Raw genomic sequence first — 103,796 nt, forward strand, 5'->3', positions numbered from 1 at the left:
ATAACCAAAAATGCACGACCGTGCAATATACCATCTATTTAATATCATGTGACCAACAATCCTCCAATCGAATGACAGGGATCCACGTAGGTGTTGTATAAAAACTTTTATCAATACTAAAAGAACCCTAATGCATCAGTAGGGCCATTTACAGTGCTTGAGTCAGACTCACTCTTGACAGAGCGGGGGAGGCGACGCCGAGGGGCTGAAATGTTTCCTATAGGACTGACTAAAAGTGAAAGCTAGAGAGAAATAATAGATTTATCACGAATAGATACGAGGTAACTGTCTCGTTGTGCCTCTCATTGACTATAGTCTATAGTGATCAAAATTTGTTATGATACTCCTATAATGAATTAGGCGATTTCATGCGGATCAAATCTCAAAACTGTCTAATAAAATGTTGAGGACCTCCTGCCCTTTGGCTATATAGGAAAAGTCTCCCATATTCTATTCTATTCCATACTCCCTTCATCAAATTGTGTCAATTAATATTAATATTTCATTTTTTTATTTTCCAAGCAAGGAGAAATTTATGAGGACAACAAAGCCCCCCCCCCCCCCCCCTCCCAATCCTATTCCAACATGAACACACCCATGCAAACTTATAACAGAAATTCAGGGATCGGGGTTTATGCTGGCTGTCACGCGAAGGAGTATTGCTATTTCTATCAATTTTAATTCAAATCAAATTTTTAATGATTGAATTCCAAACAAATAGGATCATGGTCATTCTTTGTTTATAACATTAAACAATAAATTTCAAAATATGGTGTATAACCAGTTTTTTTTTTTTTTTTGTAGTATTGTTTTATTGTATTCATTCAGTTCAAAATATATAACAAACAAATATACAGCTTCATTGATTTACATATATCCAAATATAATGAAAATTGTACATTTCTCAAAAAATACATAAGATAGTTTAATACACAGTACATAATGTTTACATTTAATTACACTGAACGAATATTATAAATCAAAGAGTTACCGACAGACAGACAGACACACCACACACGCTCACATACTCAGACACACATACAAACTGACATATCCCCCTTCCCCCCTTCATTCCAAAGCTTAACAAATCCCCCCTCCCTGCCCGAGCATTCACATCTACACATTTGTTGGAAATCCTGTCTCTTCCTTTTCCTTAAGACCAAACTATATATTAAAAAAAAAAAAAAAAAATGTCTGAGTCTGAAAAAGAAGTATTTGCCTCGCCGTCCTTAACTGTGGAAGTTGTCCCATTTTCTGAAGTGAAGTGTTAAAGTGCCTCTCTCCCCCGCTAATTCCTTTTCTTCTTGCCTATTTTCTATTATTCTTTTTTAATTTCTTGAGGAATTGGGGGTCTATTTTGAGTTGAACTATATTTAAAAATCATATGTTTTGTTAAAAGAATAATGTGATTTAACAGTTGTTCTTCTCCCACATTGGATCTTTTTATCCCGATATGAATTTCTTGCCAATGTAGATTTTTTAATGCTGATAAAGAAAAAAGGTCACCGCAGTCCTTCCAAATATTTGCTACCATTTTACAGGTAAAAAACAGATGCTCATAGGTTTCTTCGTGTTTATTGCAAAAGGAGCAAAGATTGCTCACTACATGTTTGAAAGTGTATAGATGCTTATTTGTATAAATTAAATTATATAACATTTTATATTGAAATTCCCTCAGCTTTCTGTCTATAGTGGATTTTCGGGGTCTTAAGAAAATTGTTCTCGTGTCATTTTCGACCATATTGTACGTACGTTCTAAGTTGCAGGTAGCATAAGATTTTTCCGTTCTCATTTTTAACAATGTACTATAGATATATTTTGATGTTATGCCTTGCAAAGAGTGAGGGTTTCCGTTAATAATGAATTCTAAACTTAATTCAGTATCCTCACAAGGATGTTCATATATATTCAAAAGAGTTTTCCATGAGAATGGAATGCCTTCATATAACTGTTTTATTATATTTATTTCAATGTTGTTTAAAACCCATTTTCTTAAATTCTGTGATAGATTTCAATTTACCTTTCTTATCAACAATATGATGTATTTTAAAAACATTTTTCAGAAATAAGTCTTCATGGAAACATATTTGCCCCTGAATGCGGATACATCTATTATTGTAAATAATTTGATTTCTTTTTGAAATTTCGTTCTTAAGCAAAAAGGCTTTTGTCCCCAGCCAAGCCTCCAGCATGCAACGGTAAAAATCTGGTAATGACAGTGCAAGTAAATCTGGCGATACATTACTGAAAAAAATCAAGAGGCCGCCATATTTTCTAGTCAGGTATTTAAAATAACGTTTCCAAATCATATTTGAATCTCCTCTTATAAGTCTTTTCATCCACATGATTCTTTGTGTTCGAATAAATAATTGAAAATCTGTCAATTTAAGACCTCCCTTATCGTAATCTAAAAACATAGTACTCCTTTTGATTTTATCTTTTCCATTCCATAAAAAATCAAATATTAACACTTCAATTTCACGGAATGCCCACGGCGGTACAGGTGTGAGTGATGATACATACTAATTTTGATAAAACAAAAGTCTTAATTAGTTGAATTTTCCCCATCAAAGTCAAATCTCTTTGTTTCCACCACATAAGCAGCTTTTTAATTTTACTTAAGATTTCTTTGTAATTGATTTTTTCCTGGCTTTCCACGTCTAACGTAAACTGTATACCTAATATCTTTACAATGTTTACTATCTTACCAAATGGAACTATTACATCTTTATCCGCGTTAGGACCCAACAATAATACAAAGGTTTTGTCTCTATTCATCTTCAATCCAGACATATCTGCAAAACTAGTAAACAATGAGTTTAGTCTATTAAAAGATTCAATATCTTGAACAAACACCGACATGTCATCTGCATAAATAATTTGTTTAACGTGAATATCATCAAAGGGAATCCCATGAATAGCCGAGTCGCTGCGGATTGCGCGAGCAAGAATCTCAATGCAAAGTAAAAATAAATATGCAGACAAAGGATCACCTTGTCTTACACCTTTCTGAATAGAAAAATATCCAGTTGATACGTGTCCATTGAAAACACAACTTTGAGCCTTATTATAAATTATTTTCACCCATTTACAAAATATCGGTCCAAAACCAAAGGCTACTAAGACCTTTTGTAAAAACATGTGTGAAACCGAGTCAAACGCTTTTTCAAAATCTATCGCTAACAAATAAGCAGGTATTTTATTTTGAGTTGTATGAAAGATCATGTCGTCAATATTATTAACCGAATAGCTTCACCTATATTTCTTCCCTTTAGATATCCCACCTGATCAATCCAAATAACTTCTGGTAATACTTTTTTAATTCTTGTTGAAAGAGCTTTTGTTAAAATCTTGTAGTCCACATTAAGTAAGGAAATGGGTCTGTAGTTTTTAATTTGTAACGGATCTTTGCCTTCTTTATGAATTAAAGTAATTACTGCCTGTTTTTGTGAGTGGGAGAGTTCTCCCTCACAAAAGGATTCATTCAAAGCATCGACCACTACGTCTCCTATTACCGGCCAAAATAATGAATAAAATTCAACACTTAAACCATCGTTACCTGGTGTTTTGTTAAATTTCATTTCTTTCAAAACTGCCATACATTCCCTCTCTGTAACTTTCCCTTCACAAATATCCTTAGAGTCTGGATTTCGTTTGGGTAGATTTGTGAAAAAAGCATCACCAGAATTGGAATCTACCGTGGAATGCGCATATAGTTTGCTATAAAACTTGTGTATTTCTTTAATTATATCTCTCTGATCAAAACTTATTTTCTCTTCATTTATCATTAGTTTTCTGATTACTGTTTTTCTCTTATTTGATTCCATCAATTGGGTAAAGTAATTAGTATTTGTTTCTCCTCTTTCAAAGTACGATGCTCTTTTTTTAAGTCCTTCATTAATATAATCATAGCATGCTTTTAATTCTCTTCGTTTCAGTTCTAAAGATGCAATCTTCTCATTATCTACTGCTTTCAAAAGATCTTCTTCAAGGGAGAGTATTTCTATTTCTAGATTCCCAATTTTTTCCTTTCTGAGCTTTGCTTTTTCTTTCGAATATTTTCTGATAAAACTGTTTATTTTCATTTTCAAAAAATCCCATAAAACTCTTTTACTTTCTATTTCTGTTTTATAGTCCTCTTTCAGTTCAATGATTGCGGTTTTCATTAACACGATAAACTTTTCATCTTTACATAAACTATTATTAAATTTCCAATAAGATCCCTTGAATTTGATATCATTCGAAGGTAAATTAAGAAAGTTTAGTTGTACAGCTGAATGATCAGGAGCTATAGATGATATTATATTGCATTTTGATATTATTTCATCTAGTTTTTCGGATACAAACCAATAATCAAGTCGACTTTGCATAAAAGGATTGATTTGTCTATACGTAAATTGTTTTTTCATTCCATTTCGCACTCTCCAAATATCAATCAAATTGAATCTATCCACAAAATGTTCAAAGAGTCTACCAAATTTTGAGAGAACCTTTCGTTTACCAGTTCCCATGTAATCCAGGTTAAAATTGCTGATCATGTTGAAATCACCTCCTATTATTAGCTGATTATTTTTTCCATTAACCGTTGTAAGGGCTTTTTCAAACTGGAGTAAAAAATTAATTTGTTCTAATTCCTTCGAACGAACTGGGAAATATACATTGGCTATTGTAAGCCTTAACCCTTGTATAATGCACTCCATTATAATAAACCTACCATTATCATCTGCAATTACATTAATGACTTGAATATCTAGTTTAGAATCAAACAAAATAAGAACCCCTTTACCCTTTTTCTCCAACAGCCCATCCAAGTGGGCGGAGCACCAGGATTTAGGGAACAATACCGACTGTGCATGCCCAACGCTCAATATACCACTGATCTTTATAACCCCCCCCCCCCAAAAAAAAAAAAAAAAATGTTTGCTTTTACGTATAATTAACTTATATTTCCTCCATTTTTTTCCTTATCTTGTTTTTTTTTCTTATCCTTTGAATCTTTCTTCGTCCCAAGGGGATATGACCCTTATTAGAAAGGAAAAGGGGCACGTATCATTGTTAAAAGGGTAATTATCAGAGGTGAAAAGGGGGCACTTTTGAGAATGAAAAAGGGGCACTGGTGATAAAGGAAAATGTACCTTGGTTGAAAGAAAACGGGCACTGATCAGATTTTAATAGGGATATTTATCTGAGGTGAAAGGGGGCATTTATAAAATAGGGAAGTGGCCCCTTATTAAAAGAAAAAGAAAAAGAGGCATTTGTTAAAATAAATGGGGCACTTATCAGAAATGAAAAAGGGATAAAAGTACCTGAAAAGGGTCATTTACCAGAGATGAAAAGGGGCATTTATTACAAGGGGAAAGAGCTTTTTTTTAAAAGGGCACTTATAATTAAGAAAAGAGGGACGTTTTAGAAAGGAAAAGAGGCACATGTCAAGATAGAAGGTGCGCTTATCCGAGTTAAAAAGGGGGTAGTTATCAACAAGGGAAGGGGCGCTTCTTACTAAGGAAAAGGGGCACTTACTAGAGATTAAAAAGGGCACTTGTGACAATGGAAAAAGGACACGAGTGGCACTCTTCCTATGTAATGCTTTAAAAAGTAGGGTCACTGTGCCCCCTGCCCCCAGGAGGGCTGCCTCTGCTTTACCAAACATAATCTGTTCTGTTTCTTTGTTTTTGTTAACAAATGAAACTGATCAACAACATCCAAGACATCAATGGTAAAATTTGTATTTTCTCATTAAAAACACTGCAGACGTGGCAACATAAAATATTTAAATTCTCCAGCACCACGCTGATCAAATATGAGCAAACGGTTACCTAAATAGTTATTTCAAAATACACGTGGAGAACGGGGGGGGGGGGGGGGTGTACCCTTTATTGTATATCTCTTTTCTTCTTCAATATTAAATCTAGAGAGTAGTCGTTATAATATGTCACTTTCTATCCAGGGGCAGCGACCTCCGTCTTTTTTCTTTTTTTCTGTTTAAAAGCTTTAACGATCCTTTATTTTTAACTGCATGTTCAGATACATTTTAAAACCTTGAATTTGTACACATGTTTTTTTTCTTCATTGGTGGTTTTAGATTTAGTTTAGGAACCATAAGGCATATCTTGCACGAATTGTTCCCCTTTCTATGGACCTAACACAAATGGTGCAATACGTTTTTATGATAATTTATGTGCGTTGATATAAGTCAGTATTTATTTCAGGAGTGCTGAGTCCATCATTGAGATGGGCATTTCTTCTCGTAGAAGGGATGCTTCGTACCTGGGCTTCGTATCGAAAAAGGGAAACTTTTCTTGAGATTGCCCCCTTCCCCCTTCCTTTCCCGTCTGTAAGGTTCCATTGCTGATGTTGAATGGACGCCCAATTAATTTCATATGATTGCTCAAGGAAATGGTCCTACCGTTAAAAATATCTAAATAAATGTTTATACTACAATAACCAAAATCTGATTGATTTTTTCACTCTCTGGATTTGGGCATGAAATTAATAACTACTTCTGAAATAGAAGACTATTCGAGAGCGAAAAGCCGCTTTACCTAGAAAACGTTAATTTTCACTCAGCTAGGGAGTTCCCCGCATAGACAGAGTGGCATACCCAGCGCGTGACGTCATGGCCGTTAATCATATGCCTACGTCACGCGATCGTACAACTTGAGCGTATAAACACCGAAGCCATGCTATACGAAATTTGTGGTTTCCATGCGGAATTTCCCAGGAATTTTGACCGTTACCAGTAGTGAATGAATATAACTTTGTTATGACGCCCCGGACCATGGTCATGTCATAGTGGGGAAGGGGCGTTGAGAACCTTAATTTGTTTTATTTTTGAGAAAATCAAGGGATTTCCCAGCCAGACGGAGTCCACTTGCAGCTTTTCGACTCGTCATTCAAACCAGGCATCACGACCGTCTTCTCGCCGCCGCTCCGTCATCTCGTTTTGCGTGTAAAGTAATGGGCGCTGAGCTCAGCTGAGGAAGCCAGAAAACACACGAGCATGCCACGTCAAAAACAATCAAACCCGAGGGGGTTAAAACGTGAGTTTCTTTGATATTTGTAATACCCCAATCTGTGCATGTATCAACAAATAGTTTCATGAGCTTAATTTCCTTAAAAATTCCAATGAAATTAATCTAGACCTCTACTACTCTAGCGTAAAAAATTACAATGTAAAAAAACAAACAAGCTCCTGTTCACTTACTTCACTTCAGTGAAAATGAGAATATATGACTGCAGCTGCGCTGCTTTACTATAATGCATAACAGATGCCGATGCAAATAGATACTTTTGACTACAGACTAGGCCTAGACCCTATACTTAAAACAGGATATTTAACATGTGATAAATCCACTAATAAAATGTTCAATTAATGTAATTATGTAGTAGTGAGTTCAGACTGTGACACAACCATGACAACTGACTCAACTACTCGAGCTCTAGACCAAAATTTCTGTCTCTTTCGTTCATTAGCCTCTGATTTGGGAGAGGGGCAGAGGCTAATGAACGAAAGAGACAGACATTTTGGTCTACTCAAGCTCATGACTCAACTGACGTGACAAGTTGACAACAGTCAACACTGAATATTTGCAATTCACAAGAGTTTCTTGCATGAAAATTGCTGTTTAAATTAATATCAGGAAATTTCTTTTTTTCCAGTTGTGTAGATTTTAGTAAAGTTACTTGTTATGTACAACAATACTACTAGTGAACATCATTGCAATCTCAGTCTCCCCACTCCGTTTCTCCTTCTGTGATACAATTTATACCATATTACCAGGTAGATTTAAATTTGTAATACAAAGTTATGTGATAGCCTAGTGTTTCTGCTAGTACATCTATCCATCCATCAGGCATCAGTAAAATTGTGTTATTCAAGTATTTTGCAAATTTGCCCTTCCTCGGAGCCAGTTGTCAACACTAGACACAGTGAAACATGATGCTCTCTTTCACTACCGGTACTACTTTTACGATTCAGCGAACAGAATTAAATTTTTAGACTTAAACAAAAATGACCAGATGTGTCGTAAATCTTGTGGTTAAGCACTTGACTTGAAATGCAAAGGTAGGTTTGATCCCAGACATGGCACTAATATGCATTAATTTAAATTTAACACTCCATACCAAAGAGAGAAATAGGGTGATGTTAAAGCCTTTGTGTTATTAATAATAATGTATGCCCATATTGTAGTAGGTAGGAATACTCCCAAGGGAGTGGAGAATGGTGGGTATTGATGACCACTCAGCGCAGCTGTACACAGGCGGGGTAGAGTATCTATGTACATGTACATATATAGCTCAACTTCATCTAAAATTAGATGACGTCTGCAACCCACTGTATTTTTATGAGCACCTTTTTATCTGATTTTTGAATTCTGCACCCTCAGTTGTGACGTTTTATAACAGTTTGCAATGCCACGGAAGTCTGGAAGTGTACATGTATACCAATTAGTGCTGTAGTCAAACGTTTAACCGTCCGGTATCCGACCGCCCATGGCGGATTCCGTTTTCAATTGGACGGTTTCGTTCTCCCGTTTTTTTTTGTTTTGTTTTTTTTTTTAATATTTTTTTTTTTAAAGTTTCGATTTATGCCCCTCCACCTGGCACTATGCCTGGCAATGTCTCCCAGCTCAGTAATCGGTGTGATGACTTACCACTTGGAAACTAGAACAACACTCCAATTTGTCTGTCATCTTGGTTTGAAAGTAATCTTTGTAATAGATCTCAATATATATTCATCCAAGTTTAACACATGGTGTACCACAAGGTTCTATCCTAGGTCCTCTACTGTTTTTAATTTACTTTAATGATCTTACACATTATTCTAAAACGACATTGTTACTATTATTTGTGACTAGTTCACAAGCACAAATCGGCGCCTTCAGTTAAATCACCTTCCTGCTTTTTTACACGGCCAAAAAAAAAAAAAAAAAAAAAAATGATTTTTTTTTTTTTTTTTTTTTTTTTTTTTTTTTTTTTTTTTAAATAAATCGTTTAACCGAAAACCGTCCGGTTTCGACAGGCGGTTAAACGGAATTGGAGATATCCGTGATGTTACAGCACTAATACCAATTGGTCCTGTCCAGTACCACCTTAGATGAGATTTATCATGTACAGTACAGTGTATGTGAATAAATCTGATGGCCAGGGTAATAATAATAATATAAGAGACTGTATTTCAGATTAAGCGCTATGAATCCATACTTATTATTTAATAACTAACTTACGTATGGGAATAGACTGAAAAATCTGGCTGGTACCAGACATTTTGGAACTTCTCTAACACATGAGATCTGACATGAAATAGAGGAGATCTTGCACAGTCAGAGATGTAGTTGAAGTACCCAAACCAAAGTTAGTTATTTTTATTTTCAAATTTGAATATTGTAACTGGCAGTGCTTTATTCACCCTTTTGTTGTGTACAAAATATGCACTTCAATTTTCACTCATAGATACAAAACCACAGGGTCTTTTGATCTGAAAACTTTCATAAACCCATCTTGCTGCTACAGATGCAGTTTGAGATTGATAGTTTTGAGAACTTGCAAATCCATGATAGGGGCTTTAAAAAGGACTCCGTCTGTGGCCAGTTTACAAGTATACAAACTCATTAATATTTATTAATGCACTGTAGCCATTCATGAAATAATACAACTTGTAAGTTTTGGCTGTTGTCTCATCCTGTAAATAGGGAGAATGTACACTTAGAGGAAGGAAAGGAAACAATTGAGAAAAGTGTTTAATTTTGTTAATGAGGGGGGATATTAATGATGCCATATCTCTGAGTCTGAGAGATTCTGGCATAAAGCCATCTTGGACTGTCATTATGATACTACTGATGTACATGTAAGAGGAAATATCTATGAGATAAATCTATTTTGTTTGAAGCATGGGGAACATGATGACTGTAATCAATACTTGTTTATCATTTTCAACAAGTAACAAAAAAGAGTTACGAGTGGAACAGGTTGTGGTGTTCTCCCAATAAAAGTAAAGGAAGTACATGTAGAGGGTGATTTGCACAGTGACAGCAGGCGAGCAAAAGGGAAGGATTTGAGAGAGAGAGAGAGAGAGAGAGAGAGTAAGGGAGAGAGAAAGAAATTGAGAGAGAGAGATAGGAAAATAAGGGGGCAATGAGAGGCAGAGAGAGGTTGAAATACTGAAAAAGAGACCGTAGAACTACTACAAGACGAGAGAGGGAAAGACAGTACAATGTTCTACTACAGGACTTATTTTACTAGAAAAAGGGAGTGAGAGGCGGGCAACAGAGTGGGTTGAGAATGGAAATGAAATGTTGAGAACTGCACAGTGCACACTCATTACTCAATAGCCAATACACATATTTTTATGCCTCCGTTACGAAGTAGCCGGAGGCATTATGTTTTCGGGTTGTCCGTCCGTCCGTCCGTACGTCCGTACGTCCGTACGTCCGTACGTCCGTCCGTCCGTCCGTACGTCCCGTTCTCGTGATCGCGTTATCTGAAGAACCGATTGATGGATTCCTGCCAAACTTTGGTCATGTATGTATCTTGCAGAGCCGATGAACTGATTAGATTTTGGGGTCACGAGTTCAAAGGTCAAAGGTCACAGGGCTCATTATGTATGCAAAAACAGCTCGTGATCGCGTTATCTGAAGAACCGATTGATGGATTCCTGCCAAACTTTGGTCATGTATGTATCTTGCAGAGCCGATGAACTGATTAGATTTTGGGGTCACGAGTTCAAAGGTCAAAGGTCACAGGGCTCATTATGTATGCAAAAACAGCTCGTGATCGCGTTATCTGAAGAACCGATTGATGGATTCCTGCCAAAATTAGGTCATGTATGTTACTTGCAGAGCCAATGAACTGATTAGATTTTGGGGTCATAAGGTCAAGGTCAAAGGTCATGCGGCTCATTATGTATGCAAAAATAGCTCGTGAACGCATTCTCATTAGAACTGACAAATGGATTACTATTTAACTCGGGACATCTTGTAGAGCCAATGAACTGAGTAGATGTTAGGGTCATGAGGTCAAAGATCAAAGGGTCATATATGTATATGAGAAATTGCTTGTAATCACGATATTCTGAGAAACTGTTAATGGATTACAATTTAACTTGAATTTGAAAAATTTCTTCTGTTTTTGTTTGTAAAATTGCTCTATGACGGAGGCATCATTTCGACTGCGCGCAGTTGAAGTTCCATCTAGTTTCTTCTGGACATGCTTGGTACTGGTAGAGGTAGGGTTAATTTGTTTTGTAGCAGTCCTCCTCCACCCCCCCCCCCTCCATTTCCCAATAAGTGGCACAATGAATACAGAATGATGTATGATAGATAGACCGGGCAGGCAGTCACATCCAACTTTGGTCAGGTTGACTTCTAAAGACTAATTAATACACAGTATTGGTGAAGAGTGGAGACTCCCTCGATACCAGTCAGCAGTCTTCTTGTCACCATGACAACACTCGTCGCTTTGAAGTAGAAAGCATGGAATGGTTTCAGAGCTGACTGCTGGTACACTTGCTGACTCCTGAGATATCACAAATATGTGACCCAAGCAAAGTCTGTAAAGAGATGTTGGGATTTGGGGGCTGTGGTGCTGAGAGAAAGCATTTCTTGTTATTTAAAACAGTTATGATAGTGCCATTCACACAAAGAGTGATTAATGGTACTATTCAAACATTTACTTTCCATTAGAGTCTCCCTTTTTTGTGTGTTAATGAGGTACAAAATCCCTAATCAATTAGATTCAATTGCAGTTCAAATTTGCCCCAAAGTGAATGAAATAATAGCAACTTTTAACAAAAAATGGCCTTGTACATTGTACGTAACCTTATCAAATGTGTGCACATTACAAACAAATACAAAGACGTATTACGTAAGCCACACATGATTTCTATAGGATGCAAGGATGGTGAAATTGCCCCTGATTTGATTTTTAGAATGTATTTGCAATCATTTAAATTAAGGCTGTGCACAACAGTGTAATCAGGTACCCGAGTACACTCCCAGGCTTTTAAGCGAATACTCCAATATTCAGACGTCATGTTTTTTTATAATTTTTTTGAATTTTTTTTAATTAAAAAAAAAAAAAAAAAATTGTTTTTTTTTGCCACCACCATACCACTGGAGCAGTATCCCAGTTCTGTCGCCGAAAACGCATACAATTTTACTTCGAGTTGCAGTTGAAGGCGCCGATTTAATGATAATAATAACAGTAAACAATGCTGTTTTAAAAACCAAAGATGGCAGAATAATCCATTTTCCTGCAAGTCCAAACAGAAATCCAGACATTTGGTCCCAGTTTCTGAGTGGTGAGTTTGACAGTGCTTGAGTTGGGAAACATTTTACCGACGGCACCATGCCAGCGGCCGCCGCTCGGGCAAAAATCGTACCTGAGTAGTTGTCAGCCGTGCGGGTACTCGAGCATTCGACTACACGTCGCAGCCCTAATTTAAACCATGGTTTTGGCATAGCGATACCGTCAAAGTGTACAGTGGATGTGATTTTTGTAGTACTGTGAATGAAGTTTACTCTGTGGAATAACAAAATAAGGTTCTTCCAAGTGTTAACAGGCACAACAAGTGTGAATGTGAATGTGAACAGTGATTCCAATCTAACCTTTTCTGTGTAAAAGGGCCTACTTTCACTTTCGAGATGATTTTTTTTTAAAGAATACACCGCTGTTTAGCATAGCAGGATTCACAATATGCTCAAAATTTGTGACGGGTTTCTTTGACAGTAAAGTTAACTTTTGACACATGGTCTGTCCACAGTGTATTTTGATTACATTATACATAATATGATACACGGATTATGGATTTATTGTAGATTTATCTCAAAGTATCACCTATGATTATTCATTGTGCATTTACTTTATGTGCACATATTTTGAACTTGTTCAACCGTCTTTGTTCAGAGTTCTCATATATGCTCATATTTTTCAGGCCATTGGTTGAGTTGTAATTTGTATTTTGTACCTACAATGTATACATGTACTGGCTTAATATTTGCAATGTAATACAACGTATTTCATTAGCATCCTCTCTTTTCCTCTGTAGAGATCAAATTCCACTTGCATAGCCCCTCCTTTGACAAATGTCCAATTTCAAAGTGCACAATATCAAAGGTGTCATCAAATGAAAAGCGTGGATATTTGATAACGTTCAGCTATGACAACCTGTACAAAAAGATGGGATGACATTTCGATGGTTAAGGTTTTACGTGGACTTTGCTTCTATAATACAGTCAAAACAAATATAAACGAACAAGTGGTATTTACATTACAAATAGTTATGTAGTTCCAGTTGTAATCTCGGGTCTATAGGGTGAGATAGGTAGTGCTGGGGGGGGGGGGGGGTTGAATACAAATGTAGGTCATTTCTCCCCCCCCCCCCCATGTTTCCATGTTCCTCACTAACAATGAAATTGATTAGCATTTCAATTTTTTATTTTGTTTAAAATAGTTAAATCAAACTTTACATGTAGCTGCAATGCTTCTCTGTAATTATGTTACAAAGTTTTTAATAGATTTCCTATTTTTTTTATCAAGCCTACACAATAAAAATAGGGAAAGCAATTGTATGCATTTTTAAAAGTTCGGGTTTATCCCTTTTTATAGATTATATTTGTTGATAAGATTTTTTTGTTGCGAGCATTTGAGGAAAAGCTTCCATATTCTTACTGATTCAACCATGTAGAAACTACAAATGTAGTAAAAGAGAGCTCTAGAGAGAGAGAAGTGTGGGGGGGGGGGGTGAGTGGCTGTAACTTGAATGAGTACCTACAGTACACTGGCAATGCATCGGCTTCGCTTGTGAAGAGGTTCTAGCGTGACTCACTGTTGCCACACACATTTTCAGACCCATAGAAATGATTCTATACAAAAAGACCCTCCCATTGGCTCTCAGTCGCTACCTCTCTTTCTCTTTCTATTGTAATTTAAAAAAGAGAGGAATTCTCTGTATTGAGTGGAGCATTTCAATGCTAGTTTTGTTCTGTTAGTGAATGAAACACAATTTTGGCTGCATCATCCTACGTTTGTGTCTGTTTTTTCTGTAGATCTGTCTGTATTCCTATTTGACTCTGTAATCTTACCTCCACAGCTCATTGACTGCCTGTCTCTCTCTCTCTCTCTCAAAAAAAAATATATAGTATGTATGTTCCACATTATTCTGTATTATTTTGGATTTGTGTGTGTGTGTTTCATTATAATGTTAAAAATGGAAGTAATCACAAATTACTCAAATCCTCCCAAATCTCTGGGGATAAAAGGTAAATTCACCAGATTTATGTACACTGTATAGTACTTATAGGCAGTGATTTCTTAAAGGCACACTGTCCTACTTGTAGCTACTTGCTCCCTCTATATAGAAAACTGCCCAAATTGGTGCCTGTTGGTCCCCCATGATCCTCTTTTTCTTAGGTTAAATGAGAGCTGAGTTAATGAGATAGCCACCTGTCACAATGACCTCGATGGCTCACTGGGTGGTCTAATCCCTTCTTGCTGAAGTAGTAAAGCCTCCCTTTAAAATTCATTTCCACGTTTTGGACAAAAATGACACAATGTGCTATATGCCTGATTATGTTTCATATTAAGTTGTTGATAGGAGTACATGTAGATACACTACACTGATAGTGATACACTTTTGTCAAGTTGGAGCCAATGCAAATAATCTCACAACGTAGGAGTGTTAATTAGGCCTGAGTCGGTACGGTCGATCACACCGGGACCCGACCGTTGCCGTCGGGTCCCGGTTTCGTTTTTTGAGAACCGACGCTCCGAAAAAAATAATGAAATATGTAAGAAATTGCAGTTTTGCACCCCACTAAAATCAATCCACCTTAAAACTTAAGTATTTAATTGTTACCAATCATATTCTAGCTCATCCTGAATCAATCCGAACTGCTGATATAAATATGGGTTGCAAAGCAGTTCGCCCCATGGGGTTGTTGTTGCCAGCTGCTAGCTAGCTACTGTACTGGTCGGGTCTCTCGGCAGGATTAATAAATCAGTTGAAAGAAACATTAATGTTTGAATAATAAAACGGCTTTCTAAAAATACTTCTTTACAACATACCGATCGAACAATTTTTAAAAGACAAAATAGATATTTTTTCTTTGATTTTAAACACCGCATGCTTCTTTTAAAAACTGAAAATTACTTGGTAATCACAAGAAGTTTCGATACGGATAGTTGTTGCAAGGCAAGTTCAGACTAGTCTCGGAAAAATGCGCAGTGCACCTCGTTAACTGTAATGCGTTCCCAAACGAAACCAAACAATGACGTGATCGTAACGAGAAAAAAATCATTACAAACTACGAGAGCACAATTGGAAAGACAACTACCTGTACTCAAAATTATCGTAAGCAGATACATAACTTGGAGGAAGAATACAATAGTTGTCCAGGAAAAGCCACAGAAATAGTGATAATCGAGGAGAAACTGGGTACATTTTTATCGCAAGGGGCCTGCTGCAAATACTCGAATCCTTTGTTATACTGCTTTTTACCGTAGAGGGCGGTATTTGGTTTCTAGCCTCGTGTTCAATTTAAACACGTGTAGTTCGAGTATTTGCAGGAGGCCCATTCAGATAATGATTGTACCTATAGTAACTCCTTAAATATCACTATTTCTGTGGCTTTTCTTGGACAACTATTGTATTCTTCCTCCAAGTTATGTATCTGCTTACGATAATTTTGAGTAGTTGTCTTTCCAATTGTGCTCTCGTAGTTTGTAATGATTTTTTTCTCGTTACGATCACGTCATTGCTTGGTTTCGTTTGGGCACGCATTATACAGCTAACGAGGTGCAGTGCGCATTTTTCCGAGACTAGTCTGAACTTCCCTTGCAACAGTTATCCGTATCGAAACTTCTTGTGATTACCAAGTAATTTTCAGCTTTTAAAAAAAAAGCATGCGATGTTTAAAATAAGAGATAAATATTTATTTTGTCTTTAAAAAATTATTTGATCGGTATATTGTCAAGAAGAATTTTTTAGAAAGCCGTTTTATTATTCTAACATTCATATTTTTTTACCCGATTTATTCAACCTGCATGAATCAAAATGGCTGCTCGAATGTTGTCTTTCCATTTTTGCCCCAGTTTTTTTACTTTTAGAGGCACGATAATGGCACTAAAAATCGCCAATCATCGATGAAAAAAATGTCAAGTGGAAAATATACCGATCTGAGGCGAGGTATGCATGTGTTGATTTATTTGATTGATAAAAAGGTCACTTTTAAGGGACATACTGATGATATGCGCTTTTTTATAGAGGCAAGTGACAAATCCTGCGAGCTGATTTCGGGACACCGGGTCCCGATCGGTGCAAGGCCGTCGGGACCCGGTTTATGAAAATCCCGACATGACTCAGGCCTAGTGTTAATGTATCCCTGCATCAAGAGGGCAATGTACTTGCTCATTTCGACAAGTGTTATGTTAATATTTTGCAGTGCCCACCAAATCCGAGGAATATTCAATGAATCTAAAAAAAATTGTCTGCCTATCTATAATAATAATAATAATATTCTGTGTTAATATACACTGTAGCGCTCAATACATCAATACAACGATGTGCCTAAAAGCGCTTTACAGATACAGTATTACCCCAGTCATCGGATTCAGACTTACCCTATACATGTAACATAAAAATTTGATGCTAACTGCCAGTGCTTCTATTTTACAAGAAGTAGCCCTTAAAAGTATTAAGAGGGTTTTATGCCCACTGCCATTCTTGTTGAATAAAACGTTGCCAGGGCATATTTGATTCACAACAAGAATTAGCTCTAGTATAAACATATAACTGTTTAGAATATTAGTGTGAAGTCCGCCCATTCTACCCATACTCCCACCCCTATTCTGAATAAGGTCTGCTGTGCTTTTATTGTGAATGAAAGCTGAGGATTTTCCCCCTCGGTTTCCCTTGCATTTGATTGTGTTGGTGTAAGGCATGGGTATGCATTATTGTACGACACACCTGCATGCTAGCCTTCAGTTAGAGGTGTATCGTATGAGGGAACCGCTTGACTGGGTCGAGCCCAATCGTCACTCAGCCACTGAACTTTATTAACTAGTAAATATATTTTGGGCTTCAATTTTACTCTTAAAGGTATAGACCAGTTTTGGAAACGCCTCCCCCCCCCCCCCCCCTCGAAAAATGAAATAGAAGCTCTTATTACCAATCATGTGAAAGAATATGTTATGACTAATACGTGATGATACAAATTTTGCCGGGAAACTGCCTACTAATTGATATACTTGGTAAATTATTATATCTCTCCGGACTGGATAGATATCATGTACATGTAGTCCTGTATACAGTGTACATCTTTCTGTGTACAGGTGCTTGTAACTTTACCAAGACTGGGCCAAATTTCTTATCATTTTGATGATTCAAGAATCTTGCCGTACTAGATGATCAACCTTTTCTGATCGATTCCACAACTTTTCTTTCACAATGCAATCCCATGACCATAACTGGTCTATACCTTTAAAGAGGCTGAAATGTTGTTTATACAGATACCTTGTACTGTAGGTCTATTGTATGGGCTTATTTTTAATTATTTATTTATTTCTGACATTTATACAGGTAGCACATTTTCACCAATAGTGGTGGTGATCGATGAGGCTGTGTTTGTTATAAATTTGTGGTTGTATTTGCCCAACTTCTTCTGCAACTACGTGTATTTACAGAATGTGTAACAGCTGGCTATATTATAATATCTCCCACCCATCATATATTATCTCAGGTATTACACACAAACATAATGAGTCAGAAACACAGGAGTTGATTGTAATGCATCCAACTCACACAAGCCTGCATGCTACCAGCTGACTCATGCCTGATAGTCTATGCAAATAATACTTTAATTGACTTTTTTTACACCTTTGCATAACGATTTCAAACTGCATCCACAATGAACAGGATTCTATTACCATTTTATTACCAGCATTTGTTTCAAAATATGCATTATGTATAAGTATCCATCAGTATTGTAATGCATTTCATCAATACACTCTTAGATTTATAGAAAATTTCAAAGTTGTATATGAAGAAAAAAAAGTGGTCTGAGCTGTATAGACTATCAGTGTACTTTGCTCTTCCCTAGACTGTTTCCAAATTTAGAATATGTTGTAATCCATGCTGGGGATTCGCTCATGCTCCATCATGCATAATCATGAGTGTGATTGGACATGAATATTCATGAATGATGAATGCCACATGAATGTTGTAGCCAACAAGTGATAGCATTCTGATGTCCTGCGTTCCAGTTGTTTCTGAATAATTTTAAAAGACTTCTTTCAGCTTGTACTGTACTGAAGTTGTAGTGTTGTGAGAAGTTTTGGTTAATTCATTGCCAAGTAGCTAATTCTTACCATTTGCATTTTTATTTACAGTTTTCTGTTTTATCTCATTTTGGAAGAGAAAGAGTGCAATATCTAACATTCTTGAATACTGAAATAGACTACATGTACAACATTGCATGCGATAGAATACCGAAGTGCTCATGTCACATTCGCTGTAGGTACATGTAATGCTTTACAGAGTACGTCATTAGTCTATACGTCATCCTCCAATGATTGCACTCATTTCAGCCTTATTCATCTATAATCTGCAAATATTGATATAGACTTCAAAGTTAAAATTGACTAAAACTTGATACTTGAAACTGATATTCTATTGAAGATTACTGGTAGGCCTAACTATGGTAGGCCTTAACTCCCTTTTTGTTGTTGTTATCAAGTCAGTGTGGGAAACAGTTGGAAGAGTTGATGAAGTTTATTCATAATTTGATGCCATTTTGATAGAGCTTTGAATTTGAAGGTGCTGTAGATCAGTCATACTATTACAGTATAAGATGATAATTGTGTTTTTGGTTTGTTTTTTGTTGCTAATATCTGTGGAACACTTACGGTCCTGTAATAATTGGAAAAGTATCTACGTTTATAATTTAATACATACATACATGTATACATGTAAGAGTACATCTAGGGAATGTTGGGCCAAAGCTCATACCACATACTGTATTTTTCATGTTTCCATTATTTGGCTTAGCAATGTTCAAAGATGCAATATTGTAGAGCATTCATCTCCAAATAATATGGTGGGTTTACAGTTAAACAGTGCCCTTATTGGCAAGCGATGACAAGCCAATTTTTCTAGCATCGGGGGCAGGGTTTAGGGCACATTTTACATAGAATAAGACAATAAGTACATTAAATCTCCTTTGATATAACACTGATTGGAAAATTCACCCCTGACCAAAAGTGGCCGAAATATCCAAAACACTTAAAGACAGCAAATTCTTTTTCCTCGGACAAGCTATTGAAATCTTTCCTATGAAAATTTAGATTAAATCCCCGTATCTCCAAGGGTACATACATGTAACAATGCCACAGTTGATATTTTTGTACATTTTCCCCATAATGCATCACATGAAATCGACTGAACACTGGTGTCGCTCGCTAGATGGCGTTGTGAATCGTGCATCTACGTACTGATACATTCACGATACTTCACTGCAGTGATTGCACATTCACTCTCCTGGAGGTCTGAAGGCAATATCCTAGTAAAGAAGTAAAAAGGAATAAAACAAAACCACTCCGTCCCACATGAAAAAAATTTGGAAGCTTTCCAAATAATAAGTGGTGAAAAAAACAGAATGGGCGTCAGTCAGCCTCCACGAAGCATATTCATTGAATTGCTTTCAATCAAAGGGATTTACATACTGTATGTACTAGTACAACAAGGTCGACTTGATGCTGGTGGAGTTACCTCCGTTCAGACTTTAGACTACCCGTATTTATTGTATGTCTAATTGTCTACACGAAAACTGTATGGCCATACGATAAGTAATCATCTTTTTTTTTCTAGACTGTAATAAATGTATGAGAAAATGTCATTCATAAGCCAAATGTATGTCTTGAAGCCCCAATGCACTAGTTTGGCCAGGAGGGATTAGACCTCCCTGCATGGTCACTGACAGTCATGTAATGTACATGTATCTCATCAAATATTAAAAGCTCTAAATTAAAATAAGAAATGGGGGACCAATGGCCATGGATTAGGCATTGTTTGCTATATAGAGGGCGCAAGTAGATAGTGCAGTGGGGCTTGAAGTAAGCTAGTTTGAAGATCGTTTCAAATGAATCAGGGTCCCTTGATAGCCTGAACCTTGTATCATGTGAGACCTTTATAACTGGACTGGGCTTATCATGAGCGCCCTCTGGTGGTTGGCCACTTGTCGTGTCAACTGACCTCTTCAAAACTAGTTTCTTTATACTACACTCACACCTGCTTTAGTGACCACCTGTCTACAATGACAGCCTGTCTACAAGGACCACAGTTTTTGTTTCCCTTCAATATGGTCTCTCATTGAATCATGTACTATTAAAAGGAACCTGTCTAAAAGACCACCTACATGTATCTACAAAGGCCACTTTTTGTGTTCCCCTTGGGCGGTCGCTATAGACAGGTTTGACTGTACTACTACTTTCTATGAATTGTCTTGTAATGTTGTTATCCAGTGTGTAAATGTGTTGTACACCCCTTTTACTATACTGTGATTTTCTCTACAACATTTCTTGGTCAACAGAAGTTTCATACGAGTTTTCTGTAGTCTGAACTGATCCTTAGTTCAGTGAGGTTGGCACAATGTTGGCGTGGGGGAGCTCGTGCACTCTCGCCAGGGAGGGATATAATTGAGAGAATGGCGCTCGCATGGTACAAAGTTAATTTGTTGATTACTCATGTAGAGGGTGGGTGTACTAGGGGATGGTTTGTGCTACGTGTTCATCAGGGATTAGGAGATGGAGGCTCATTTGCTATTGATGAAGTCATTGCTCTTTCAGCAACAGATAGCCATGTACTGTACATGTACTTTTCACAACCCAGCATACATGGATGATGGATCCATATCAATCTATTTTGACTTCAAAATTCATTAAAGCTATTCTGTTATTTTAACAGAATATAATGCTATGATTTAAGATGAATGAATTGATTTGAAATGGAAGATTTTCTTTCTTTCCTCCTTTTGTTTACTCCATTAAGGCTTGTTACTTTTATTTTTGATATTATCATCTTCATGTGCCTGGGAGTTTCGGACTAAGATAAGTTGCTAATAAGTCTTTATTCATCAGCCATTATATGTAATTGAAAAATAATATTGACTTGTTGCACATCTGATTTTAGTTTACTAAAACCTTGAAAACATTGTTGTGTATATTTTCTACTCTGAATCAAATCAAATTGTCGAGGGGCTGAACTATCCCTTTAAATTACTTGCATGGAAACAGATTATATTGTATGATTAGAATCAATGCAAATTCTATCATAAGTCAATCATTTAAATATGACAAGAGTATTTTGAAGTGCTAAGAGGCCTGAAGAAGAGACTAATTACCCCACTGCATGTAGGCAGGGCAGACAGCCAATCATTCATGCATACTAATAAGACAGCAGTGGCTTTACCTTGGCTTGATTAACAGTCATTGTGAGGGACCATCACAACACTACACTATGAGGTAATGAGTAATCTTATCATGTAGTACCGCCTAGGAGAGTAGACATTGGTGCTTTCTGGTGACCTGGCATGATCTATAAATAGTTTCACTGCAGTAGTCTTGTGTGTGCTGACATGTTGGGCATTAGGGTTCTGTGTTGGAGCATGGATGCAATATTACACATATTCTTTTTTTGCTGATTGAATAACAAACAGACGTTAAAAAAGGGGGAAATAAGCTTTTTGAAAAATTATTGACCTCCCCCTTACTTTGGCATAAATAAAATGAGTTTGAACACGGAATGTGCACAATGTTGGAAAGTCTCAATCAGACTTGAAATTCATTGCTGAAGATAGAGAAGAGGATATTTTTGTTGTAAAATGTTAATGTCTTTGATCGATTGACATTTGAAAAGAAGGAGGTAGCCCCTATATTCAAATTGCTGTAGAGGTAGTATATAAAGATAGAATTGTCAAAAGAAAACAGAAGTAGGCTGATTTCTCTTGAAAATGCTTGTCAATTGATCTCATCTTTCCTGCTCTTAGCAGAATTCCAGTCTGTGATTTGTTTCACCGACAGGTGCATCTCTTCAAATTTTGAGTGAAAAATTTGAAAATTGTATCGTGCTCTATTAGTAAAGGGAATTATGATAGTTTCAAAGGAAAATAAGCGCATCTGAAATCAGTTGCTTTAAACTTACGTTATCTTTTTTTTTTAATACAAAAAAGGGCATTCTTGTTACTTTCTCTCAGTTATCAAGCCATTGATTTGAAGTTGCGACATGCAATTCAATATTCAATTCAATTCAATTTCGGTTTATTGATATCAAAGTATACAATGTACAATGCAGTAGTGCAAAGACCAATCATGCAATGTTACATTAAATGTGTATAAAACAGGAATGACCATAGGCCTATACATGTACAATTTAAATGATAAAATAAGTTATTATAATTGTTCATACCTTAAGCTATACATATTTTGCTAAAAAATAGTAGATAGATAAATAACTGTAAAAGTAACTTGTTGAACCAATTATTATAAGGCCATATAAAAATGAACCTAAAACTGAGCATATTGTATAAGAGTCTGAACTCTGAAGACTTTTCAAAGCATGATTTGAAACTCAATGAAACATGCCAAATAGGCTGCATCTCCTTGAGGTATTAAGTTCTCAGTGCTAGAAAAACATGATGTATAAAGCAGTCTGTGCCAAGTATGAAATACTTCTCAAATCTGATGAAATTAATGAAAGTAGGGCAAAAGATTGAGGGTCTTACTTATAAAGAACTTGAGGAAGTTCTGTCTTCAAGTGGATATTGTAAGCAGTTTAGCACAGTTATAATAATCATCTTGAACATAACCACAAACTTCTTGAAACTTTGGTAAATAATGATGTAGATTCAGGCTGGAGTCCTTCAAAACATAGACTTATAACAATGAATTGATTTTGGAGGGAAATATGGCAATGCTAGACTCATTTCAATCCCCTTTATTTGGATGAAATTTATGATAATGTAAGAGGGATTAAGGTTCTTTTCAACTTTGAATGTGATAAGGATCGATTAACAAAATTAATCCCCTTTTATCCAAGTTCTTAACTGGGTCTGCTTTTCAAAGACCAAGGAAATATGATGATTAGACTTCCAACTTGGTGTGTGTATTATTCCAGAGTGAGTCAGTAGTGTGTGGCTTGCATGACCAAAAGCGAATGGGGTATCCGCGAGTGTGTATGTGTGTATTTGCTGTGCAGCTAAAATGGCAACCCCCATTGAGCATTTCCCCAGCCAATATTGCATGAATCGCACAGACAGAGCTGAGAGTCTACATTCATTCGAACCAGTACACACACCACACACACACATTCAAAGAGAGAGATAGAAAGAGGGTGGCCTGGATACTGAAATAGCATAGTGATTGCTAAGCTCCTACAGTCAGTGGAAGAATGGAGAGAGAAGTCTATGGATTGTAATGCCGACTCTATAATATAATACCGCACCATCGTCGTAGCAAAAAACTGGCGGAAAATCCGGAGAGTGGAACTATTTATGGCCGATCGACTGATCTCAGAGCGAATGGAATATAAGTTTTGACGCTTGGCACAAGTTTGAGGTATGTGTTTCGGATTGAGGATTATTACAAGGCTGAAAGTCAGATTGTCGTGATATAATAGTTTGAAGTTTTTGAATATTGTTGAATGTGATCCTAAATCCAAATCTGCGCTAGCCCTGAGTCATGATGTATGGTTGGGTAATTATGTTTTGTTTCTAAAAATATGCGTTGGTACTTTCAGTGCTTTGCCATCTCATGTATCACCAGCGTAGTGTAATATGAGAGCACCTCTTTCCTGCGCATTATTATGCTAATTGTCAATGTGTCTATTATGATATTGTTAATCGGTCAAGCGAATCAGCTGTTCTTGATAATCACATAAAGAATGCCATTTAGAGATTGGGCGAGTCTGACATCATATCTCACCAACCTGCTGTAAACTTTTGAACTCAGAGAGGGGGGGGGGGGGGGGGTGAAAATGCAAAAAGTGGTATTTTTTGTATGGATTCATAGATATGTTGTTACTGTGTCATGAAGTGGGCGTATGTGTGAAGTATGAAGACAAATTTATGCACAGGTGCAAAGGCAAAGATTGGATAGAGAAAGGGAGAGAGAGTGAGAGAAAGAAAGAGAGAGGGAGAGACTGAGAGGGTGGGAAGGGAGAGAAGGGTGGGGTGGAAATGTTGAGGGGTGGGGATGGGGGAAAGAGGCAATTTTAGTAGAATGATCAAGAAAGAAAAAATATAAAGTAACCGTACATATAGAATGGGGAAGAATCAAAAGAGGAAATATATAGAAAACAGCATATAATTAGGAAAAATAATAAAGAAAACAAATGAGGCAATAGCAGAAAGGGTTTGTGATATATGCAGGAAAAATATCCTCTGTTTTTATTAGATCTTGATACACAGTTATGAATGATCATGACACAGCAATGAAATTGGGTAATATTATTATTAACCAAAGCAGTATTCTACAAACGCCATCATGCCTTTGCAAATAATTACTTTGTAGGCCACGTCTTTCTGCAGTGAAACTTGCTTTAATGACTGACCACCTTCCTTTAAAGACCACATTTTCTGTTTTCCTTGAATATTATATTTTCAAAAACCCATGATGCAATTGACAACCAAGCCTTGTGGGCTAATGGCACTGGACAGATTTGTTTCCAACATGTGCAGTGTAGGCCTACTTGGAAATTAGTTTTTAGCCACAAAGCGGTGTTTCAAAAGTCTCTTTTTGACTCAGAATTGTTCTTTGAGTCGTTGCTATCTTTTCATTACTCTTTTTGCAACCTAATGTTTATCTTTATCTAAACTTTACCCATTTATTACTCTCAAGTAACCTCCTTTTTTAACAGTCATTTCCTTTATAAAAACCCATTGTTTTCGTATAAACTATAGGCCTTTGATGTGAAGTTACCATATATCTTTATATAGACCTTCATCATATTCATGTAGTCGTCAATTACAAGCAACCACATTCCTGCAGTGTACAATTCCCATATTCGTGAGCAGATAATAGATACATTGATGAATATGACAGTACATTGCAGTGATTGAACATATTAATTACAGTACATTACGGTGATTCTTCATATTAATTACAGTACATTACGGGATTCTTCATATTAATTACAGTACATTGCACAGTGATTGTTCATAGTAATTCCAGATTTAAGATTGCCTATACCATTGGCCTACAGGTACATGTACATGTACATCTGTTTTGTAAGTTGATTTCAAAGTCCATTTGGCAAATGGTCATTGGTAGTTGATAAAAAGGGATTAAGGCCACAACTTGCATCAAGGTACATGTACATGTACACATGCACATTTTGCATAGATCTAACAAATTAACAAACAATCTTGAGGCTATGAAGTTATTAGATGGAGTAACAAGAAATTACTAGGGGTGAACACTACATAGACTTACATTTACAAATGTACATGCATGTAGAGGACTTGGCCACCTTTGAGAGTTTTATTGTCTACACTTTGTTTTGCTTTTCTTTTGTTAATCTTTCAAAACCTTTGCTCATTGCATTTGAAGCAAGTTGGCTTTTGGGAGGTTGTCTATATCCGAAAGACCAACATTGTCACTCTGTAGTTTTTCACACTATAGCTCTTGGTACACAATGTAGCTCTAGAAAAGCTAACCTTACCATTCCCCTTACCAAGTTCATCACAAGTTCACGTTATGGCTGGGAGGGGGAGGGGGAGAGGGGGGGGGGGGGAGGGGGGGGGGAGAGAAAAAAAATGCATGGGAGCAGGAAAGCTCAAAAAGTGCTCTGCTCTGGTAAAAAAACAATTTTTTTTTTTTTTTTTACATGGGGGGGGGGGGGGGGGGGGTGGCAATTTTGTTCTCTTTGCTTGTCAGAGAGTTTTGAGACACAAAGTGCCTGTAAAGGTTGTAGAAGAACCCCCCCCCCCCCCTTTTAGACATGTACATTTCATTTACCATTCATTTGAAAGACTTTCTGGCTCTCAACAAACCATACAGCTGTGAAATGCCATTCCTCTTTAGTTGTAGGCCTATACGTAAAGTTCAAAAGTTGACTAGAGAATAGGTTTTATTCTGTATAGTGTATAGGCCTATGTGCATTATATATGACACTCTCTTGAGTGACTCACAGGTTGACTCTACTACTTGTTGTAACTGATAATAATCTGTGATTTTACAACTGGGTGTAAGAAAAACCACTGTAGTACCTTCAGTTTGATTAGTCTTGGCATTCAGGCATGATTTTAAGAAGATGATAAAGGAAGTAAGCTTTGAAGAATTGAATAAATGTAGGTCAGATTCGTTTTGAGTAGCAAACAAAAGGAAGAAAATTAAACTATTCCTGCAAGATTCACGTGAACTGTTGTATAGTTTACATGTATGTTCATTGGTTTGTTTTAAGGAAACATTTAGGCCAAGTATACGAATGATTTTTGTTTTTATATTACTTTTTATTTTTTATGTTCATGATATATTCAGTATAAATTTCCTTGAATGAAGTAAGACCAGTGTCCTTCATCTAAAAAGTTATGTCGCTGTTCTTACTGCGTTTGCACACAAAAACAACAAATTTTACAGTCACTAGATTAAAAGATAATAAAACTGTAGTCTTGAACATACAAGACTAGCCAGCTTGCAATTCAATTACATGTCTTATCAATCATCCTTTATATTTATACCAAGTCTGTGTTTGCAGACTACCCATGAACAGTTAGATTGATGATGGTGTTACATAACTTGACCAGTCAACCACCAGTGGTCATCATCCAATTGTCAGTGGTCTAATCATCATTATCTGGGAGTTAACCAAGTTTAATGGTGTGAGTCATTACCATTGTGCACATCATCAAAGATAGAGATTAGTCTCCAGAGATCAGACCCTATACAGGAAGTTCAAGGTCAATGGTACTCGATTCTATAGACCATTCACTGCAGAAATGCATTGTACACAGCAGTTGTTGGAATGGTTCGTATAGTTTAAAGAGAAGGTTGAGTTCAGGGAAGAGGTGAACAATAATTTGTGAGCGTTATCATTGTTATTTTGTAAGTGTGGAAGAACATCAGATAAAAAATGTTCCCTGAAAAGCATAGCTCTTCAAATGCCTTAATATTCTAAATATGGCATGTAACAGCATAAAAATCGTCCTGATTTTTATGCCACATGTTCATGTACACCTGTAGTCCCATATACATGTACATATTTCTGTGCACAGTGCATGTTACTCTACCAAGACTGGGCCAAATTTATTATGATTTTGATGACTCCAGAACTTTGCAGTACACACCAATACTTACATGCTACATGATCAGTCTTTTCTGATCCATTCCACACCTTTTCTTTCACAATGCAATCAGATGACCAGAACTCACCTTTATCTTTAAATTAGGAAAGTTAAAAGTCATGCCATGAACAGTCGCATGTCAATCAGGAGGCTTTCGAAATGGCACAGCGATCACGGTTTATTCATTTATTTATTTATCTATTCATTTGTAGTTTTGTTTTTACAGCGTAACATAAAGGTCAAATACAGTAAATTGTAATGAAATCGGCATAAGTTCTAAAAGAACTAGAAGTGCGAACGTGACTTATGAGTCATCGGTGGCCGGCGGGTTGACGACCGGTCAGTGCGGAATGAAAGAAATACCTCTAATTTATCGCGCTGACCCGTGAATTCAAGATGCGCCAGTGATCATTGCGATGCATTGCGGCAATTGATGCATGAACCGGAGTGAAAGAAGGAGGTTCGCTGCTCTGAGAGAGGTTCTTCAGCGCTCTGATGGAGGGGCCCTTCGTACTTGATCAGGGTTGACAAAGGGGCCCCTTCCTCCTTGACCAAGGGGGCTAAGTTAAAAGGTGCAGAGAACCTAAAAGCTAAAGTGCATCCTGAATTTTTACATCAGTTTGTGGTAGACGTAGGTGGGCCAGAGTTGTGTACATGTACAGTTGTATGTCCATTGATTTGATATAATATTGTACAAAGACAGTGAGTCTTGTTTCAAAAACTTTCAATTCATGGTACTGTTCGGGTAGATTTTCAAGAGTCTTGCAGCATCACACCTTAAGCCTTCAACTGTGTTTTGATAAATGGTAAAGAAAATTATTGCGTTCACTTTTGCTTGAATTCATTTTTACTGTCGATCTGCAATTTTGCACCATTTCATCTGCAGGGCCGAAAAGTATTTTCATTTACTGTACCGTTAGTCTGTAAGGCAGTGTATTGTGATCCTCCAACCTGGCTGTACTACTGTATGTACATGTAACCCTGTTGTGCCTCTTTTGTAGGCCATTTACATTTGCTAACATTTGATAGCCTCTTATAACCCAATTATTTAAATTCTAGAAGCAAATATTGAAATGGCCTCAAACAGACTTCACTGAATATGGTTGTGAGTCTGGTGACCATGTACATTAATAAGATTTAAGTTAACTGCATATTGTACATTTTAACTTAAAAGCAAGGCCTCTATTGGGTGGAGTCAGATTTGATTATTAAATTCCAAGATGAATATTAATTATGTCCCATTTTACTCCCATATATTTAATTTAATATTTAATATATTTAATAGAAATTGACATAAACTATTTGAACATGGACTACTGCATTGGCAATAGTATGCCTGAACATCAAGTGAAATTATACTTTGGGCATTTTTCCATGTCGATTTCTGTTAGTCGTATGTATGGGAGAAATTATTAATACACAAATGGGGGAGGGGGGGAGTAATTGAGGAGGTAGGAAAGGGTTGGACTCTGCTGATGAGAGATGATTTCAACATGACCTCTGTATTAAAAAACAAACAAACCGAAACTGGAGGGGTAGTATCTCTCCATTCAGCGCATTTTTATACTCCAAAATTAAACAGAAAATGTTCCTCAAATTATCTAGCGCAACGCATTCATGCAACATGATGGCTGTAATATGGAAATACATTCAGAATTGAATGATATCTACAAAAGGGGAATGGGTCCATTGTGATCTTATCTGCTACTTCCATGCATTCAAGGCAAGGAAATAGGAAGATGTTTAGAGCGATGGGTGGGTGGGAATAAACAGTGTGTAAAAGTGAAAGGTCGTGAGGAAGAGAAACAGACAGAAACGAGGCACATACCTTGTCAGCGGAAGTCAGACAAAAACAATGGTGCCGCACGGAAGTGCAACAAAAGCTGAGATATATTGTATGACTGGCTGACCATGGGCTACATGCTAGGCTGGGTAGCATGATCAAACTTGCTATCTTCATGTAGTAGTAGTTTTACAAGCTCTTTCACCTACTGTACAGTGAAACCTGCATAAAAAGACCACCTTATAAGTTATACTTGATATACAGAGACATGAAAAGCAGTCTTTATAGGTATACACATGTTTCCATTAAACATACAATCAGTGAGAATCATCTTTTCAAAGTAAACTAAGAATGTATTCTTTTTAGACTAAAGGTCTTTCTATACCGGTGGTTAGGTCACTTATTGTACAAGATACTTAAAGAGTACCCAGTAAATACTTTCTAGAAAGGCTACATGTACATGTACCTTTCTGTCCAAATCGCACATGCTTTTGCTTCCCACCCCTCTCCCCCAACACCCGACACCCCCACACCCGACACCCCCCCCCCCTGACACCCCCTCCCCACACAGACACACACTTTATTAAAAGCGATTTCTTGTATCCTTGGTTCTTATACGTAATGTGAGGGACTTCAAAATTATAACTTTCCACTTTGCCAACAATCACACAAATATCTACAACTTGTATGTATTTATGCCTATTTAACCTGCAGAAATTATGTTTTTCAACCAATATTGACACAATATTTCTGTGAAGAATATTTGCATACACTATAGGGCCTACAGTTTACATTGGGAAGATGTGAAAAGTCTAGCAAAACTAGAGCCGATTCGAAACAACCAAGCATTTTACTCCGTTCAAGATTCTTAGGATAAAAAATATAGGCCTATTTTACAATTTGTACATGTACATGTAGTGAGTGTCATATCCTTCATTGAGTAGGTAATTCCTAAATAAAGATATACCCCTGGTATGATCAGCCTAGAAAGGGCTAAATTTAGATGATATATCCTTAGATTAATCTGACAGTCAATGTTCTATTGTAGGGAGGGCTTGCCCTGCAATATTCATGTCTTTATAAAAAGCACACATTCCAAGTAAATTTGATGCTTCCTAGCAGGTGCTAGATACGAGGCGTTTTTTTTCTTCTGATGCTAGAAGAGGTTTCTCATCGTAAGATCAAAAGTAAAGCTTGATCAGGTCTTGTCCAGAGAGAGAGAGAGGTAGAAAGAGAAATAAAGAGAGAGAGAGAGAGAGAGAGAGAGAGAGAGAGAGGTAGAGAGAGAGAGAGGGGGGGGTAGAGAGAAAGAAAGAGAGAGAGAGGGAGAGAGAGAGAGAGAGAGAGACGGAGAGGGAGAGAAAGTGAAGAAAAAAGTAAAAGAAAGAGAGAAATATAATGTAGTTTGAGAAGTGCTTTCAATTGAAAAATAAGTTATAGTTGATTCATTTGATTTTTTGTGAGAAATTTGTGACTTATATAACACTATTATTGAGTGCCAATGGCTTATGGATGTAACTTTTCTTGTATTTTGTATACAATACAGTACATCATTGGTCCCAGCTCATTATACAAACTTTTTTCTTCTTCTAAATTATGATTCTAGTAAATCAAATTTTCATTGAAAGAGTATGGAATCGCAATACACAGTAATTGAAGCATTAAAGATATTTTTTATGGCATGATATAAAGCAAATCAGCAATAGCTATTACAATTAGATTTTATTCAACTTGTGAATTGGAAAGATTAAAAATCAATAAAAACTTAAATTTAAAGAATCTCCATTGTTAGAGTAAGCATAAAATTTGTTGAAAATATCAAACTTATGATCATTAGACATTAGAATGAAATATGAGGTCAGTAATATGATCACAGCAAGTGTGTCTGGTATGGGTGTAACAGATTTATGGCTTGATTTTATTCTTTACTTCTCTGGACTTCACATGCATCCTGAGAGAGATGGAGTGACAGGGTGAAGGGGAAACGCCCCTACAAGTTTTATTAGTGATAAAGAAACAAAAATGGCTAGCCTAGACCTGAGTAGAATAGAAGGCCAAGTATGGTAGAAGAATTGATATTCAGGGGCAGGTGTCCAAATTCTTTTCAAGCTTTTCTTTTCCATGACCATAATACTACATGTACATGTAGTACTGTATGTATTCATGAGTACTTAAAACAGTGTGTTGTCTCCTTACCCGAGACTCCACTTCAAAATATGGGGAATCGTACTAAAAAAATTGGGCGCCTTTGTAGTGTCTTGCTTGCGTTTTTCCCTTTTTTTCTCTCTCTCTCTCTTTACCCTCTCTCTCTCTCTCTCTCTCTCTCTCTCTCTTTATCTCTCTTTCTTTCTTTCTCTCTCTCTCTCTCTCTCTCTCTCTCTCTCTCATATCCATTTATCTTTCTATCTCCTTCCCTCCCCTCCATGGAAAAAAATACATGGGAGCTCGGGCGAATCAGCCCCAGAAATGCCCCAAAGAGCCCCCGAAAGTCATAAAAAAAGCCCCCAAATTTGCATAGAGTTCAATGCAAAACAAATTAAAGAGTGTTTTTTTCATGCAAGCCAGCTTGAAAAGTAGCCCCCGAAATTGTTTAAATATTTTTTCCCTGCTCCCCTCTTCCTTTCTTTATCTTCCTTTGCTTATTACTTTTTATGGGCATACATATTGTTTTCAATCTACCCTTCCTTCTTGGAATGAAAGTTGTAGAAATTATACAATTTTCTCCATATGCCGGTACATAAACACACACAATGTACTTCCACTGCATTGATATCGCAAGTGAGCTACACGCATTGCGGTTACAACAACTATTCCATTTAAAATCCCAGTTATGCATCAAATACCCTCCTTAGTCATACAGGTTACAAAGGGCACCCAATTCCCGTGAAAAATCTCTATTGTTTTCAGGAGAAGCGGGTATGGTAAGTTTGTTTACAATGTCAACATGTGGAGGGGATGCGTAATCAAATTGTTTCCCATTCGGTGAGTGATTTAACAATCGTCAAAGAGCATGCACTTTAAAAAGCCTATTAAGAACGCCCTCTTTCTCTTTTTACTAGTGATTAAACGGTTATATCCGTTCTTTGAATTAGGCTCTTTATACCACCTAAAATGGAAATGATGATGATGTTCACATGCCCAATTAATGATTTGTTTGGAAACCACATCCACAAGGGTGTGAACTTAAACACGAACGCAGAATGAATGCCCTTTTGGCACTAAACAGATATAACCGTCTGTTTAGAGCCAGAATGGCATTAACTCATATACACTATGGTAACTCATACATAAATACCTTTTGGCACCAAACAGATGAAAGGTTCATTCATGCATTAGATGTACATTCATAGACTTCTGAATGCCCAAATTCATGGTCTTACTTTTGATAGCGGCCAACGTCATGTTCGCCTACTTCATGTTGCTTCTTGTACACATGTATGTGTACACTTTACCTGTGCAATGTTCTACTTCCAATGGATTGTAACCTGTGGTTACAGAATGAAAAAAGGAAATTATGGAGATGGTACACATGATGATAGAACTTTGATGTATATTATGAACCTAGTGTATGTAGTCCAACATTGGTCTACTACTCAGATGTGTTGGACTGTCGGTCACTCAAACTTTTTAAAACTCCTTCAACTTCATTAAAAAAAAAATACAAAGTCTGTTTTTTGTGTATTTGTACAGTATTTCTATCTGTTCTTTGAACTACTGAACATGTCAGAACAACAGAGCCTTTTGGGGTCAAAGGTCATGTGCATGTATCACCAGACAGGTATTTGGGGGAAGAATGCATAAAACTGAAACTCCCACCCAAAATTTCCAAAAGTTTGGAATTTTATTTGATGAGAGTCAATGGAGCATAGGATGATCTGTCTGTGTGTGGTGAGTGGAAGGCTCCAAGGGGTGCATTCATACCAGTCCATATTTATACTAATAATGGCTTGCAGTTTACTGTAAACGTGGTAATATTCGTGGTGCTGTAATTTTTGCGGATGTTGCAGATTTCATTGATGCGAATGCATTGTAGTCTACATGTACAGTGTAGATTTATTCAGGAACAAAAAATCAAGGGAGCTAAGTCTGAGTGCAATTCCCCTCTGAAAGTGGAAAGCTTCTTGCTCTTCATATATGTATATACAAATATTTGGGTTAAATATATTAAAGTATTATGTAATAATCATTTCACCAAAATCAAAAATATACTGGAGCAAATTAAACATTGTTCTTAACTTCTAAATGTTCTTGTGAATACAAATTACACCTACTCTGTTTGCTTGATATTCTTTGGAATTTAATGGTCCAGTTGTCTGTCCACAGAGGCATGCAAACGAAACTTTTGGCACAGATATGAATTGTGTAAACACTACCAATGTGGTTTGGGTTCTGCATACTTTGTGGTGTGAAGGAATTTGAGATTTTTAACAGGTACATTTCTGTGCAGACTTTCCCTAAGGCATTACCATTGAATTTAAGAAAAAGTACTTTCAAAACATGAAATTAAGCAAATTCTGTTGCCAGTACATGTAGTCTTTCTACACTGTATACATCTTTGGTAACATGACAGTCGTTTCGGCTTAAATATAAGAAGGATTCAATCTCACGATTTTGTACAATATACTCTTTAAATACATACTGTATGTACGTACAGGTGGATGTATGCAAGACCTGTAACTAAGACTAGTACAGAGAGAGAGAGAAATAAATAGTCTGAGTGTGTTAATGAAACTCATTAGCATTCATTAGTATAGTCAAAGTTGGACTCTCATTGGTATCCGTCTCATAAATTAGTCTGCATGTTGTTTGCTGCTTGGATGCCATATAACAAACTCTACTTGTAAGGTCTGACCAAGGGAATGAAAACTGCAGGAATAATTTACTCTCTTCATTAACAAATTAACACTTACTGTACAATCTAAGTAAACAGGCCTCCAAAGTCCGAACAGCAAAAAACTGTGTATTAACAAATAAGGCTTGTCTAGATATAACGCAGCAAATGACCACCCCAAAAACAGCCCTGTTCTTTTTTAAACGTGTTAATAAGAGTATTCACTGAGCGCTGTGTTAATTGTTATAAGGTACAAAAATGTCAAAAATCCTCAGCATAATCTACATTGCCATGTTAAAAAATAATGTGTGATTAAATGGCCGCTGTGTGCAACAAAGGTCATATGCGCATTCACTGAGCTCTGTGTTATAAAATACAAAAGGTGAAGCCTATTACACTTCCGCAGTCCTGAAAGAAAATACTGCGGTTTTAGTTTTTATCACCTCATACTAGTCATATCCGAAAGAGGCCTTATTGTGGCTTATTAGTGGGTACAATTTATTCAATAATGATCCTGGGATTGGATCCTGATATCATGAATTTATTTATTTTCTATGATTTGCTTGAAAACTTGATATAATGGATAAATCTTGTCCTGTATCTGTATGCTGTAACCAGTTTGTGAGAACAGGTCACAGGACAATGTTGGCTGAAGTCGGACAGGAACACCCTTGAAAGATCAGGAATATATGATGAATTTGGCCACACAAATATTTAAAAAATGATTTTCTATTAAATTTGAGTCATGTACATGGGCATATATCCAAGCTGGTAAGCACAGCCATAGATTTGCATGTGTGGCTCAGTGAGTCAGTGTCATGGAGCACCGCCCCCCCCCCCCCCCCCTAAAAAAAGAAAAATAAGTACCAGTATATAGAAAAGATTGGGAAATATAATGAATTTTGGTGAGGTATAATTGTGAAACATGTTCACATTGTAAACGAAAGGATCTCATAAATAAAAATTCATTTACTATTTTGAGACACTTTCAAATATAAGCATTATTTTCCCATGTATAACTTTTTCCAAAATTCTTCACTTAAAAGGTATCCTCACATTATTTCCATTGTCTGTAAAACTCTTGTGTTGTCTTCTATTCTGAATTTTGTGTGTGTGTGTGTGGGTGTGTGTGTGTGTGTGTGAGGGGGGGGGGTAACGCTGGGGTAGTCCCAGCTTGGCAAGATGAAAGTCAACAAATTATGTTTCTCCTCACCCTGCCAGCTGGCATGGCAGAAAGAGGATGCTGGCGAACGGAGAAACGGGATGTCTAAAAATGAAAGCGAGCGTTATCGGGGAGCACCAGCGAGGGCTTCGTCATTGGATGGTGTTGTGGTTTAGAGATTTTGCTCCGAGGGGGTTTCCATTATTGTCGTTTGGCTCGGGTCGGTCGGTCGACCAGGCTCTGCCCCGACCTTCTGTCTTTCGTGTTTCCTCCTGCTGTAGCTCCGAGGGCAACTTGAGTTAATAATAAGAAGAGAAGATGTGAGGATACATTGGTACATGGCATTGACATGTAGGCTACGTGTTGTGACTCTTCTCACCCTCTTCTCCTCTTTTTCTCTTCCTCTCCTCTCTCTGCTTTTTCTTCTTTCTCCACTTTCTTAATATTTTGTTATGACATTGACATGTAGGCTACGTGTTGTGACTCTTCTCTCTTCTCTTCTTTTCACCCTCTCTTTCTCTCTCTCTCTCTATATATATATATATATATATATTGCTCTCTTGCTTTTCTCCCTTCTCTACTTTCTTAATGTTGTTTACTTTCTCTTTTTCTCCCCTCCTTTCGCTGTCTCTCTCTCTCCGCCTCCCCCTCTCTCTCTCTTTCCCTCCCCCTCGCTGCTCCCCCTGTCTCTCTCTCCCTCTCTCTCTCTCTCTCCTCTCTCCCTCTCCTCTCTCTCTCTCTCTCTCCCTCTCTCCCTTTGTTCACTACATTCCAATACCTCTCTATTTGATCCTGAAGGTTTGTCCGTCAAATATTGTAAATGTGAATATTTCAGTGATCATAATGAGCTCAAGCAACTGCTAAATGATCCTCATGCATCTCTCCTCCCCCCCCCCCCCCCCCACTGTTATGATACAACAAAATTCCTGCATCAAAACATATCACTATTTACAAACATGTATTACCTTGCATCAGAGGTGATCAAACTTTCCTAATGCATAAAATGTCATCAAAACTGAGCTGATTCAGACTCAGACACTTTATTTTGAATCTATTATGGTAAACAGTACTGTCACTTTTAGTCTGACAGCTTTTCAAGTCCTAATTTGGGTTTGCGAAACTGAAAGATGAAACTCCACTCCAGCGGTATAATCTCATTCTGTCCTACATCTATGTCGTATAGTGACAAAGCAGTAATATGAATACTTTCTGCTTTTTTCCTCTTTATTTTGATGAATGGAGTTTGTGGAGCAGGCTCCATTGTCGTCTCTGAATCAAGCTATTGGCTTTATCATTAAAGTACCGAATCCTCTTGCGTGACCTTATGACCTCCATAGAGTTCAAGTCGATGTCACATGCATGTTTAGAAACCCACCTCTTTTGATTCTCGATCACAAGCTACTATAAATATTATGGTGACTAGGGGAGAAGAGACTGGGAAAATGGGAGAATCAAGCCGACCCTGGTGGTGTTCTTGTATTCAAAGTTCAAACTTGTGATCGTTAGCGGAGTCGAAAATGACTCCCTATTTTTACTAAAAAAGGAGTTCAATTTCCACAGAATATGACCCCATTTTTTAATTTTTTATTTAAATGGTACAAAATTGGCTCTAAATTTGAATCCATGTACAACCAGGGAATCACCCCCCCCCCCCCCCCCCCCCAAAAAAAAAGAAGCTACCTTGAACTCCCAACTTGTGTGGAATTCCCCAGATTTCCACCTTTTTTTTTTTTGGAGCTTTTTTTTTGGAGCCACTAGTTATTCATGTTTTTTCATCCATGAATAAAGTCATGCTGAGTTTGTTTTGTTGGAATGTCATCAATATCATGACATCAGTCAGTAGACTACATGAAGGTCATGAATGGCACTTGTAGATTTGTACATTAAATTTGATTTAATACATTACGAAAAATGGCCTATTGTGGTATTCTGAATAGTGAATACAGTAGTGGGCCAGAAAAAAGGCAAAAGAAAATGTAATCATTGTAACCTTGAGTAAAATATAAAGCCACTACCAGTACTCCACTCTCCTCTCATTTCCTTCCTGCTCATTTCCCACTAAATTTCTCATTTTTTTGGTTTTGTTTTGTCTAACCGCTTTTGTTTAGTCATTATATGATAATGATGGGAGATATGGTTCTTGTTACCTTAGTCTAGATCCAATTCACAATATAGTATTTCCCCCTTCTTGTTTAATCCTTTCCCCAACTTCTTTCCTTAACTTCTTTCCTTCTTTTTGTTCCCCCTTCTCTCTTAAATAAAAGAGTGAATTTTCACTCTATTTTCACTTTCTTGGGAGTGATGTCCGTGATCACTTGTTTAGGAGTGAAAATCAATTGATTTTAGAGTGCTCTCTAAGAAGAAAAGAGTGAATGTTCACTCTATTTTCACTACATTTTCACTCTCCAGAATAGTGACGTCCGTGATCACTCAATTTTTTTTAGAGAGTTCATTGAATTTCATTTCTTCAACTCTCGGCATTAGACAGGTATTTGGTCTGTCCGTCTATGTTTTGGAAAGTCACAAATGTAAAAGCACAACTGTAGAACAAGATTTATCAATGAATCACAGATCTAAAGCCAAGGCCTGTCAGCAAGGCCACCATTTTATAGGGAAGGATGTGGATAGATGTGATATTGAACGTTTCATTTGTGGTTTGTAATAGATTTTGACGATGATGTTATTATTGATATTTGATAACGGTTGTGTTCTGCACAGATTTGACCTTCTTCTTGGTTATTTTTGATGAATTAATTATCAATTGGGCAAATGCTGCCCATGATTATTCTGTCAATCAGATCATAGAAGTACAGAAAATAATTTAATTTCTCCTTTAGATGTTTATAGTTTTCTCAACATTTCTTTCTCAATTTTATTCTTTGTTACAGAGCAAGAGGAAGTTCCCATATTGAGACAAGATGATGCTGTACCTGTAGATGTACATCAACAAGGTGGGTGTTTATATATCTCTTCTTTTCCCCCCTCCCCCCCCCCCCCCCCCCCCCCCCCCTCCCCCCCCCCCCCCCCCCCCGGGGTTTCTCTCTCTCTCTCTCTCTCTCTCTCTCCCCCCCTCTCTCTCTCTCTCCCCCCTCTCTCTCTCTCTCTCTCCCCCCCCCCCTCTCTCTCACTCTATCTATCCCTCTCTGTTATCACTCTTTCCCTTAAAGCCCGTCTGCACTAGTTTGGCCAGGGGGATTAAACCTCCCTGCATGGTCACTGACGGGTGGTTATCTAATCAAATCAGCTCTCAATTAACATAAAAAAAAGGGGATCATGAGGGACCACCAGGTACCGATTAGGCATTGTTTGGTATATAGAGGGCGCAAGTAGCTATAAGTAGTGCAGTGGGGCTTTAAGGCTCATCCTACACGATACAGCAATATGTAGCCTCTAATACTTTATGTCATAACAAAAGTTTTAAAAGTGGTGCGGTTTTGCCTTGTCATACCTGAATGAGTCTTTACTCTAGTTTAGGCTTTCCACTCCTCCTTTCCCTCTTTCATATCCCTCCATCTCCTCTCGCCTTCCCATGTCTCCCTTTCCTTAACCCCCGCCCCTCTGGCTCTTTCCCTTTCCCCATCTCACCCTTTTCTCTCTCTCTCCCCACTATGACTCTCCTTTCCATTCCCTTCTCCTCACTCCTCCACTCCTTTTCTTTCCCTTCCTCCATCTCGTCCTACCTCTAACTCTCTCCTCTAACTCCTCCCCCTTTCCTATTAATTATTGGAATGACCAGACATGAATTGTAGGCTACTGTACATGTAGCAAGGGCTGTTCTTTCCTTGTACATGGTATCTCTTTGGTTTCAGTAGGTCCGTGCTTTGTTTCAGGGATTCCAACAACTAACCAAATTTTACAGTTTTCCAGTCACCGTCTACCCTCTTAATGAGTAAATCCCTGTTGTATCCTCCCATGTCCTGACGTGATATTGATATAATCCTTACATATTGCATGCATTTGACCCCATGTGGCAATCCCATCTTTGAAGCTTGGAACATTTGTGGCATTTTGCGTCAAGGGTCGCGATGGTGTTGGTCTTGTGAAACAGAGTTAGGCCAGCTTGGAAATTGCAACCATCCGTGAGATAAAAATCGGTCTAAATCTAGACTTGAGGAGCGATGGAGGTTACACAGGGTCACGTAAAACCACATCCCCTTGTGATAAAGGGGTACCTTGATGCCCCTGCGTGTGGGATGTCTTGTAAAGAAAGGGTGATACCCAGTTTTCACAGGATATCTAGGAACAATTCAGGGCACACTATTTCAATGTATACTAAATGCGAAGAGCTCTGATAGCAGACTGAATGGTTCATAGAACGTTGCTTCTGGAGATCATTGCAGGGTGGTCCACAAACAAAAATTAAAACATTTAAACTTCAAATGAAAATGGACTGTCTGACGTGTTTGAAGCTCCCTCTAAAGGCTCTAAGGTTCTTACATGTTCTTGCTCGCTGGTGAAATCTGAGCCATATTTAGGAGAATTTTCAAACAAATTTTGACTATTTCTGAAATTATGTGGGTTAAGAATTAATGTTGACCTCTTTCTAATTTTCAAATTTTCAACCTGTTGCTGATTTTCAAACATGTAATTTCAAAATTAAACCTGTCACTGTTTCATGTTAAAATCCCTTGTGGACCATGGCACACTGTCTTTGAAGTATGTAGTACTTAAAATGCTATTGACATTTTACACCAGAACCATGACATAGAGATGCTCACATCCATACATGACATTTTCTTGGCAGGAACTATGAAAACAAAAGTTTGATTGCTGCATTTTTCTCAATTATTTATTACTTGGGTCTCTATCAAGACTTCTGACCCTTCTGAAACACCAAATAGAACCCATAATTTCTTTAATTCCCCTATTGCCACATAGGTTGCGTTTATCTAGGAAATTTTTGGCTAGAATCAGGTTTCTCAAACGTCTTTCAGGCAAATTTAGAAGTAGATAAACGCAAAGCCTTTTTCAAACGTCTTTAGATATGGGCATATCAAAAGACGCAAAAAGGTGCGTTTTGTATGTGACATACAGCCAGAATCACGTTTCTGAGAGGTCGATAAACGCAAAGCTGTTTTGAACGTCACATACAAATAGGACCACACAGGTGTTGTGTACAAGCATGTGTGTGAATTTGACCTCCGAGAAACTGTCTGCTTCCCGGGTCAAAACAGCTGGGCAGACACAAGGCCTTTATTTTGAATCGTGAAGAGTAGATAAACGCGACATCCCGCAAATCACGATCGTATAGTGGGGTATGATAGTGGGGTTCGATAGTGGGGTACGATATGTACATTTCTAGTGGCAAGCCTAGATAAACGCGCTCTAAGTCTGTTCAGTCTAAACATGCTGGAATGCCAATGATATGAAGGAAGATTTGGAGATGATTCTCAGAGTGACATTTCGCAGTGAAAGAACTTGTGAGTGAGAAATGGTACCCCTCAGTCATGAAATCACTATCTGACTACAAACTTGATTTATGATGGGAAAAAGCAATAACCTTGCAAGTTGAAGCAGAGACGGATAGGCAGAGATGGAGAGTGAGAGGGTGAGAGACTGACAGAGAGAGAGGGAGACATAGACAGAAAAAAAAACATGTGAGAGAGGGGTGGAGTAGAGAGACAGACAGACAAAGAGAGGGAGGGGGATGGAGGGAGAGAGAAGGTGATTAGGTGAAGAAAGAGAGAGATGGAGAGAGAGAGAGCGAGAGAGAGTGTAGAGTGAGAGACGAAGACAATACTCCTGTTTCACCAACCTTATCGGGTACCCATTTTACATGTATGCACCTGGGTGAAAAGTGGCAAATAGAGGGGAGGGGTGCAAGAGAAAGTGAGACGGGAAGGAGAAGAGGTGCATTAATTGTGCAAGAGATGAGTGAGAAAGATGAAAGAGAGACAAGAGTCTGAGAGAAGCAGAGGAAGCGAAAAGACAGACAGACGGACAGATAGGAGATAGAGATGGAGACAGTAGCATTGAGCGGTCTATGCATGCATAATAGGTGGAAGGATGTGGTGCCTAGTGGCTTGAGGAGCTTCTTCGAATGGGGGAAGACAAACAAATCAAGACAAGTTTTCTTTTTGTATTTAGCTTGATGCTATATTTTGAGAGATAGTAATCACTATCAGTCTAGGCATCGAGTCTGATTACCGCTTTCTTGATTTGATTTCATGATATCTCCGGTTCAGCAACTAGCTCTTTTTACTTCTCGATTCTTTCCAGTCCACTCCCTTTGTCACCCCCGCCTCCATCCCCTCTAACTCACTTCAGGGGGCTGTGATTATCATTAGATGCAACCTAATGCTTGAATCTCAAGTGCTTCTTACCATTTCTTCTATGGTGTTTATTCTCTACAGAGTACAAGTCACCCTAATTATCTGTTTTTCATTTGACTTTGGAACTGCTTGCCAGTTGCCTTTGGCTGCGTTTATGCTTAAATTTTGAAGGCAGAATGAGCAATCTGAAACGCTCATCGTAAACGCTCATCGTGATCGCAGTTCCACGATGTACTGTTCATGCTTACTTCTCTGGCCCCCCCCCCCCCCCAGGCAATTCTCCGTGTGTGGCCTTAATTGGTCTTCCAGCTGGATTCGCAAACCTTCACTGTGCATGCTACGTAGACCCACCAGAGGTCAGTGCGTTGACCCCATTTAAACGCGTTTACAAATTGTAAACGCGTCTTTTTGTGAGTTTACGATCGGTGTTCGTGATCGCCGTTTTTCGGTGATTCTACAAAAGTGAGCATGGACGCAACCGTGTTTTAAACTAAACGCGTAACAGATGCCTGATTCTGGCCAGAAAAAGTGAAGCATAAACACGCCCTTAGAAAAATATGTGGTAACCCCAGTGTCCTATCCAATACTTATCTCTCCCTTGTTTTTTTTTTCTTCATCGAAGTAGGAAAAAAAATCCCTTCTCTTTCACCACATTTTATTCCATTATCATCCCAATTTTACTCCATCTCCTTTGTATCATTTTTTTTTCTTGATCAAGATGTACATGTAGGCCTACACTATATGGCTAATTGAAATCATTGAGATTATTTTAGATATTAGTTACAACCCTTACAGTGATAAATACTTTTCAAAAATCATCAATACTATGTTGATTTCCTGTATATCTCAATTATCGTTAAAATGTCCATTACATATCCGGGTATAGTGTGTAAAGTTGTGTTGACTTAAGTTATCTCAAGATGGCATTTTGGTAAACAAAATGTTCCATACACATTTAACTGTCTTCAGTGTTTTTTTTAAATAATTCTCCTGGGATTCTCAAATTTTCCCCACCTCCTCTTAGGTGGGTACCCCTTCCCTTCCCTTCCCTTGCCCCCAGGATCCCCCGATCAGTTCCACCCTACCCCCCCCCCCCCCCCCCCCCATCAGCTCTATCCCCTTAACAGCACGATATGAATGTGAGTTTGATGGAGGCCTCACTCGTCGGTAGAGGAAATAATCAATGGTGACGTCTATATCGTTATCTCGTATCATTTCATTGTATTTCCTGTGTGAACTGATTGATTGAAGACTATTCTGAATGTACATTTAGAAAATACGTGGGGGAGAGGAATAAACTTAATATATTTAGATGAAATGTATTTGATTGTTGATTGATAATGTTATATTTCCTGGAAAACAAGTCTTGCTGTAGTTACACTGTAGATGAAAATATATATTTCTTATTTTGAAAAATTGTTATAGGGGAAAACTAACCTGGATTGCCAAATTGTTTTGAATTAGATCAGAGTTGTGTCAATAAAGGTATATGAGTTAAAGGTAAAGACCAGTATTGGAAACGCCCCAATTTCAAAAAATGAAATGGAAGCTCTCATTACCAATCATGTGAAAGAATATGTTTTGACTAATACATGATAATAAAAAATTTGCCGGGAAACCACCTACTAATTCATATATTTGGTAAATTTGTTTCTCTCATGGTCTGTGAGAGATATAGGGTAGTCCCATATACATCATTCTGTGTATAGTGCTTGTAACTTTACGAAGAATGGGCCAAATTTCTTATCATTTTGATGATTCCAGAACCTTGCAGATGCTAGATGATCAACCTTTTCTGATCGATTCCACAACGTTTCTTTCACAATGCAATCGCATGACCATAACTGGTCTTTACCTTTAAGGCCCTTCTGGCTCCCAAAAGTTGATGATGCAACTAGCTATCTTTTTAGTCAGTTACTATTGTCATACAACGTCTGAACCTTTTGAATCCTTGTGTACATGTATTTATTTCCTCCACTTGTGGTTTATTGCTGCACAGACTGTATATGGTTGAGCATAATTCCCTTTTTTGTCTATCAGGCATATATAAGTTTCATCTGTCAGAACAAAGTGTAATTTGTGAAAAGTTAAACAAAATTTCTTTTTCATGTAATGAGCCAAAATGACACATTATAACACTTGTTGTTATTAATTTGTCAATGTTGGTGCGACAGTCCTATCATCTCTCAACTGGAGATTTTTGAAAATAGAATCTGAATCATTCATGTAGAAAATACCCAGTGCATGTGCAGTCATACAGCTAATTGAGGCTGAGCATATCTACGTGTAATAGGTCCTGATGCCATTAGATTCAATTCAATGAAGCCTGTCAATTCAACTAAAGACAACCCTGTCATTAAGAAATAGTGAATAGAAATGATATTCTGTGAACTATAAAACAAGGATACAATGTAACAATATCTCCTGTGTTTGGTCCAACACTAAACTGTCATGTGGCCCCAACACTAAACTGTCATGTGGCCCCAACACCTCCCGAGTGTTCAGCCCCCCAATCTGCCTCTTCACGTCAACGCTTCTTTATCCTTTCTATACATATATATAGGCCTAACCGAAAGTCTTTGCTCATTTCCTCTTGCTTTGCGAGACAAGGAACCCATTCCTTCACAACAGGCAGACGGTTAATGGCAGTGATTAGCCCAAATTAGCAACATAATGACACATTGTCAAGGTGCTGCTATGCTGGCAAGCTTCTGTCTTGTAGTCTAACCTACGCAGACTTTAAATGAGGTTGCGAATAGTGTTGTTTAGTTGGTGGAAGCTTCTACTAGTTCTAGAGCAGAGGCTAAAAGAAGAGACTAGTCTGCAGGCAGGTGTGAGAAGGTCTTGTGGTTGGTTGCCTCTCTGTTCTGCATATACAGTGACCCATGGTTTATATTATACAGGTGTAGTAGGTCCAGGGTTCAATTCTATGTATGTAGCATTGATTCCTGTCAGGTAATTATAAATCAAAGACTGGAGCTGAAGATGAAGTGCCTTATCCAAGGACATTTATGTGCAGGTGTCACTGATCATGGTCTAGTGGATACAAAACACTGGACTCTTGGGTTTGAGGTTCAAATCCCTACCAGGGTATTAACATGTACTGTACGTGTACATGTCTTTCCTGTTGGCAATGCATATTGGGATTTGATTTGAATAATCAAACTCTAGATTGGAAGTCAAGAATATTGATCACTATACCATGGGAGTCTACATTACCAGCTCAATTCTGTTCATCAATTTAAATTTATGCAACAAATGGATTGTGGTTGGTGGTGGTTGCGAACATTGTACCCTGTCGTTTACTATGTATCCTGAATACCAAATACAACATGAATTCTAACGATTTGGCATGGTACTGTACATGATATTATCTGACTGTTGAGAACCAGAAGGGCGTTAAATCTCTGTTAAAGGTTGAGTTAATGCCCTTCTGTCTTCATCTCTGCTCTGTTCTGCTGGCCCGAAGACCAGGAATTCATCCGGACGGACACGTTGGGGTCTCTCGATCCTTATGGTCACACTTCCCCTCACTGTCATATCCACATCCTTCCTGCTCTCAGGGTCTCGCAACAACCAGTCCCCTCAAGGAAAAAACCGTCCTCTGGGAAGAGAAGATCAGAGAATTCCTGTGGGAGAGGAAAAGCATTCTCTGGTATTATTACCTGTGATGAGATGTTAATGTCAAATGAGAAGGGGATAAAAAGGAGGATGAATATCAGTTCATCTTTTGTTCCACAGGTTGCATATGTGGGATTTGATCATTTGAGAAACATCATCATGGTTTTCAAAACTGCTAATGGCAGTGATAAAATCTTTGGGAGATTGAGAGATCGTTGTCATTGATATACTTACCTTAAAGGTAAAGACCAGTATTGGAAACGCCCCAATTTCAAAAAATGAAATGGAAGCTCTCATTCCCAATCATGTGAAAGAATATGTTTTGACTAATACATGATGATAAAAAATTTGCCGGGAAACCGCCTACTAATTCATATATTTGGTAAATTTGTTTCTCTCATGGTCTGTGAGAGATATAGGGTAGTCCCATATACATCTTTCTGTGTATAGTGCTTGTAACTTTACGAAGAATGGGCCAAATTTCTTATCATTTTGATGATTCCAGAACCTTGCAGATGCTAGATGCTAGATGATCAACCTTTTCTGATCGATTCCACAACGTTTCTTTCACAATGCAATCGCATGACCATAACTGGTCTTTACCTTTAAAACGATTAAAATTTTTGTGAGAGGTTCAGATTCGCAAAACTTTTATGCTGAGAAATCATTGAATGTCAGTCGAAAACAACACTAAATTTGTGCAATTCTTGAAAGTTTTGTTTTCTTTTTTGAATTAAAAAAAAAATGTATGTGCTTTGTGCATCCCTTCCTATCTGTACTTCCAAACTTACTCCCTTCCCTTACTCCCTCCCCCTTTCCCTTACTCCCTCCCCTTTTCCCTTACTCCCTCCCCCTTTCCCTCTCAGAACATTTAGAAGAAGAATGGTTCACAGATAACAAGAGCAAGAAATGTTGATAATCTCTGTGGTAAGAGTACTCGCTAATATCATCCACATGCATTTGTCCTTTTACAGATCATAGTTCACATAGATTAGTATTGACATTCCTGTAAAATAACTAAAAATAACTGAGACAAAACAAAACTTCTACGAATTTACCAAATGAAACCATCCAGCCTTGGGTTATTGACCACTGGGACAGCCTTCATCCAATTGTGCGAGCTTCCCAAACCGGTGACCAGCTCTCATGGGTACGGTTGCTTCGAGGGGGAGGGACCGGATAATCCCGGACAGAAATTGAGATGCGCCGCTGTGTTACGTGACTCAACACCAAACAGTTATACTGCGCTAATTTAGCGATTATTTGATTTTTCTTTTTTAAACGTCTTGGCGTATGACCACCGCTGTCCAGCAGCAAATTGAATTATGCGTAGGTAGCCAGCTAGGGTAATCTTCTCTTCCGAGTTGATGAAGGAGGGGGAAATTGGACAGGGGGGGGAGAGATGGGTCATCTATTACCCTATTTGATTCGGTTTTGTCCTCTTCTAAACTCCTCTCACATGAGGCTGATTAGAAAGGTGGAACTATGTGTATGCTGTTTAGTTTGTTACTTTATTTGTCCCCCATGTGTCAAAAGTTCAAAGGTCAACCAAGGTTGCTGAGGTCATGGATAAGGTGAAGATTTTAATAACTTCTTTATTTGTGGTAAATTAGTTTCATGTTAAGAATTGTACTATTTGTAGGGCAGGTATTTCAACAATTATATTTTTACGACATTTCAATTCATGGCAGACACTATCTAAGAATTTCGTGGCTCTTTTAGTTTTAGTTATGACTATGGGCGCGTTCATGCTTGATTTTGACGGCCAGAATCAGGCATCTGTTACGCGTTTAGTTTAAAACACGGTTGCGTCTTAGCTCACTTTTGTAGAATCACCGAAAAACGGCGATCATGATCGCCGATCGTAAACTCACAAAAAGATGCGTTTACAATTTGTAAACGCGTTTAAATGGGGTCAACGCACTGACCTCTAGTGGGTCTACGTAGCATGCACAGTGAAGGTTTGCGAATCCAGCTGGAAGACCAATTAAGGCCACACACTGAGAATTGCCTGGGGGAGCCAGAGAAGTAAGCATGAACACTACATCGTGGAACTGCGATCACGATGAGCGTTTACGATGAGCGTTTCAGATCGCTCATTCTGCCTTCAAAATTTAAGCATGAACGCAGCCTATTACTCTCAAATTGTAAGGATGATAATGATGATGATGATGATGATGATGATGATGATGATGATGATGATGATGATGATGATGATGATAATGCAACGAGCTATTATTAGTCTCTTGCCTCATAAGAAGTTTCACTCCAAAACAAACTTAGGGGTTGGTGTATGGAGAGGCCTCTATCGATAGGGGAAGCAACTTATTTTCTTCCTCAATCTTCTTAACCTCTAAGGCCTTCGTGCTCATTAAGCTTGGGAAGGAAAGGCCCGGGGTCATTTTTTTTTCAGAGGAAACTTTTTTCCTTGATATTTCTGTAGTTAAGTGAACCTTAAGAGCATGCGACCCCTTTTACTTGATCCTATTTAAAAACCAAATCAAGGTCTATACCTGACTTTTAATCACTTTGAAAGGACCTTGTAACAAGTTAAATTGTTTGAAAGACATTCTTAAAGAAACAGTTTGGTGAAACTTGAAGAAAAGACACCACAAGGAAGGTGTGAGGGTTTGAAAGCTGAGAAATGAGATCACAAGATCTATGTGAATCACAAATTGGGATATTTACAGGTAGTCGTAATTAAGAATATTATGTGATTAGGGACAACTCACCTTCTTAAAATATAATCTTTTGCTCTTTTAGAATATATATTGGCCTGCACATATTTAATGAAACCATATGATCTGTTAAGAGTCTCAAAGTTCTTTAGTTAATTCCCTTGTGGCTCCAACCAGAAGATATGATTTAATTTGATATTATCTAAAAAAAATTTTTTTTTAATCAGAAAATAGTTACAGAAACTGTCTCAATGTCACACGTCTTTCATTTGTATTTTGATGGAGGACTTGCACTTGTTGCAGAGGTTGGATCTAACCTGAGGAATAGTGCACTGGAGGTGTGTACGTGTATGGGAACGCTGAACGTGAGAATGGCACGTTCTGAGAAACAGGGTGCTAATTAGTTGCTACCTGTTTTGCAGCACTTGTATTAGTTGAGAAAAGGGCAATTCATTCCATTGCTTGGTAACTATAGCAATGAATGAGAACACACAAAATTGAATTACTAATAGTACTATTAAAGTATCTCTTAAGGTGGTATTCAAGAGAAGGGGAGTAAAATACAGTGTGTTCTATAGGATTTCAAAATAATGTTACCTACTGCCCATTATATTCCAGGTTTTTCCAGATTGTTTAATGTCTCTGTAGAAACACACCTGGAATCGGGTGCTAACTCTAACAGAATAGCGTACCTGTATCCAGAGATTTCTGCATGGGTACGCTCGCCTTATCAGTTCTGTAAACGTGTCCATACTTTAGCTTTAGTGTTTAGACACCCATAAACCCGCTAAACTTAGGTGGAGGGCTAACATTAACATTAAAATGTTGTGCTATCATGGTGCAATATGATGCAGAAATTGACATTCCGGTAATTAATGATTTTCAGTTGGATCTTATCAACTCAATATCAACCCCCCCCCCCCCCCCCGAATTACCTTATCAGGTGGGACTACACAAATGTGACAGCCCCTTTTTCAACATCATATACATGTACAGTATGTGCACATCCTCAACATTCATACTGGCAATAAATAGATGTCCCTGATTTTATAGTCAGGAAACTCATTAAATTTTTCTGCAAGCTGCTTCTAGCATCGATAATAAGCTGTTCCGCTGTTCAGGCCATCATGATGAGCTGCATATTTTTAGGCCAAGTTTTTTTGTTTAAAGAGAAATGTAAGCCACATTATTAATCATAAGAAAATATATTCCAAGAAAATATACCACAGAAAATACCTACATGTATAGGCTGTGATGTTCAATAGGCTTATTCCCACACAAGAAAAGTGAAATTTGAATCTGTGCAAAACAGATGTTCTGGCAACTATGATGAGTAGCATGGTTTATGTATCACTATCAGGAAGACTTAAGCCACATAATGGATCACTATATATATATCATCTACAATATTTATTCCCGGAAAATAAACCACAGGAAATATGCATAACGTTTTCAATCTTCAGGAACATTCAAATATCAAAAGTGAAATTTGAATCTTATTACATTTTGGAGTCTATATTTATATAATAATAATACAAAATTGTTATAGTGCCTTTTTATAATGAAAGCAGAAACAAAGCACTTAAAATACCTACATGGTGATCACATGCAGTAGATGAATTATGAATTTAATTTCATTTTGGGAAAAAAATGCTACTGGTTGTAGATATATGCTTTTTGCTCTTTTTGGGGTCTCAAATATTGCCAATTTGTGGGAAATTATAGGCCTCCACGAAGGCCTGATCTTTGTCTTGACAGAGGACAACCTGTTCCTCGATGTTTCCTCCTCCAAACTTTCAGGAAGCCCATCGGCCAGAAAAGTTTCCTAATTAGATTTGTAATCAATCTTATCTCGTTTTGGGGATCATACCCGTCCCTAATTCCTATCTTCATTACCACCTATTAAAAAGACTGAGCTTAATCAAGCCATTGGTCAGCAGAACGGTCAAACGACGGTCAAGTGATGGCCACTGCGACAGGTGGGCAAACATCAAACCCGCTGGTGTGATTTTTCGCAGGTTCCCTGGTAGTTAGTTCATTGAAGAAAAGGATTAGTGAACAAGAAATCTATAACACTCGGGTTAATGACAAAATCCTGCATTGTAATCCTTGACAATTAGAAAAGGTCAGCACCGAATTATAGGCAATTAAGCACCAGATTTACGAAAAAGGTATGTTCATGTAGCTCTTAATAGGTGATTTTAGAATTATACTGTGTGGAGGACAGTTTTAATCACATCTTCAGCAACTATTATAAAGAAAGACCTTTGTAAAAGCAAGCATTTGTTGTATTTCCAAATTACTTGGTATTTGAAATTTGTGGACTTTTATATCCTATTTACACTGGTTAAACCCTTCTGGCTTAATTTTTTTTTGTAATTGGTAATTTCAACAGAGTGCTTGTTTGGTGCATATATTCTAATAGTAAGAATTTTATCTTCAGTGGACTCTCTCTACCCATGTGTTGAAATGGATACCTGGCTAAAAGCATTTATCCCTTGTAAGGCATTATGAGAATTGAGAACATATTTATTTCAAAAAGAGCTTTAGCCATGAAAATAATGAATCAATGGTGATCATGATAATAATCCTCTAAATGGCTGTTTTCTGACAAGAGCTTTGATTAATTTTATTATAATTCACCTAAACATTTGACTTAGAGCCTGGGGAAACAATGTTCAAATTTCATGCTATTATTTTCCATTGTAGTTGTGCTTATTCTGCTCAAAATGTATGCTAATTCTCCCCATCAGGAACTTTTTTTTCTTTTTGTGAAGAACTACTAACTGTTAACAGCATTTACGAGCTCTTGCAGCGCAATAGAATATATTCACATAGTTATTGCGCTTTACAAATGAATATTATTATTATTATTGTAGTACCGGCATTTAGTTTAGGTTATGCAAACTATCCCATATATTGAGGTAAAATTAAAACTTTTAATCATCGTCAGTTTAGCCAATAATGAAAGAGTGTTAGCCCGAAGTGCTTAACCAGGAGTTCATTGTTTATGGCAGAAGGAAATAAAGGGGCTTCAGCGTACGCACTCTTGTGTTTCCTGCCCCTCCAGATTACCACACCGATCTTGCCATATATAGGCATTGGTAATCGGCGTCGACGTCATTGATGATGTCACCGAGAGCTGCGTTTGAGGGGGTCAGGAAATTCCTTCGAGTTTGGCGCATTCTTCTGAGAGCAATCGGTGACACTCATCAAAGGGCAGGATTTTGGTCTTATTCTCCAGGCGATAAGAATCAGATTTCTGGAGAAAGAAAGAAAAGTGCTAGATGGAAATTGGCAATAAAAATGCAGAGTTCTTTATGGTGCCTTGATGCATCCTCTCGATATGTCACCGCAGTGTCTGTTGAAAAGGAGATGTGTCTTTTCTCAACTTCCTCTGAAGAAGATGTACTTGTACCAAGCAGGGTGCAAATAGAGATGATATATTCCATCTGGAACTAAAACACTTGCCGAAGCATAGATTTATTCATGAGATGAAACCTGTACAAAGACCACACAAGGGAAATGAAACAAATGGTCTTTGTGGGCAGGTTTCTTAAATACATATTTCAGTGACAATCACTGTTCAAGAGAGACAAAATTTGGTCTTGATTAAAGTTTATAGACAGGTGGTCTTTTTATACAGGTGGTGGCTAAAACAGGTTTGACTGTATTTGAAATTGTCTCTTTGAAGCCAGGAGAACATATACCTCAACCATGGACCTACTACAAGACTACAAGTAGGTCTATGCTTCAACATATAGTAAATGCCTGTCGGGGTCTGAGCTGATGAAATATTGCAATACATAAAACATCAAGATTCTTTCTGTACTAGCTGTACAAATGTCTTCTTAAAAATTGATGAATACAAAATTATTGTAAAATGTAACATGTTTCTACATGACAGGATGTACAGTCATTAATATATTTGAATTTCTTCATGCTTTCTAGTTTCTAGACAAGAGCTGCCTTTGCCACCTAAAAAAGCTTGCTCAAAATTCCCTGACATGGCAACAGCGAATGCATGCAAAGTGGCTATTATCAAAATGGAAATGCTATTAAAAATGACTTTGCTCGTCAAGATTATGTGATGGGGGAGACAAACAAATCTGTTAATTTGATAAAGATGGATTGTTACGGATTAAGCCTTACAAATGTTTTAATCTGTAATTCCGTATCACAGAACATTAGACAGTGCTATTTACACTCTGCTGTGTGATGTTACTCATCCAGCCTTGCAAGGACTTTAGGTCATATCTCTTTTTTGTCATCTCCAGCAAATTCATAATATCCTGTCTTATAGGAATATGTTTGAGTTATTAGTTTATTTACTAGCATTTAGGATTGTCTTAATACCTTAACCCAGCTTAGGTCAAATCCCCAATAGGCACTTTATCACTAAGATGTCTTTAATAGCTTATGTCTTGTTGTTCTGATTTAATAAAGAGACAATATAGATATTTTTTTCTTTTGTTTTTGCAATTGGGATGATGACAGTGGGCTTGATTTTGATCTTTAGTCTCTTTCTCTCTTTAGCTGGTTTGTCCATTTGTCATTGACAGTATGTTCCTGTCTAAAGCTCTATCATTTAAGCCTGTTGATGTTTATCTGTTTCAGACTCTTTCTCTCTCTCTCTTTATTTTCCTTTTTTCTCCTTACTTTCATCCCTCTCTAGAAATGCACAAGTATCCTTGATTTGATTCTGCTTCCTGTCCTCTTAATATGACTGCCTGTTGTTCTATGGTCTTTGCTCCTCGTCTTGTCAGTCTACCCTTTTCCATCTTTCTCTTTCAGCCTTTTTTCTTCTCTCTTTTCTCTTATCCACTCATTATCTTTCTCTCACTCTCTTTCACTCTGCTTGGTACATCTGTCTCCATCCCCCTCCCCACCCCCCTCTCTATCCCCCTCTCTCTCCTTCTCCCTCTCTCTTTCCCTTTCTCAGTCACATTTCTCTTTGAATCCATCTCTAGTCTATTCCCCTTCCTTCTTTGTTGTCTTTGCTTCTTTGTCTCTCTTATATCATCTTGAAATGCTCATAAATGATGGTATGGAGCTTTCAAAAAAGAATTAAAAAATGAATTTTCTATCATGGCTATCATACAGAACACAAATGCTGTATAGTACCAGTGCTCGCATTTTATGTGGTGGAAGATATTCGAAGCTAGTATGGAGAAAAAGAACATGAATGAAATATGCAGTAAATTGTGGATTCTAAGCTAAAGCTTATGGGCAGCGTCGCATTTTAATAATTTGGCGGCAATTATTCCGGGCTGTCAACTGATGCAATTAGTGGTGATCTGAATGTCAGGAACTACTCATATAAAGTCGTCACTGTAAAGCCAGAGCTGTCGGAGGAAGATAGAAACGTATGACGTGGCAAGTTAGACACGGGTATGGACATACACGAAATCGGCAGCATAGTTGCCAATTTGATGAGTGAATCAGTGAAATGCAAACAGATTTTATTGAAATTTCCTACCTAATGCACCACTTTTGCATAGGGTCGATGGGATCTTATTTGTTTCCAACTTGTAATCTTCTTCGATATAGTCGTAATGAAATATTCATCAGCTCATGAGGAGGCCATAGGTGCAATGTAAAGTCAATGACAGTAAAAGCCTTCTTGTTGGCAGCTGACAACGCATTGCAAATTTTGCAATTCTTTTCAGATATCTGGGCCTTGAAAGTACATGTATAACTTTCATGGTTTGTCCATTGTTTTAGTGTATTTTTAATTAGTACATGATTTAATCTATTCATTCATGCTTTCATTCTTTCATTCATGTATTCATGCATTTTCCGTTCAATGTTTGGCTCATGCACTTTTTTATATTAGGGCTAGACTCTAACGGCCTACTGGGACACACAAAAATCTATGTTTGGCCTCTCAAAATTTCAACAATTTAAGATAGTCAGTTAGAATACAGACTTTATTTACACCCAAAATAGAGTCTTTGGAAGTACATGTATGTAGAGTTAAATCTGAAATTTAAACAAAATCTTGCGATTTTGCCTAGTCAGACCCATTTTTTATTGCCAATTTTATATAAATAAAATCACCCTTTTGATTATGAAAACAAGGCCGAGCTATGAACAAGTTCTTGCTGTGTCATCCTGACCTATACAATTAGAAATTCTGAGTGCTATTAATTTTCTTGCCATCTTCATACACTTGCACTCTTATTTGAGGCTTTCTCCAGGTGTGTGATGTTACAGAGGGCTGTTCTGAAGGGGGAGGGGGGAGGGGAGGAGGTAGTGACTTTGCATGTTTGCCTCATGCAAAGATGGAGCCTCTTCAGAGGTTGAAAGGAGGCCTGTTATCATCAGCTTGAGTTTGCCACATAGCCTGACGACACAAATAGCCGGCTATATGCTCGGGAAATCGTCCCAAGATACCTTGGGCTAGTTTGCAAAATAGAACGCTATTTGTCCTGTTCATTTTCACCAGCCCAAAGACTGGCACTATGCTCGAACACTGAGCAAATTCTCAAGCTCGAGTTGATGAAGACGCGATTTGTAACTTCAGGGCTAATTTCCTGAATCAGAAATAGTGGGCTATTTGGCAAACTCAAGCTGATAAAGACAGGCCTAATGTGTATGTTTCATTTTTAGGGTTAGGCAATACAGTATATAGGTCTAGAGCCAGAAGGGTGTTTACTCTGTGTTGAAATAATTTAATTACAGAATTTATTGTATTAGAACTGTAGATAAAAGTTGAATGATTACAGTTTGTATGACAGTAATGTCTAGAGCCAAGAAATCCCCCCCCCCCGCCTCTCTCTCTCTCTCTCTCTCTCTCTTGTCTCTCGTCTCAATCTCAAGTCTTCAATCCCTATATTTTGCTCTCTTTCAACTAACTTTTTAACTTGTCAATACAGTGCTCAACAACGACTTGCCATGTAGTCATGTTGTGGTGTGCAGAAAAATATAGGCCCAGGCTTTGAGAATCTTATGACGAACAAATGTATGTAATCTATAGAACAGGGGAAACTAGTCGACGCATTTGGCAAGACGAAAAGAGGAGGCGAGAAAAAAACTGCTCGGCTTCGTGTCCGACTTGGCCTGGTGCATGCTTTATTGGGCATGTTGACAACGGAGGAAACGGAATGAGATCTTGGGGAATACGTAGGAGCGTTTTATGGAGATGGGGAGGGAAATATTGGCAGCGAGTGGGGACGGGGAGAGAGGGTTATCGTGGGAAACCCGGGGAAGTCATTCGGTGACGAAATGTCAGGACAAGTTTCTCATTATAAGGCATGTGATTGATCAATCAATTAAGGGGGATCAGTCATGTATGGGCAGTATAGTCTGCGCACCACAGTTTTGAGGTAAACAACTTGTTAAATGGAGCCTCTGAAAAATGAGCAGGATACATGTATACTCGAAACTTCATTTGTTTTTAGTGCTGTGAACCTCTTGGCATTTAAACTAGATTTAGAGATTTAGCATTAAGCACAAACCTTGAATGTATCAAACATATACACTTATGGATATTTTTGAAGTGCTCTCAGAAGCAGATCATTAATGAAGCACTTAGTTTATTAGTATGTTATTTGTATTGTCAAGGATAGAATATTTTAGGGATGAAGACAACATTAATCCTTTTTTAAAATCGACTTTGTCCCCCTTAAATTTTTAATTTTGTAGCTATTTGGGTTCAGTTTAAATAATGATAATAACCAAAGAACTAGTTATGCTCTAACAAAGTATTTTGGATGCAATAAAACAAGATTGAGATGATGGATAGAGAAGATGGGGAAAGAAGAAGGGAGAGATAATGGGATTGTTATGTGTGTCCGGCAGAAGAGCAAGAATGGTTGCACTGCCAATTGATGACCATAACAAATGTATTGAAGTTTGGCTTTTTTGTAACTCCACTTTATATAAATCAAATCAAATCAAATCAAATCAAATCAAGTATTCTCATTTTAGTCTGAACATTGTCTGAAATATCTCAATAAATAGGTTTAAGCTGTTACTATATTATAAGTTATGAATACTTCTTCATGTGTCCCTGCACTGGGGCATGAAAATGAAATGCACAGTGTAAGGTTCAAATACTGTACATGTGGAACAAGTAAAAGTCAACATTATCGAGAGACATTTATGAAAAACGAATGATCGCTCAGAAGTCGGAAATGACTTGATGTCTCAATTCATAATCTGAACATTTGCCCAGCGTTAGCTGAAAATATGGAAAAAGATGTTGGCCTCGAGACTCAGACAGACAGACTCATAAAGTTTGTACTTTCCAAGTTCAGCCTTGAAAAAGAGGTGACCCGAAAAGGGCTGTTACCATGGCAACTCAGGAATTCAGGAAGTATAAACTTAACCTTGGTGGCTCAAAGAAATTTGTTTTGAACTCTGATAGGGATGCCTTGGCTTTATGGTGTTATTTCTTATTTTCTCCTGCTACACCTCCTTTCTCCTTCCCTTTCTCCTCCTTTTTCATTCCCTTTCTCCTCTTTTTTCTTTTCTGCTCATAGTGGTACCTCCATCTTTCTCTTTTACTTTTTCTTCATCTTTCTTTCTTTATTTTCTGTCAAAGTTTACCCATTTTTGTTGAAGGGAAATAAGTTGTTAACTTAAAAGAGACAAAAATCAGATTGCAGGGAAAAGTGTTTTATACTTTAGAAATGAATCAGATAATCGGTGTCCTCTTTATCCTGCATTAGGTTTTTTATTTTCAGTCTCCTTTGATGATCCTACATTTGATACAGGGTTTTCATCGGGAGGGTACAAGTTTAGGTACAAGCATGTTACTCGTGGGAGGGGAGTTGTTGCCTGCTAGTCAAGACGACTGTTTGTGACTCATGGACATGTTCTAAATAGATTGTTTCCCTTTCTGCTTGTCATCATGTTTTCTCTGGTTTCCTGGATTGTCGACTGCACTCTCCTTAAGGAGAAACAAAAAAAACTCCCTCTTGGTGCGTTCCCACACAAATTAAATCGGTCTGTTCAGAGCCCAAAGAGCATCAACTCTGTGTTTATAAGTTGACAGCCTTCTGGCTCCAAACAGATAATAGGGACTTTTAGATTTGCACATCAACATAGTGGACTGCTACTTGTGACGTCCTTTTAAGGCACTGGCAGTGTGCCTTATAAGGACGTCATGATGCCTTAAAGGATGTAGTGGTCCATAATGTCGACGTGTGAATCTAAGAGTCCCTATTAAATAAGCTCTTGGCGAGAGGAGTCCTGTAATGTTGGGCACTTTTATACAGATTTGTTGCAGGATTAAAATGTCGTTTTGTGGCTGCTCAGTATGACAACTCTTTCCTGGCATGTTTACACACAAATTTAAACTGATATGGTACAGCTTCATGTTATGAACGTGTGTTAGGAGACACAGAGGAGAAATAGTTACATGTGCTTTTTCCCCAAAACTTTAACTTGAATAATTTTGCTTCCAAACAACAGTTTGCCTACCACAATTTATTACTTGAAAACTTTGTATTAGAGGAAGAAATAAGATATACAAGTGGCAAACACTACTGTAAAATGTGTTGTAACAGGTTTCGCTGTAAAAGTTATATGCACAAGTATGCTGTGTTTTACTCTTAGATTGAACAGTATATGGAATGAATATTATTATAATATACTCTTCACATTACCTTACTCGCTACTTTCTTGAGGTTTGATGCAGATTTTGATCAAGTTGAAATCGGACCATAGACTACCTGCTTAAACTTTTAACTAAAATGGGATATTTCTGTGTAAGAATGAATGAGCCAGATGCAAAATTATACCTACATTTACATCATGTTCAGGACGTTACTCTCTTGCTAATATGAGATTATGTAGGAGGATTAGTGGAGCTTCCCTTTACATTACAGGTATTATTGTTCATAGAGCCATTTATTGGATTGGTTACAGACCACTATACCCATGGACATAATTACCAGGGATAGGGGTTTCATTTGGGAATGACTACAGACTTTCACTTCTGACCACAGGTAGGCTTGTGGTAGTTGGTGGTTTCAGTATGAGTTCAAATTTAACTGGAAAAGGACTTACTAGGTGAATTAGCTAACAAACCAGTAACACATTAATGGATTTTCACGTCCAGTGTCAATAGCCCCCCCCCCCCCCTGTGATATTTTTTCACACCTCGACTAAGCCAAATATGAACGGAGCAATGTGGTGCTTCCAACTCGCCAATTGGAGTGTGTAATAAACACCAATTTGTGGCAACCAAAAAGCCTTGGTTTTCAGGAGTGAATGGAAATTGAATATGTGAGGATTGATTAACATGCCACATTGCATTCTCTTCCTCTTCCTCCCTCATCCCACACCCCCCCCTTACCCCCCCCCCCATCCCTCCAAAATGGAGGAAATGTTTAAGAAAAGTAGAAATTGCATGGGGCATGTAGCGCACATAGTGTGATCACATGCATTTATCAGGCAATGATTTTTTTTTCTTATGATATGAAACTTATCCGAAATACTTATGAACATAGAAAATGAATCGCTCAGAATATTTTGACTTCATATGATAGATATAAAGCAAGTATTTTCACATCAGATTTTCAGTAAATGAAGTTATGTACATGTTAAGTAGTTATTTAGGATATTTCAAAGTTGACCAGGATCATGCTGTATTTCCTTATTATTACAGCTCTTGTAATTGCTGTGGCTTTAAAGTACTTACTACCACATTATGATCTACATGTACACGTATATGGTTTCGTTGAGTGGAATTTAATCTTCTAATTGGCAATGTTCACCCCCATTTGTGTAATACTGAACCAAATGATATCGTTTGAGCATTATTTTGCTAGTCAAGGCTAAAACTGAATTTCCTCAATGCTGAGAAGAATTGGAAAACCATTGTTGGGTTATTTGTATCAAGTCTTAGTTTTTCTTTCACTATTTTGTTCTTCTTTGAGGTGTATACATGAATCAGTTTGCGTAGAGTTTTCTTTAGAGTATTTGCAAGTATGTATGTCCTGGAAATATATTATAAATGATGAACATTTTGCAACAGTATTTTGATTGTACACTAAATCTGATTTTCTCTTTTTCTTGTCTTGTTTTTTGCTACAGATGTCATCTCAGATCCATCCCTTAATACTCAGGAAGACAAGAAACACCAGGGCAGAAGGCATCATGGAAAGAACAAACCCAAGTACAAGAGTGCCATGAAAGTGAAGATCACAGACAGGGTACGCCAAAAGAGAGAGGCCAAAGCCCAGAGAGAGAAGCAGAGCAAGCTCTCACCGGAAACTCTTGGTGCCTTGCAGGTTGAGGACATTGTTCTGAAGCCAGATCACGAGGAGGTTGTGGCCAAACTTGAAGACATTGTGAAAGAACCAGTTCCAGATGTGATTTACAAGGACAAGTATGATATCATAAAGGAGCGAAGGGCACGCATGTCAAAGGCCACACAGGATCAACGGTCACTGTCGCCAAGCAAAACGACCAAAGATAGCGTGACGACTAGTCCAAAGAAGCGACAAAGGCACTCTTCTTCAGGGAGTCAGAAGTCAGACACCAATGTAACAGTACTGCGCAACTCAGAAAGTGGAGAGGAGGGTGCCTTGAAGCAGCAGGCTTTGGAAGCCCTGCTAGAGATTACGGGGAAGGAGTTCACAAGCATGAACAGTTTTGGCACGGAGCAGCAGCAAACCGTGCCCACGTTGAAGGAGGCCGTTGTAACTACTCGTACTCCTTCGGCTGTAGCGAAGCAAGATAAAGAAGTGTTGAAGAGCGATGATGATGTATCGCGGTTAATGCAGTTTGCAAACAATGCGCAAATGGTGCAAGCCGATAGGATAAGGATCCATCAACAGAAAACTGCAAATCAAAGCAAAGAGGCTGACTTTGGACACTTCAAACTTGTGCCTCATCGAAAGGAAAGAGGAGATTTAGAGAGCCGCGCTAGTCAGAAGCAAGGAAAGCATATGTGTGATTATTGTGGCCGCAGGTGTTCCAAGCCTAGTGTACTGAAGAAACATATCCGGTCCCATACAGGGGAACGACCGTATCCTTGCACACCTTGTGGAATCTCATTCAAGACCAAAAGCAACCTCTACAAACACTGCAAATCTCATGCACATGCAGCTAAAGCAGGTTCTTCAGGGACAATCCCAGATTTGAAGTCATTCGACTCTGAAAACGAGAGTGGGTCAGACGAGACAGATACAGACGAAGAGGGAAAGGATATTGGAGAAGAGCGGAGAGAAACTCCTGTGGAGAATCCAACACAGAGTACCTCGTTACGGCTTGATCAAGAGAAAAGCATGAACATGACACAGACCGGTGTCCAAGCCCTTATGAATGGGGGCCGTACTTCAATGCCAGATAGCCACCCTACTTTTGTGCCATCCAGTAAGGCTCAGGCTTCTCCTATCGCCAGTCAAACTGGGAACAGAATGTGGGAGACCCTATCCAATTCTCCACATCTTGCTGGAAACCGTAGCTCTCAGGACCTTCACATGCTGTCGCAGCTGTCAACAGACATTTTGAACGGCACAAAGGGAAGACAACCAAAAGATAGATTGCAAGGATCTTTTCTAAAGGGTTCTGAATCTAGACACTCTAGGCCTAGAAACAAGATGGAAGAAGGCATACCATCTCCCAGGCCTACTGTAACTTCTACAAGTCAAGAAAGACCAGATGCATCATCACCCATACCAGAGAGCAACTCAACAGATCAAATAATGATCCCACTTAAGAACTTCAACATTGTGAGATCAGGGGGTCATTACCACTTTCAAATCCCAGTGGAAGGGATTCCTGGTTTGTCGGAAGATGTGATTAAACAACAATCAATGTTTGTAGAGGAGAGCAAGGAATCAACTAAGGAAAGGGGAGAAAAATCACGGCCCCCGCTTAATTCTCCCTCCACCCAAATCAAACTGCAGCAGCACATACAAAAACTCATCTCCCAAAATGAGGCAATAGTAGATGATTCTGACCTGGAATCTGTGAAACCGAGAAGACCTAGTTTTTCTTATCGGGAGAGTATGACTAGCACCCCACCCCAGCTACCTGCCAGCGGCGTATTAGATGTGCGTAATGACTCAAAGAGTGCAGCAGAAAGTAGCAGTATAACCATGGAAACAGGGAGAAGGTCAGAGTTGGCTGAGCAAACTAATTTAGACAGCAAGCAGGAAGTAAGAGGAAATCATGATAGACAGCGGGAAGCACAGACCCTTAAGAGCAGCCAGTACAGCGCACATCTGCACACGGGTCATTCGAGGCACGGGCTCTCTTACAAGGCAGCGGAAGCAGGCATCAATGCAGGCCATAAGCTGCCAACTTCCTCGCCAGTTACTCTTCAGCAGGCAGTGCCAGGGGATAGTAATATAATTAGGAATATACTGCTGGAGCACAAACGTACTCAGCAAGCGACACCTGCTAGCATGCTAGGCCAGAGTTTGCCCATGGATCGTCAACAGTACTCACCCCTCTGGTCTCCTGCCCAGATGCATCTTGCACCGTGGATGCTCAAGGATGCTTTGCCGGGTGGTTTGAGGTATCCTATGCCAGTCATGTATCCCCATCCAGCAATGATGCAGCACATGCCCAGTGAGCACTTACCTGCAACCTCACAAAGTCATCAATTCATGAAGGAAAGTGCAAAGAATAGTCATCATCACTCTGAAACGGGAAAGTCTGGTCACAAACGCAAGAAGTGCAAATCTGAGAGTGATGCTTCTGGTTCCCATGATTCACACCATTCACGTAAGAAGTCACGGAAGCATCACGATCATCCAACGATTAAAGAAGAAGAAACAAAAGGTTTGCCTGTTTCTAATGCTGCACCCAGTCATTCCATGCTGCCGATGTTTTCTCCTCCGTTTCCAGGTCCAGATGGTAACCAAGCTGCCTCCCAACTACCTTGGCTTCATGCTTCATTGCCGAAGGGTACCTCAACCCCCCTTCGCTCTCCCTATTCCCCAAAGCCCTCAGCCAAGTCACTTGAAGGACATTTTCCTGGAGTATCTGTCATTCAACATACTCCCACCACTCCACATATGCCAACTCAGTTCCCATTACTACCAGGACAACAAATGACTTCATTTGGGCAAGAGAAAGGTGAAGGGAAGAGAGAATCACCTGCAGGCTTAACACACTGGACCAAGGAAATGAGAAACTTGTATCAAGCGTCTCCTGGAAACATGAGGAGTGACCTTCGACTTGCCAGTCCTTCAGTCCCACATTCACCCCGTCCTGAGGGCCTACTGAAGGTTGCCCCACCTCAGTCACCCCTCACGCCGAAGACCTTTAGTCTCGCCAGTCCAATGATTCCTATCCCATCTTCAACATTGCAGGAGAGAGGTGACCAACCAAAAGATCTACCCAATCTTCAACAAATGCCAGTGAATGAAGCCCTTGCCAGGAAGAAGAAAAGCTTCACCTTGGCTCTAGATGACAACAGCGCCAGAGCTAGTCTTCAAAAGCGCAGGAATCTGCCAGCTATCCCAGGATTGAACATGAGTCCAGGAAGATCTGTTCCTACAAAGAGAACTCCAAGTGAACAAACTCATGCCTTGGACTTGACAGCAAAGATTCAGTCCATGGGATCACCCATGTCTGCTAAAATCCCAAGGGTTGAGATTGCTGCTCGATCACCAGCCTACACACCAACTGAAGGGGGTAAGAAATTTCCCAAGTCACCTATGAAATTTGGAGCTGGAGCTGCAGCTAGGCACAGACTTAGTCTTGATCTAACGCAGCCTCTAACAGCAGTAGTAAAGGGTGCTTCAACTCCTGACGGAGTAAAACCATCCCCGAAGATTGATCCAAGAGTGTTGCTGTCTCCTGAAGCATTGTCTATTGCAGAATCTGTAATGAGGATGTCCCAGTCACCACTAAAAGCTAAAACGCCAAGTACACCAGTTGATGCTGCTAGAGAACTTGGCCGGCTTGTTGCTCATGCCTTCCATAATGCCGGTGGGAGCATCAAGAGTGTTCTGACGACATCCGATGAAGGAATGATTGTTGGGCCTATAGCTACACCTACTGCTGAAGGTAAACCACAATCTAAATATTTCATCTTGCCATCTCCTTCTTCATCGCATGCTCCTAGTTTCCCATCAAGCTCCTCACCCCGGTCTGAGAAGTCACCCTTGACCCCAACTGACACCCTAAGTCCTCAAGGAAGAACACCATCTGGGAAAAGAGATGCTTCCTTTGAGCTGTTCAAAGATGAGGTTTATAGTGAGCAAGAATTACACGAGAGAACAGATGAAGATGGTGAGCCATCAGAAGAATCCAACAACCTGACAAGCCAGGAGCCGTCAAAACCATCATTAGCTGACCTCCCCACAAAAGGAGATAATTCTATTGCTGATCAAGTGTTGAAAGCTCTTACTCCAGTTTTACAGCAGGGGAAGGTTCTTACTCCAATCATGCAGCAAGGAAAGGATTTTAATCCAGTCATGCAGCAAGGCCCACGCAAAACACCAAAGAAACTTGGGAAGGACCTAGCTGATTGGTTTAGCAGTGTCAAAGTCAACAAGGCAGGAAGTGGACCTGCCCAGGCACCAACATTCTTGTATGCCAATATCTCATCTAGAATGAAAGGGGTCGCACAGGTCACAGATTGCACCTCGAGATGTAGCCAACCTATGTATGTGACGCAGGGATCAAATGTTAAAATTTCCATGTATTCAAACTGGAGGCCAGGTGGTAACACAAAGCATCCTCTGGGGATCTCTTGGAGAGAACATCTCGGGCTGTACAACTCAGGTATGAACAAGGAAAACATCAAAGATGTCGTCTCCAGTATTAGTCCGTCTGGAGGAGGTATTCTGACCCACTCCTCAGCCTGGAACATGTCACTAGAAAGGATCAAGGCTGTGAGTGAGGAACTGCAGAAGCACCCAACTGGGAAACCCATTCTTACTCCAACAGAAGCTTCAGGGGGTGCAGAAACCCCATTATCTTCCCATGAAAGTGAGATCAACATGGAAAAACCTGTGAAAGGGAAAGAGCCAAAGAGGATACCCATCTTTGAAGGGGGCTTCAAGTCCAATGAAGAATATGTGTATGTCAGAGGACGTGGCAGAGGGAAGTACGTCTGCCAGGAGTGCGGAATAAGGTGCAAGAAACCCAGTATGCTGAAGAAGCACATCCGCACCCATACCGACGTGAGACCATTTCAGTGCAGTGTTTGCAGTTTTGCATTCAAGACAAAAGGCAATCTGACAAAACACATGAAATCAAAAGCCCATACAAAGAAATGCTTGGAGAATGGTATCAATCCTTCTGACTTGGAACAGGAGCATGGCATTGATTCCAGTATGTATGAGGATGGTGATGATCATCAGTATTCTGATGCAGATGATAACGAAGATACAGACTCAGCAGATGAGGATTCTGAGGAAGAGGAGATGGATGATGGAATGAATGAAGAGATGGAGATTGATGATCTCCCTGAGGAACACCAAGATGACCATGCTGAGGGTGATGATGTCTTTCATCCTGGCAGGCTCAAGAGATCGTACAGTGAAATCTTGAAACCTCATGATCTTGCAGATTCAAAGGATGACCTGATGCATGCCTCCAAGCTTACACGGTCAGAGGTTGTTTGCAAGCTCTCCCAACATCTCACCAACAGACAACGGGCCCACATAGGACAAGACAGGGGACATCCTCCACTCACAAAATCTCAGAGCCTATCTCATCTTCCAACTCTGAGGGAAGGGTTTGGTTACAGAAGTTCATCCAGGAAATCCCAGCCACCTCCTGTACTGGACAAGTATGGACATATTGTCGCTATGGAGTCCTTTGCTCCACGCACCAACCAATATCGACTTGCCACTGGGAATACTTCAATCATGGTTCGTTCATCTTCAACAGAGAGTACCTCATCAGATTGTGACCATACTATGAAAGATTCTTCCTCTGTAAAACCTCCTGATATAGATATGATAGATGAAGATGTAGCCCATAGAAAGACTCCACCGTCCTCTGTTGGAAGTGATGAAATATCCTCTGGTAGCGCATCAGTTGAATCCTCAGGTTTAATCAAAGTATCAAAGACCCAAGATGAAGTAATTACAAAAGTATCGGCAAGGCCTCTAAGAACAGATGAAGATAGTGTACCTCTTCCAGGTGCTGTTCATGTAAAACCGCATGAGAACCTCATCAGGAGGTATGAAAAGCCAGACTCAAGGATGCGCTACTATTCACCAAGCTCCAGGTTTGAAATGATGCCTCCAACTGCTCCTCCTGTTATTGAACCTGTATCAGACGATGAGGGAGAGGTAGGAAGCAAAAATGGCAATCCACAACCTGTTCCATCATCTAGCATACCTTCATCAAGCCCCTATCAGAGGACAACGATGGAAGCCTCAGGAAATGCCATCAAGCAGCTGCTCCTAGCCAAACCACCCATGTGGCCCTCGCCTGATGATAAGGCTCCGCTTCATAATTACATATCACCTTTCCTCCCTCCATCTTTTTCAATGCACAGTGCTCCTGTGCTGTCTCCAACTCATCTGAGCCCGTTCTCTCCTGGACCACTCCATCGTCTAGTGTCCCCAATGCTTCCTTCCAAGATGTTTCAGTTACCTCCAACAATCCTACCGATGCACCTGCCATCAAGTTCAGGCATGACTAAAGTTGGTCACCAAACAGAGAAAGAAGCAGTTTCATCTCCAGCTGCCAGTGAAGGAGATCATTCTGTCATGGTCTCACCGACATCCTCCAGCTCGTCTGAGGGTCATAAGGAGAAGCAACCATCTGAACACCAAGGAGAAGAGAGTAGATGGAAAGTAGAGGAGGATAGACTGACAATGTCACCCACAATGTCACCCACAGGAAACCATGGTCACCATCGCTGTGCCCAGTGTGGAGAGGCCTTCAACAAACCTAGTCAGCTGCGCATACATGCCAGAGTACATACCACTGAAGGAACCTTCACCTGTCATGACTGCTCTGTCTCCTTTCCCTCCAAGTACATCTTGTCTAAACACGAGCGCTCGGAGGAACACTTCCTGCGAGTGGAAGGTGTAGAGTTGGCCACTACCACAGGTTCAGATACCAACCCCAGGCCCTTCAAGTGCAAGGAATGTGCCATTGCTTTCCGCATCCCTGGACACCTGGCCAAGCACCTGAGGTCCAAAGGCCACCTGATGACGCTGGAACGGCAAGGAAAGCTTCCAGCCCACAAACTGGAGCTGTTGCACATGCACCCTGATGGTGAGGACGGTTTGTTGTTATCTCCAAGTGAGCCAAAGGCACCTGGCAGCCCAGCATCCTCAGAAAAAACGGACAGTGCCAGTGAAGCAGAAGAGGGTAAATCATGAGATTTGCTCCATTGGAACTCACTCATTACTGCTGGGATAAAACTTACCTCTACCTGATTTTTTGCTACAAGGAAATCTTTTTTCATGTGGAAGCGTTGTGATTAAAAGCAAAGTCCTTTGACTCCTTTGTAAATTAGATGGCAATGGAATGTCATTTGTGAGCGGTCACGTATTGAATATGTTATGGATATCACTGTGTCATCATTTGAAAAAGGAAAGAACATTGGAAAATCATCTTTTTTTTTGGAACATCAACAAGCGCTCAATTTTATGTTGTTTGATAAACATATTTCATGGAAATTTGTGATATTATCTTCAAAGGATTGCTAGAAGCTGTGACTTTTTGTTTTCTAATTCACATGGCAAGGGAGATGCACCTCTTTTTTTCTTCTTCATTTAATGATTTTAGACAATTTTTAACTGCACCGAGAGGAAGAATATGCGATCTACAAGAAATGGAAGCAGGACAGTAGTACATTTGCACAGTGGCTATCAAATTTGTGGAGTTCAAGACGGACGGCATTCAGAGTACAGAGGAAGCACTTCAGTACGGATAAGCTCGTGAAATCAAGAATGTTTTATTTTATTCAAATATACATACCTTGCTGAAATCGTTTAGATATTTTTTAACTGATCAACCTGAGTGAATGTGGACATATCATCGTATTATTTTTTCCCTACTTTTTATGTCACAGATCAGTGTTCATTTCATGTTTGGATTACATAGAAATTATTTGGAAATTAAGAATTAGAACTAATGAATTTTCTGACATTCAGAATGACACTACAAAGTTCTTGCAATGACTGTATAGTGTATACAGACATTTTTATTCTCATTCAAAAGAATTAAAACTTTTTTCTGTAAGATATTACTTTTATTGAAAGTATTAATAGAGTGATATTGCAAAGAAACACACTTGTTGATTTTATTGTGGTATATATATATATATGTATAAGTCTCTTTCCTATTGCCAAATACTTTTCAAATCTTTTGCCAGAATCAAAGAAACTTTCCATTGTGGTAGAAGGTGAATGGTCGTTTTAAGCCTGTAGGCGTCTTGTGCCAACGTTAAGAGTTCTTTATAGCGGGGTAGTGTATAGTTATAACGGGACCGCGTTTCACAATGCACCGACTGACATTGACATTATATTGTATTGACCACATCATAGTCATGTGCCAAATTTATTGTGCTTTTTTTTCTTCTACCCCACGATGGGATGTGTTGAAACTATTTCCTGAAGTTCCAAGGTTTAACAAAATCCATGCTGACTAAATTCTATGCAGCTTGATTGTAAAATGATGTACAATGTAGTTTATAGAGGCTAAACCAATAGTGTGATAGCAATAATTATTTGATGCTATTTTGACAAAGTAAACAAATTAGTGTATGACTTTTTTTTTTTTACTAGAACTTATTAAATAAGAAATGACACAATGCTGCTGTGTAAACCAATAATGTCAATCACTACTTACAATTCCATGTAAAAAGAAAGAATGAATTAGTCATTGCCAAGTATTCATGTACAGAAACAAGAATTTGTTACCTTTTTATGTTTGGTGTAAGGTTTGGTGTTAGTGTAAGTGTTAGATAACCAATGAATTAACCTGCAAGGATTCTTTCATGAATTGATATATATATTATATTTTACACCAATATTCTTAACACTGGCAGAAGCACCTCCCAGACCTGTGTTGAATCGTTAAGGCAGACATGTCTTGAGTTTGGTGTAATAGATAGCACTGGTGTCATGCTAACAACAAGTGTTAAAACCAACATGAAATCCCTAGTGTTAAATTGATTTAATGTTAATGCACATTCGGTCAGATTATTGGAATCTATGTAACAACAAAAAAATACTTCATTCTCAGGTACAGGTTTATAATATTATGTGGAAATTTTTGCACTTTTTAAAGGGAAACTTTTTTATTGAATGAAGCACAAAGTAAAGACCTTCTTCCAAAGAGTTTTGGAAAATTTGCTTTATCAGTATATCTTTATTAAAACAGGAGGGAAATTTTCTCTATATGTGTATAACTGTTGAAGATTACAACAATACACAAGAACTTGTGGGATTGTATGGTCGTACACCTGAATGTTTGCAAAACAAAAAAAAAAAAAACAAAAATAGAAGGTTGGAACAAAAGATGTATACTGTACTTTCTTTGAAAATTCTACTTACGGCAGGATAAGTATTGTTTGAAATTATTGCCTTAGAAATCAAAAGCTAGTTGAGCATCATTGTAAAGAAAAAAATGATATACATAAGTAGGTATTCAGGTGTTGTACAATCTAGCATTACTTTCGCGGAAAAAGTTGTGGTTTCGAAAAAGAATTTGATGTAAAGAGGTTTTGACAGGGTACATGTATATGTAATTCGAATTTGAAGGGAAAAATGAAACTTGTTCTATGTAAAGATATAAAATATTTTCATACATTGTGTAGTTTTGCATAGTCACCAAAATCTATAACGAGAAGTTACTAGCTCACAAACTCTGTTGCCTTAGTATGTGTTTAGAAAGAGAAATAGAAATATATATATAAATATCTATACATATATATTTAAATGGCAGAAAAATTACTCTTAACCTACCGATGTAGTGTACTGGCCTACATAGAGTTTCAAAACAGTATTGGGATCTTTATTAGAAGTAGTTATATGTGATCAAATTTCAAATCTATATATCAAATGAAACTATTTTTGCACAAGGTAGATGGCTCAGTGATAACTGTGAAGATGTAGAATGGATAATTTGTGTACGTTAGAAAGGTCTGTTAACATTGCTGGTTGTTTGTAGTCGAAGAATCTGTGGTGTGGTGCTTAGCCCCTTTCAAATGGAATCAACTGAATGAAGAAAAAAAACATAGCTTAGGTGTAGAATGTAAAATGTTACTTTCATCATGTAGATGAACCAGACAAGTCTTTACTAGTAAACTTGCATCTTATAGATTGTCTTTCAAACTGTTTTGGGTTTCAAAAAAAAAAGAAATTATGCCTGGCTGCAGTATTACTATCCAAAAGTGACCAATGTACAAGCCAATGTGGTATGTTCACACTCACAAAAGATTGGGGCTAGGAACCGTATGTACAGCATGATATTTTCAAAAGCATGTGCAGCAATGAGAACGTACCAAGCAGTTGAAAGTGTTGATGTTTTATGTGGTGAGCATATCAGCAAATTTTTTCAAAAAGAAGTTCTTTGCTGGCAAGTTCAATCATATGCACACGGAGAAACAATTCATGTCATGCAAGAGGCTGTCTGTCGTCTACGCACATGTTAACTATTGATTGGGGTAATTTTGTGACAATGTTATAGCTTTCTTCTTAGTGTTTTTCACATAAAAGGTTTTGGATAAATATTACAAAAAGAGTAGAAATTAAAAACTTGACTTTAAGTGTAGATATTGAAGTGCAGGTAACTCAACCAACTCACATGCATATTTCTCATCCTCTCTGTCTCTATCTCTTTCTCCCTCTGTTACCCCTTTCCCTTCCCCTTCACTCACGTGAATGTCGTAAATTGCGGTGATCATTTTCCTTTATGAAACCTCTCTTGCCCAGCTAATCTCACCTCAGATCTGGAGACGCTGATGAAAATTAACGATCGCGGGATGTGATTTTCAAGCTGTAAAGACAAGGATTTGAACCTGTGTTTTTGGTAGTTTGATCATGTTTCCTGGTGGGTCATTTTTGCTGAGGGTGGGAGAATTATTGTTTGATTAAGAGAGCAGCAGGGTCATAATTTGGTTGTTTATTTTTAACTTTGTTGAGAAAATATTGAATGTGTGTGGCATACCTGCAGGTTTTTCTTTTTCCACCTTCCTGAGCTGATCATGTGGCCACCCACCCCTCTTCAAGTTTCCTTCTTTCTCACTCTATTATCTTTTCTTTCACACTTTAACAATTTCTATCTATCAATGTGAACCTTCTTTTTTAACATGGACTCCCCCTCTCTTCTCTTGGCCCCATTTATTTGATTCTTTTCTTTTTTTCATTTTTTAAACATTTCTGTACCTTCTTGTACTACATTCTCTCACTATTCATTCTCTGTTTTGTGTCTCAAAATGTTCATTTTCCCTCACTCTTCCATTTTCTATGTCCCCCCCCCCCCCCCTGCCCGCCCTTCTCTCTCCTCCCCTCTCTCTCTCTCTCTCCCACTCTCTCTTTCTAAAACTCATTCTCCTATTTTCACTTCATGAATTGCTTGCCTCTTAAACTCTTACATCATTTTCAAAGCTCTCCCTTCTTTTCTTTACACCATTTTTTCATGAACTTTTCTGCCTTGCTCTTGCTTTTCACGAGTGCTTGCTCCCTCGGGTTCTGTCCTCTCTATACGTCTTCCCTTATTCACTTGTTATCTTCTTGCTCTTGTTTTTTCCTTAATTTTAATCTTCCTGTTGACTCTCCAAGACTCACCAACTACTTTGGGGCCTGCAGAAAAACAAAACAAATTACAACCGATGTCCATAAAAAACGTTCAAAGTTCCTTTCTGCCAAGGAAATACCCTCCAATTTTTTTTTTTATTTGATTCTCCTTACTGGACAAGAGAGATAGATGCCCATTTGTTGTTCGTTCTTGAAATAGAATGATAATCTTCTTGCAAGAATTTTTGTTTCCACTTGGGGGGAAAATGTAATTGCCTCATTCTCAGGAGGGGGAGAAGAAAATTGGTCACTAAGTGAAGGGAGGAAATGGCGTGGGCTGGCAAGGGAACTATGACTTCTATTTTGAGGCTGATAAAGGGGGATGTTGTTTTAAAATGTTGCTTCGGATATCCCTACTCTTTTTTTCATACCTTGCATATTTGTATGTTCATATATTTTTTACTGAAATGACTGGCTGGCTACATTTTAACGCTCTTAAATCTCTTTTTGGAAACGGAAGCGTGTCAAGTCATATACTTGTACCGCCTTTCTGGCTCTGAGCAGCCAAAACGATTTTGTAATCTTTAACTTGAACAGTACCATTTTCTCTTAAATTGGTATGTTTTCAGCTTTTTACTGGCAAACAGCTCTAAAAAACAAGTCACTGGTAGCTATTTTCTATAATTTAAAAGGACCTTACAATTTTTCCACTCAATAATAAATTCAGTGTTGTCATTGATGCTTTCAAAAAAGTGATTACAGACAACTTGTAATGTCATGCAGATTTCAATTGCCAATGTTGACTGTTTCTTCTTTTTTTATGAACAGAATTTTCCTAATTTTTAAGAACTTTTTAGAACAGAAAAGATGGATCCTTATCTGCAGGTACAAAATAATTACTTCTTGAAGTGATATGTGCATGTTTGTGACTTGTCCAGTGCTATATTTACATGCATAGCTTGTTATTCAGGATGTCTTGTGGGGTCTTATCTCTTGATTTCTTTTCAATATTTCGGTTGCCAACTAGATCCAGGGTCATATATCATGTTATCAGTCTAGAATCTTTCTTTGGTGAAGTTTGAGGTACAGGTTTGGTTTAGTATGAGAGGTATCCCTAAAGTAGCTTGTTGGCATTGATCAATAAATGATTCTCTTTTCTAATTTCTAATCATAAGAATTGTGATATTTGCGATAATGGGAAAAATTGAATTTGTGCCATTTTTTTTTTCCTTATATTTTTCCAAATAAAAAGTAAAATACTTCGATATTTTGTTAATCCAATTCCAGACAAGTTTGATTTTAGCTCTCCTCCTTCTCTTTCTGTCTTTCTTTTTTCATTAATGATGATCATGTGAGTTGGAGAAAAAGTTGGTGAAGCAACGATACATAAACACTTATTGATTTGGTGAGATTCTTCTGAAAGTATATATGATATTTGTCATGAATGTATGTTTATTATTTCAATGATAAATGCACTTGGATTGAAAAAGCCACCAGAAAATGCTATGTACGCTGTGTGTATATTCAATATTGCCTTAAACAAAACAAAAACTCATCTCTGGTAAGCAAAAAAAAATGAAGAAGAATTATATCGCAGAATGTACTTAAAGAAAGATGTATACATGTATATAAAAATACAAAAAAAGGTTTGATATTGGTTATGGATCACAACAAAGTTATTGACATTCTTAGTTTATAGAATTATATTATTGATTTATGATTCTTTTTTTGTGTGTCTTTAGACAAAAATCCATATTATTTTGAGAGCTGATCTCAGCAGGAGAGTTGTTTCAGAAATAGTTGGTATCTCATTGGCCAGAATCTGAATGTATCATCTTGTCGAATTGCATTGAAGGATATCTACCCTAACAATGGTAATCATGAAATTGAGTGGTTGCAGTTGTCGGTAAAAACCTGTTTAGTCATGTACAAGCGAGAGGAACTGTTCTGTGCAAATAGAATTTTTCTTCTCCGTCTACAGTGTTGCAAATATTTGGTTCAAATATGAAATCATGTGAAATTTAGGTATCTGTTTTGTATCAGGATGGTAATAAAGCATATCAATGGCCGCCTGCAAGAAAGTTGTTACTGCAATCGACAATGCATAGCTCTTATGGCCTTCTTGCAGACGGCCAACAATATTGCCTGTTGAGAGCCAGAAGGCATTAATTCAATGTCAATGAGATTTATAAGTTAATGCCCATCTGGTGCTCAACCTAGGCTGCTCCATTTTGATCTCAGTCAATTTAGTTTAATATTCACAAGTCAGATATCAGATCATCATATCTAACCTTTAGATGTTTCTTGTGTTTGTCAAAAAGTTTCTATTTTTATTTTTACGCTGCTTTGTACATTGTATCCACCATTGGCGAGTATTGACTTTTGAAATGGATGTAAAAGCTATCTTGTGTTGAAAAATGTACAGTTATATCTCATGGAACTTGTATGGAGCCTGAATTTGTGGAAGCAACTCGAATGTCTTGAATTGTACTATGAAAATATTGGTCTGATACGTAATTGATATTATGAATGAATTCCCTCTATTATGGGAAGGATGGCAAATATATTTGTATGTGAAATTATGTGAAAAAGTAGGATGTTTGATCTCTTTTAAACTAAGAATGAATTTTTGTGCTATTTTGAAGGTAAAGATTTCTGCCAGTCATGATATGACGTTTAGTGTAGTAGGTAATGAGAGAAAGCTTCAAACGTAAATAATTTGTTTAATGATATTGTTTGAAAAAGAAGGAATTTTTTGTTTTGATCCAGAAAATATTGAAATTCATGTTCCAGCTTGGAAGTAACAGTGTTTTAGCTTGTTTTTTGTTTTTGTTTGGTATCAAAAGTATACTTCAATAAAAGCTGTTTTGTTCTTGAAATGACAAATTTAGTTCACTTGAAAAAAAATCATATTAGTTTTTATTAATTTTGTCAGTGATAGAAAGTCACAAATGACTCTTATTTCTGCACAAAGCATAGATACATATTAACCATTTTTTCTTAAATAATACTGTTGGTACTTGGTTAGAAGCAGAAGGATGTTTCACAAGATTACATGATTATTTTCTTTCTTTTTACTCAATACATAAACTATTTTGATAGTTCAACTTTTATTTTTATTTTTAAAAGCTTTGTATTCAATGCCTTTAATCTCCATTTGAATTTCATTTTGACATGTAACTGAACTATTTGCATTATGAGATTTCCTGCTGAGAGCCTAATGGCCATTAACTTGTATCGTTTTAAATACATTTTGCATTTCTGGATCTTAAGCAGAAAAAATAGGAAAGGTATTACTAGAATACTAGTGAGCTTCCTAGCATTATGGTATTATATTCTCACATTTTGGGATACCTACAGAGTATACACCCTTATCTTGCTCTCTTATAGGAATAGTATCGTTTTAATTTGAAAGTGATGTTGTTATAGTTATTAAAAGTGATCTACGTTCATTTTTTTCAAAGCATTTTCATGTGCGTTCGTATGTCAAAAGGCTGTGTAGAAATTCAGAGTTTATATTGGCCATTCTGTCTTGAAAGGCAATAAGTAGATTATTAACTCATTACAATCGCGATTTAAATTACTCTTTATTGCTGTGGATAATATATCATTTTTTTAAAAGGTCAGAAAACACAAAATGATAATTTATATCAGTGGAGTTAATTATTTTGAATTATTGTTTTGAAATAATGTGGCTTTTATATGAAAAAATATAGATTTTGTGAACTGAGTGTTAGATATGTCCTTTTTTATATCACATTTAACTATTTTTATTTGGGCATATACTCTTGAAACAGAATTTTTTCAAAACCATTCCATGATATATTAGTAAATTTGTTACACTTTTTTGTTAGCCATTTTGTGTAATTTCTACTATTTAAGATATTGGCCATGTACTATATATCATTATGTGTAAAAACTATTAATCATTTTTCCATTGCCAATGAGCTCATTTTATGGTAGGCTTCATTCCAGTCTGAAATATTTATTTCTTTATGTCACTTTAAAAACTTAGATGTGCACATGACTATTCAATAAGTGCATGAGACTGAATGTTTGACTTAGGAAATGTAACTTTTGTCAGGTTTGGTGGTATTAACTCATTTTTATTTTATATTTGACAGTTTTCTTTCTCACATTTGGTTTTCCAGTACTTTTTAAAAGTGTTTTTGATTGTGGAGGTTTTGTAGGTAATTAACTCTTTGCCGATCTGAGATGTGGTATAGATAAATGAGAAATTGTGCTTTTAAAATGCTGAACCAAAGACTATAGCATAATGAAAACTTTGGTAAAGCTTAAGTACAATTTCATAATTGAATGTATACTCTTATGTATAGTTGTTTTAGATATGTTTGTATGTAGATCTTTTAAGATGACATTATTATGTTGTTATTGTATATATTCTATATGCCCAGACTATTGACTTTCATTACATTAAATACATTTGTGTATAAGTCTATCAGAAATACTCTCTTTTTGCATCTGTTTTATTGTAGTCAGTATTTTTGTACAGTTGAAGGAAGGTTCAATTCCAAACATAATTATTTTAACATGTGACAACTTAGTAATTTCATTGAGCACTGGGCATAACAAAATTCAGTGTTTAAAGTTCATAAAGAACTGTTGAAAACACATCTACATAACAACAACAAAAATCTAATTCAAAGGTGTATTGGAGACCAAAATGATGTTTAGGTAGATGTAATCTTAATGAATTTCATATAAATCATTAATATGACAGTACAAAATTAGAAACATCATTGAGAATCTACATCATTTTTCTATGCTGACACTTTTCCCTTTTTCTAAAATATTCAAACATGTACATTCTTACATTCTAAGACAAATTGATAAATTAATTTCTAGTATATGTACATGTGCTACTTCCATACTCTAACATTTTAAAAATGCAAATTCTGTTCTACATTCTGCTTGATAATAATAGTGGATATGAAATGATTGTGATGATGATGGTAGTGGTGGTGGTTGAGTGGTGGCTATAATGTTGATGATCAGATTAGGATTATTAAATGATGAGATGGTGGTTATCATGGGGTTGTGATGTTTATGAATGATAATGGATAATTCTGAAAAAGATGATTGTGAGGGTGATGACATTATTGTGTCATTGTTGGTGAAAGTTGTAATGATGATGATGCAGATAGAGATGATATGATGATGATGATGATTGGCACAAGGTTATACTGAGAAACAAACCTATTTACCAGTATAAACTCAACAATACTTCATATTTTCTTATCTATTAATATTGACCAGTTATTTTCCTCCAATAACATATAGATACATTGCATTATTCCCAGGGGAGGGGAGGGGATACTCACATACAGGGATGTGCCGCTCTAAATGGGTCACTTTTTTACACTAAAATCCCTATATATTGGTCCCATTTTTCAAAATTTCCCAAATTTTCGTCGTGAAAAATGGGCTTTACTTCGAGAAAAATACCCCAAAATTTATGAGTACCCCCCCCCCCCCGGGGCATTATTCAATGCAAGTCGTATGTTTATCTAAAACAAAGCCGAATCTGTGAAATACAATAGGCATTTCTTCATTCTCTGTATACATTAACAACTGGTAAAATGCCGTTTGTGACTTTCGGAGTTTGACAGACTTTCATTCAAATCTTGAAGCACATTGTTATTTTCAATATTCCTATTGTACGTCATGTGCTCTGTTTTAAGGGGGAAGGCTGCATTTGGGGGTAAACCAATCGAAACCTTCTCCATCGTATCTAAGACGTGTGTGAAACTGAAACTTCCGAGATTGATGCTATCATAATGAGTAACAAACCTATTTTATCAAATCTGGTTTAATTTTTCCGAACGACCTTTGTAAAAAAATCAGCTGATGTCAATTTTGTTACTTTTCTGCATTGTTTCTGACTTCTGGGCTCATTAGATAACGATGGAAATAAATGGTGAATTTCTCGTTTTCGTATTGTTCTCGTTTTGTTTCGAAGGTACCTGGATAAAGGATGAAGCGATAACACCGAAAATGTGGTATTGATTTTAAGGAGAGTCGTCGGTGAAAGCATGAACCCTAGCTAACATGGTGAATTGCACTGTCTGATATCCGTGCATATGACCCCCTCGTCCCCTCCCACCCCTTTCATTCTCTATTTCTCTCTATATCTCTCATTCAACCCCCCCCCCCCGCATCATCTCATTTTATGTAGCTGTTACTTTCACTCTAGATTTTATCTCTCCCTTTTCGTTAATAAATAATTTTATTTCATCATTGAAATCTCATTTGAAATACAAAAAATATATAAGATACTTCGACAATGAAGAAGTTTGGAAAGTAATAGAAATGTTATAATGATCATTTTAAAAAATTATGTTGATCTTGTATATAATTCATTATGTTTCATTTTGCTTGTTTTGTAAATAGTCTACATGTATTTTGAAATGGAATAAGAAAGTCCCTCTGAAGATGTAAAGAGAAAGAAAAAATCTCTCCCTTTTCGTCCACCCATCCCCCTTTCACTCTTTTCCTTTTAGGCCCTTTCTTACTATTTTTTAAATAATTTATCTATCTATATATTTTGTTATTTATCTATCTATCTGTCTGTTTATTTGTTTTGTGCTCTTTCTTTTGCTGTTTTTAGCTTTCTATACATCTATTTATTTATCTATCTGTCTGTCTATCTACACTTCAGTCTTTCTTCTTCTTCTTCTGTTTATTTTCTTCTTCTTCTTTTTCCGTCTTCTTCTTGTTCCTCTTGATTTTCTTCTTCTTGTCCTTATAATTGGTTGCATTCATTTTCTTCAATTCATCGGTCGCTCTTCATAGTAAAAAAAAAATTAAAAAAATTCACTCTTGTAACGCCTTTAAGATATGTAGGTACCCCAGGCTATCACCCCTCATAGTTTTCATATTTCATTTCACATCTCAACAAACTATAATGCTTTTAGTAGTATATCAAAATGGTATAATAATTATTTACACGTTTATCATAATATACTGCATGTCGAGACCAATTTTTGCTCGTTTGAAATACATTCAATTATTGCTTTTTATTCATTTCACTTCCGAAAGAATTGGAATCATGTGCTGGAAGCGTATGATTTAGAAATCATGATTATATCCATGCGACAACTTAAATTCTAAAATTTCAGCAATGGCAACATTAAACGCCTTTTTTTCCTCCCCCCCCCCCCCCCCAATTTTTTGGACCCTCCGACAGACCATTATATTGAAAATCATTCTCTGAATAACATATTTGAATACATGTACAAATAAATATCATATAATACTTCAGAATAAGATATACATAATGAATATCAACCATGAAAAGCGATGACCGAAAGCGTAGCATATTGATAATAATAATATGACAAAAATTATATACAGAACATAATAATAATAATAAAAAGGATTATTAACAAAAAACATATCATTTAAAAAAAAACTTCAAAAAAAAAACTAAAACACTGAAAGAAAAAAAAAACTATTACATTTAAAAAAAAAAAAAATGTTAAGAAAAGAAAGGAAAAAAAGTGACATCATGACTGAAAATAATTTGGGACATTCAATCAAATAATGCCATCAAACGATCAAAATCCTCTCAAAATGAAACGCTTTATTCGTGGCAATACATGTGGACCTATTTATTAACACATCTCTCAGTACCTTTTTGACTTTGATCGGACCGGGAAAGGAGCGTCAGTATAAGCTACAGGGGCGGATCTAGCTTTTTGCTAAGGGGGGGGGTTTGACCAAAATAATGACGATGCAGAGCATCGTCCACGAGCCGCGTAGCGGCGAGCCGATTTTTTTTTGGGGTGTTTATTTGAACCCCGTAAGTGATGTTTTCCTGGCATCTATTAACACAATGGAGACCATAAAAGCAGTGCATGATAACGTCTTTTTAAATCAAGTAACAGCTTAATACACAGTTATATCCAGCCTTTTTATCATGTGTTTGGTTAAGTTACCAGATGAGTTGAATATCTTCTCACAATATTTGCACTTGAAAGGGTTTCTCTCCAGCGTGCGTTCTTTTTTCTTTCTTTTTTTTTTTTTTTTTTTTTCTTTCTTTTTTTCTTTGTTTTTTTTTGTTTTTTTGGGCCGCCCAAGGGGGGGTTTGAACCCCCTAAACCCCCCCCCCCCCGTAGATCCGCGCCTGAGCTATTTGATGACGTAATAGATGACTGACGGCTGGCTAACTTCCAAGACTGATGTTAAATGAGATGAAACGGGGAAAGGTAAAATTAAGCTTCAAAATGTGCAACAAATGTATATCACTTTGAATGTTAATCTTTAAAAATTGGGATTTTGCCATTGATTTAGCACCCCCCACCAACCCCCCCCCCCCCAACAACCCCCCCCCCCCCCCCCCCCCCCCCCATCCCACACACACAATCACTCTCTCCCTTCTTGTTTAACTATCACCCCGCAGCTGAAGAGCGGCGTCTATGTTGACAAAACTATATTTTGGTATGTCGCCCTCTGTCGTAGGAACTGTGCTGCTGCCTTCATCCCATCCTCCCTCTTTTGTCCACGAATTTCTCTTTTTGTTCATTTTGTTCATTTCATTCTCTGGAATATTCATAAGGAGGGTTTTCTGTTCACTGTCCCTTATATCAATCTCTCTATTTGTTTGTTTATTAATTGAAATGTCTGTTTTGTGTTCCTTTGTTTACCTAATTGTGGGTTATTACTTTTGCATTTAAAAGTATCTTTTCTATCTGCTTAAAACATGCAAGACAGTGTGCACTTATTCAGCTGCTTGTGAACAATACTGCATGGGCTTGACCAAAATTATCGTTTAGAGTGGGAAGAACGAAATTACCCTCTTTGGACTGTAGTATCTTGTTCAGCTTTGTTTTTCAGAGAGGCTAACATTATCTGTTCGTTATGCAGTGTTTTTCTTGTATCTCCCCCCCCCCCCCCCAAGAAAAAAAAAAGGGGAAAAAAAAGAGATTGTACCTGTCATAATAAATATCACTCAAACTTGTCATAGCACCCTTTTTATCTACACAATAAAATAACATTCTCAATTGTAGACATATTTCGTGAATTTGGTGAACTATTAACTACATTCTTTATGGTTCTCCGTTAAAAACATTAAAAGAGGGATGGTCACTAACATCGGTTGTAGGAAAAGGTTTCAATGAGATGTTTCACTTGCTCCAGTTTATGTCTATACCATACCATGATACAGTGACGAAGCCTGCATGGGTCGTTAATGTAATAGAGACGATATACCCAGGCTCTAGCGACATCAATATTCTGTTAGATACTGCCCTCGATTCTCAAGCGGCTCCGGTCATCAAATTGCAAATTTTCGTCCTAGGGAGGTAATTTATAAGTAGGGTGGAAAACTAGGTTACGAAGAATAGGGAATATCATTAAGAGGAACAGAATGGATACAGGTGAATATGTTATACCGGTAGTAGAATCCTAAGAAATTGAATGCTTTTTAAGATTTTAGGAAAGTTAATTTTCTCTTTGGAGTTAGAAAGGCGTCGAGTCATCATTCTGCCCCGAAATAACGTCCTTCCGGCTCTGAACAAAGTATGATGGCTTTTACGATTCACCTGTCTTCTCGGGCTCGTATAGGGCAATGAAGAAAAACAAAAACAGATTAACATAGCTAAAAATCGGCTTCTCTTGAGCGCTACAGGCTACACGATGACATATCATTTTTTTTGTCCTTCTTCTATTTCTACTTTTGTATTGCATGACTTAAAGTTATTTTCTTACTGATTGACATAACCTATACAGGGCCTACACGTTGTAGGGTAAGGTGATGGACATAGCATCTTTACATTTTCAAATATGATTTTTCTTCCCCTCAGAATGCACAGGCCAATCATTCAGAAAAGTATAAGATTTTGTTTTAATAGCCGAATACTTTTTCTTCTGAATTTAGGACATTTCAGCCAATGAGATGTCAAAGTATGGCCTCTAGTTTTTTTGTTATGAAAAAGTTGCACGAAAATTAGAATCTTGCATGGAGGAAATTGAAAAAGGCATTGCTTTATTAAAATGTTTTTGTTTTGTTTTTGTATCACACTGGTCATTGTGCGGATTTTTCCGATATGGATATTTCGATGTAAACATGAAATATGAGGAAGACGCGATGGTACGGTTTGAAAGATAATCTTGGGGCCAAGAGGTTCAGTGGCGTAGCCCGTATCCAGTAATTTTGAGGGGGAGGGTAATGTCTGGATTCGGGAGATGGGGCGGGGGTAGGAGGCCTTACGGGATGAAAATGTGAGAAAATATAGCCATATGTGTTATAACTATAATTATGCATACATTAAAAGCGAATGGAGACAAACTGCATGGAGAGGTGGCGAAGAGACGGGTACATGGGTAGGAGAGGAGAGGGGCAATATAGGCAGAGGCCAGGTGGGGGAGAGAGAGAAAGAGGGAGAGAGAAAGAGAGAGAGAGAGAGAGAGAGAGAGGGGGGGAGAGGGGGAGAGAGACATGTCGATAGAGAGAGAAAGGGGAGAGACAGAGGAGAGAGGAGAGAAGGGAGAGAGAGAGAGAGAGAGAGAGAGAGAGAGGGGGAAGGAGGGGGGGGGAGGAGGAACCAGGGTAATGGACGTGGTGGTAAACTCGAGAGAGGGACATAATGAACAGTATACAGATGGAACATAATTATATATTAACAACGAAATTTAAGGGCTACAGAGTTAAAGGGATGTGGGGGTGGAGAACACAATATTTTATTGACTAATTCTCAAAGGACACCATAACCTCAGGGAGTCATCAGCGAATGTAATACGTGTTTGTGATTCACTGCACGTCATTCATTATCATAATTCATCTCTTCGCTCCACTCTTCGTGTGCGCGCTGACCACGGTGATGACTTTATGTACAAAACCGAATGTACAATTTCGTGTGTGTTGGCATACGACTTACTCGTACATAAGCTCCTACACTTTCCCGCGCCTTTTCCCTATCGTCTGCAAACCCAAAAGCTCATCCGGTAGATAGATAAGTATACAACGTTAGAAAGCTTGCTAAGAAAGCTTTGTCTTCCTCCGAAAGCACACGCGGATACACCTTTCCGTTATTTTTGTATACAAGGGAGACGCATTCGAATTCTTCAACTCGAACAAAACCACCTGCCAGTGTTGCCCGCACTGCACAGCATTTCAGCATTTACTTTCTGGAGAACCCTTTCCGGATATACGGCATCTACATTCAAAGGTAAGTGGCGGCGAGTTATATGGAGACATTAATGAATTTGTTTATGTCTGAGTTTTAGCTGTATGTAGTGTATGACTATGGCTCCAGACAGTGCGTCTTCAAGTTTATGTTGATATAATTTGATCGATCGGGTATATTATACTTCGTATCTTTGTCTGTAGTCAACCGGCTGTTTACAGCGACTGTGGTAATGGCTCATTGAATTTGATACGCAGAGCACAATAATGTTCACTTAATTTATGTCAAAACGTCATGTTAATGTCATTAAGGCATCGATTTGTTTACCAAATGCAGACTGGTGACACATCTTATAAGAGAAACGGCTGTCTGTCGTAGATGTTAAAGTAGTTTGAAGGTACTTGCTTTTGTTAACCATTTTAATTCTTTGCTCTTTATAACGTTGTCTTTGTAAATAAAGTTGCTCCCTAAAAAGATGAATATTATTATATCCTTTTATTCATTTTTTTAAAGAACGAAAAGTGTATAAGAAAATGGACTGAACACTCATTTCTGTTAGGCAAGTGTCTACTTTTACATGTATGTTCATTTCAATTCTCAAATTACAATGAAACGGCGATGGATGAAATTGCTGTTCTCGTATTTGTTTTTCAGTAGTAGCAAAGTAACTTTTCATATTATATTCATATTTGCTGAAATATGACTATGATTTGAAAAGTTCTATAGTTATGTTTGGTTAAACCCGTCCCTCTGATATTACATTAATGTCTTACTGTCTTGCCAAGAGACATTAATGCCGGGCGGGACTCGAACTGCAAACCATGCCATCGACAGTCCAGAGTGACGTATCCACTATATACCACGACACCGATGCGTATAAGGATTAACGTATCATCACCACTGATTCAGAATTCATGTTTTACATTTGGCCAGGTCAGTGATGTCGGAGAGGTATCCCACGAATGAAACATGATCACCCGAAAGAATATCTAAAGGGTCACCGCAGTTAGAGGTCCCTCCCACAAGTCAAAGACCATTACATTTCCGACTTAACACATTCCGTGATATTACTGAACAATAGGCGGTGTCACACAGAGGCCAAAAATCCGGATTTTAGTTATCCGGATTTTAGTTATCTTCTTAATTGCTGTCTGTCATCAATTATCCCATTAAAAATCCTTTAAAGAAGCAAGAAAATTCTCCCTTGAAAGGATTTTTCAAGGGATTTTTTAAGGAATTTTTCTGTGTGACACCGCCTACTAATTGGGAAACAAACAAGCAAAACAGATTAATAAATGACCAGAAGTTAAGTGCTTTTTTGCATTTATTGATATTATGGAAGATAGTGATTAAATGAAGATCGTTTCACAAGAAAAGAAATGAATGTGGCCTTCACGGTTGTGTGGACTATCATCAATCTCAGGATCATGTTATGTTGTGCATAATGTCTCATGTTACACGACTGTGGATATATACGACAACAATCTATACTTCAATCTATTAAACAGCGTGTTTGCAAAAACATATGCGACATTCAATACATTAGGTACTAAGGTAGATTGATCAGAAAGGACAACGCCGCCGGCTTGTCCGTTCTTTTTTTTATGCAGGTGAGCTTGGATTTTACCCCATGTATAAGCCGCGCTCAGGTGTATACCGCATCTATTTGCATTTTGGACACTCATGTATAAACAATGCATCTAACGAGAGAGGTGCATGGAGGGGAGAACAGGGAGGGGACAGTGTGGTGTGCCTCTCTACGGGGAGAAGCGGTCCTAGAGGGGGTGCTTATAGGCCCCAGCACGCCCCCCCCCCCCATTAAAACTAAAACAAAAACTTCAACGGCTTGCCTTTCCAAAGTATTGATTATAATTTGCATCAAGCGAAGCACACGTCAAAAATGAATACAAGAACCCCGCCTCCCAAGCCCCCCCCCCCCCCTTCCCCTGCCCTAAACCACAAGCTCCCCGACGAAATTATTCTTCTGGAACGCGCCTGTCTACGGGGTCTTTTGAACACGTATTCTCGGCCCGTGGATGATATACAGCGCAGGTAAACATGAGAAAGGTGTACTACCTAGAGACGAAAGCTCATCAAAATAAAATGAAATTGGTTGCCTCTCTCTCCCACTTGATGAAGGTGGTTGATTGCATTACCTATTGTTTGACATTTAAAAACAACCAGGCGCAAAACCATGCAGAAGAAACTATTTTGGGCAGCAAAACAAGAAAACAAGCACTGGATAATAAATTTTCAACATAACAAATATTAAAAATCGGTTTTCTGTTGACGCCTATACAAATAACAAAATCCGTCACGGCGTGGTTTCCTTCTTTGCGTTTCCTTCTTAGATTGATTTCTTCTTCTTTTTTTTTCTTCTAAACGTGCGGCTTCTGAAATTAGAGATTGATTTTAAAACGAAAGATAATTTGATTTTTAATGAAAGTTTATTTATATCAAACACACTTAGTTTAGGTATACCTGAGAATTTTCAATAACAAGATTATGCTATTCCAAATTAGCTTTATAATTCATTTATGGGCAATTCCATCCTAACATATTGTTATGATATTCATTACTGTATTGCATACTCTGGTGATTTTTTTTTTCTTTTTCAGAGAAGAAAAATAAGCTTATAGTGGATTTTGTTTTCCTACGAGTCAAGGAATGTTTAGTTAACCGACAAGTAAATATAAAGATCATTTCTTTTGACATGTTTTGCTTGCGTCTTCCCCCAATGCCTGTAAGATATAGGTAATGGGGTTGATCTATTTAGATGTTTCGAGAAGAGGGATGTGCAGTTTGAATGTTTTCGGGCAAAAAAAGCATGGAACCTTTATCCCAAATGCTTGCATTTCCCCCGCAAAAGAAACAATCTTAAGGGTGATTAATTTGTTTTGAATTATGTTCCTATTATTTCAACAGGTGACGCACATGGCTATTGAAATTACCCCGGGGCGGTGTTTCAAAAAGATCCTAAGTAGAACTTAACACTAAGTTGGACTTAAAAATTATGGAAAGCCATTAGCATCTTTGAAAATATTTTGTAAAAGTTATTTTGAAAGGCTTTAATTGTTTATTCAAATCATTCATATTTTCTATCATCAAGGAGATTTCATGTGCTGGATGTGGAATTTATAAAAAGTCTAAAATACTTGAATTTCTGCTTTGGAATATATTTCATTTTAAGACTCCAATGGCTGTCCATAAGTTTTAAGTCCAACTTAGAGTTAAGTTCTACTTAGGATCTTTGTGAAACACCCCCCAGGTTGGTTGATTTTTGGATGTTTTTTTTTTTGCGATCATGTACATGTACTTTATTTTGCCGTTTATGGTCCCAAAGCGTGAACTATGCTAATCGGCGTTAATATCTAATGATAAAAATAATAATATGTATAAAGCAATTTGCCTTTCATAGATGACTAAGCTGCCATCGGGTTACAGATCACGCGGCTATGGCAGTATAGGACAGTATGTGTCAAATTATTCAGAATCAACTATTTTTAGCTGATGATTATCAGTGTATTCTGCATGATGCATTGCTTATGCATTGCTTAGAAATCATTACGTGCATTTGTACATGGTATTGCGAGCTTTTAGCCTATCTTAGGTGAAACCATGACGTACGTATTACATTCAATCAGTTTCAATATGATTTTAAGGGGGATGGGAAAAACCAATCGTCACCCGTTCTTAATAATCTTAAGTGCAGTGAATGGCATAATCCCGCCAAAGAATTTGAGTGATTTGGTGCGGAGGTGTCGTGGTATAGTGGTTCATTCACTTGACCCTTAATCCAAGGGTCGAATCCCAGTTCGGCACTAACGCCCTTTGACAAGACATTCAATCCACAATAATGTAAATGGGTGCCTGTCAATTGCTGAGGTAATGATAATTGCTGGAAGAACATCGGTAAAGCTGACGAGGCTTCCCTTGGTAAACAATATCATTATGATTTTTATGAGCAATTTTTAGACTAGAATTAAATTTACAATCGGTAAAGATATGTGATGCCCGATTTGCCCCCCCCCCCCCAAAAAAAAGGAGTTAAAAGTATACAAATTTCATTATTGAAAATTCATTCATTACAATTACCCCAGACGGGATTACATTCCTCCGCACTACAGTATTACGTGCATCAAATGGAATCACCCTTCTCCCTAGCAACTAGCAAGCGTAATATACTGGACAATTTTAGCTCTGACAATGACGTATTATTGTATATGGCGCAAAGAAGTGTAGCATAATTATAATATCCACCATGGTATCTACGTTAGATGTTAAACCATAATTCATCACCGCCTGATTACGTAACATCGCTTTACCACCCTACACACATACGCACACACACAGTACACACACTGTCAGCTACGCTTGCTTGTGTATACCCTTTAGAACATGTAATAATCAATGTGTGCCCTGCTGATTATAATCTTGAGTAGAAAATGATCGAAGGTGAGAACTTTGTAATTATCACCAGGGTTGGGCCAATCTATCACTCGACCAAGAAGGCTTTTGTGTCCCGCTCTGCATGCACGAGAGGAATTCATCAAAACGCAGGGCGGGAAATATTGGAAGCTAAACGTGATTTATTGCGAATTTCGGGATGGCGGGAAAGCAGAAGGTATCGGGTAGAGTGAGGTGGTTTAAACGCAGAAAAGGGGGTAAAGGAGGAATGTGAACGTGTGCAGTATTGTGGAAAGACGAAAGCAGGGCGGAAAGAAATGTGTAAGAATGAGGCCTTAATGTGAATGAAGGCTTTATAAAGAAAAACTTTGAAGGGAAGATCTTGACTTCAAAGTTTGTAATGGTTTGTAATATTTTGTTTAAAGGCGAACTTGTTACATATAGGTCGTTAAACAACAACAAAAAAGAAAATTGAAATTTTTATTTATTTATTTATTTATTTCTAATCTTTTGACAGGGTAGCCCATTCACCAGCAAGTAGTGGTCTTCCATGGGGCCCTGCATGAACATATTTACATCGTTTATAACATTTATACAGAACAGTTACAAAAATAATACTCGTTTGCAAAATAAACATATATCATTAACCTAGTAAACAGTAATGTCAATAGGAAAATATTAATTAAGTCGCAATTATGTGAATAAGTCATGTAAATATTACAGAACATGCACGTAGTGTATATACGGCTGAGCCATTCACAAATTACAAATTTGTTTAAACAATCTCTTAAATGAATTGACAGAGGAAGCCGTCAATGAATTATCTAGCTTATTCCATTTAAATATGGAAGAAACAATTGGGCTACACTTATAACAATCAGTGTGAAATCTAGGCACACGTAAACATCCACTGTCTATTTGCCTTGTATGATGCTCATGTACATCATTAGGATTGATTAAGCCTACCTGAAGGTAAGAAGGTGCTAAGTTATGAACGCATTTATATATCATCATAACACGACTTAACTCAAACCGCTTGTCTAGTGTCATCCATTTAAGACTTGTGAACAAATCAGCCGACGGTGTGTCATAATGTTCAATATTATTCTTGCGGCCCTCTTATGAATTTTTTGCAGCTTAGTTGTATGAGAATGAAATCGGTTCGACCATACAACAGAGCAGTAATCTAATCGTGGCAACACTAGACTGTTATAAAGTAACTTTAAGGATTTTTGAGGCAAAAAACTCTTTGCTCTCTTTATCATGCTAATGTTTTTCTGGGTAAGTTTACTTACGTTTTCGATTTGTTTAGACCATTTCAATTCTTCATCTATCAAAAGTCCTAAGCATTTGGTGAATTGAACTCTTTTGATAATAATAATAATTTAAAGTACACTGTGTCGTTAATGTAAATATTGATGTTACAGGGGACAAAGGAAATAATTTGTATGAAAGAACGGGGGGGGGGGAGGAGCAAAAGGTTTTAGAAGTAGAATTATTACTTTTATATGTGACTTAAAATTATGAGTGAAAAAATATGACGAAAAGGGCCTACATCATATTCTTGTCTTAATATTCCCGTCTTCTTAAATGGGTGTTGAATTCAGCAATAATGGTTTATATAGTATGCAGCAAACGGAAAAGGGGAATGAACTCATTTAAGTCGGGGAGAAAATGCCCTAAATGACCGAAAGTGGGGAATAATGAAAAGAGCACGAAAATGTCAAATACCGGAGAGCGAATAAATTGCGATAAACAAAGTCGTTCCGGCATGAGGAAAAGCAATAACATCGAAAATATGAAGACTCAAGAAGGAAACATGTTTTAAAAAAACAGAACGAAGAGCTTATTTTCTTGAGGTAAATGACACAGCGATAATATTTGTTTGTTCTTCAAAATTATTGGCATAGTTCCGTTCAAAATAGTGATAACAAGATGTGTGGTGAAAAGTAATTATGCTGTTTCTTCTTTTTTAGAAATCGAGATTTATTCAAATCAGAATAAATTTCATCTAAAAATTTCCATCTCAACCTCAGAATCGTGTCGGAACATGGCGACGTTCTCCGAAGTCAGCTTATTGATGTCAACATAAGACACAAAAATGTGATTTTGAAAGAAAGCCACGCCCGTCATACCACCAGCCGACGTTTGACGCACATCGTGACGTTTTCATCCTTGCAACGCCATATATTATTTATATGGAGTCCATTAAAGGATTAAATTGTTATTACCTAAATTCAGAGCAACGATAGAGTATACACTAGAGTTGTTTCTGATGAAAAATAAGACTTTCTCTGTCAATGTACTAATCATACTGCGCTCAATCTTAAATGCAATCTGCGCATGTGCAGATAAAGGTCATTTTGTACGAAAATGGTAAAAGCCCATCGAGACGTATACTGGATTCGTGCTCATGAAAGTTATGTAATCAGTATAAATTTATTTTTACCGACGGCACATTCTATGATACGCAGGTGGAAGTATTCTTCTCAAGAGGGCACACAAAGGATAATCATGAAGCACTTCCATTACATTGGCATGCAGTGATTATTCTAAATACACAAAGCGGGTCGTCTTTATGAATATCATTCTGTAGATATTTGGAGGCCATTTCTGTAGATATTTGGAGGCCATTATGTACCAAAGCTAAATACGAACTGGTCAATCGTAATATAAAATGCTGTCTTTCGTTGCTTTCGAGACAATCATTTTGATGTGCTATACTGTCTTGTCCTTTTACATTCATTTTCTTTCCTTTCTACCCTATCTTTTCTTTCCCTTCTTGTTCTCATGTAATTTACCGAAAAACTCAATGATATAATACAATTTAGATCAAATCAAATCGTATGGCTTTGTTACCATCTATTTATGTTCATATATATGAATCGCTTTTTAATAGGCGACATACATTTTTCCTGCATACAGTTCATGCTAAATCTGAATTTCCACAGTACAATGTAGGCCTATTATCATGAATATGCCTTTACAATATATTCCAAAATGAAATTGAATATCACCATGCAATCGGGCTGATACAATTATTATTCTAGCGAATTTGATTGTATATATTCATCGTCGTATATTGGTCTCTATTTTACTCCGCTGAAATGAAGGAACAATGGCTTGACTTGATACAAAATAAGTATCATTTCACTTTCTAATCCTTTATTGAAAGAAATGTAATTACTTTTTAATAAGGGACTCGTTTTATTGAAAGGCTTTAGCCTTTGATCATGTTGATAGCACTGAATCTGTTCGTATATCACTAATAATAACAAGCTTTGTGTGGATGCATGTATTGATTTGATATTGTTGCCATGCCACCTCCCTTTCTCTCTCTCTCTCTCTCTCTCTCTCTCTCTCTCTCTCTCTCTCTCTCTCTCTCTCTCTATCTTTTTAGCCTTCTTGCTCTGTCTCTGTCGCTCTCTGTCGCATTGTACAACCCCAAAACACAAGTAGGCCTATAGAGTGTATTATTCTCTTTACTTTTTTTTTCCTTCTTCTTCTTCTTCTTCTTCTTCTTCTTCTTCTTCTAGTAATCTTCAAAGGGCAATGTAGCTTATCACGAAGATGAGCTAAAGGTTACAAGCAGCGTGAGGAAGAAAATGCATTTGTTTGCCTGTTATGTTCTAGCTCTCCTTCCATACCTCTCCCACATTTAATTTAGTTTGTCCCAGTCATTATTATGTTCGTTTGTTTGTTCGTATGTGTGTTTGTAATTTTTGCTTTTTGTTTTTGTGTGTTTTTTTTCTCTTCTTTTTTAAAAACGAATTTTTCCTCATTTCCCCCCTTTCTCCTTTCACTTTAGATCCAAGCTTTTTTCTCCTTCTTGTCATCCTCCTTCCTCTCTTAATCTCCCCCTCTCTTCGATGTTTCGTGTATAGCTGATAATGAATTTATTCTCTCCCTTCCTTCTTTTACTTACTCGATACTTCTCTTTCTTCATCTCTACCCCTACAGATCTGATCATCTTTATCTCTTTCTCCATTTCGTCACCCCTTTCGTCACCCCTCTCCTTCTTTCCCTCTCCCTCTCCATTTCTTTCATCTAGCTGATAATGACTGTAATTTTCTTTCATTATGTCGATTAGTCTTCCACATGCATGCATGCGGCTCCGGAAATGCATACAGGGCCCTCAAAGCGATATATTATTAAACCATATATGCATAGAAGACATATATGTGGATAAATGTACTGAGCAATAGAGAGTTATTTCAAATTCTCCTCAGTGGCTTAGCTACAGGGCGCACGAAGAGAATACGAATTTTTCAAATTGAAAAGAAAGAAAGAAAGAAGAAAGAAAGAAGAAAGAAAGAAAGAAAGAAAGAAAGAAAGAAAGAAAGAAAGAAGAAAGAAATGGAGGTGGGTAAGTCAAAATGGGAAGTAGTCGAAACAACCCATCCCTTGCCACACTTCCCCTCCCTCTATCATTTACTCTCGAGAAAAAAAATTAAGTGCTTATTACCCTTCTCGGGCTTAGTCATTTCGCTTTCCTCGCAATGTCTCACTCTCACCTTTGGCTCAAAGTTGGCAACCCTAAGAACGCCCCTTAAAAAAAAAGCTTGTATGGGCTTGATAGGCCTACATTATTTGTTTACTATCAAAGACTTTAAAGGCAAAGAAGTAGCATTCTAGTACGTTATTCAACTTATAGACAGAGAACATTAATTTTCTATATCCTGCTTTGACAGAGAAAACCAGGCCATAAAGAAGCGTAGTGGAAAGGGAGGAAGGGGTTAGGGTTAGGGAAGTATTATGTACTGTGTTATATTGACTGAAATCTCTATTAAAATGTTAGGGCGACACATACATCAAGTTTCTGTGACAAGCCAAAATAATAACGATAACAATATAATTTCTTCTTTCAAAGAGGGTCATCAGGTTGTGGCGTGCATTCTTTGTTCTTATAGAAGGGAAATAGAATAGAGGGGTTGCAATTGCACCCCCTCTCTCTGTGACGGGTCTGACAATACACACCAAGATTTTAAATCAAAATAATACAAGCTCGAGTTAGGTAACCAAGTCACGCATAGGGACTATGAGTCACGTTTACTTGACCTTTTGTAACCGCGTCCTTCACAGTATTGGTGAACGAGGCTCATCGAAATTCTGAGAAGGTCCCTGCAGGCATGTAAAACTTGAATTCATGGAGTATTGCTATAGTGTCTTGCATCATATTCCAGAATACATGTCTTTAATATAGAGACATCACCTATGTATAATTATAATGATTCACAGTTTGAGAAGGGCCCTGCAGGGATGTCTAAGTTGTTGCCAATTGAGGGGTCATCCCGTTGGTTATTTTGAATATGTTTCCGGAGTATGAGAAAAAACGTTCCGGCCGGTCGAGATCTCAATGTTTTAAAAACTTTAAACAGTGTAAAAGAAACTATTTCTTTATTCCGATGTTTAAAAACTTATTTGCAGGTTGCATGTGTACATAACGTAAAATAAAGTGAATGGAAAGCCTCCCACCCCCCAAAAAGACCGTACAACAACAAACAAACAAACAAACAATACTAACAAATAATAATTGATCATGACTGCGAGCCTTGACTTCAAAATGATTGGAAGCGGCACTCAAACTCATTAATTTACAGGAGTTAGTGTTTCATATTTGATTTGAGTATTTGCAATATTTCATCTACAAGGAAATAAAACACAAAAAGATTGTCAGCTTAAGAACCTTGAAGAGTGTTGTTATACATGTACAACTGTTTATTATATGCCACGCATGTGAAAAATCAAGTAAGTCAAAACATCGTTGGCAGGTATTTTTAGTTATTTTTTATTTTTTATTTTTTTGTTGGGTGGGGGGGGGGGGGTGGGTACTTTCAAAATAAGCATAACTACCATGAGATACATATTCACTTTATGGAAATGTGAAGGATGTAACATGAACAAGAGAATGCTCATGGGGGGGGGGGGGGTATTTAAGAAGTGTAAAGTCAGCGAGGCGTTGTGACGTGCGCCTGTAATCCAGCTATAACAGTGGAAGTTATAAACTGATTCAGGCGAGGACGCAGGTTCGAAACTGAGTCACGTCTTTCGTATGGTGACGTTTAAAGGTTAGTCCCCAGACGTAAATAATCATAATCTGATTGATACACGTCTGTAAAAACCCAATACACACACACACGAGAGAGGACGAGAATAGGTTGACGGTTTATCATAACGTATTTCTTCTTGAAAAAAAATACTGATTTAGGACTTTTAGATCTTAAGGTGCATGACTCTTTTTGCATGTTGTCGTATATATTATACAGAATGTGAATAGAGGACAACCTTGGCTCTTTGGCAAGACTTTAATCAGTTTTCTGGGAAAGTGCAATAGGATGAATTAGGCATGCATGCTAAGTCATGACTGCCTACGAGGAGCAACGAATTAGATGATGATTATTTAACGACAAATACTGGTTGAGAAATCTGAGAGAGAGAGAGAGAGAGAGAGAGAAAGGGGAGGAGGGAAATAAAAGGGGGAAGAGAATAACTAGAAATTGAAAATTCATTTTGATTCGAGAATGCAGTGACGTAGGCAGAATAGAGTGGAGTCAGCGCCCCCGCCCTTCCCCCTCCGGATACAAAAAAATCAATAAAAACGTGTGAAAAGAGAGTGTTGTAGTAACTGGGTCTTTCAGGAATACATGCACCCATCCACGCCCTGCTCATCATTAATTCTTTCTGGATACCTCACTGCATATATTTACATGTTTCATTCAAACTGTTAAATTACACAAGTAAGTGTAATGTGTTATGGACAGAAAATGATTAAGAAAATGAAAAACGAGAAAGACTTGTCCTCCCTAAACGAAAGTTTCAAAAACGATAAATATCAAAGTGTGTTGCAGATAATAGCCCTCCCCCTTCAGAATATCATCCTAATTGATACTATACTTTCAAATTGTTGTATTGGCTTCTTTGGTGAGAGAAAGTGAGCCTCAAACAAAACAAAAAGAAATCAGTGAATAAAGATGGAATGAGAATGAGTTATATTTGTTATAGTCGATGGACCTTTGAGCTTATATAATTGCTCCCCCCCCCAAAAAAAAAAAATAATAATAAAAAATAAAAAATAAATAAATAAATAAATAAATAAATAAATAAAAAAAAATTAAAAATTAAAAAAAAAAAAAAATAAATAAATAAATAAATAATATAGTAATAATGATATAGCAATGAAGAGTGGGATAGAGCAAGACAGTAAATTGTGACTGGAGACTAACATGAGAGAGGAAAGGATGAAGGGAGATGGTGAGGGGAATGAGATTCAGGGAATGACATCATAGAGGACAGAACATTGAATAGAATAATTATTCACGAAAAAAATGAGATTTTACTGAGGCAGACAATTTTGTTTTAAAGAACGATTGTGTCTCTCATGCTGCATGGGTTCAACCGTGGACCTTGTACAGAGAGGTTCTACATATTGCTTCCAAGATTTGTTTACCGTCAAGATGTCAATTTTGGTTCCCCCAAAATGAGTGAGAGAGTGAGAGAGAAATAGAGAGAGAGAGAGAGAGAGAGAGAGAGATGTCGGATGGGGGGGGGGGGGTACAAGAAACGCGAGAGAGCCGGGTCCATCCATCTTTTATAGAATGCTTTTAAGGATAATGTCTGATAGATAAAGGTTGATGAATGGAGATGGATTTGTCCTCAGTAAGAAATCAACATTATGGATATAGATTGAATTTCGAAAATGATATATCTCGATGGTGAGTTATTGTGGCAAATTGAAATCTTATGAACTGTGTAAGAACAGACTTCCTGAATTTCATCCAAAACGACTCGTGTACTTCTTGGGACGATTGTTTCATTTGGCAGAAAAGAAAATGCAAGTAGACTTCCTCTGTAGATGGATAAAGTGAGTGGGAAAATATGCACTGAAGACTTTGGAGATGTTAGAAAACGAATCACTGAGCTGCCAGTAGCACATGTTGACACATTATAGCCTACATTACACAAGAAGTTTTATTCACACAGACTATTGTTTGTAATACATGAAGGTCCCCTTCTTAATATATATTCCATGATAAAACAAAATAACAACCACAAAAAACACAAACATTTACCTCATTATCTATGATGTAAACCGCTTGAGTGGTTTCTATATAGGCCTATATATATTATAGCAAAGTTGTTTTCCTGCAAAGTCCAAATTGAATAACGCCGAGACTCTTCCCCATCTATACATTACTTGTTGTGCAGTTGTTGCTATGATTTCACTAAATTCAAAAGTGCTACGAATTCCTTTTTTCTTCTTCTTCATTCCAAATACGCTAACTGATATTAAACAAGTTAACTGTGAGTCCATAGATATTCAAAAGAAATAACAACAGTAGTAGACAACCTTAACATTTAAAAACATTTCGATTCAATCTGCTTTGTTCTGTTCTAGGTCACTCAGTTCGCCAGACGATGAAGGAGCTTTAATATCGATATTCGTCATATCGAATATATTTGCCATTGTGAATATGTGACGTCTGAAATAATTAGCAACCAATAAATGACTAGACATGCTTGACGTCATTTATTATTGACCACGCGCGGACAGCCTTAACAATGAAGCTGACTAAATAGAAAGGCGTTATTTATACAAGACGACATTTATATCAATTTTGTCAGATAAAAATTAATGATGAGTGACATTGCATTCATTTCCCGCTTAATTTCATTAGAATCAAGGAATTTTATTTTGTTAATTCTAATTTCAAGTTTGTATTCAATTTTATTTAATTACATCTATTTTGGTGGAGGGGGAAGCTCCATCTAGGACCGTTTGATGAAGCTTAGGTGCATTTGTCCACAGTCTTGTCTACATAGTGTATCTCAATGGATGATAAAAACATTCACAAAAGAATCCTTTAAAAAAAGAAATCTCTTTATCCTTCTGGTATCATCCTCCCTCATTACTAGTATATATTATAAATATTATATAAGCTTACTATATTACCATAATTTTACATTTCAACGAATCTCATGTTGTTTCATCATTTTCTATAAAATATCTGTACATAATTCATTCTAAATGTTTTATTCCAAGTTGTATATCCCGTGGATACTTATTCGAATCTTGATCTTGTGCACACCCACCTGCTTTGCCTATATGTAATAATGATGTAATGTCGATATGATTTATGAATTCATTTCCTTTACGTATATGATAGGTGTTATGTGCTGATGTTGCGTGGTGTATTTCATTGCACATGTGGGTTTTCTTATGTCCTTTCATATTCAACATCATTAGCAAATTTGATTCTTTGAAATTCAGCTTCCATCTAAAATATTACATTATTTATGAAAGATGTAGGAAATAGAAAACAATTAGTGGAGCACCAAATTTGATATATTGCGCTCATTCTTTTAAGATAAGGAAAGAAAATATTTCGGGAGAAAACACCCCCCCCCCTTTTTTTTTGTGCAAATAAGATTAATTATGAAAATAAAACCATGAATATAAATGAGAATATTAAATCCAAGGGAGAAAATAAAATAATTGAAATTATACAACATTTTGCCTGATTTCCTTTAGCTATAGTGTAGGAAATAATTAAATCACAACTTTTGTTATGGTTTTAGTATATAGCTTTATCCTCCTGGCCCCAAAGTATCGGGTGTTATTAATCAGTGGCGACGTTTACAACATCAGAATGTGAGAGATTGTCTTTAAACATGCAATGATGATATACTTTAAAAGTTTCAAGGCGACAGACATAGACTGAAAATGACATAGGCGTCTTCATAATTATGTTCAATATTGATGTCAGCGTCTTCTGTCATTGTTTCCATTATAACCTGGATCATCATTGTGAAAACCATTGCTTTATGTCTTCCTCTATACAAGTCACTCTCCCATTTCTTATGTGTCAATTCTTTTTCTTCTTAATTATTATTGAGGCTTACAAGGACATTAAGAAATTTAAGCCTGGGCTATAGGCCTCCTATCTAATTCATGTTTGTTATGGATACGTTGTGACATATGATTTGTTTTCTTATGTACTGTAATCTAAAAAAATGCATCAAATTTACATTTATGTTCATGAAGATGTGTCTCTGATAAAGAAACCCATGATTCAAACAAATGAATTAACCTTCATCATGCCAAATGTTATAAATATCACCTACGTCGGTACCAATATTGATACTATCATTATTATCCATCATCGTCGTCATTCTATCTCTCCTCCTCTTCCACCACCTCACCATCATTATTCCTCCTCAAAACTCGTTAGGCTTGCGTATTACATTAATTTTATTACGACAATTTATTATTCTCGTTCAGCTCCTAGAGGTCGTTTTGTTGTACTCAAGAGTAGTTATTGGTGGTGTTTCACAAAGAAGTCGAACTTAACTCTTAGTTGGACTTAAACATTATGGAGAGCCATTTGTAGCCTTAAAATGAAATATATTCAAAAGCAAAAATTGAAGTATTTTTGACTTTTCATAAATTCCACATCAAAAACATGAAATCTCCTTGATAAAAGAAAATATGAATGATTTGAATCAACATTTTATGCCTTTTGAAATAAGTTTACAAAATAATTCCAAAGATGCCAACGGCTTTCCATAATGTTAAGTCCAACTTTAAAGACAAGTTCAACTTAGGATCTTTGTGAAACATCCCCCAGCAATATTACAAATTCAACCACGTTCCAATCCTCCTTATTTACCATTTTGTTTAACATCCCTTCGTTAATTTTCCATCGACTTCATTTCTTAAAAATTAATGTTACCCCCCCCCTCTCTCTCTCTCTCTCTCTCTCTCTCTCTCTTTCTCTCTTTCTCTTGCTTATGTCTATATTCCCATCTCACTCCGATTATAAGAAATGGGGCAAAAGACTTTGCTCCGTATGGAAAGAGATAACTGCGTTAATCTGGCTATTTTTAGGGACTCATGCCCTGGACGAACTCTCATCTATTCATTTCATCAAAACATTTTTGTCTCTCTCTCTCTATCTACTTTTCTTTCTCTCTGTCTCTCTCTCTCTCTCTCTCTCTCTCTTTGTGTCCCTCTCTTTCTCTCTTATCTCTCTGTCCATCTCAGATTACGATTATAAATTCCCTTAGGTAGATTTTTTTTGAGTGATTATGATAGGTGATATGGCAGGTGCTACGAGGTACAAGACAATATAAGGTCCGCTGGATGTTGACGCCTCATTTCTTTTCTCGCGACGTTCGGTGCGCATCGTTTCCTGTGATTTTATGCCTTGAGCTCAAGCATCTTCTAAACGTGAACAGTTGCAGTTTTTGGAAATTAAAAATCAAGCTGTCAAGACTTGTATATATAGTTCTGGGACAACTCCATGTATGTTAGGGGATTTTTATAATAGGTTATTATTTATAATTGCCAACATAACGATTTTTTTACTTGCACATCACGGTTTTACAAATTATGCACCCTTTTGTTGTCTGCACCTTCACCTGCTGTCACAACACATCCCATCCCAGTATAGCTTGGGAAAGCTGCTTCTGTGATTACCTCATCAAGTATCAAGACAGTATCAAGAGCCCGACTCATTATACATTCATCAGAGAACACAAATCAGCAGTGAATTAGCATTATGCCGATTCCTATTCAATATGATGAGATTGACATTTTTACTTTATACATTTTTGTATCATCATAAAAGGGAATGTTTATTATATTCTACATTTTCAACCAGTGCTATGAAGGATAGAAAGCATATTATGTCAGGCTTGTATCCGACCCGTTGGGGGCGTTGTTCCATGCTTAGGATTATGGAGTGGGGGTAAACAAATAAATTGAAAGTTTTTTCTCCAGAGGACACACTCATTTACTTGCGAAATTATTTTTAACCAATCGCCCCTTGACGAATCGACACCCCTGTTGTTTGCTGTTCATCAAAATAACCAACTGAATTGGCTATCTTTGTATGGAATTTACTACTACACGCATTTCGCATGTTCCGATGAATTGTATTTTTACAACATTCGTTGTAATTTACCATGTACGTATACCTATTCCTCGAATGTACCTTAGAGACTGTCTAGATGATATTACATTGCAAGCATCCATCTTAGCATGTAATTGGATTATGTCCTCTAACCAGTATCTGCTAAACTGCGTAATTTATCCATTTGAAAATTGGATTGCTCTAGCATTCCCGCTCTTCCATTAGCCAATGTTCAGGTTGCGTTCACATTTGACATAGAAACTGCATACCTCTCGGTGTCCAGACATATGATTATTTTGATTCTGCAACAATCATTGCAGGCCTTTTTTTGTCAGGGTTAGGATTAGAGTTAGAATTTGCATTCAGGCTAGGCTTAGGGTTAGGGTTATGTTCAGTGTTCGGTCGAGGGTTGAAGTTATGAATTCGGTTAATGTAGGAAATTGACATGGACCAATATTGTTATTCAACGAGTGTGTAAGAATTGTATTACCAAATTTTTGCTTTGTTTTGATTCATTAACATAATCAATTTCAATAATTTTATATTTGGGGAAAATTGCCGAAATGATTGACATGATTTATCGTGAAAGCTGTGAATCGTATTTCCAATAACTTCAAAATAACCGCTTGGCGTGTGGGAGCAGCATTCAACTTAAAATGCCAATTTATGATGTGCACTGCAATTGGGCGCAACCTCCATATTTAATAGAACGCCTGGGTGCCCCGCTTATGCTATGATCTTAAGAGATTGAATGATGCACGCTTGAATCATTCATGACATTCTCTTCCATTGATTTTTGCAGGTTTCGACTGCTGAGCATCACCCGCTGAGCACTGAGTCAGAAGAGATAAAGATAAGAAAGTGGATATTGCTCACAAGTGCAGGCTTCGAGGACCCTCAATTTCGTTCGTTCTCGAGAAAGTTCACATGACGTCGAGGGTTTTTACGAGATCTTCTGGTCAAGAGAGAAACGATGCGAATTAGACATTTCATGGATAACAAGCCTGTAGGTAGAGACGAGAGCATTCGCGCTGCGACAGTACGCAGCCTGTATGATGGAACAGAGATGTCGAGAGACGAAAATGCGCAGACGACATCTCAGCATGAATTCGCTTCGCGGGAAAATCGCTGCAACGAAAGCGACAATTTTTCCCTGCCGGAGGTCAATGCGAACGCCCCGCTTTCCACATCTACTGTAGATGACGACCGTTACGCATATGCGTTGCGTACGCGTTTGACTGGCGACCAAGAAAGGCGACGTGCAACTCGTCATGATGCGGGTGACGGAATCGCCGGCGGCCATCCGACAATAGAATTTGATTTACGAAGACGAAATGGAGGGGAAGAGGTAGATATGTTGTGTCATAGTTTCGCCGGTATTGACGAGGATGATTATGTTCGAGCTGCTTCCGACTCTGAGCCCCAGGGCAACGAGAGGGATGACATTTTGATGGGTGCGTGTAGCAGCAGCTGTAGCAGCATCAGTGACTGTGGAATGGCCACCACCGGGGTGATATCCACCAGCAGCACCCGGAGAACTCTTGGACAGATTCGAGAGAGCTTGGAGCAAAAAGTCAAGCGCTTACGGGCGGAGAAAGAGGCGGTGGACGAGAAGATTCGTCTGGCGCAGGAAGAAGAAGAAATCAGAATGCGAGAGAAAATCAAAATTCGCGGGAAAGTGATCATGCAGAGGAAAGATCGTCTAAGAAAATTGGTGTGTGATTTGAAAGGTCAGTTGGATGACCACAGTCAGAGACTACAGAATGCCTACAGCACGCTTCTCCTGTTACAGAGGACTATCTTTAGAAGTAGGAGCTTCTGCAGGAGTAGGCGAATCAAGCAGAGGCCGGGACTGGCAGAGGCGCCATTTTAAAAATTACCGCTGACCTGAGAATGTATAATAGCAGGGACTTTAGAAACAGTCTTTATGCTCCCTGCACATGCTCTGTTCCGGGTCTAGAACAAGTGAATTTGCATTTATATGAAAATATGATTATCATTCACCCCAGATTCTGACCTTCATTTCAAAATTGATTTGTGCAATTTTGTATTATAATCTACTTTGTAGATAATGTAGATATTGTATGTTAGTATATAGCATGATCTATATATTGATTTATATGTCAACCGTTTAATACTTTTGCTGTAAACAATAATGGAAACCTACGTTAGTTACATTCTTTTTCCAAACGGTATAGTGCAATGAGTGGAGATGGTACAAAGTGATTGGATTATTTTCTGATCTAGTTTGAAAGTAAGAATATGGCTTACAAACAAGACAGTGTTGAAACCTTTAGCTTTGTAATTAACGTATATATCAAAATCTTTCATTAAGTTGTGAAGTAACTTTTATATGTGGATGTTTCTGTGAGATTGAGAAATGAGATGGCGGCCAAATTAACGAAATTTTGTATTTCCGTTATTCTATAAATAAGTCAATATTCCTGCTTCATAATAAACTTGAAGAAACAAATCATTGCCAAATGGTTTTGGGGTGAGCGTAAGCAATGCGATGTATTTATGCATGCCTATAATCTTTATAACAAAAATACTAATGTAGATGTTTTCCTGTCGTCATGATGGGCCTAGTATTGTTGACCATTTCTTTTCTTCATTTATCTTCTCTGTCCCTCTCAAAGTCATAATTTTTCTTCATCAAGATAATCTCTTTTTTCCCCATCCTCTCCTTTTCTCTCTGTGCTCTTTCTCCACCTTCCCCTATTTTTCATGACTGTGCGTATTTTTTTGTTCGGTCCTTTTTCTCTAATTCTCTTTAAACTTCACGTTACCTTATATTAATTCATTTATTTTCAGGCAATAGGCAGTTTCTGGGGGAAAACGATTGAAAAATTTCTCCGATTTAAAGAGATATGAAGTTGATTTTTATGATGATTTAATGCCCTTAAAAATTACCTTTACAATAGAAAAACTATAATGGACATCGGTGTCAAATTTCACATTAGTATTTATATTTGTGAAAATCAGATTCTTCCTATATATTATGATAATAAAAGGTGAATACTTTCAACATTACTATAAAACTATGCATTTCCTTAATAAAATTCAGTATATATGTAGGATATAGAATGTTTGTTAACTCTTTCACCTTTAAATGAATTTGTATAATTTCAAATGTCTATTTAAAGTTCTAACAAGACAAAACAATATTCATAGTAATTATATTCAACAGAAATTGATGTAACCAATAATGAATTATGTAACTTAAAAAGATATTAAAAGAAAGTTCTTGACTAAAAACCAAAACAAATTCTTCAAATTTCAAATTTGTAGGATCTTCATCAAAGTAGGCTGCAGCATTTCGTAAATTATCTTGTTAAAGATATTCAAATAATGCATTCAACGATTGTCTCAAGGAAAGAATATTCTGGCATTGTAGCTGTGTTTTTCCGTTTTATTTGTTGTGTTCATAATCGAATGTTTGGAACGAAAATTCGTTTAAGATTATATTGATGCATTTGTATAGGTCACGACGGAAAAATATCTGTATATAGATTCCGTGATATCGGATGAAAGAGATAATCAACGATATGGGCTAAACGTGAATATGAAGAAATGTATACAAGGACAAAGAAATTGTTTAGCATTAGCAACAGCCCCCTCGCATCCAAACACCAATTTCCAAAATCGCATCATCTTCACGTCTGTTTGGAGCAGGACATAACGCCTTTCTGGCTCTGAACATAATCAATTGTATTCGCTTCGTGGCAGCGCGTTCATGCCAATACGATTTCATCTCGCTAATAGGTTCTCATTCCAATCCACCTTTTAAATATGCTTTCACCAGGTGTTCATATATGATCCAATTAATGTGAAAAGCCTTGAACATAAATTGTGATGGTCCGACGTAAAAGATTGTAATAATATGAAGTGATGCCTTACTCATCATGAGTACAAGCATGCTGCCTGAATTAATTTCTTCGACATGAGTTATATGCAATCGTTTGATGGGCCTACATGTCTGGTTGCTATGGTTACAAGTATTTTCGATTGATTATATTGCTCTGTAATGTTCTATGAGGTGAATTATTAACTTGATGTAACATTATGATAGATATTAATTATGAGTGGATGTAAGATATAAAGAGAGATTTCCTAATCATGAAAATGACAAGAGTATTGTATACATAAAGAATGAAAAATAAAAATAAACGCTTTGTATATTGACAAACTTAAATGTTGTTATGAAATACGTGTTCGCGTAGCTGAGAATGATATCGCTGGAAATGATGGCGTTGAAAACGTGGATGATGATGGTCATGATGATGGCGATGATGATGTTCATGAAGACGATGATTATGATGATAGAGGTGGTGGTGGTGGTGATGACGATATCCATTTACGATGATGATGGTAATGATGATGACGATGATGGTGTTGATAAAGACGATGATGATGATAGAGGTGGTGGTGACGATGTCCATAATTATAATAATTATGATGACGATGATGGTGTTGATGAAGACGATAATGATGGTGATGTGGTGGTGATGGTGACGATGTTTATATGATGACGATGATGATGTTGATGAAGACGATGAAGACGAATACGATGGTGATGATGATATATAGAGGGGGCGGTGGTGGTGACGATGATGATGATGATGATGATGATCAAAATAATGGTGACGATGATGATGGTGGTGTTGGTGAAGATATAGTGGAAGTGGTGACGATGACGACGATGATGATGAAGAAGACAAACTTGGCATGAATTTATGTGTTTGACATGAGTTATGCAAAGACAATGCTCTTGACCAAATCAAGGAGGTATCTCATTGATAGAATGAGAAATCTGCAATGATGATGTTGGCCGTTATTATAATTATGGAGCACCCTGTCAAAGATGTTAATGGTGGCGAAAGTCTGAATAATATAGTTCCAGATGAAGACTTGGAAAATTATCAAGACAATTATTATAAAGAATATGTTTTTGAAATGAAGATGAGGCAATAAGAGACGATGAGGGTGATGAGGAGGGGGTTAATTATGATGATTGTGATTAAGATATTGAGACTGGATGAGAAAAAATGGTAAAGATTAGATAATGAAAAAGATGATGATGATGATGATGAAGATGATGATGTTGAGGATGATGATGAAGATGATGATGACGATGACGATGACGACGATGATGATGTTGATGATGATGATGATGATGTTGTTGATGATGATGTTATTGATGATGATGATGATGATGATGATGATGATGAAAAATGATAACAAAATTTAGGAAAATGTGTGACCATTAAGTGATGGATAAAGATCGTCATTAACGAGATGATGATGATAGACGAAGACCGATGATTATTATAATGATGGTATGTCATGCGTTCCGGTTGGTATAATTTGGATGTATTTGTTGCTGTTCATAGTAGTAGTGGTGATGAAGATTATAGTTATTGTTATGATAATAACGGTGTAGTGGCGTTGTTGTACCTGTTGTTGATGATGAGAGGATGAGAAGGAGGAGGAGTAGGTGGAGGTGGTCATGGATGACTCCAATAATGATTACTCAATGCATATGTTTACTGGAAAAAAGTAAATAGGTTGATGAGTATTGATGATATAGTTGTTACTTAAACATACAATTTTAATCTCATAAAACGCACGAGACGGGGGAGGGCCTACCCCCCCCCCCCCCCGGAATTATAAAAATGTAATATTTGAGCAACGGTATCTCATTATTTTACGGTCAGCCAGCAAGGTGGTCTATTTGTAAGTTTTCATGTCTAGTACTAGATAATATTGATTTTCATAAGTATATAACTGAAGCTCGGGGCTCGTTCGAAGTGCCTAGTAATATTTATGAAAAGAAAATATATGTAGGAGCTCATTACACCTCAACTCGACTGCATTAAGCCAGTTCATATACAGTTGCAGTCTGAGCATGCATGAGCAGATAAAGGTCATTGCAGACCTAATTGTGAAATACACGGAGACAAAATACTGGATACGTGCTTGTGAAACTTATGTAATCATTATTAATTGTATGCATAAGCAGTGCA

General features: G+C 37.6%; 2 protein-coding genes across 2 annotated transcripts; both read left to right on the forward strand.

Moving 5' to 3' along the window:
- The first annotated feature begins 22,584 nt into the window (after positions 1 to 22,584).
- On the forward strand, positions 22,585 to 74,772 carry LOC100894039. The gene is made up of 3 exons (XM_011662078.2): positions 22,585 to 23,604; positions 37,994 to 38,056; positions 58,723 to 74,772. Exon 3 carries the CDS (start codon positions 58,818 to 58,820, stop codon positions 65,937 to 65,939), a length of 7,122 nt encoding a protein of 2,373 aa, XP_011660380.2. The 5' UTR covers positions 22,585 to 23,604; positions 37,994 to 38,056; positions 58,723 to 58,817; the 3' UTR covers positions 65,940 to 74,772.
- Positions 74,773 to 80,836: 6,064 nt separating this feature from the next.
- On the forward strand, positions 80,837 to 101,965 carry LOC100893752. The gene is made up of 2 exons (XM_003728450.3): positions 80,837 to 81,493; positions 98,573 to 101,965. The coding sequence occupies exon 2, from the start codon at positions 98,744 to 98,746 to the stop codon at positions 99,641 to 99,643; it is 900 nt and encodes a 299-aa protein (XP_003728498.1). The 5' UTR covers positions 80,837 to 81,493; positions 98,573 to 98,743; the 3' UTR covers positions 99,644 to 101,965.
- The last annotated feature ends 1,831 nt before the right edge of the window (positions 101,966 to 103,796 follow it).

Source organism: Strongylocentrotus purpuratus, unplaced genomic scaffold, assembly GCF_000002235.5.
Source record: "Strongylocentrotus purpuratus isolate Spur 01 unplaced genomic scaffold, Spur_5.0 spur5_scaffold_7, whole genome shotgun sequence".
In the NCBI taxonomy this organism is placed as follows: domain Eukaryota; kingdom Metazoa; phylum Echinodermata; class Echinoidea; order Camarodonta; family Strongylocentrotidae; genus Strongylocentrotus; species Strongylocentrotus purpuratus.

Bases quoted from the DNA above. Each gene is read 5' to 3' on its own strand.
- LOC100894039 (XM_011662078.2), top strand. From the start codon at position 58,818: ATGAAAGTGAAGATCACAGACAGGGTACGCCAAAAGAGAGAGGCCAAA.
- LOC100893752 (XM_003728450.3), top strand. From the start codon at position 98,744: ATGCGAATTAGACATTTCATGGATAACAAGCCTGTAGGTAGAGACGAG.